The 142,832-nt window shown below is 43.0% G+C and overlaps 3 protein-coding genes and 1 long non-coding RNA gene across 7 annotated transcripts in view; 2 read left to right on the top strand and 2 right to left on the bottom strand.

The window, feature by feature from the left end:
• Positions 1-786, bottom strand: part of HAPSTR1 (HUWE1 associated protein modifying stress responses) — a 16,738-nt gene extending 15,952 nt beyond the window's left edge. The window contains exon 1 of the mRNA XM_069030401.1: positions 386-786. Within this exon, the coding sequence (XP_068886502.1) occupies positions 386-605 (220 nt within the window). The 5' untranslated portion in view covers positions 606-786. The remainder of the gene's footprint in view (positions 1-385) is intronic.
• A 44,464-nt stretch (positions 787-45,250) lies between these two features.
• USP7 (ubiquitin specific peptidase 7) lies at positions 45,251-116,964 on the top strand. 2 transcript variants are annotated; one of them, XM_069029398.1, is made up of 31 exons: positions 45,388-45,912; positions 76,085-76,189; positions 81,907-82,105; positions 83,483-83,621; positions 84,312-84,400; positions 85,121-85,229; positions 90,954-91,084; positions 93,489-93,543; positions 94,063-94,143; positions 94,238-94,328; positions 95,113-95,195; positions 96,599-96,708; positions 97,569-97,725; positions 98,613-98,757; positions 99,372-99,502; positions 100,610-100,744; positions 100,945-101,046; positions 101,734-101,839; positions 102,193-102,285; positions 103,099-103,166; positions 104,090-104,190; positions 105,557-105,710; positions 107,027-107,094; positions 108,142-108,250; positions 108,344-108,421; positions 108,764-108,864; positions 109,459-109,558; positions 110,405-110,524; positions 111,756-111,827; positions 112,735-112,825; positions 115,581-116,964. In XM_069029398.1, exons 1-31 carry the CDS (start codon positions 45,828-45,830, stop codon positions 115,685-115,687), a joined length of 3,315 nt encoding a protein of 1,104 aa, XP_068885499.1. In that variant the 5' UTR covers positions 45,388-45,827; the 3' UTR covers positions 115,688-116,964. The 2 variants fall into 2 exon arrangements, with proteins under 2 accessions (XP_068885500.1, XP_068885499.1); XM_069029399.1 differs by lacking the exons at positions 105,557-105,710; positions 107,027-107,094; positions 108,142-108,250; ... (5 more) ...; positions 112,735-112,825; positions 115,581-116,964 and adding an exon at positions 104,887-105,024 and having other exon boundaries at positions 45,251-45,912.
• A 5,288-nt stretch (positions 116,965-122,252) lies between these two features.
• Positions 122,253-126,361, bottom strand: LITAFD (LITAF domain containing). Its single transcript, XM_069029594.1, has 4 exons — positions 126,268-126,361; positions 124,140-124,205; positions 122,842-123,001; positions 122,253-122,389 (listed from the first exon to the last, which is right to left on the bottom strand). The coding sequence occupies exons 1-4, from the start codon at positions 126,359-126,361 to the stop codon at positions 122,281-122,283; spliced, it is 429 nt and encodes a 142-aa protein (XP_068885695.1). The 3' UTR covers positions 122,253-122,280.
• Positions 126,362-137,960: 11,599 nt separating this feature from the next.
• LOC138118658 (uncharacterized) lies at positions 137,961-141,829 on the top strand. 3 transcript variants are annotated; one of them, XR_011155246.1, is made up of 3 exons: positions 137,961-138,450; positions 138,801-139,055; positions 139,154-141,829. It is a non-coding gene; the product is annotated as an uncharacterized lncRNA (long non-coding RNA). The 3 variants fall into 3 exon arrangements; XR_011155245.1 differs by lacking the exon at positions 137,961-138,450 and adding an exon at positions 138,517-138,666; XR_011155244.1 differs by lacking the exon at positions 137,961-138,450 and adding an exon at positions 138,517-138,707.
• The last annotated feature ends 1,003 nt before the right edge of the window (positions 141,830-142,832 follow it).

Raw genomic sequence — 142,832 nt, 5'->3', positions numbered from 1 at the left:
GCGGCCCCGGCGGAGCGCCCCGACACCCTGCGGCCGCGCTACGGCCCGAGAGCGCCGGCAGCCGGAGGAGGGGGTGCGGCCGGGCCGGGCCGGCGCAGGAGCCGCCCCGGGCGCTGTCCGGACCGCGACCGCGGCTCCCCCTCCCTCTCGCCATTTTGTTTTCCCGTCCGTCTCTCAGGGCGGCCGCGGGCCGGCAGCTGCTCCTCCCGCCGCCTCGGCCCCTTTGTACCGCTGCGGGCACGTCCCCACCCCGGCGGCTCCGCGGCTGCTCGGCGCCCCCACCCCCCCACTGCCCGGGCCCCGAGTCCACCGCGCTCAGGCTCTACCGGCCTCTCGGCCGTAGCCGCCCCAGCTGTGCCCTCCCCAGGCCCCTGGCCGTGCTCACCCTTGTAGAGCTGCGCCACGGCGGTGGCCGAATTCTGGAAGAGATGCCAGAGCTTCTGCTGCTTGTGCTCAGGCTGCGCCGCCGCCTCGTCCTGCAGCTCCGGCGCCAGCGCCTCCTCCTGCTCGGCCTCGGCCAGGCACTGCCGCTCCCACTTGCTGAACCAGTGCTCGGGCCCGTGCTCCTGGATCTCCGCCTCGCCCTCTTCCTTCTTGTCCTCCATCCTCCGCCCGGCTCCGCGTCCCACCGCCGCGTACACCCGGTCCCAACAGCCGGCCGCGCTCGTTCCGTGCGCCGGGCCGGCCCTACCTCACCCCCATGCCGGGCCCGCCCGTCGCTCCGCCGGCCCCAAACACTCCGACCGCCGGCACCGCCCCGAGCGCACTGAGAGCCCGGCCGAGGCGCCTGGGAACGCGCAGCCGGCCCGCCCCGCCCGCAGCGTCCGATTGGTCGCCACCGCCCCGGCGCAGCCGGTCCGTGCGGAGCTCCCAGCGCTCATTGGTTTGTTCTCGTGTCCGTCAAGCGGGACCCCCGGGGGGCGGGGCTAACGCGGGTTTGGTTACGCCGTCACAGCCCCGTGCCGGGGGCGTCGGCCCGGTGCGCGTGCGCAGTGCGCTGCCTCGCGCGGCCCCGGCCCCGCCCCTGGCGTGAGGCGGCCCCGCCCGCGCCCCCCCCGGCAGCGGCCCCGGGGCCGCCCCGAGCGGGTGAGGCTCTCCTGGCCCCGGGCGGCCCCGGCAGCCGCTGCCCGCGGCGGTACCGGGTGGTGGCAGTGGCCGCCGCGGCTCCGCTGAGGGGCAGAGTCCGCCCGGGAGGTGGTTCCCTTCCCGGCCCCGGGGGAAGATGGCGGCCGCGCAGGGCCCGAGGGCCGAGCCCTGTGACACGGCCGGGCCCGGGTCCAGCGCCCAGCAGAGATGGCTGAGGGGCTTGCACCGGGAGTTCGGACCCGCGGCATCACTTTTCTCTCCGTTCTACACATTATTTACCATTTCTTGATTCTGCGCTGTAGCGGGCACAGTCCCAACAAACAGACGGAAGTCACCGCTGCTTTGCGCACGCTTAAAAACACTCGTTCACCTCGCGATCTCGTCATGTGCTGCTGTGGAAATGCACTTCCCAGCTGCTCCAGCCACAGTTCCAGTCAAGGCAAACGTCCCCCAAGCTGCTGTGTAGCGACGGCCGGGCGCACCTGCACCCACACCCGGGTTTGCATCCGCTGTCCCCAGGCTGCGATGCCACCGCTGTCCGCGGTCAGCCGGGTCCAGATCGGCTGCCACATCATTGAACTGATTACAGACACGCTCTGGCAGCCTGGTGTGCCCATCCCATCCCATCCCATCCCGTGGCAGAAACACTCACAGGCTTTATGGACTGTTTCCTCCTCTGACAGGCTTCCTTATCCAGTCCATACTTGTTCCCTTTTTGAACTTGGATCTTCATACAACTTCTTAAAACATTCAGGAATTCAAGCCTAAATCATATATACTGGGGAAAGAGGTGGCATGAAGGTATAATTAGGACTGTCGGGTTGGGGATTTTTTATCTCTGAGAACAACTGAAAACTAAAGCTGCCGCTACCGTACTTCCTAAACCACTGAGACTAATTACTAAGGACCTCGTGGTTGTGGGTTATGCCTTGGTACTCCATGTGAGTAGAAGGGATAAGAGCACCCATAACTTTGTGCATGTCTCCTTAAACTGAAATTGTGGCATTGGCTTTTAATATATCTCATATATATAGCTCTAATGCACAAACACAGAGGCATGGATATTCCCTTCCTCTCTAGGCAAGGCTCTGTCCAGTTCTTGTTTAGGATTATGAACTTCAGCTGAATTGGTTTTGTAAATCATCCATTGATCAGACGGCCAGTAAGTACCTATTGTGGTGCAACATGGATTTTTCTCCTGTGCAACTGTTTTAAGAAAAGTAAAGAACAGAAGAGGAAATCTTCTCTATTGAATAGGATTTCTTATAAAGTACCTACAACTTGAAAATATTCATTCCTTATACTCTTAAATTGCTTAGATATTGTAAAGCATCACATGGGAATGAGTGATGGGATTGTGTTCTAGTATTTTCCAATGAATCAAGTATTTAAATTCATCTCCTTCATCAGAAACGTAGCTGAAATTCCTGTCAGCTTTCATGGACTTTGCAGATGCTGTCTCAGATCAGAAGTTAGTGCAGGGAGCTTGATGGAGGAGGAGACATGGCTATCCTGGACTTTGTGTACCACACATCTGTTTTTCTGACTGTTTCTAAAGAGTCGAATAATGTTGGCAGCTGTGAAATAAACAGTTCATTCCTGCAATACAATGTAGTGTCAGTCATGATTTATCAGGCAGACTGTCCCGAAATTTGGCTATGGCTGATGCCCATTCAGTGCAAATCAGACAGAGAGCTGTAATGCATCTCTGGGAAATCCTGGGCAAAAGCTTAGCAGCTGAATTTCCTGGTTTAATTTAGGCAAATCTGGCTACCCACTGTTCTCTGGAGTAGCTATGGCTGATAGAAACCACTGGGATTCTGAGAGTTGTTTTCCTTTCTGCACACTTTACACCAGGTGGGGTGGGTAACGTTGGAGTTATTGTATGAATTGTTTGTATAGTTTTGTGAAGTGGCCATTGGGAATTTCTGGGATAATAATGGAGAGAGGCTTAGCTGAGAACATAGGGATACTGAATTTTGAAATTAGAAAAGTGTCATTTTTTGGTAGAATAAAGAACTTTAACTTGGTCTACAGACTTCTTTATGCCACCTGAAGATAAAAAGGATGTTAGGGCCTCGGGAAAGGAGCCAAGCACTTTCTGGGACTGGAAGAATAATGTACCAAATGAGTCCTGCAGGTAGAGAAGGAGAATTAAATGGAGAATGAAGACAATATTGATTGACTTTTTGAGGTAAATTGTGGAGGAGGCAGCAAAGGAGAGAAGAAAAACGAACAAAAGCGCTGTGCACAAAACCCCTTAACACACCCAAACACTCTTCTCCCCAACGCCTCCTAAGCAGCTCTGAGCAACGCTGATTCACTAAAGAATCTTTCCTCCCTAGAAATAAAGAACAACTTCAGTGCTTCTGACCCACCGTCGGTGGCCTGGCACAAACATGAGTGTGCTGGTTTTGGTTGCTGGTAAGGGACTTGTTGGCCAGAGACAAATGCACAAAGACACTGGTGTGCGCATGGTGAATGTGGAATCCGAGTAATCTTGGTGTTTTGCCTCTTAATTTCCCCCATGGGAATGCTGTAGTGATGAGAGCAGTGTGGCATCCCAACTGAAGTATCAAGGGAGATAATTACTGGAGCATGATGAGAATATGCTAATTGTAGAAGGCTCTGAAGACTTGTTTTATTCCCTTATGCAGACTCTTACTGGGAGTTAAATTTAATGATAAATAAGGGAAAACATTTTTTTTTAATATGAAAGTATGGAATGGGGAAGAGAAAGGTTTATTGATAATACAATCTATTCAAAGTGAACACTGACATTTTAAATTATCTGAATGTGTAGATGGCTGAATACAGACATGGGAATGTTTTCACAGTGATGCAGCCAGACTTGGATACTTGTATAAGAGAACTTTCACGATATTTTAAGAGGAGGAACTGAAGGGAGCAGGTATTCATTTCACCAAAGGGAAAAAAAACAGGTCTGAATGACAATATTTTCATTTCTCTTCACCGTTTTGTCCTTTGGGATCAGAGTCTCAGTATGCTGTCCTCCAAAAAAACCAGGTCAGCAGGGAAGGCAATTACTCAGCTGCAAATTGTAATGTTTCTCAGACAAAATTTTTCATCCCAAGTAAGTCTGACCTAGTGTGGCTGAGCAAGCAAGCAGCAGGTATTTATGAGAAGTCTGGCTCGCAGAGAGCAGCCGTGCACTGACTGTTGTATATCACATTATCAGGACAGTTTAACCTGCTCCTAATATGCTCAGATTGAGTTTTTATGTCTGCTGGCTTTTACTGCTGTTCCCCACTGAAAAATGTGACAATAGAGCACCCTTAGTGCAAACACTTGATCAGTCTGAAACAGAAAGCGAGTGACAAAGGTTGAGACCACCAAAGTATGACGGTCCTTATGGTTATAAGACTCTCATATTCTCCTGGTTTTGAGTCATGGGAAGTAGAAAAGTAAGGGAATAGGATTAAAGGATTTCTTTTCCAATATGTGCTCCTAGGTAATGGTTTGCTCTGAAAAACCAAAACTAGGTAAGCACTGCGAAAAAGTTAGTTAAATGCTGTTTTGAATTTTAAAATGTTGATAGCCTTAAATAAAAGATGTGTATTGCAACAGCACCTGTATCCTTCCTGTAATATCCTGGGAGCATTTTAGTAACAGCACTTCTAAGACCACAATCAAAATTCTGTCACATAAAACCAACTTGAAACTATGTGATTAAAGCTTGGTCAATTTGGTTTTGCTTAAAATAGTGATCCAGAGACTTTGCCCCAAAAGCTGTGCTCAGTTTGAGAAGGAAAGCAGTTTGACTCTGTGAGAACAAGAGTCTCCAAACCTCATGTCAGGGCTCTGATACCAAAATCATAATCCAGACAAGGAGCAAGACTCTCCTTTTGCAGGAAAGACCACACGACTCCTATGGGATACAGATAATTTGTGAGTTCAAACTCTATCAAAAAGAGTGGGAGACACAGTTTTCAATTTTACTGGGTAGTACCTCACTACATACATGGTTCCACTGAAATTAATGGTATTTCTTGCATAACAGGATAAAACACGTGGTGAATGTGCAGTTGTCCTCCTGCTCGGTACTTCAGAGCAGCCTAATCTTTCTTCATGCCTTAAGAACTGCTCTGAAAGGAGAACTTTACTTGTCTATAAAACTTTTCTAAACAGTTTGTTTGTTTTTTTCTTGAAATTCAATTCTCTAGTGTGTCATCAAAAATAAAAACAGCTTTTACATAGCACAGTGATTGAGGTTGGCCAACAAGGTCCTATTGCTGAGGGCTGCATACAAATGAAAGACATGGTCTTTGCTGTGAAGGACCAGCAATTTAAACACATTTTCATGCTATACAATGAATGAGCAGATGACTTCTAATAACATCACCCCATTAGTCTGTGCACAAGCTGGTAGTCCTTAATGTTGTCAGCACTAAGACAGGTCTCCAAGCTGAATTCAGTTTGGGAGCTTGTGCTCTGCTTATGGTTAGTAGAATTGCTGGCCCAAATATGGAAATTTTTACCCAAAATTGAAACCCAAAGCCATGTCCAAGGCTGCAGGAGAAACAATATCCCATAATCTCCAACTGCTACAGGTCACATTCTAACTGTAAAACCATCTTAATTGCTTATTGCCAATACATGACTGTACTAAAAATAAAGAAAGTGTTGGGAAAAAAACAATGTGGGGGTCATCTAAGTGGTGTTTCCTTTGCTTGCAGAGTAGATTATTTGCTCCAGTACCTTCGTGAGACAGGAGACCAAGGGGTTTTAAAAAACTTTAATGAAAGTAGAATTTCTCCATGTGAACTTGTGGTGGGATGCTGGGATATTTGGCACTATGCAAATTACTGCAGCTGGCAGGTGCTTCACCACTTGCTGTCATGTGTTAGTTGAAGGAGGAGCAAGATGCCAAAGGTCTCCAATAGGTTGTCTGTGTGCTCCCAAAAGCAGTTCTGAGTCACTGCAACACTTAGTTGCTCTCTTTTTAGAGAGCATCAGAGACTATGAAAGAAAACGTAGTTTGCTGCATCAGTCTTTGCAGAGTGTTTTGGAATTGCAGATTGCAAGGGTGTTTCTTAAGATAACCCTGTGCTGAGGTGGGTTTGTTTGTTTGTTTGTTTGTTTGTTTGTTTGTTTGTTTGTTTTTAGGCAGGAAGTCTCAGTCCAATGGCTTTCTCTCTGAGCTGTCAGCAAACCTCCACACAGCCAGTAATGTCACATAGCCCACCAGTTCTGAAACCCAGAAATGGGGTCATAGGCAGAGCACGAGTTTATTACTTGCTGTGGTGGGTGCAGTCATGCAAACACTCGTTTTGTACTGCTGGAGTTGACTTTGGAGAGCAGCATCTTTTCATACCTGATATTGTTCCCAATGAGAACAAATGCCCTCCCTTTATCTGGTACCCACATCAGTGCTAGAGCTGAGCCTTCCTCAGCCTCACTAACTGGCCTGGACACACACCAACAGGAGTGCTGGGGGCTCTGATTTACTTGTGCCCCCAGAGCTCTGCAGGGAATGATTTTAGCAGGATTAGATGGCTGAGTAAGCCATGACAGTCAGCTCCCTGATCCAGCCTTTGAGGCTCAGCAGAACCCCCACTGAAGCTACTGAACATTTTGCTTGCTCAAGGACAAATGAATTTGAACTTTTTCTTTAAAAGAGCAAGTGGATGTATTGTGCATAGGTGGGGGCAGTAGTATGAGCAGAGGGTAGACATCGGATCTTGGATACCAACTTCAATGTCCTCTCAGTTCTCCACCAAACCATTTATTTCAAAAAGTGCATTTCTCCCCACACTCTTCTTATCAGTTGAGTAGGAAAAAAACAAACCACCACTCCCATGTTATAATGTATGTAATGGCTGACTGCTCAAGTTTAAAGAATTTCAAGTGCTAAATATAATATTTGCAGTCCAGCAGCTCAGGTATTGGAGGGTTCAAGAGCAGCTGGAATACCAGTAGTCTCTTAGGACCCTGGCCAGGGAAGACTTCACTTAGTTTGTGTGGGAGTAGGATGCACAACACTTCCCAAAATGCATCCTCTAGCTTCTCTGCTCAGTTCTCCACCTATTTAAAGGAGATAATACACTTCTATTCCATCAAAAGTATGGAATAATACTTGCACTTCAGGGATCCCCATAGTGTCAGTTCTTTAAAATCTTAACAGTTTGTCCTCAGCAAACAGAACATGAGCTGCCGATGGTAGTGGAGTCATTCAGTCTCAGTGGATAATGCATGTGGTTCCTCTTCTTCAATGACTGGTTTTCTAGCTCAAGGAAAATGAGGGTGATGTCCTACTGACTCCAGAAGTGCTTCATGAAATACCTTGTCTCACCAGGCAGACTGCATAAAAGCAAATTTTTGCCGCGAAGTGTTAATGAAGTGTTTCAAATGAAACAGGATGAAAATACTAGAGAACACAAGGTTTAACAGACAGGTTCTGGTTTGTAGATGTAATGTGACATTATCACCTCTGGCTGCCTGGCTGGTGTTTGCCAGAAGCCTCAGCTGGGACAGCAAGGGTGGCAGGGCTGTGTGAGCCCCAGCACCATCTCCCCCAGTGCAGCCCAGTGACTTGGCCTAAAATCAATTACCCCAGGGCTCAGGCCATGATCTGAGCCCCCTTCTTCAAGGTGGGGTAGTGGTACAGTGGTAGAGGGCAATGTTGTGAAGAACACAACCAAAACTTCAGCTCAGGTCATTAAACCTCCTCAGTACTCTCCATAAAGAGCAAGTGCTGGGCCCCAAAAGATTGCTGTGTATTGAAGAAATTGAAGATACTCTATCCCAGGTTTGACCCCATTTTTCAATAGCTCTCTGCAGCATAAGAGAGCTGCTGCTAATGTTCCCAGTCGCTGCTGTTGGATGGAGTGCAGGAGACTTCAAGTGGCACTGGAGCTGGGGCTCTAGCTTCGAGTGCTACTTCAAGTCCTGTATGTATCAGTCTCCTTTGAGAAGCAAGGACAGGGAGAGATGGGTGTTGCAGAGTGCAAGCCTTCTGTGATGGGGCAGTTTTCTGGGTTGCCATGGTGAGAGCAACCACCATGCTGTGCTCTGTTGTAACAGCCTCAGAAATACAATGGCCAGAGTCTATTCCAGTGCAGATTTATGAGGATGCTGAAGCACTTACTCCAAAGCATATTTTTCTCCCCCCATTGCTATAGTCAATTGTTGTCAACAAATGTTCTGTAACTCTTCCTGTATTTTGCTCCTGGGAACAGACAGAAACAAACCCTACAATCCAATAAACATGGAAATGGGATATACTTTCTTTAAAAACTTTTTTTCTTTGCCTTTCACTCCAGATCTGAAGTTCTGGTTCTGGCCTTGCAGATCAAAGCATTTTGGGTTGTCTCTGCCTACTTTTGCTCCAGCTCACCCCGTTTCATTGTGGGCAGTGTCAGCCAAACGGGGACAAAGTACAGGCACTCACCAAAAGGTCCTCAGCCAGAATTTTCCCTCCATTTCTTTTATGTCAGCATTCCCAACTGTCCATCACATGCCAAAACAAATCAGACTGAAGGCATTTTTTTCATCTTACTGTGTTTGTAAAAGTACTGGTTTTCAGTCAAATTGGTTTCCCAAGCTGGTCATTGGCCTCATGCAACATGGAGGTGCTGAGACACATTATGGTGACAGAGCAGACATAAATCAATATAAAGTCATCAAGCAACAGCAGCTAAATCCTGTTTTCTAAGTCATTCTTCTCTTCTGCAGGTGAAATATTAGCTGCCAAGCTCCTTCACCTTTAGGTTATCTTTTGGGAAGAAAGAAGAAGGAATAAGAAAGGGAATGAGAGTTTTTAAACATTGGCCTTCCCTGAGGTAAAAATGTCTGCTGAAATGGTGAGGAAAAATCATAAATAACCCCAGTACAACTTGTGGAACAAATAAGGCATTCTAAAACTCAGCTGAAATTTGTTTTAAATTCCCTATGCCCCCATTGGCACACACGGGCTTTGGCAGGCTGTGTCAGATGGAGCTCTGCCAGCCCAGGGTGATCCATCCAGGTGGTTTATCTGGAATAAAGTGCCCTCCTGGCAACCAGAAAGTCCTGTCTGCAGGTGGGTGCTGGATGCCGGGTGTACAAAAGCCCATGGGATCTGCTCAGGCTGGGAATTCCTGGGCTGTATCATCATTTGGGTTGGTTTCCTTTGCTGCCTCAGTGCTGCCATAGGTTTGAAGACACTGAACTTGCCCACTCGGAGCAGTGTGGGTACCTTTGGTACCTTTGTGTTTACAGTGAGTACAGTGAGTTCTTCTACCTGGCTGCCAGGTACCTGTGATGTGTTTCCAGGGGCAGCAGTTGGGTCTTGCTGGATATTTTATGAACTGTTTTTAGGTCTGCAGTTTTCCTGTACCCAAAACCCAACAGTTGTCGCAGAGCACACCAATGAGATCAGCTACTTGAGACATTTCCCTTCTTCCCAGGGATTCTCACTATTCTTCCTCTGAAGTCATGCTTTCCTGCTGCCACCTCTTTTGTTGTTTTGTTAGTTTTTTTCAAAACTGAATTGTTCTAGTCCACATGGGACATCATGTTTTCTACATAAGGTTTGCTCCATTTTGGGGAGAGTGATATCATATATCATCATATATCCCTTTCAAAAGCTGCAGTTGTATTTATTTCTGTCATCTAAAGATCACTGTGCCAGGTCCTTCCCTCTGAATCAGTGGAAACAGATTTTAAAAATACGTATGGGATAAGAAATGTCTTAATTTTCTTGTCTGGAGCAGGCTCAGTGTCTTGGCCCATGTTGTGCCACACCTGGAAGTTCAAGGGATGCTGGGGATGAGGATAGAGAAGGTGTGTGTCAGTGCACAGATATTCAAATATTTTTGGGGGAAAAGATAATTATTCTGTTCTAAAAAGAAATATGTTTCTCTAAATATCCTAGAAGCACCAAAATGAGTTAGATTTGGGAAGGGATGTACTGGTTTTCATTTGGGGGGCTTAATACTGCACATGTATTTTTTACAACTGTTTTATCTGAATTCATGACAGTTAGATTATCCCTTGGCTTTATATTAGTGTCTAATATATTTAATATTCATAGATCCATAGTTCAGCATGTGTAATCAAATAATTACAGATGCCATTAGCTGAGTTATCACACTAATCTGGGTGTATTTCATGGATAATAATTTAATGAAATTATCACTTAATTTCTGGAGCCCTCTTCTCTGCACAGAAATGAAAACGAAATGAAAGTGCTGCTCTTTTTTCTTCATTAGGAAACTCCAGCCTTGATTAACAGGATCTGAACATCCAAACATTTAAAACTTGGTTTCCTGAATTTCTGCTCCCAGTGGCATTCACAGGAGGACACCAGATTAAAAAATAGAACAGAAACTCCCCATTTACACAAAGGCTATGTGGGAGGGAGAAGGGAGCAGTGGTGCCTCCTCCTCCTGTGCTGCACGCCTGGAGCAGGGAACACACCAAGCCCTTGCATAGCAGGAACAGCCATGGCAGGAGAAGCCACGAGAGGGAAGATCTCTGTCCACAGGCAGCTGCTCTCCGCCCCTAGAGCCTGTCCGTGGAAGGTGCTGCTCATCAGAAAGGCCAGGAAGACAGGATACCAAAAACGCTGGGAAAGGACAGCAGAGAGGGAGAAGGGAATGGATGGCAGAGAGGCTGTGAGTGTTCCCTGCAGCCTCGGGCACGGACAAAGGCTCAGCTCTGCCTGTGGTGGGGCCACTCCTCACCTCTGCTCTGTGCAGGGCTGCGTCCTTGCTTTAAGGGGTAGGTTACTGTCAATGGCTCCTTACTGTCGCTGACAGCAGGAGTTGTTTCTGCACTGCTTTTGAACCAGCCCTGAACTCATATTCTGTTTCTCACAAAGATTTGGGAGCACTGATACGAGCTCAGTGCAAGGCTGGCAGCTGCAGTGCAGTTGGATCTCCAGGTGTTCCCTCCAGATGTTCTCGCTCACCTTACCTGATCCCCCCATTACCTCAGTGTCCATATCCTTCACCCCTACCCCCTATACAAAGGCAGTGTTGGAATTCCATGGCATCCACAGGGGACAGAAGTGGGACAGTGAAGCTGGCACAAGCAAATCAGGAGCACTTGCTCCCAGATACCCCAGTCCTTGGGGCTGTCAGCCACTGTGGAGCCACTGCAGCCCTTCAGACAGGAATGCTGCACCTGGGAAAGCCTGCACCTGAGCATTCAAGGGAGATGGAAACAGCCAGGGATCTCATCAGGAGTACCAGAGAAACAAAATAAAGGTATTGAAGAAATTAATGGATTCATCACCAGCATCACAAGTGGTCTGGATGCTTCTGACTTAGGAATTCCCCAAGTTCCCACTATAAAGCCTGCAGGAATAGGGCCAAGGAGGCTGGCAACTATCTTCAGCAGTGGGACAATACAGAGCAGCTCTTCCCTGGTGCACACTCTCACAGCAGTGGTTTATTGACTTCCTGAGTCCCAAGGCTCCATCCACGTCCAATAATAATAATGCTGATCTGCCCCTTTATAAAAAAACAGAGCTGTTGGAAAGTTTTATACTATGGGATCATTTTCAGCAAACCAGACTGTAAGTAGCTTTTTTCCTTCTGTTTGACCCAGGAATTAGTGCAACTTGATGATGCAGATGGATGCTGTGGTACCAGGGTGAGTGTGGGGACCCTGCCCTTCAGCACACTTGACACTCCCCTGGTCTAAAACGTTGTGGCTGAAATCCTCTGCTCTGTCATATGCAGAAAATCAGGCAGATTTTCATAATAGTGTTTCAGCTAAGCAGGGCAAATAAATTGGAATTCTAGATCAAGCTTTTTGTTGAAGCACTACCTTATTTCTGGGTTTAAATCCCTCCTCATTTTCAGACCTATCCTTGGATGTGGTTCTTCACTTTCTATGCTGGGTATTGCTGTGTGCTATTAAGGGAATGTTATGTTCCACTTGAGAGGTGGTAAAGTGAAAATCACATAAATACTCAGGAAGAGCTCTTTGAGATGCTTCAGGACTTAAAGAGCTATGAATTTGCAAGCTTTACTAACATGATCTCCTTTTATGGCATATGTTTGTATCAAAATATGGTATTTTTACACTCAGATTTGACATGTGGATTCCTTCCCACAGGAATAGAAAGATGGCATCAGTCATCTGTATTTAAAATCCAAATGGAGGACATTGCATATAAGAACTGGCATTGGGTAATGAGAGGGAAGCCACCAGTGACTCCTATTGATCCTCAAAGTGTGACCCTGAGCAAGTCCTTGAATCTTCTGTGCCTCAGACATGATTAGCATGTGTACTTTATCAGCAAGGTTGTTGTGCAAGTTATTTAATGAGTGCTTGCAAAATGATTTGCGGCATTTGAATGGCAGAGGCTGTGTAATTGCACAGCCCTGCTCTGGTGTATAATTGCAGAGGCTGCAGGGAGCCTATGGCGAGCTGCTGGCTGCCTCCCTGCTGAATAGCCCACGGACAAATGAGCATTTTAGTGCTGGGAGGAAAATCCAGTTACCCTGAAGCACAAGTGTGGATCCTCCGCATTTCTGGGCAGTTCATGCTTCCTCGTGTAAAACTCGGGGGTAGAAGTTTGCTGCTGAGTGCTAAGCAGATTTTCCTAGTGCTGTCTTCAGACTTGAAAATATTATTTAAGCAGAGAAAAATCTGTCAAAGTCAGCAACATTCTTAACAGAAGGGAGAAAATACCATACTTCAAGTGTGTCTCCACCAGGATGAAGAGCTTGCCACTGGAGGTATCTTTGTCCCAGAGAAGGAGTGCAATCCTTGCATGTATTTTGTCAGGCCTCTCTCTATACCCCTGTACTCCTCACATGTCCAGCTGGAAGGTCAGCCCGTGGATGACTCTGAGCTGTCACATAACACTAAACCCTGCCAAACAAATATGTCCAGCAGTGAGGAAACTGGGCACTGGATCTCGCTCCAGAGCCAGAATCCTGCTACGCTTGCCTCTCCCTCTGCCACCTCTGCCTTCAGGGCTGATGTCCACCCTGATGTCCTACCCCTGAGGACACCAGACAGAGCTCCAGCCAGGGCTTTGACCTTCTGTCTGTGTAAATAGAACAGCTTTTTTCCGATGTTTGCACTAGAATTCCCAACTGCAGCAGTGCAGAGAGGGACTGGTTCAGCTCTCACTTTTGCTGCCATTTTTTCTCCTGAGCAGGTGCCTTTATAGAGAATTCTGGTTTAAACTTCCCAGCTGTGTCAGGAGGCTTTGACATGCACCTAAAGGCACAAAACATTTACTGTTAAAGAACATCTGTAGGACCTGCTCCGAGCACCAGCCTATGCTGAGGAGATGAATTCCTGCTGATTTGGCCTTTTGCCCCATACCATACCAGTTTTATTAAAACTTCCTCCTCACTTTTTGAATCATGCTCTTCCCTTGCAGAGCCAGGGCTCTGTGTGTCTGTCTCACCCCATGTATGCACAGGAGAACCCCTCAACTCAGGGTTTAAAAACACTTCTTAAAAATTAGCCTGTGGTTCATTTTGTTCCATGTAGAGATATATGCCCGTTCATTTTGAATGTGAATATAAAGTCCATGGATTCAATGTAATTGCTTCATTCCTCAGTAGAGATTTCACTGGGAGGGAAGGAATAAAGCTGCTGCCCACCCCTGGACAGAAGCTGACTTTGGAGGGGATTTGCTAGTGTTTAAGCTTTAAGGTAGCACAAAGACAAGAAGTTTGGATTGCTACAGCTATCTTACCTGGATTTAATTTCAGTCCATTTCCTTAAGGAACTACTAGTGAGCATAATTTGAATAAGCAGCCTTTAATAATCAGCCCAGATGTGCTCTTGATTGTGGGTGATCTGCTTCTATATAGAGGGTGTTGAATTACTCTTTGTCATTTGGGAAAAAAGCTCCTGAAAGAGATTTTTAAACAAATAAACCCATTTCTTAGGCAGATACCAATTTAGGTGATAATCTAGAAATAATTATTCTTTCTACCACTGCAATTTAAAACAGCCATGGCATTATATTGTGAGCTGTACTTTGGACAATGTTGTCAAAATCCATGCCCAAAGTCACTAAAGGCCAGGAGGCTCATTAAATGGAAAAATCATGGGCCAAGCTCTTACTGTCTTCCAGAAGGAAAGAAAGCTGTGAGAGCACTTCAGATTTCTTCATTCTGAATGCAGATCTAATTTTTTAGGCCAACTGAACAAAATGTCTGTCTAGAGAGCTCCAGAAAGAGGAACAAAAGTAAACTATAAATATTCAGCTCTTGATTTCAGATTTTAATAAATTATGAGCTCTGGGAGATGCATTTTTTCTTTCAAATAACAACTGACTTCATTCATTTTATAATTTGGTTGTATAGTGCCTGTCACCTTCTATCTGGATGTAATCCATCAGTCTCTGGCAACGCTTTAAGATGACACATCCCAAAGGAAATTAGGTCCAAGGGTCTGATGAGGAACAACCACTCCCCATGGAAGCGCAGTCTGTATCTCTGTATCCCTGTCTGTAGCTATAAATAAAGTCTCCTGCACGGCAAGGTCTGGTGTGAGACACGATGCTCAAAGATTGCTTAACCTATAAAACAACCAGGGAGTGCTCCGGTGCCAGCCCGGGCTGGGTGGCAGAGGAGGCTCCCTGGGCTGTGTCCCTGCAGCCCAGCCATGGGCACGACGCTGCTGCCAGCCCGGACTCCTGCTCTGTGTGCCCACCTGGCACACCTGGGGCTGGGTGCACCGGGTTTCCTGACCGCGTGTCTTGTAGCCCGCCCGATGCTCTGGCCTGGATTAACAATCTGCATGCGGAGACACTTTCCGCTCCAAGGGAGGTTAAGCCAAAGCAGACACGGGCCGGTGTGAATCGCTAAGTCGCACCTTCTTGGGGCTCCCCAGGACCCAGCCGTGACCGCGGCGAGTGTGGCACCCCCAGGGCTCGCCTGTCGCCGGGCGGCCGAGCAGCCGCGATGCTGCTGGCTCCCAGCGGGCCCCGCAGCGCTCCGGGGGAACCGGCAATTTATTATTATTATTATTATTATTATTATTATTATTATTATTATTATTATTATTGTTGTTGTTGTTGTTGTTGTTGTTGTTGTTGTTGTTGTTGTTGTTGTTGTTGTTGTTGTTGTTATTCCGCCACTTTGGAAATTGCCAATTGTTTTTCAGTGCTCAGAGGCGGATCTCTGGATGGGTAACACCACGCGCGAGCTGAGCCCTCCCCGCGGCCCGGAGCACTCAGCGGGAGCCGAGGGAAGGAAAGGCTGGGAATGCCAACTGTTGCACACGCAACCCACGGGAAGAAATCTGGGAAGGTGAATGACAGGGGACTGGCTGCCCTCTGCTGTCGCCTGCCCGCCGCTACTGTCCCCTGCCCATCCCTGCTGTCCCCTACTGTCCCTATTGTCCCCTGCAGCCCGCTGCTGTCCCCTGCTGTCCCCCGCCCATCACTGCTCTCCCCTACTGTCCCTGCTGTCCCCCGCCCATCACTGCTCTCCCCTACTGTCCCTGCTGTCCCCTGCCCATCACTGCTGTCCCCTACTGTCCCTGTTGTCCCCTGCCCGCTGCTGCCAGTTCCTGTCTGTCTCTGCTGTCCCCTGCTGTCCCCTGCCCGTCGCTCCTGTCCCTCGCTATTGTCCCCGTCCGTCGCTGCTGTCCCTTGTCGGTCGCTATTGTCCCCTGCTGTCCTCTGCCCGCCGCCACCCCGTGTCCCAGCCCGACTCACAGCCTCTTCCCAGCGCTTCCCCCGGTCCCAAGGAATATTTGCAGGCAGCGCGTGTCCCTGAAGCCGAACACTGCCTGTGAAAAGAGTTTGCTGATTTTTAAATGATTTCTTGTAACTTCAGGCTAAACAACATTTCCTCCTTTCTTTCGCTTAACGCCCACCTCCAGGGCAGGAGAAGGGGGACGCGCTTCCCCGCAGGCTTCCCCTTACTGACCTTCCAGGGTGGATTAATTATTTTAAGATCGACCCAAAATACATTTAGAAATTCCAACAAATAACTTTTCCTCCAAAATAAACGCTTCCCAGCGCTGCGGGGTTTACCATACCATCACCCTACACTTCAAAGTGAAAACATAGATAGCTCACCATAAATGTGACTCGCGCACTCCGCTGAACGCATCGGCAAAATTTCACAGGGAACGTTTTCCTTTAATAGAAACCATCCGTTTAAATTCTCCCTGCTGCTTTAAGAGGGGGAATTCAGCTTACTCTCAAAGATTATTAAACACTAACGCAGCTCTAACTTCGGGAATCTGTTTAAGAGTGTTTTTTTCCTAGGGAAGAAAAGCCTTTTGGAGTGAAAATAAGGAGTTGTGTAAGGAGTGACTTAGACAAATACTAGTGAGAGAAATCCTGGAGTATCAATCACTGCTCCAGGTTACTTGTAGGGCCATCCAACCCCTCTTACTGAGCTGTTAACGAGGGAAGGTCAGCGGCTTTGGTGTGGGGCACAGAACGGATGGGCTGCGCCTTAGCCCTTGATTGGCATCGTCAGTGCCTGTGTGGGGTGAGGCAGAGAACCAGGTTCCTCATGGTCCCGCGGGCACCAGCAGCAGTCCCTTGTTACCTGGGATTTGCTGTTGTGAGCAGATCTTTAGCACAGGTTCTGCCCCACACTTATTTTGCATCTTATCTCAAACTGCTGCGTCCGCTTCTCTCGTTCCAATCGGCGGTGTGACACCTTCGGCTCCTCACGCTGAAAGATGCGCTGGCAGCGCCGTTTCTATGGGGTTTTTCCGAATACCTTTCTCTGGGTGTTGCGGTGCCGCTGTAAGGAACATTACACTCCTACCGCCACACTCACTCTGGACATGACAAAATAACCGGGCTGCTGCCCTTTCGGGAGCGACACGTTTTGCCCAGAAGCCCCTGGGCCGCCTGCACAGCCCGGGCTGGCTCCCCATCCTTCCCCGGCTCGGCCTCTCCATCCTCCATCCCACTCCTCCTGCAAGGGAAGCAACAGGTCTTTTTCCCTCTTCTCGCTGTCAGACACTGTGCTGTGTCTGCCCACCTCACCCCTCAGGTTCCCAGATTTTAGGGAAGTTGCTCTTCGGGTTGATAGGGCTGATCCCGAGTTCAGGCTGTGATGAGCAACACTTCTGACGGGCACTGCCTCTAAAAGCACAAAGCTTCCCATGTCACCTTCCCCTCCTCTGAAAGAGCAAACTGCGGGTTGCGAAATTATCTAAAATCCGGGCTGAAATTCTCACATGTTGACATAATTCCAGTGTGTGAAGCTTAAAAAAAAAAAAAAAAGGCAATCAATTGCACAAAATATTGCGAAATGCCTCATATAATAATTGAGAATTGGCAGCGCCGCAGGAACCTGTGTACCTGAAAGGCTTTTTCTATCCCCCGCCAGCCCACTTTAGGGACAAATAGCTGGTTGTTGTTAAGATCGGGGGATTAGGGGGAGCTGGCAGAGCCCAGGAATGTGGGCTGTTAAGCAGACATCTCCCATCCATCCTGGCTCGGGTGTTTGCGCCAGCAGCTGCCCTCCCCCCGGCGCCCTTCCCGCACGAAAGTCACACTTCCAGCCCCAGAGCTCCCCTCGGACTTGCAGCCTTTACTTACAGCTTTAGCTCTACCTTGTGTTTAGCTTCCCCCAAGGCGGACCATGGTTTACTCGCTCCTGAGGTTGGCGTCCCTGTGCCTGCGTTGTGCCACATCCTTCTGCTCGGACTGATGGCATCCACTCACTCGACATAAAGGGACTTTTTTTTTTGCTAAAATCCTCCTGCAGTAAAGAGGACTCGCATACAATACCTGGCAGGAGCTCCTTGCGGCCTGACTCTGATTGTCAGAAATTCTTGTTAAGGCAATGCTGCGAAGTTTTAAGCACAATCTTCTGTCCTTCCCATTCCTGCTGAGCACTTGGATGAGCTGAAATCCCTTTTGATGACTCTTGAAGTATGAATGTGCTCAGATACAGAGTATTTGTCATTGTGCACACTAAATGTTTGTGTCAGTGCCATCGCCTGTGGGCAAAACAATGGAACTACCTTTTCTCCAGAAGTGGGAACAGAGGTGGCCTCTCTGTGAGCTCGTCTCTGTCTAACAACAAAGCGGAATTTGCAGATTTAAGTTGCATTCAGCAGGTCTGAGGAGGTCCCCCTTCCTGCATCACTGTCCCACCTCGGAAAAATCTGTGCAGAATTAAAGTTTTTCGGGTGGGGGTCTGGGGAGGGCAGCCGTGGCAGCCACGGGGCCAGGGATAGGCTCTGCCTGGGGTTTGGCAGCTCAGCACTGGCACAGCTCTGGGGGGAAGGAGGGAGCTGCTCCTGCCCCAGACGAAGGGGAAGAGAGGAGCACTGGCAGCGGGGAGCAACATTCGTTGGGAGCAGGTTTAAGGTAACACGATTATCGTGATGTTTTGATGAAAGCCGATTCCTCATGGACACAGCAGCCCAGAAAATCCCTTCAGATCACGTCAGTGAGGTCCGTGCCGGGCAGGCCGTGGCAGCCGGAGGGGAGCTGGGTCTGTCCCGGGAATGCTGCGGCAGCGGCTGCTGGGCTCCCGAGCCGGCGACACCGGGAGAGACGGAGCACAGGGCGATTCGGTCACCTCGGACGAGGTCCCTTTGCCTTTAGAGAAGTGTGAAAGGCCTCAACAGGCACTTTCTCACCAGAAACACTCTCCAGTGTGTTTGTCTTTAGGTGCTGCATAATCTCTGTATCTTTGGTGCCTCTGTCCCTGCGTTGTGTATCTAAAGCAATATTCCAAATTCAAATGGAGCACCTTATGGTCCTAATGGGGTTTGGTTTGGTTTTTTTTTCATTGTGCGGCTTTACAGCTATGTCTTTCTAATGAAATGAGAAAACCGAAGCCGATCCTGAATGACTAATGTCACTGTAATCACTTCTACAGCAGACATTCCTGGGATAACCAGTGGATGCTTTGCTTCCTGAAAAGAAATAATTTTCAGGGACCTTCATGCTGATGTTTCACATAAGACCTTTGTCTAACACCTGTTAAAGGGAACAGACTCTCACCTGAGGCAGGGAGGAGGTCAGGGTGCAGGGCAGAGTGGAGGGAGGGGATGGATGAGCTGTCCCGGCCCGGCTCCGGCTCCTGGTCCTTGTGCAGCCTCCTGAGCCCAGCCTGCCCCTCCAGGGACGGCGGGATTAGCTGGGAGCCAATGGAAGCCGCAGCTTGTGTATTGAACCAAGGGAGAATATTGAAAAGGTGTGCACAATAACGCTGAGTGCTTTGGAAATCACGGCCATCAGCTCAAATTAGCATTAAATCGCTGCCCTGAGCAGCGCCCGGGGCTCAGAGCGGGGCGGGGAGGTGCCAGCGCCCAGCTCCCTGCTCCCAGAGCCCAGCATCCAGCTCCCTGTGCCGGGCTCCTCCTGGAGCATTCAGCAGCCGCAGAGATGCTGGCTCTGCGCTTAGAACACTCACACCTGGCCTCAGCTTCCCATCCAGGTACTGAACTTTCACGAAATAAGTAAATAAACATCTATTGGCCACCGGGAGCTGAGACATGAAACATGAAGTTACGCAATTCATAACGTCCATTTATCTTTCGGCATTTTTAAGTAGTTACAGCCCCTAAGGGAGAGCAGTGATCTCAGAAATTTCATTGGGGCCAGTGCCGTGCTGAACTGCTGGGCAAGGCGAGAAGAGTCTTACAGAGGAGAGTTACACCACCGCCCCTCTGTCACCTCGTCAGCACTCTTAAAATGCGGCTAAACCAAAGCCAACCCAAGCAATGTACTCGCCTCTGCTCTGCCTCACGGACCTACACGGGGTTCTGTACTCATGGTTTTCAGGTGTTCCAGAAGCTCTATCAGGTGTTTGTAATTTATTGCAGGATTCTAGTGCTTGGATGGGCTCGGGGGTGGTGAGGGCAGTGTGCTCTCCCCTCGGGTGGTGCAGGGCACCCCTGGCTCTCTAGGGAGCCACCCGGAAAAGGGATGCTGCTGGGGGGCCAGCAGGCTCTGCCTGAGCCCTCAGGGAGGGGCTGTGAGCAGACAGATGTAGCAGACAGATGTAGCAGACAGATGTAGGACCCTGCACTCAGGGGCTCACTGGGACCATCCTTCAGCAGCAGCCTGTGCATCAGCTGACTCACGGCCCTTTCAGAGACGCTGGAGGAGGCGACCCGGAGGGGACTCTGTTGTAATCTCAGGAATTGTCTGATGCCCGAGCACTGGCTTGGAGCAGCAGCACACAGACAAATCACTTCAAGCTTTTCAGAAGTCAGATCTGCAGAGTCGAGGAATGACTGCTCTCTACAGGGGGGGAAACAGCAAAAGAGATTAATCTTCTCCAAGGCAAGTAAGCATTCAAGTAATAGTAATCACTTAGTGAAATGGCTGTCATAAAAGCAATGCCCCCTGAACCTCTTGAGAATGGTTTTGCTTTAAGTACAGCCTGAACTGACAATTAGGAGACCTGTGGCTGATGTAACTGAGACCCCAAGGGGTAGCAGAGACCACAGGGAACTCAGTCAAACACAAGAACAGGAATTCCAGGACTGGAATCCCCCAGGAACCAAGACAATTCTATCAGACATCACTACTTGTTTCCCAGTAAATCCATGGCAGTCCTACCACATCATTTTTGGATGTGGAAATCACTCAGGAGCCTCAGCAAAAGTGCATGAGATTTTTTTTCCATTGGGCAAGGAGATAGCAGAAATCACCAGTGCTGCCTTGCTAACTTTTAGTGCCAAGATGGGTTGTGCTGATCTGCAGCACTGACCACCCTGGGACCAGTGGGGCTCTGCACTTCCCACTTCTCATGTGAGCTACACGGGAAAGGCGATGAGGGCAAGGATGGAGTGCATCCCTCTGCTTCATAGCAGAGCTCCATATGCTGGGACAGGTTGCAGAAAAACATTGAACTTTATATTATAGCTCTAGTTGGAACAAGGTTTAGGAAACACAAGTAGCTCCACTTTAGAAAATTGGAAAAGTGCCTCCTTGGGAATAGGGCTGCGTTAGCAGGGCGTTTTGGTTGATTAAGTGAATTTGCATGCAGATTTTGCTGTTTCAACAAAGAAAAAAGAAAAGATTTTTCATCCTTTTTGGCTGTTAATTTTTCCAGAATTTGCCTGCCAGGGTAATTGTTTAGGATGGCGAGCGATTAAGATCTGTTTTGCAAACAGAAGTATAATGAGGTTTTAATATCTGGCATTTCCACAGCAATACCCTCAAATCCCCATAAGATAAAATACAGTCAGGAAGAACAACAGACATCTCCTGGGCTGTCACCAAGAAGTTTCTGGCTTCAGTGCTTTTGTGTGGTTTTCAAAAAAAATGAAATGGGATGTAAGATTATAATTATCCATGATGGCAACACAATGCTCATAATGAGAAAACAATGCTCTTTGGACTTCAACCCAGGGCAGCAGCACCCGCCTCTTCCTCTCTCCATCCCTCTGAGTAGCTGAATTAAAAATAAAATATGAGCTGGAGGAGGAGGCACAGTGCCCACGGGCAGGAGGAGCAGCCCCAGCCCCGCCGTGCCGCGCCAGCCCCGCAGCCCCGCTCGAGATCAGAGCGTTCTGGGCCCAGGCCAGCGCCCGTGCGGGAGGATATGGGATCATTTTTCTCTTTGACAACAGGAAGCCCGAGACAAGGCATTTCCCATTCTTGTTCCAGAATTATATGAATGGCCTTTAAAAAAAGGAATGTCCCACAAAGGAGTGGTTTTAACAATGTCCCTGCTCTCTCTGCGCTCGGCTGCGCGGCTGGGCGTGCTCCTCAGAGTCAGAGCAAGGCTGCTCATCAAGGCTTCCTCTTGATGGCCCCTCCTCTTGATGGCACTGACCATGAGACCACCTGCACTGTAAAAACAGCCCTTTATCTGGGGCTCTAACACTAATGGCCCTTACCTGGCACTTTTCCAACAGGATATCAGAGTTTAGATCCAGGTGTGCCCAAAACAAGGGTTTAACGCTCATTTCAGTCACAGAGGAGGGAGCATCCCAGTTATGCTGGGGTCTCACTTCTGAGGCCCCACCACCTCCTAGGCATGGCTGAAGAGATTTCTGCTGTCCTTGATGCCCAGGGAGAGCCTCTACCAACTCTGACCCTGCTGTCTTACTGGCTCCTTTCCCCTTTTGCAATCCTCCTTTCTCCCACCTTATCCTCTTCTGCAAACCCCTTTTTTCCCAAATCTCTCTCCCTACCTTAATCCCTTCTTCCCTTATGTCTCTAGAATAAGGTGTCATGTTCACTACCACAACTTACAGAACATCTTAGACTTCTCCCAGTCATTGTGTCAACAGCTGGACCTATGAGAGTACAACTGATGCTTTCACTACTGCCCATTCCCTCCTTCCATGGATCCTGGCTGCCTCCACACACACTGTCCATTAATCAGTGCTTAGCTAAGTCACAAATAATCCCCTTAAAATCTTTTTTGCAAGTCTTCCAGCCTTTGAACTGCTCTGTATACTTTGCTCCAGTGCATCTTGGAAAGAACCTTTAAATGATTCAAATATTGCCTGAATTTTTCATGGGTCCTCTGCAGAGAGGTGACATTCATCTGGACAATCAGCTTTCATTTGCACCACGTGGGAAATGAGACAAGGAAAAGTTGAACGTTCTCCTCAGGGTCGTGCAACAGCCTAGATAGAGATGTAGTTCCTTGACCCTAGTGCCAGACCTGGCCCCAGACCACGTGGCAAGTAGATATCTATCTCTTTAGGAGGATTGCCATGCTGATCTCATCACTGGCATCTCACCCGCCTGCTTTTTTATCTCTAATTATGCACTGACACAATTACCCTTCATTACAGAGAGTGCACGCTGTGCACACACAGACAGGGAAACAAGCTCTGCACTGCAGCTGGGCCATGCTTTACTCTGTCTAGAGCAAGATTTACCCACCAGCATCATTTTTTAACTGTTGAGTGTAATAGAAACCAGTGAGGGGGGTGGGTTTTCTTTCTCTGGATAGAACTGCCCTGGTGTCATAGTTTACAGTTCAGCCCCAGAGATACAAATTGTTTTCATTTCTTCTCGCTTTTAGCATTTTCTGCAGTATTAAGTTTATCATTACAAATGATAAAACTGCTATCACTAAAGCTTTCTGCTCGGTTCAGGGCACTTTCCCATGTCATCTACCTGTATTTATTTCTCCTTTGCAAGGATATAAATAGACAAAATATATAACCTGAGGCAATCTGGGTATGGCAACCACTTCTGAAGTCACCAGATGGAAATCAATCAGATTTTAACTGCGTAAGAGTGAATAAGGATCCCTGGCCTGATGACTGCCATCCGCTGGGTCATCCATGAGTGACATTTCTGAGAGGAGGGGGGACTGCAAGTGGGGCTGAGGTGGAACCTCCCACTCTTGGCGCTGTTCAGACACTCCAGCCCCGTTTCCCCCAGTGAGGTGTGGGTGGTGGGGATGGCCCCAGTGCCTGGCTGACCTTACTGCCCCCGGGCTCCTGCAGAGACTTCACTGCACGGTGACTGCCTCTGTCAGCCTGTGCTGCCAGACTGCGCACAGCCAGGGTTATTCCCTGTCAGTGAGAACGGACGTGCCCCGCTGGCACCTGCCGGAGGGGGCCAAGGGCCCTGGTTTATGGGTGCCCAGGGTCTCTTGGGTTGCTTCTTGTGCCTCTGGTTACAAAAAGCTCCAGTCCAAAGCCAGTGGCCTTTCCCTGGCACATGGCACCTTCAAACAACCAGGACATTTGGTGACAGGAGTTCATTTGTCCAAATCAGTCATAGGTCAGTACTTAAATAACTCCATTTGTATCTTGGTTCCTATTTTGTTTCATCTTCACTTTTGGAGTCAACCTGAGAAAGAAAGAGACAATTCCTGATGTAGTATAAATCTCTGTTTTAACAGCTGAGGATGTGAACTTCTATGTCTCATACCAGAAGGGAACTTCTCTGCTGTCAAGAGCAGGCTTTCCCATTTAATGCAGTCCTCTGTCCTGCTGCCAAGGAAAGGGGTTTCACATTCCTCTGAATTTTCTTGGATAAATGGATAGACCATGCTGGTTTGCAAACTTACTAAAAAAGGGAGGCAGGGCTGTGTTTTCCTTTGCTTGTATTGTTTTAAGCAAGTTGATATGTTCCACAAAAAAAAATGTTCTTTGTTTTATGCATAACAGTAAAAGAAGTTGGGAAGATGAGGCTCCAGAAAATCCATCAGGAATCCCCAGCCTGTTTTTTAATCTGTGTCGCCTCACCAAGAGTGAGGTGCTTTGTGACTGATCATATTTTGATGGTGCTGTACTTTATGTGCCATTTGTCAGGTTTTAGCACCATCAGAAAAGTTCTAGTGAAACATTTTTGTGGAGGACTGGATGGGCGGTGGACAGGAAGATGATTCTCCCCTGACTCGGTGAAAGAAATGAAAAATATCTCCCATAAAAAGAAGAGAATCTGAGAGTTCACAGGAATGTAATGCAGTCTGCCTGTGGCTCTGCTGTGCACTGTGCTCAGAAACTCTAAAAACTCTCTTTTATTTTTTCTTTTAGAATCAAGAGAAGCTGTACAACATTTACACCCTTCTTGAACAGAGCAGAGGAGTGAGTCCCCACACTTTTCTCACCACAGTCCCTGACAGCAGCATCTGAGGCACTGGGCAGCATCCCTGATCCAGAGCAGGGTGGGAGAGGCAGCACAAGGGCAGCCTCTGAAGGAGCAGACCCACATCTGGCTGCTGGGCAGCAATGATACACACACCAGAAATCCTGAGAGCTTGTATCTCTCTGTACCCTTTCTTCATTTGGGGCATCCTATTAAAGATTTGAGGACTCTTCAAGCAGTTCTTGTTTTTAAAGGAAGTTTTGGGCAAAGCCCAAACAGCTTCAGCTTGATGAGTCAGTGTTTCTTTCAAGCTTTTCACCCCATTAGCAACTTGATTGGTAGCAAACTGTACTGGAGGACTATTTTCATACGATCCTGGACGTTATTCCACCAGATCAGTGTAACATTAGTCACCACGCAGAACAGAACCAGCTGGAAAACAGCACAGAAGCCAAGTGTTGCTCTTGTTCAGAGAAACACTTAGACACAGCTCAGCATCCAGCTCTGTCAATGCACCTTACATTGATCTTTTGTTCCTAATCCTGCCTTCTCTGGAGATAACGTCCAGTGAAATTGCTCTAACTTTGTTTGTGTAGGTCTAATGCTGATCAAAGATCAGGACACTTTCACATACAGAACATTATGAGATAAAGACCAATCTTAGAACCAGAGAGGGTGCAGAGCATGCCATGTCCTTTCATAATGAGCTGTGACAGGGAAATAAAATTACATGTCTAATACTTCTGAATCTGGGAGGGCTGAAGAGAGGTTCCAAATAGGTCCCTGTGTTAATTTCTCAATGAAAATTACATTATTTTATCACGTTTTCATACTAAGAGATTGGTTTATATTCTTTTGCATGCCAATAGCAGCATTTCTAGTTTAGCATTCTCGACCTTTTATCTCCCCTACCACTGCACTCCACAGATCCATTTCTGCACTGAGAGGCTTCCACCACTGAGCTGTGTTACCACTGCTGAGCAACCACCTCGATATTTGAGTGTTGTATCACAGCTGCCTGGAACACAAACTGAGCTGCTCAGGACAGCCCTGCAATACACAGAGAGTCATTTGACTCAAACAAGGGAGAAGAGATGGGATCTGGTCTCTGTGCCTTCCCACAATGTTCTGCCAGCCCTTTCACCTTCCTGCACTGCTGAGCTTTGCCTCTCTTTCCCTGGAGCACTGTAGATCCCTACAGTCTCTTAATAAAGCAGGACAGCACAGTTTGTTCTTCCCCCTGAGAGATGTCTCACAGTTTGGGATTTAGGGGCTGAGGCAAGAGGTAAGCAGGTTGGTTTTGAATGGTCTCACAGCTTGCCACTATGCCAGAGCTAATGGAAGGTTAAGCCAAAATGAAAAGCAAACAGCACTAAGCAAACTGGAGGTGATGATGGGAGGGGGAGATGGACACCTTGGGGGCTGCCAGATATTTTTTGAGCCACTGTCAGCCTACAAGCTTTCATTTCCTTTGATTTATCACCTTATTGCTCTCAGTATCAGGATGACAAGGATTTTCTCAGACATCTGATAAGGAGGGAGACTCTCCCGTGGTCTCACACGCACTGCATGGCTCACGTCGATGGCCCTGCAGGCTGTGACAGTGTCCTCCTGCATATCTCCAGAGAGCAATGACAACAGAATGTCACACAGAAACTTTGTTGACATCTCTGTGCATTGCTGAGAAGTTTGTGACATTTGGCACGTTAGGGGCTTGCCACTGCAATACTCTGGGCTTTTCACCGGGCTTTAATTCTGGATCCATGACAAGTTCCTTGTGCCTGGGCAGCACAACTCAAAGTTTGCCTTTCTTTCCCCACCTGGCTCGTGACTTGGACTGCAGTGCAGAGTAGAAGCCTTTCTCTTAAAGAACAGAATAACCACGCATTGGAGACTCTGGTTCTCAGGTTCAGGGTGTACCTGGCATCTACGTTTGCCCTGGCGTACCAGTTTCTGAGCGTGTCCCTCTCATGGGAAGGGTCATATGTTAAGAAATAGGCCTCCTCTAATTAGCCAAATTCAAACTGTAGAATTGAGTGGCTTTTCCACAAAGCATCATTTACATTTACCCAGGAGCAGAACCCTGGGTACCTGGAAGCTGTCAAGAAGGTTCTCACCTTCACCCTGGGAAGAGATCAAGTAGACAGTTAATATAAAATTTCCTTTTATCCTTTTATATTTGCTTATTGCCTCTCTCTTTTCAGCCCATTAAGAAATAAGGTCAGCATCACCTCACAGAGTACCTGTCATGCTGTTTTTCTGTCCCCTACTTCTTTTTGTTCACCATAAGCAATCCTGATTTTGTCTGAGCTTTGCCTCAGCCCTCACATCTGGAGGGTTCAAGTAGTGAGGAGCCAGGAAGACTACATAAAGAAAAGGCACATTCACAAAACAGGAAAGGTTATTCCCCTTGAAATTTTTCCTGTTATTTTATTTTCAGTGAAGATTTGAACATTCTCCTACAGAAAGACCCTGGCTACAAGGCAGTGAAGTATTTTCCCACATCTCTTCCCAAGCTCTTGTAGAACATCAAATCCTTCTGCTGTAAGGGCTCCATCTTCCCTGATGCAACCAGTGACCTTTCCAGATAGGTTATCAGTTTGATGCTCCCAAATTCTCACTGCTCCCTAGGCCCTGCAAGCTTGCTAATAATGTCCAGTGAAAAGTCTTCCAACCTGCCGAGGTGCTCTCTGATGCAAACTTGTCAGTCCTGCTGCCTCTCTGATATCGAGTCCAGGCTTGTCAGTAAGTGACTCTTCTTTCAGGAGTCCTACATGCTGGAAACAGATTTAGTTTCATGATTGTTTCCCGTGAAAGCCGGATGACTCTCAGTCCTGGGAAGAAGTAGGTCGTATTAGCGAGGCTAACAGGATTAAGCACAGTTCAGTAGGACACTCAGATGGCCACGGATTTCTGCCCTGCTGACAAGCACGGTGCAGCACATCAGAAAGTGCCAAATGTCCCTGACAAAGGAAAAACTTAAATTCTCATTCCTTTGGTACACCTGCTTCTACCTTGAATAAGGAAAAAAAAACGGGCAATCTCCTGATGGGGTCCTGGGGGCCCTCAGACAGAGGACGTAAAACGACTCCCGTTTTATCCCTGACGTATCTTTTTATGCATTACTCCTTGAAACACCCACCAGCAGAGTGGGAGCCGTGAGCGTGTGGGGGATGCGGGGCTGGGCACAGCCCACAGCCCTGACTGCCAGTCTCCATCAGCTCCCAGAACAGCAGCGATTACATCCTGGCCACTGCCTCTAGAGGGTAGAGCAATCATGAGTCTCCACAGGGGCAGGCAGGCTGAACAGTGCCATTTCAGGCTCCTAAAAGCTTTAAAATTTCCTTAGCAACCCTGCACAAAAACTGCCAGTCAGTGCATCCAGCCGGCAGACCTGAGACTGGTGATGCAGCAGTTTCGCAGCGCGCTGCCAGATTCATCCCGCTCCAAACATATTCATAGCAGTCTCATGGACGTCCCAGGACTGCTTTGGCAGCAATTGCTCAGGATAAATAAAGCTCCCATTGTTGCAGATGACTCTGCTTTCAATTGCACGGGAATCCAGGCCAGCGGGGACTTCTGCCTGATAAAGACTCGCCCATTTCGCACATTTGTGCCGCTGCTCTCCTAATGCAGGGCTCAGCTGCAGCACTACACTGCACCTTCCCGAGTTTATTTTGGGACAGCTGCTTACTAGTCATTTGCAGCACTTTTCTAAGCAGCTAAGCCTCCACCATAATGTTTAATTCTTGTGTCCCCAGCCTCACTTCACTGCCGTTTGAACAGGCAGGACTGGATATATTCTCGGCCATAGGTAGGTCTGGCACTGCACATAAATACAGAGGGGGTCTTTGCCTCAGAAATCTTTTTGGGGAAGAGGGGTTTATATCATGGGAGCAAAACATTAGTTTATAATCAAGGGCTTTTGTGATTCCTGAGTTACTGAGTGGAAGGACTATTGTTCTTTCTGTATATGCCTTGACAGAAAGTCTTTTTGTAGTCAAGTATGAGCTGTGCAAGTTCACATGTAGCAGCCCTGATCATGACCTCTGAATATATGCCTGAAAACTCTTGGATTTCACTAGCTGTAAATATTCCTTTCACAGAATAAATTAAAAGGCCCTGGTGCAGATGTTTGCACTCTACCTTAACTTTACAATGCATTCATTTTTCCCTCCGGTGATCTGCTGAACAAGTACTGCTCCTGACTCATGTACAGCCTGCACAGTGCAGAGACACAGCCTCCTCAGAGAGAAATTCCAGTCCATCTTCATTTGCTTAACTACCTTCCTTCTCAAACACTTCAGAAACTGCATGCAACTTCCCCAAAACAGAAATTTCTCACTAGTAGGCACCTGAATAATTAGAAGTCTTATTGAAAATTTTATTCCAGCAATCTGCTCTGCCTATACAGCACATGTGTTTGAAGCTAATCAGAGCTCAGAAGGCAGTTTATATAAATCAGCCTGGGGATGGTAATATGATAGCAGCCGTGCTTGTTTATAACACAGCCTTCTACATGGTGCAAAGTCTCAGTTTGATTGTTTATAGCAGCAATGAAAAGCCATGCCTCTGCCTTGCCCTTTGATTGCTCGCCTCATCTGAACCACTGAAAGCTGCAAAAAATTCCAACAGCACTTTTTTCTAGATGTTTAATCCACTATGCTGCAGCCTGTAGAACAGGGAAAAAACAGAAGTGGTAAAGTTAAGGTAGGCAGTTTTTCAGGAGTCTAACCTCTCTCACAGGGGCCAGAACGAGTGTTAAAGCACGTGTCTCTCACAGGAGCACTGGGACAAAGCTCCCCATGGCCCTGCAGTGCTAGCTGGGTGCAGCAGCTCATGGACTGTGCACAGCCAGCACACACAGCCCAGCTGGGCTCACAGGGCAGGCAAGGGGTGAGAGAGTCGTTTGTTTTCCCACTTCTCTGGATGCCAGACGTCTCAATCTGCTTGCAATTTGCGGAGGGAGAGATCCCCAGGGGAGCAGGAGGGAAAGGGATAGAGGAGGCTGCTTCCTATGCTCTCAGCATGGCAACCCATTGAGAAACAAGGGAAGACAGACAAGAATCTTGCTAAAATACAGTCAATTATGTCGAAGGACCCTACAAAAGGGAGAAATGTTGCTTATAAACAATGCTCTAGGAACAACAGAAATGATGAGACTTGGTTTCTGCACATTGTCCCGAGCAGATCAGATTCTCTGGTGTCTGATAGCACAATTGTGCTCTTCTTGTGGCTTTTATAACTGGGGAGGCATGGTGGGTTTCTTTCCTGCATAGCACACTCTTGGAGCACTCTGGATATATTCATCTGGGAGCTAATCTTGCTGCTTTTGGGAAAAATGACAAATGTGTGGGGCACAGCCTGACCTGTCACAGACACGCTGAGGAGCAGCACAGAGGGCACTTCCTCACTGCTGGAAGGAGGGTGGCACACCTGACCTTGGTCCCAGGCAATAACAAGTAACACCACGTGCCTAACTTGGGGCTCACCTTTGCTTTTATAAGCCAAACAGGAACTTTTTCCTAACAGGTTTCCCATGGCCCTTCTCCAGCCATGCAGAGCACACGTGGCTGGCCAGGGAAGCAGAGAGCCCTTCCCAGCACTCCTCGTTCATCCCACACGGGGAGCCCCAGACCTCAGGTCACCAAATGAGTAGCCCAGCAGCTGGCACTTACCCTTCTAAAGCTCTGAGTGAACAGATCACTCCTGAGTATATAAATGAACACCTGATGGGCAGGACTGGCTCTGTGGGGAAGGTGTCTGTCCCCCATGAGCACAGCAGGGTGGCTGACACAGACCTGGTTTATGGCTGTTGTAAAGGCCATGTGAAAAGCCACCTGAGGCTGGTGCCTGAACATGACCATGGTTTATGGCACATTGTTTCCCCCTTTACCGTGCTTCTCCAGGAATGTGGTGTCACCCGAGATTTGCAAGATGCACCCCGGGGTGTGTAACAGCCCCAACGCCTCGGTGCACTGAATTTGTGGATTGACTGTGCTGAACTGCTCATGTTACAGCTCTTGAGGATGTCTCCTGCAAAGCCCATAGCATGTTAGCTATGTTAGCTTTGCATCTATTTTGTTATCAGACTCTCCTGTAGCGCCTGGGAGGGGGACCGTGCCCACCCATGGCTGTCCTGTACTCTTCCCGATGAGCTGCTGCTGGAGGATGAGCTGCTGTGTGATCCTCTACTCTGCTGCTCCAGGTGTGCTCCCTGTGAAAGACCAGGATATTCACAGGACATGCTCTAGTAATTTTTTTGGTTCCCTTTATCAGTTTTCAGCATCCATCTTTAACCCTGATTATATATTTATATTTCTGGTGACTGTAACAACTGCCTTTCCTTCTCTCAGAATCACTGACAGTAATAGTGTAGATACACAGATGTATTTGCCTCCTTGGTGTACAACAATGAATTTAAATCCATAAAGAAAAATCAGACTTAGAGCTGCTATTTTGGTGTTGGCCTTTTTTATTAGAGTGAGATACACAGAACTCTTAATTTTCCTTACACTGCTGCCCAGTCCCCTCTGTTCATGAATTAGCTGGCACTTCTCCTAGTTCACCATCAGTGTGCTGAAATGATGATAAACCTTACAGCAAATTATTTTGGGAGTGGGAGTAGGTAGTCTGAATTTGTGAATTTTTAATTCCACATATATCTCAGAACCATTTTGCCTTTCTGTGATAATATTCCTCTGGGACAAACTGAGATTGCCTACCGGTTACTGCTATCATTTTGTGCTTCTGTCACTTACTTAACCTATTTTTCTGCTTCCTGGATTCAACCATTAAGCTATCCTGTCCTTCAAGGAATGATTCCAACTTCCTAACAGGGAAGTCAGAGATATTTGAAGACTTGTATTTCTTGGGAGCAGCCATTCTACAGGGCCTCTGCAATACCTATACGTATTTATTTTTTTCCAGTCTAAGGGTTAAGGAAGTGTCCTGAGCAGCAGAGGCCACACTGTCTGCTGGCTGCAAGCCACCACACAAACACCTCCCATTTGTAACATCCCCATACAAGTGTCTTTTGCACAGTAAAAACATTTAGCAACAAACACAGGCCACAAGGATTTTATCTGAGTCACTGTCCAACACAATAAATGCCAAATGTGAGCATCTAGTAAATTGCAGGGCTTTTAAAATGTCACCAAAAGTGTTTCTTGAAAAAGAATCTCCATGAGTGCTAAAGCAAAGCAAGGTGACAGGTCTGTATGGGAAGACATGGTCTACACTCTTCCTGCTCTAACAGCCAGTGTTCCTCCTTTTCACTGACATGAGCCTGTTTCATGTAATTTCCATGGCAAGTTTTCTGTATGCAAACTCACAATTACTACAATGTGTGTAACTGGTTGTTCTGTTAGTTAACCATGTGGCTAAATCATCTCTCCATAAATAAAGCAGGAAGAATCACACCCCATCAATCTAGGAAAACAAATGAAAATAAGATTTTCTACATAAAGTTTTGTAAAAAGACTTAATTCTCTCAGTCTCAAAAGGAGAGAGAGCCTGTCAGCTTTGCTGCTGCTGCTGGGTCTGGCCATCTCCTGCTCTGCTCTGGTGCCAGCTGGTGTTCCCAAAGGGATCCTCCATCCTGGGCATTGTCAGATGGGCTCTGGCAGTATTTGCTTGGTATTAGGAAACCTGAGATTTGTTATTTTGTTCATTGATCTGCTTCACATTCTGTCTTTTGGAAATGGAAAGAAATGGATTGAAAAATAACTGGGAAAGAACGAGGAAGCTCCTCTGGGCAGGAACAGTCAGAGAGCTGATGGAGCCAGAAGAACAGGAAGAACAATAGGCCTTTGTCCTTCTCACAGGTTATTGCTATTTTGTTTTCCTTGAAGTCTGATATCCCAAGAAACGACTCCCAAACCAGCCTTGGTTCCCTCCAGTTGCTTCATATGATGTTTTCTGGTGGGAATTTCCAAAGTGCTCTGAAGAATTAAGTTTTGAAAAGTTTTGGCTTCCCTGACAGTTTGTTTATTTTTAAAAAAAAAACCTTTTTGGTTTAACCAAAAAAGTGATTTGTAACTAAAATACCAGGGAAGGAAAAGTAACGAGCCTGAATTTTATGTAACAGAGAAAGAAGAGAGTATAGACATCACACAAAGCACATGTGTTTGCACAGGTCTCCCTGTGGAACTGCAGCTCCCTGGCAGTGCCCAGACCCACCGGAGCCAGAGAACCAAGGGCAGGCGCACGCTGCCCAATGGCCGGAGGGGGTCACCACAAACGGACAGATCCCTCCTGGACCTGCACCCTGGCACAGCCACTGGGCACCTGCCTGGGCTCCCCTGCTCTCAGGAACCCATCCACACCAGGACTTCAGCCTACCCTTGGAAACTCCTTTGCCCTTAGGCATGAGCTTCCATTCCTGCCTCCTCCCACCTCCACACTAAGATGTAGCTCCCCCTGCTCAGCCACCAATTCCCAAAATCATGGCTGTTCCTGCAAGTCCTCAAGAGTCACCTAGAGTCCTTCCAGCTGTGACTCCTCCATGTTTCCCTGCTGTCCTGCTGCTGTGTGTATCTACTTCACTCTTCTCTCTCCTCCATTGGAGCAGAAGATTGAGGATGTCCCATGGATTTCCAGATAGCCAGTCCTCAAGCTTTCACCTGGCAGGATTCAAAAATGGCGTATCACTATGTACAAGCTCTTCACAAGCAGCAAAATCAGACCAACAATCTACCTGGCCTCTAGTCCCTGTCACGTTGCCCAGAACTTCTCCATGGCTGCCACTATCTGATGCTGAGCCAGGCTCCAGCATGCTTGGGCCAGCAGATTGAATCAACAGTCTGAGGTTACATCACCTTCAGCCTTGCTCCTCTCCAAGGCAGAGACATCTGATCCTCTGGGGAATCAGGTCCTAGATTGCCACTGTCAGCCCAATATACTGAAGGGAAATAACTCCAGCCTGCATTGGCCTTAATACAGAATTGCAGCAGCCCCAGTGCTGATTCACAAAAAGTTGTCCTTGTTTCGAGGGCAGTGACACCTGGCAAGAGGACGAGAAAGGTGAACAACAGTGGTGACATCTTTAAACATACTGACCTTGACAACATAATTTTTCTGGGACTGTGTGACACTGCTATAAATTGTTGTTCAGACACACAGAAATGAGGACATTGGACTGGAGAAAGTATCCTACTCCCCTGAAACCCGTGCCAAGCTGTTGGACCGAGAGATGATCAGTAGCAAGTTGGAAGAATCTTTAAAAAACAACATATTTAGGCATCAAGTTACTCGCACATTTAGACAGCACTCCCTCTACTATAAGTAATTTTCAGCTCTCAAATTATAGGATATAGAGAGGAAGACATCAATTGCACTAGATTTACAGGTCTGCAAATAGCCATGTGTGAAGTTATGCACAGGAATATCCCCTTTGGAAAGCCTTGTGAGCCTGAGGACATCATGGCTCAGCCTCTTCCAGCTGTACCTGTGCTGGCTGAGGCACTTTCTGCCTTCCTCAGGTCCCAAGTGTCTGTGTAACCTGTTCTTCTGTCCATCCTATCTGCTAGTGCAGGATTGCTTCCTACTATTTAAACCCCTTAAGGCACATGGAAAGGTATGTCCATTATTTAGTACCTAGCACTAATAAGGCATTTTTTCATATACTCAGTCTAAAATTTTTGAAAATATTCTTTCTCCTCTCTTACCTTTACTCAAATTCCCAAAACAAATAATAGCTCTTTTTAATTTTGTACCTTTGTAAATCTGAAATATTTCACAGAATAACCCATTTCTGCATTAATGTATGCATGCTTTTTCCTTGTTGTTGGTTTGTTCTCTAGCTCTGGTTAAGCGTTAGTGCTGTGAATGCATTGTGACATCTTATACTATACTAGCAACACCCAAACAGTATTGACTGTGGAATATCAACTCCTTAAAAAAAAGGTTACTGTTGGAGGAGAACATTCAGATCCTCATTTCAGTGAAGATTCTCAGTTCTATATCTTGCCTTCTCAGAATGAGATAAACACAAGCCTTTATAACCCACAGAGGTTTGGGTCCATACCGTGGTGGCTGGGTACAAGTGCCAAGCACAAACTGGTGGTTTCCATGGCTGGATCAGCTGCTCCATGCAGCTCCCAGTTTGAGCAGGAGTCAATGTTTTACCAGAGAAACAAATCAGAGGGTGAAAATAAAAGAGGATGAGAGTGGGAAGGAAGTCTGACAGAACAATACAGAAGCTACAAAATCAATATCTTATCAGACTCTGCCGTTGTTAAATGACAGGGGTGAAGAGTCTCTTCAGGGGAATCAGCTCTAGTGAGTGGCTGCCCTCTCCAGAGGGCTATCTGGACTCTTACCCCTACAGTACCAGGAGGTGACAAAAAAGAAGCTACAACTATGAGAAAAACCATGTCAGGATGGAATTATTGGGAGAAAGGGATGGATACAGAAGCCAAGTCATATTTGAAACAAAAGGTAGGGTAACTCAGAGAATTTCCATCATGGCATTGCATTCTCTGAAAGATGTATGCAAAGTTACAGCAAAAGCAACTCAGAGCTAAGGAATGTTATCCTGAAACAGATGAAGTTTCTACTGGCTTGAACAGCTTTATTTCTATAATATCAGAAACAATTTCCAGAGCACAGGATGACTAAAATAGGATTTCTTGCTGTAGACCAAATCTAAAGGATAATGGTTTTGTAGAGGCACAGGGAAAGTCCACACAGCTCACCTGCAGTGGCCTTTACAACTTTACATCTGGTTGCTAACAAAAATTTAGAACAGGGCTTCATGATAAGATTCAGGGTAAAAATGGCAAAGTATCTCAAGTCTCCTCTTTGCAGGGACTCTCTGCAGCACTCTACCATTTAAAATCTAAAAGATGATAAAGAAGTGACTGATGCATTAAACTCACTTGAGGTCAGCAAAAAAGTCTTTAAGAAACCAGACAATGATTGGATTGAAGGAAGTCAGCAATATCCAACCCTCATAAAGACCCTAGAAAAGAGCTTTTTGTAGGTGGTTTCAAAAATACCCATTGCCATATGAACTTATAACAAACTCTTAAGAGCCTACCTTGGAGTAATTCAGTTCAGTAAAAGTTGTTGGCATTTTTACATCAAGGAGCCAGACTACTTGGATGTACTGCTTCCCACATGTATTGGGGAAGGTCAGTGGCTTAACTTTGTGCTATGATGGGCTAAATCACCCAGGAATCATCAAATGAAAGCACCAGTTCTTCTTCACTTGTAGCTGTAGGTCTTCCCAAGTTTGAAACCCAGCTGATCTTCACTGAAAAATCTTCTCCTCCTTCTGCTCGAAGGGCAGAGGCAAAAGATTTGCCTTTGATAGAAAGCTCCTGACAAGAACTTTAAATATTCCAGCCTCCTGGGGCTTGGGCTGTGCTGAAAGATGGCTTTTGCTCCTTCAGCTGCTGCTGTGGAAGACCCCGAGACCGATTTCCTTGAAGCTACACAGGAGCATAAAATCCCATTTATAAGAATCCCTGTCCCTTGCTGTGACCAGAGCATTCAGATGACTCTGTGAGTTAACCCTTGGCAGAAACATCCAGTTTGATGGTGAGAGTTTATTTGGCCTATGGACAAAAACATGAAAAAGCTGTGCCATTAAGCCTGTAGAAGCACTGAATTAAGGCATCTGTAGAAGATTCTGATTGTTAAGCTATTAAAGAAAAGCATTTTGAAGTATCAATGCACCCTGAGCATTGAGGCAAGAAGTATAATGAGCACTACCAGTCTGCCAAAACACAGGAGTACCTCCAGAGCAGCCAGGGAAATCAAGTGTCCAAGCAGGTTCCTACATGCATCACAACTCTCCAGGCAACAGCCTTCACCATTGGCAAAGCAGCGGTGATTTGGTGGGGACTTCCTTTGCCACGCACAGCCAGGAAGAAATTATGAGGGACATGAAATAGACATATACACACATATATCCATATACATATGCTTGCTGGAAAGAGTATAGTAATCATAGGAATACTGCATTTTGTTGAATGCAGCAACTGCAGGATCAAGCCCAAAAGTTATTGAAAAGTATTGTCCTAAAGATCCTAGACTAAGAAGTGACTTAGACTGAAAAGTTTTCAATTCCAGAGTTTTCTGTTCATGGCAAATTTGAAAAATAAAAGTGACAATTCTCTTTCCTTTCCATGCCTTCCTACTACTGACCATACCATGCATCAGAAGTGTTTCAAATACAATATTTCTAAAACTGCTCCAAATATCTTTCCCCTACCCCCCTACCCAGCCCCCACCCCTCCCAGTTTTCTCAATAGAATCAAATGGTTTTTTGTTGTTAAAACCCAAGCTCAACCAAAATGTGGCCTGAGTGAAAGTCCACTCCTGTTACAATGGCCAGAAAAGCAGGGTGTGCTGAAACACTGTAGCCTGCTCTAAGCTGTACTGTCAGCACCAGCTGAATGTCTCCTATTCAGATAACAAACCAGCTTGCATTAAATACAATGAATATTCATTGCTAAATATTGAGGATAAAGAATTACCTAAATAAAGGTAGTCAGATGCCACACTCGACATTGACTTCAGCACTGGGGAAATGTTAATTCATGCTCTCATCTCGATTACCACACTATTGTCAGTTCTCCTTCTTTGTTCTTAAAAGTCAGACTTCCCAAACTCCTCTGAATGTAAACTGCCACTGATAATAGGAAGAAGTGCAATTATGTGATTCCACCGGCAAACAACTCCAGTTTCAGTTCCAGTTCAGAATCCCAGTTAAATTAATCCTTCCTATTTTTAAGTCTTCAAATGCAATTGCCCCAAGGAGCCTTCCAGATGTTTATCTATGTGCTCCAAGCCCTGCTCTCTCTATTACTCTAATTGGTATCTTCCTTCTCTCTGCAACATGCTGCAAAATCCAGACATTGCTTTGGTGAGAAACTCCTCCTCCTCCTCAAAAAACACATCAGGAGCAGTTTTATAGCAATTAATACTCAGTTTCTGCTCAAATGTCTGTAGCATATACCTCTGAAAATACCTTAACGAGGAGACAAAAAGATCTCATTTGTTTCTCAAGGCCTTTATGACAAAAGACTAAATATACGTTTTTTATTCTGTCCTGGGTTTTTGGCTGGCTTGCACTTTGACTTCTCCAGCTTTGCTGGCTGGCAGATAGCACAGGAAAAACAGGAGGATGACAATGGCAAAAAGACTGATATCTGAGCAATCAGAGGGCAGGGGGTTCTAATCAAACTACTTCTTCCTCCTACTGAACTCTAATTCCTAATAATAGCTAGGAGAGAGCTTTCTCCTAGCTAAATTCAGCAGTCACATCTTTATCAAAAGCCAAAGGGCTTTTACTTCATGAGTTTCTTCTAGGAATTATGAAGATTCATAATTCTGATTTTTTAAAAAAGGGGGAAAATACTTCTGTTCATTTTACTGGGAATTTCTGACCTGAAATAAAAACTTGAGACACTGAAGGACACTACATTGATTCTTGGATCTGCCTGCCCAGAGCTCCCTGCCAGGATCAGGGCTCTCATTTGAAAGTGATACCAAGAGAGTTCTGTCTTCTAGGACCTAGTTTTATTCCCTTCAAAGAAAAAGGTGTGTCTTCCCAAGCTTATCTTTTAAAAGTGTCTCTCTGTTACTAGTTTCACTTCTATTTTTTTCTCTCTCTAGGATATTTTCTCTGCCACTTAACAAAAATGGATTAATTCAGCCAATGCTGTGACATTCATATGAAGTAAAAATGCCAACTACAGATGTCAATTGCCCTGTTTATTTAGTTATTCTGTGACTACAGATTTTGTGAGGTTTGCATGTGAAACAGTTTACAAGAATAATCTTCAATACTGGAATCCGATCCATCTGTGCAGACTCCACTGACTTCATTGGGTCTGCTGGGGCTGATCAAATTGCAGGATCAGTTCCTACATTTCTCCTGAACTCTGCCAGATTGTAAATAACACATTGGAATGGAAATCAAATCTACCCCTTAGTATACAACATATTATTCTAATATGACAGATACAGATTGGATGTAGCCATGGCATCACTTGGTTACGCTGCCCCTGCCCTGCTTTTGCAGTTTGTTAAACTGTTGGGATGAAGTGAAGATCAGGATGAAGAAGAACCAGTGTCAGAGAGGAGGTCATCATTAATGTGGAGACTTGAAAGGAGGAAAGGATTTGTGGAGGCAGGTTTTTCTTTTGAGGAAGAAGGCATAGGCAGGAGATATGGAAATTGCTGGAGTTAGATGGCAGGGTGGGTCTCAGGCTGATGTCTGGGCTGTCATAAGCTTCATAGTACACCAAAGCTAAACTCTGCATCCAGGTGGGAATGTGATGTCCAGGCAGGCAAAGGGAGGTAATTTCAGGGAGGAGAAATGGCTCAAATTTTAAAAACTCAGATTTTGCATGGTTTATTTTATATTCATTTTCATTTTAAGATAGTAGTTTCCTTAACAGTTTGTTTGCCTAGCAGCACTAACAAGTGGCAGAAAAATTGCATTTTGTTTAGCAGAGAGAGTACCTGCCTCTGTGTCCCTTTCCTGCAATCAGACAAAGCAGAGAAATACATTTGTGGACACACAACTAATGCCTCTAGTTAGCAAGGCCAACTTAAATGTGTGCTGTGGTCTTCTGGGTCAGCCATTTGGTGCTCTGCAGAGCAGGTGTCACAGCTGTGACACAGATGTGACAAAGACCAGAACTGAACTACCATCTCCTAAGTCTCAGCCTGGTACATTAACTGGAAAGTTTCTATTCTCGTTGTGTTCAAGAACTCTCTGAGCAAAATGCACAGAAATTCTTTGGTATCCACAGCTGGATAGAAAAGTGGCCAATTGCCATTACAGGTGATCCTTGGTTTTGTTGTCAAAAATCAGGAAGATTAAAAAATTTGCAATGATCAATTGCTATGCCAAATGAGGAATTAATCTCATTTTCATCCCACTGCTCTATGCCACCTCTGTCGGGGTGTGTGATACAGGGATGGAGAGAACACACAAGCCATTATTTTTTCTCAAAAGGACACCTAACTCACTTTAATACACACAGAGCTCACATTCTGGCACTGACAGTGAGAGAGCTGCTGTGTGACCTGTGCTGTGCCACAAGGCACATCAGCTCTTGCTGCCTGTTTGTAAATACAGAGATCTCACACTCCTCACCTCCCTCGCAGACCAGGAGATGCACAGCTTATTCCAACACCATGTTCCCAGCACGGTGAGGACCTCTCCAGAATGGCATGTGAAGGATCAATGTTCCTGCTGGCAACCCCAATCTCCTGCTAGCAACACAGTCATTTTAAAAGGACTGGTTTACCTCACCGCAAATTTCCCTCACTGCACTTTTCAGCTTTACCTTCTGCCTCCTCAGAGTGAGACACCACTTGTACTGCTACCCTTACTTAATTACTTTGCACAGAAAAAGATGGACTGGTAAAGTACCTTCCCTTCCCTTTTTACTTTGGATGTCTATTGCTGTAATGCTTGACTTTATACTTTACAGTGTCCAATAAAAGAAGATGATAAAAAGGAATCATTGGACTTTTCAAAGATGGCAAACAGTGACTGAATCACTACCTACCAGCTTAGGTGTAAATATTCAAGTTTTCAGCAAAACAGTCCTGGTTTTATTGTGAAAATTAAAGTTCATCAGTTCTTTTTTTTAATAGTTATGACATTAGACACCTTGACTGCCTGTGAAAGTCATATGAAAATTGTGGCTTTGAGAAACCGCTACAAAATATACTTTAAATCATGTAAATCTTTGAATTATCGCACATATTCAGTTGTAATGAATTTACCACCTTTTATTACTAAGGCATAAAGATTTATATCTCTCCTTAAAATATAATGTTTGTGAGATTAAAGAGAAATCATCAAACCAAAGGTCTCTGTATTGAGAAGATCCTTGAAAATGTAATTATACATATTTTCCCTAGCTTCCTAAGGAAACAAAGCTTAGGTTATTGCATTGCCTGCCTGTCCATCAGTCTCAAAAAAACTCTCAGCCAGTAAAGGGGAAAAAACTGAACTGGGAAATACCTGCATACTTTGTGGAAATTGCTGGCATATTAAAGAACCATGGAATTATTGCAGCTGGAAGGGACTTTCAGAGGTCATTGAGTCCAGCCCTTGCTCAGAGAAAGTCTGGGGTTATTTGGAGCCATTTGCCACTGGAAAGAAAAGTCATGAAAGTCTGGGGTTATTGCAGGATATTGAGTGTTACAAAACATAGAGAATACATTTACAGGGCATGAGACTTCACCCATCCCACTACCTGTGGAACAAGTTGCTATAGCTAAATACATACACTGCAGTCAAACAAATTACCTAGTTTTTCCAGCTAATTTTGAACCTTTAACAACATTTTATGGCTTTTGCCTGTTGGCTTCCTGTCTCATGTACTGCAGGAAGCTTATGATTGTTTCTTTCCCCACACTCAGCTTGAAGGTGTTTGCAAGAGCCACTGACCACCTGCTGAAGCTGGAAGGTCTCTGGTTTGCAATGTTGATCTAGAGTACCTGGGACAATGGATATGATTCTTTGGGTCCCTAAATAAAGGTTCTTGAAATCTTCCTTTTGCTCTTTCCAGGTACAAACCAAGCCAGGCAGCACAGGCAATGGGGAAAGCATCAGAAGGATCATGAACAATGGAACAGGGGGCTTCTGGCCACCATGAGATCATTTAAACTACTTCTATCACTGTAGCAGCAAGTGTCTGTGCATATGTGAGATGAAGGAGAAAAGTTATGAGAGGCCAGAAGAGGCTGCCTGAGTGGGGCACACTCAGTGTCTTGAGTGTGTCAGTGCCTGCTGGCACAGAGGTACGTCTGCATTAATGTATATTCATCTACAAACACAGCAGAATAAGCTGCACAAGCAGCAACCCCAGTTCTGCTGGTTTAGTGCATCTGTATTAAGGGTGTGTGCCGGTGTAATTTCCCTCCTCTCATTAAATGGCTATACATCTTCTTAATTATAGACAAAGCCACCTGCACACATTATGGAGAACCATACGTGGTGCTGGAAACGAGTTCTGCACTGGCCAGGGGAGGCCATCTCTAGGCTGAAGCCAGGGTGGCAAACGGAGCCAAGTGGGAAGCAAGATTTCCTGCAGCAGGGAGGGAACGAGCAGGCTGGCAGACACATGCCTGGTCTGGCTGATTCTGCCACGGGGCACAGGATGGGCTGAGCACCCTCCTCCTTTCCTTCAGTTTTCTGCAGTTCCCTCCCAAATTTTTCCAAGCAGCGGGCATCAGGCCCTGCTGAAGATGGGGGTAGCCTGGAGCAGGATGGGATGAACCTCCCTGGCTCTGCCACGGTCAGGATCTCTCTCCTGGAGGGCAGAGGCACAGGGAGACACGGGGCTCTCTCTGGTTCCTGAAGGCTCAGCCTGGTGCACAAACACGGGCTTGTGAGTGTTTTAAAAATAAACAGCCTGACTTGGATTTATTTTTACGTTTCAGGGAGGCTGGGGAGCAGGTCAGCCTTGCAAAACAAAGCCCATTTCTTCAATGCCATTTTAAAGACGATAGCACCTCTTTAACTTCATCTCATTAGGATGACTAATGTGGAGGGAATGTGGCAAGGCTGCAGCCAGTCACAACCCTATTGACCCCAGCACACACACGGGGGGGATCGCCTTTGCCTGCTGATCGGTGGCCTGGACCTGGGAGATGAAATCCTGTGCTAGGTGCAGCTTCACCAGATTGCCCAGTGCTTTGTGGGGGAACAAGGGCCAAGAGGGACTGGGTTGGTAGACAGGACAGAGACCTAACTTTGGAGAAGATTCTGTTAGTGGGTGTAAGAAATGAAAGGGAGTGGAAAAGGAAGGACAAGAATGAAAGGAATGGATACCTAGACTCTATTAATTATGTTCCTGCTAATGATATTTACTTTAGTTTTTTGTAAATATCAGTAACCCATGCCAGAGATTTGCCCAACTTTCCTGCACAAGGAATTTGCCATCAGAACTACAGTGCACAGAAGTCACAGGAAGATGCGGTGTGCAGTGCAGAAACAGATTTGTAAGAAAATAGGAGGCATTTATGGATCAGCTGGATAAGTAAGAGATTTGGAATCAGTGCTGGAATGGAGGCAGTGTGAAATGCTGGCGGCAGTGACACAGCCGAGTGGTTATACAAAGGTGACCGTCCTTTCCTTCAAAGGGCAGAGCCTTTGTGCCTTGTACTGGAGAGCAGAAAGCTTCAGGAGGGAGTGGCAAAAGGTCAGGAATATTCAGCAGACGTATTATTCATGTAGTTAGGATAAAGTGTTAGCATATGTTGAGATCTGGACTTCACCTTAGGCTCAACAGTTAATAAGATTTCTATTTCCTGCTTAGAAACAATCAAATCACACTGCTACAATTACTGGCTGATGGTATAAAATGCCTGCTATTTAATTATTTTATAAATGCACTTGACATTACTATACACCCATACTAAAAATTTATTCCCTCTTAAATAGAAATACTTGAATCAATTCTCAATAGATTTTTGCTGGTTTTGCACAGTACAAATGGCACATTTTCATATGTCTTTTCAAAACATTTTAGGATACTTTAGACCTTATTGTAACTGGACTTGCAAAAGATAAAGTTGACTTAAATTAGGAATATACAATCAAGTGCTGGATTTTGATATGTTGCCTTCACAAACTGATGATACTTTGTTCCCACATGCAGCTAATGACAGGAAAATTCCTACCGCTCTCTTCAATACTACCTCTTCCACAGCAAAGTATTTGTACAGATGAATTTTGTACAATTTTTACTCCCCTAAAACAGTAGAAATTTTGGAACGTTATTTTGACAATTTTGGAAAATTATCTACCTTAAAATGAACTGAAGCTCAGAGGACTTTTTGCATACAAAAGAATGTTTTTAAGGCTTATGATAATATCAGCCTACAGTTAGTTTTAGGGACTCGCTCTTTGCAGTAGTGAAATTGTTTTCCTCAGTTGTTCCATGCCCACAAGATCAGTGTCCGTGGCTGAAGAATCAGGTAATTAACCCGTAGCCGCCTTCTTGTTGTGACATACTGGTTCATCCTGTATTGGGGATCACTTGGAAGGGAGGATGGAAGGATGAGTTTAAACCTGTGTATGATTTAGGAGCTTGGAATGGAAGTCGTTAGGAAAGAACAATTTTTCTGGGAGGTAACTATAGGGAAATATTGACAGTGGGGAACTCAAAGTTTAGGATGTTAGGAGACTAAAGATATGTGCATCAATCTCTCTCTGAACCTCTGTCCTAATCTTCCTCTTTTGCTGAGACACTGTAACCCCAGATTTGTCAAGTTTTTGCCTGGGTCAATAGCAACAAAAAATTTCCAGATTTGTAATTCATTTTTCTTTAAAAAGCTTTTGAAAATTCAGAGGAGCAACAAGGAAAGTAGGAATATACTTTTTGAGAGGCAAACTATCAGTGTTTTTAAAACCTGATCTTCCCACTACTATCCTCATCTTCCCTTATTTTTCCACATTCTAGACCTGGAATTTACTTCTTAAGGCAGGGTTTCACACTCCACACTTGGAAATTATTTTCCTCTCCTGCCCCTGTAGACTCCTGTGCTGCTGAGAAACTGGAGACCAGACAGGTTGAATTTCCCCCTCAGATTGGTTTTGATTTGCTCATTTTATAAACTAGAAAAACAAATAATTTTTAAAATTAATTTATCCTCTTGCAGGCAGATCAGCACTGTCTGCTTAGGTACATTTTCAGTCCCTTCAGGAGGCCCAGTTTTGCACGTTCTGAGTCCTTCCCTTTGGAGACTATCCTGCTGCCTGTTTCCCAGGATTCTGAAGGAAACACTGGACTGTTTAATGGAACTCTCCACAGCCTTCCAACTACACTTTCATCCTTAGATGAAGTTGCTTCCTTCACCGCTCTAACAGCAGCCTGGACCAGCCTGGTATTATTTATTCATATGCACCCCTGCCTTCTCCATCCATCCTCTGAAAACAGGTCTCTTCCCTGGGAGCGACTACATCCTTCAGGCAAGGCTCATAAAAAAATAGTGGCATGCAGGCGAGGAACAGTCTTGTTTACAGCAGATTTTTCCCTTTCCACACGTCTCACAAATATGTCCTTTACCCGCCCATCCACGCCTCACAAGTGGGACATGTGGCAGCGAGTGCCCTGCCGGGGACGGGCCGAGCTCTGCGCAGGGCCCACCTCGGGCACGGCCCCGCCAGAGCCCCCGGCCCGGCCGTGCCCCGGCTCCGGCTGCAGCCCCGTGACGGGGAGGGTCCGCCATGAGCCCCGGCACAGCCACACACCCGCGGGCCAGGGCGCAAGAGGCAACCGAGCCCACGGGGCCCCGCCGGAGCCGGGCCGGAGCCCCGCGGGTGCCGCGTGAGGCGGCCGGTGTCGGTGTCGGTGCGCGGCCGCGCGGGGCTCCCTCCGCTCCCCGCCCCGGGCCCGCACGGCGAGCACAGGGCGCGGCCCCCGCCAGCCAGAGCCGGGGCGAGCAGCGGGGTCTCCGCCGCAGCGGCCGCGAAGGGCCCAGCGGACAGTGCAGACCCGCGGCCGCGAAGGGCCCAGCGGACAGTGCAGACCCGCAGCCGCAGCGCTCCCCGCGCAGGTGGCGGCAGCCCTGCGGGGAGGCCGCGGCGGCAACGCCGGCCCGGCCCCTGTCCCCGCCCCTCCGGCCCTCCTGTGGCGACGGCGGCGGCCGCGGCGCTGTTCCCCTCCCTCTTTCGCTCGCTCCCTCCCTCCCCGGCTGCGGGGCTGTTCCCCCTCATGCGGATGTGACATTTCACGGCGTTACCGCAGCCGCCATTTTGAGGCATAGAGCGCTGGCGGCGGCGGAGCGGCAGCAGCGCGCCGGGGCTCGGGCGACGGGGGCGGCCCGCGGGCCGGGAGCGGCGAGCCGGGCGTCGGCCAGCGGCGGTGCCGGGGCGCCGGGGGGGGCGGGAGGGCACGGCAGGGGCCCTGCGGCGCCTCCCCGACTTCGCAGCGCCGCGGACACCTCGCCGGGGGAAGGGGAAGCGCCGGGCGCCGCCGGGCCCTGACTCCGGGTCTCCCGTCCCCCCCTCCCGGTCCCCTCCCCTCCGGCCCCCGGGGAAGCCGCCGCCCCCGGCCGGTCCCTCCTCCCAGCCCCTTTCCCCCGACCGGGTGCCGCCGCCGAGATTGGGCGAATAGCGAGCAAATACGTGCGCGTCTCGCTGCCTCCGCCGGCGCCCCGCTCCCTACTCGCCGGAGCCCCGCCGCAGCCCCCCGAACCGGGCGCCCAGTCCCGGCCGCTGCCGAGGCCCCGCCGCTCCTCCGCCCCTTCCCCTCTCGACACAGGCCCGCAGCCCCCCGCGGGAAAGGCCCAGCCCGCCGCCGCCGAGCCCCAGCCCCAGCCCGACATGAACCACCATCAGCAGCAGCAGCAGCAGCACCAGAAGCCCGGGGAGCAGCAGCTGAGCGAGCCAGAGGACATGGAGATGGAAGGTAAAGCCGGGCAGGGCCCGCGCCCTCAACTCCACGGAGAGTTTTCCCCTCGCCCCTCTGCCCCGCTCCCGGGGCTCCCCTGCCGCCGAGTCCCTTCGGGGATCCCGGGCCGCCCTCCGCGGTAAACACGCTCTGCCCGGGCCGCTCCTGCCGGCCCCGGCACCTCCGGGGCGAGGGGAGCGCTGCCCGGCGGGGCTGCGGGGGGACGCCGGGGAAAGTTGCGGTGCGGGGCCGGGGGAGGCGGCCGGGGGGCTCCGCAGGAATTTGCACCGCGGGAGGGGGAGGGCGCGGGGGAAGCGCCGCTACAAAAGGAGCCCCGCGCCCCCAGACCCTCGGAGCCTCCCGCCGGGCTTGGGGGCGAGCCGCGGTGGGGGGACGGGGTCCGGTCAAAGTAGTTGCGGTGATTCTGGGGCAGGGTTTTGCCTGGGGCGGGCGGAGGGGACGCGGCTGTCGCGGGGCTGCCCGGCGGGGCGGGCGGGGGGCTGCAGCCCTGCCCTGCCTGGCCGCTCATTGTATGCAGGCAGCTACGCTGCTCGCCATTTTTAATTAACCCTCCTCCGAGGGTTATTTACAGAACCCGCTGCCGGCCGGGCCTGCGCGGGTCGGCGGGCAGCGCTGGCCATGTGTAGCGCCTGCACAGCCCACGGCCCGCATCCTGCACCGTCATGCAGTTGCGCTGGCTCCATAAAGGAGGTACTACGTTTGCATGTTCCCTACCCCCGTCCGGTGTAGTCTCCAGTGGTGCCTTTAGCGGGGCCTTTTTTTTTCTTTTTTTTTTCTTTTTTTCTTTTTTTTTTTTTTTTTTTTTTTTTTTCATTGTGGTGTTGTTTTTACACGCCCTCCCCTGCTCTGAACAACACCTTCCATCTGAATTCAACGCTGTAAAATTTTTCTGGGCAAGTGTACAGCGGGGTTTCATTCCTAAAGGAAGGACGGCCACAGTAAGCTACTCGTACCAATTGACTTGGAGGTCAAAATCACCAACTACCTAAATATCGTTTAGAACGCCTGGCTGTGAAGATGACAATTCTCATTCACCCGTTTTAGTGAAGAGTGACATAAATACTCTCCAGCACAAGATATTTTGCTTGAAAACGGGACAATCGACTTAGCAAATGTGCCTTTCTGCTAAATAATAGCCATTGAAATTGGGAGGAGCTAAGATGTTTCAGTGGAAGTTTGTCACAGTGACTGTGAGATTACATTTCAAGATTAGAAGGTCATTACATAAAGCCTGGTTTTCTTAAACATAAGTGTCCATTTCATACAATAATGGCTAAAACTTATTTACTATCTGAATTACTCTTCAGTTCTGTTTTAGTAAAATCTCCAAATTGATGTTTCTATACAATGGGACAAATACGTAAAAGGAGGTGATTTAAAATAGACCTCCTATTTGTATACATACAGATATTAACATCTTGTGGGTTATAGTTTCCAGCAGATTGTTTGATAGCCATTAGTAATCTGCATTTTCTCAGTGTCCTTTTCAAGTCCTTTAGAATATTGACTGTATATACTCTTTTTATTTTGAATTTTGTGGGCTGGATGCTCCACTGTGCTGGGCTCACTGTGACATGCTGGACATTTTTATGCAGTTTAAAGGTGTCCTGAACTTCTCTGGATTGCAGCCCCTTTGCCAGTGGGAATACAGGAGACCAAAATACATGCAGAAATCACTGTGATGGTTGTGAAAATCATGCTGGTGGTCACCTTCATTGGAGGGGTGAGGGAAGAGTCTGCACATAACAACATAGTGACACTGAGAATACATCATTGTCTCAGAAATCTATTTGAAATCTTTTAGACTACGCACAGCTGATTCCACCTGATATGACAAACTTGCTAATTTTTGAGACTTTACAGAACTGCCCATTTATGTGAAAACAAAACCAGGAAAGTCTGGCCTTTGGAGGTTTATTCCCATACTTGATTTTTCTTAGAGAAACATGTTAATTTTACAGGACTACAGAGATCAGATTATTGCAAACTTTTATTAAAAGTTGACATCATGGCTATATATTAATTTAATGTGTAAAAACAGTGTTCATCATCCTAATATATGGGTGTTTGTGCTTTCTTTAGAGATGTTTTCAAGCAGTGAGGAAAAGACTTAATAACATGTAGTTAGCTTAATTTTAACATGCACAGAGCAGTATTGGATGCCATTCTTCAGTGAGTGATCACGTTAGATTTAGGAGGCATGTGAAGAATGCACAGTGGAAAATTGCACATCTTGATTTTAAATTACTTGAAAGTTTGCTTAGTCTGTGTACAGCTACACCAGATGAACAATTTTTAAAGAGTGAAATAACAATTTCAGATGTAGTAATCGAAGTGTGGGATTAAACTCTTCAGGGTTGAATCAGATACGGTATTTTGAGTGTTCGCTCTCATGTCCCTGTTTTCCCCCCTCCCCTTTACCTTATGATTAATTTACTCTTGATGAGCTTATGGACACTCTGTGTAAATGAAAGTACTACTGGACAGGGCTTTTGGACTTCACGAGGGGTGAAGACATTCCCTTTAAAAAGAAAAATTAATCTCTGCATCTCGAAGGAATGAAGCAGTGACAGCCGTGGTGAAGGCCAGGTACACACTCAGCAGGACCAGGGTGATGCAGCCTCACCTACTTGCAGTACTCGCTGGAATGCTGTGGTGTTACCAGTCACCCCTTTGTGTATTTAGTCCTGTTACCTGTGGGTGTTGTTAGTAATCAGCTTTAGCCTTACTGAGGCTTGGCAGCAGTGATATGTAGACAGAGAAACTTTAAATTTCAGAGTGCCATAGGGGCTGTGTCCCTGTAGCTGAAGGCAGCTACTTCCCAGGCTGAGGGGACACTTGGACAACACAGTGTTTGCTGCTGCTGGTGGTCCCCTCATGTGCCACACCAGCGGCTGGGCTACTGCACCTCCCTGTGACTATTATAAACAGAAAGTGGAGGGTTAAAATGCAGTTCAGGTTGTTAATTGAGTTCATCCTGCAACCCCATTTAGTGTTGTGTGAATGCGGTGAGGGTTTGGCATTGGGGCGGAAAGGAAGAGGAAGGGCAGCTTGAGGTAGCACAGGTGCTGACAGTTACCTGGCCAAATTCTGTCACTAGTCATGGATTTTGTGTGCACCCCTCATTTATTCTTGCTGCATAAAAGCATGTGATTCTGGATGCCTTGGCTGCCTTTGGGCCGAAACAGAGTGGGAGTGTGCAGATGAGCCGTTGGTGCCTGGGTGTTAGATAAATTAACAGTTTGGGGTGGTGATTAGTAAATTATCCTGTGGAAATTCTGAAGAGTTTATTTGTGTGCTAAATAAATTTAGTGGAAGAAATAAATAATAACTTTTTCTGTACTGTAAGTAGTGCGTGTAGTTTGCTTTATCATGCAAAGAATTAGGGCTCTCACGTTGCTAGTGAGTTGCTCTTAAAGTGTAATTGAATCAAAGTCTGATACTTTATATATGCTTCCTCTGTAACATCTTTTCACAAATGCATGAGCTTCAAAGAACTCGGTTAATACAAATCTACAGTTACATATTGCATAGAGTTCTTTCATGGAAAGACTCATTTGCAGTTTAATAACTATAAGTTTCCCTTGTTTATAATTTGAAACTGGTTTTTTGTAGGTTCGGCCTCTGCCCATAGTTCCATAGGTACGTGTGTTTCTCATTAGGGAAGTTTCTTTCCTGAAGAAGCCAGCACAGGCTTAGCAAGAGTGTCACAGGCAGGGAACATGCAGTGACTGGTAGTTCAGGTTGCACACTTGCGTTCTGTCCCTGTGTCAGCTCTGCAGCCTCTCAGGTAATGCCATCTTCTACGTTTTTCCTTAGTTTGGGCAATTTAAAATTGAGACTTGAATTTCAGGTGGAAATGATGCAAGATATATACAAAAAAAACCAGTAAAAAACCTGACATGTCTGTGTGTATGTGAAAAGTTTAAAATGTGCATATGTGAAAAGTTTAAAATCACACTATTTTGCACTTTCCATGCAGCTGAAAGTTTGTGCTCCTTGCACATTACTGACAGAATTTGCTAGATATCAGACCCTCTGTGGAATACTGGTCTCAAATACTTAACTTATTTTTGCCTGTCTTCTGAATGCTTGCTTCCCTCTCATATTTTGTCCTCATTAGTATTCTCAATTCCTGGCAATTTAATATCATTTGCATACATAACCCAGTGTTCATTTCTTTTTCTGCTTGCTGCTATGCCTTCCTCCTGAATGCCTGTATCCCTCTTTTTCCCTGCGCTCCTTTGCTGTCTTCTATGTTGCTTCTAGCCAGGTGGTGATAAAAATGGGGCTGTGTGTTTGAGAGGAGAATATGCAGACTAATTTCATTATACAGCTGTGGGTATCTGCTTGTTTATATGTTCTTCCTGCCCCTTCCCCTCTCCAGTGTTTTCCATGAAATAGATGATGGTCGAGCGAAGGAATATAAAAATGCTGATGCAGTGGACAACAAGCAAAATTAGGTTAATTCTGAGGTTATACCTAGAGCAAAGAACCAGGCCTGGCCTCTTACTCCCAGAAATGATCATGTGTAGTAGCTCTGGAAACAGCTTGCTTGGCCTTGGGAGAAGATGTGCATTGGATCATTCTCAAGTTGCCACTTCATGCCAGCCAGGAAAACTGCCTTGGTGGCTTCTGAAGAGTACAGCCTATGTCTGGAGTTCCTTCTGTGCATTCTTCATAAACTGGGTGCTCAGTAAGTTGTCAGATTTAGTAAACTCTCTGTGAAAAAGTGGAAATAGTGGAGTAGTGGAAAATATGTGCAAGCTTCAGAGGGAAGTGCAGATTGCACACTCCTCAGGATGAGCTCTGTATCTCAGGCTCCCTTACTGCACTCCAGTTGTTCCATGTTTTTGACTGAATTCGGAAGTGGTAAAAACTGCTCCCTGTTGTTCCTGGGGAGTTATACAAAGCAAAGTAGAAAGCTGTCAAGCTGTGTGAGGAAAAGTAGTAGAAGCCCAAACTACTTTAAAAAAGCAGGTGAAGATAGTTGTTTAAAACTAACAGAATCCATTTCATTGCTGCAAAGTAATTTATCACAAGAAAATCTAAACAGTGCATCCAGCCTGTAGCAGTTAAACCAGTTTAGCCAGTACATCTTGCATGACATCATTCAATATTTGGGGTAAGGGTGAAAATGAACTGGTTTAAAGCTTGTGAAGCATCTAATTTTTCTTGAATGATAATGAATTTAAAATATGGCATTGTTTGCTTTAGTTTGTGCTTTGAGGTGTCTCAGATCAGTCACTTTGGTTTGACTTTGTATCTTGGGGCTGTAGGGCTTAGGGCTGTTGATTGCAAGGGAGTAAAGTAGTGTGGCTCGCAATACAAGTTATTAGTAATCCATAGCAAGTGTGCTTTTTCCCTGCAAATACATATGTATAGTAATATATTCAAAATCTGCTACGTGCTGATTTGACATTGCCACCAACAAGGGTAACAGTTATTAAAAATGTTCTGACAAGTAGAAGGGGGGCTGGAGACTGGCTATCTTATTTGTCAAGTTATTAAATATATAATGTTGTTTTCTGAAACATTTCCATCAGTCACTTAATGTATTTTGCTGCAGTGGTTATAGCATTTTAATTTCATATATTAGAAAAAATAGTGAAAGTGCGCCTAATCAGTGGCAGCGGCTGTAGCATAATCTATGCAGGCTTAATATTGTTGCAGGCTTAGACTGCAACATTTTAACATTTCTGCTAATCCATATTTTTTTCATCTTGCCTTCTTGGTTGTATTAAAACTATTTCTGTAAGTTTAGAACCCTTGAGTAGGGTTTGGATGACTTGACAGCAAAATGAAGAATGGTCAACTTGGAAATAGTGTCTTATTCTGACTTTAATTTGCTTAGATTCCCTAGAAGGCTGAGATTTTGTCAACTAGAAATAATTAGGCTTCTGGACATTAGTAAATGGATTTTGAAAATACTGTGCTGACTATTTCCAGTTTGGAGAAGACAGTGTTAGTCTTACTGTAGTGCCTAAGAATCTTGGGGATTCTCTTCAGAATTTAAAAATACATTTGAAAACTGTTTTATATTGGACTTGATAAGATCTAGAATATCACAGTTTGATTGTCCAGCAGAACAGCATGGACATATTTGTTAGGCAAAATCAAAAATGTGGAGATTAAGTGATAAATTTTCAGAAAACTCAAATTCCATGCTATAATCAATACAGCATAGCTCAGTGTTTTTAATTGCTGCTTGGCAGCTGTTTTAAACATTACCAAAATAAGTCATTTCTGACCCAAATTATAGTGAAGATTTAAACAAAGCCATCATGCTCTGTAGCATCAAATGTCTTAGGAGAACAGGATGTTCACTGTCTGCAAACCTGAGTTCTTCCTGACTGCAGCTGTAAAGAGAGCTCCAGAGTGATGCCACTCAGAGAAGGTGTGCCAGGAGCATCCTGTTTAAATTGGGGAAGAAAAAACACTGTTCCCTGAGCCTATTCTTGCATATGTGCTGGTGTGTGGATCTAGACAGTCTTTCAGGTGTCCTGAACACCGTCAGCTTTTCTGCATCAGAACCAACACCTCAGCTTGCACTCCAAAGCATGTTGCAAGCCAGAGGAAGACGATGTGGATAGTGAGCTGGAGTGTCATATGAGGAGAAAGTTCAAAATAGATATTTTTTTTTAGCAGTACTGCAATGTTTTTCAGCCTAGGAGAGGTGATGAGTTTTTTTAATATAGTCACATCTGTTTGATATGAAAAATAAAATTGCTGGGAAGCAGAACTTGGAGCTTTATATGTTGTGTGTTAAGGGGCTTAATGCACTCCAGTAGAACTTGATTTAAATGCAGAAATCTGTGAAAATTATTGAGGTCATTTTTCATAATTTCCCTTTTCCTAGTGTAAATAGCAAAGGATGTGTAGGAGTATCATTGGTGTTCACTGAGCTCTAATCTTGATAATCTGATGATTTCACAAGGTGCAGTGTACGGATATTCTTTAAAAATATGGCATCTCCAGCTGTGCATGTGTGTTTTTGTAAAGGTCTAGGGACAGCTTTGGTTTAGGATTCTAAATGTGGTGTTATACAACAGTTGGATGACTTTCTGCCATGTTTGAAAAAAGGAATGGTTGTGTGGTCCCACAACAGATATTTTCCTCCCCATGTGATTCAGTGGGTTTTCTAATATTCCTGATACTGTTCAGCAGAACTTGGTTGGAGATTTTGATAAAAGGGTGAGAGTACCTATTAAAACTTGGTGATGGTTTTAAATTCCAAATACAACTTAGGGGGTTAATATTCTTTCTGATAAATAGATCAGGCATTAGTGGTGTAAATTTATTTCATAAAATGCCTAATTGGTGAATAAAAAATGTACAGATGTTTCATCTGTCTTTAGTAGATAAGGAAATAAATGATGTTATTTATTTTAATATATGACATTTAAGAAGAGAGAAATTACGTTTTTAAGAAAAGAAACAGACTTCTCAACATAAGACCAACACGTTGTGGGAGGAAGCCACCCTGCCCTGGCACTGGGGCAGCTGTGCCCACCTGCTCCTGTTGCTGCCCTCTGCAGCTGAGCCCATATCCCTCAGCAGAGGACGAGGACTTTCGGGTAGGTGTTTGGAGCTTGGCCATGTTCTGCAGTTCTCCTGCTGTGCTGGACGTGGTTGTGGCAATGGTAGGGGCTTGTATAGCAACATTCCAGTGTGCAGGTATTAGGATCTAAATGCTGGTCACCCTGGGATCTGTGTTTCCATGCATCGCTGTTTTGCCCATCAGCTGTGATAGGGACCATTAAGGATCTGGTCCTTCCAGGCTGCTCAGCCCCTGTATGACTGTGCTATTTAGCACTGTGCAGTTTTTGGACAGTAACCTGTTGCATTTTTTTGTCTTGATAATCTCTGCTGGAAAATAACGAAGAGATTAAGAAATGTTTGGGGAGTGAACATGTTCTTTTTTTTGCCTCCTCCCCCTGCCCCCCATCTAAAAATGCATATTGTCTTAGGCAATCAAGGTGGAGTTCTGAATCCTAGTACAGGGGCATGGTGGTTTCTGTATCATCTTTGGTTTTTGTCAAGAACTGAGATCACTTCATTTGGAGGTAGGGCAAAACTTGCGTTCTCCCTTCCTGCTCACAAATGTAGACAGTTCTCTTGATGCATCTGCCTCTTTGCTGCTCAGTAGTTGTGAAATGGGGCTCAGTTGCTTACCACCAGGTATTTCTGGTAACCGAGCTCATGTAACAATTTTTAGACACAAGTTGTTCTTCAGAGCGTATCTGAATTCTTCCATTTAGATAAATGGTTAATTTGCTTCTGTTACAGATATTGGAGCTGACTGGACACTCGCATGCTGCTGTGTGGGTATACAGGCTTCAGGTCCTAAGACAATGTGAGGTGTACTTGTAAGAAGAAATTTGCTTAAGCAGAGGTTGTGTGAACCTTTTATTGTTCATTAAATCAAGCTAAGGGTAGTTAGATTTCTTTCTTCCTTGGGAATAGCAAGGAACTGACCTCTTCTAAAGAATTTTTCACCTGGTTAACTGTTAGTTGCTTAGTAATATCAAGGGGTGAACCTAATTCTGGAGAACAGGAGAGACTATTAGCAGTTTGAACACAGAGATAACTCAGATGTGTCTATGTATTACATGAATTAAACAGTGGGTCACAAGCCACATGCAAAACCTTCCCTGCTAGTAGCAATTAGCGTAGTGGTGTTTCACAATTTTCATCTGCTTTCCTCTCCCTCTTCTCATTCTTCCTGTGTGGTTTTCACCTCCTCTATTTCAGTCTGTTTCAGATACTTCTTGCACTTGCACTCTGCATCAAAAAAACAGTCCCCTTAAAAACTATAACACTTTGCAATATTTCTGTCATGCCACGAAGGCAACCATAAGCTTAAGTGTTGGGTTTTTCCTTTTTTTTTTCTTCTTTCTAAAAGTGTCCTTATGGTCGAGGAATTAAAAATAAGCAACAGTAAAATCAATCCCAAACCTGCCAGAACTAAAAATTTACTAATAGTTTCTTTAAAAGTAGTTAATTCTGAAAGTTAACCACAGGATTTAATGATAATCGGGTTTTTCCTTCAAATGTACTGCTTCAGTTCCATAATGATTTTAAAATATTTTCTGGTCCTCAGCAGATTTGTCTTGTATTTTCAACTTTTGTTCATCAGGCTCATGCTTTGACCTAACACCTGTGCCCTGGAGTGTATCACCCAAAGCAGGACAGAGGGCTGGTGTGGGAAGGGATATGGTCCTTACTGAAAAGGATTCTTGTGGTTTCCTTCTGAAGGAGGGAAAGCTGTGCAGCTCCTTTGCTTATCAGGAGAGCTCGGCTGGGGAAACTCTCTTGATTTTGATAATAGCACAGATTAATGGGAAAATAATTAGAAAGTTGCACAACAATGGATCTCGTTGTGCCTGTGTCAGTTGCCTGTTGATAAGCCATGACTGTTGTATCCCTGTGCTTGGCTGGAGATCAGGAGTCAGACCCAGGGCTCTTCAGTCCCTGTAGCTGAGCAGGAGCTGAGCTGGCTGTGGGGCAGGTTGAGGTGTAGAGAGAGGTGGGACTGAACCTGTTGGCATTGCCACTGAAGAAGGGTGTGTGGAACCTCAGCATCTGTCTTCAGACTTTTAAACCTGGGATAAAAACACTTCAGCTTTATTGGTCAGTGATCTCTCTTGCTGGATTAAGAATATATTCCAATTAATTCTATAAGACCTTTCAGCATCCTGCAGTTACAATGAACTGAGTGCAGTGAGAGCCCATGCCTCAAGTGGTTCTCCTCAGTATGTTTATCTGTTTGTTGTCTTTCAGATCATACATGCCCCAGAAGTGTTTGTGTAAATCTGTATTGCAACTACTAATTAAGATGAATAAAAATTTAGGTATTTTATGCCACCTTTGAAGAACAGAACTGAGGTCAAATCCAAGAATAGTGTGTGATTGCTTGAAGTAGAGCTTAGTCAAGGTCTGAATATGAACCATGGGAGCCTTCTCAATGCCTTACTTGTCCAAATGTATAAACGCTTGCTTTTGCTAGTGAAGTTGTACCAGTAGCACTGAATTCAACACAGTGCATCTTGAAGGCCCTTTTGTTCAAGATTTGTTATTGTTGTTACCTGGCTTTTGCTTAAATTAGTCCAGCAGAAGCCCACTTAGCAGGTGTGTGTGTTTGACCTCTCTGGAGCCAGAGGCATCAAAAGTCTCCCACCTCCAAGGAGTCTCTTGACTGGTACAGTGTCAGGTGGCTGTGCAGCAGTCCAGCTGAGAATAGTGCCTGCAAGAAAGAGGAGCTTAACCCAAAATTGAGCACAAGCTGCAGGGAAGGTCCTTGATTTTGGTCTGGGCACCAGACTTCATTATATCAGATGACTTTTACATGCTGCTGAGAGCTGGGGGAAGAGTTGTGTCTAATTCACTTCAACATTGCTACAGAGAAGAGGTTGTCTTCTAGAGCAGGGTTTTTTGACCTCTGTGCTTCCCTTTTGCCTCCTTGCTCATGAGGAGATGAATGAAGAGATCTGAATTTAAAATAACTTCCTTATTTTGTGTTTATTTTTAACCTAGCTCAGTTCACTGGTCTGCTCTATTGTTTGGCCCCACAGACAAGTGGGTCAATTTGACTGGAGAGGCAGGAGGAAGAGAAAATTCTTAAGCCATTAATGGCTTCTATAACTTGTTTTTAAAACATACCCAAGACCCTCTATTGGACACCTGGGCCTGTCTCCCCCAAGAAATGCATTGCAGGGCCATAGCAAAGTTCCAAAGGTATAAAATCTAAGTTTACAGAGCTCTTAGTGCAGACACATGGTTTTACCATTATAAAAATTGAATGTCATTCAGATGCAAACCACTTCTGCGGATGAAATTGTTCCCATTACAGGTCTGCTTCTGAATGTCTTCACTTCTGTTACTTCTTTTTTTTTTCCCCTTCCCACAAGGGTATTTCTTGTAGCTTTATGTAGTTTCTTGCATTTTCCAGCTTGGATATACATCTGAAGGGTCTTTGGTTTTTTTGCCTTTACAAAGTGGTTACTATTTTCTGATTTAAGTACATATTAAAAAGTCAAACAGTTACCTAATTTAAATTACAAATTTAAATAATAATAGAAATTATAAATCTAAATAATAATTTAAATTATGATCTAAATGTATTCGTGGGGGTTTTAGTCTCCTGTCCAAATTGTCTTTTCCTGTGGGATAGAAATTTCCAGGTTGCATTCAGACCGGGAGTTGGTGTTTACTGCAGCTGTTTGATCAGCCAAGGTTTCTGGCCAGTGTAATGGTACTCACTTAAACAGGAGACACTGATTTCTGGAATATGGTTGGATCATACAGGTTTTTAGCAGGTATGTTAAAAGCAGAGAGTTTCAGAGTTAACCTGCTTCCTGATCTGGAAAGTTTGCAGAAGAAGATGCATGAAATTTCTGTCATTTTGAATTCAGCTTAAAGTATGCCTATTGCGATTAGCATCACATTCACTGGTTAGACCTACGAAGGTAAAACTGGCTTAGTACTGATGAACTTAATGCTAGACAGGGTCTAGTTAGTGTAGCTGGAGCAAAATATTGGCAGAGTTTAACTGGGCTAGTGCTAATTTTTGATCTCTCACTTTTAATATACCTTGAAAGGCACATTAACCACCTCAGATGCATGCATTATTAAATCAAAGGATGAGTGTACAATAGAAGTATTTAAAATTTTGGTAGCATACAGCTTTGTAAATAGATATTTGGGTTTTCTGGAGTAAGAAATTTTTTAAAGTAAATGGAGTTGTTGAGCAATTATGGTTAATTTCTACCCTAAATATGGACTGTTGCCTTCTGTGAGAAGCTAGTTAAACTCTCGGTGTTGTAAACCCACTGCTGGTAGTGTGCAATTTTGATTTCTACATCGTGCTCAGAAATTTGGGGAGGGGTTATTCATTTGGTAGCTTGCTTCTCCAGTGCGGATGTTCTGCACCCTGTAGCCAGTTAATGTGGCCCCTGTCCTGTTCCTGACAGCACTCAGCTGTCTCCCAGCTGGGTGACCTTTTGGGATGGCAGGACCCTGCTCTATGCCCCTTTCCCAGATGTGGGTGCGCCAAAGGTAGAGGAAGAGGTGCCCTGGGGGGAGAAGCTTTGAAAATATCTAACTGCTTCCAAAAGAAAAATTGTGCCCTACCTACTGGTCCAGTTCAGAAGGGCACCTGGAGAAGTGGGCAGCTGGGAAGATGCCTTGTTCTTGGTTGCAGCCTTGTCTAGGTGGTCCTTGGACCTGAGCAGAGGCTGGAGGGGTACCTGCTCCTTTTTCCTGCTGCCGCAGAGAAAGAAGATGGTGTGTTAACTGCCTGCTAGGCAGGGAGTGGTGCCAGCACTTGGATAACATGGAATTTTTAGTGGTATATGTTCATTTCAGAAGTTCAGCTTATATTCAGAAGATAGCTGTATACTTGGCTGTGTTGAGTGGGCTTGAATTTTCTGGGAGCTGGAATGCTTTCCTCACCCTACTGTTTTTCTGTTACATGTTAATTTACTCACTAAGATCTGTAAGTCCTGTAATGGTTGAATGTATGCAGCTGCCTCCTTGATCTGCAGAGAAATTTGGACTGCTCTGTGATCTTCAGCAGCAGCAAAAGCTATTTTAAGATGCTGTTTTAATGGTAGCTCAGCACCTGAATATACCTGAATAATTTGATTTATGGCCTACCCAGATTGTTTAATCACTTTGTGTGTTGTAAGATTTGGGAGAAAATATAAATTACTGTAGATATGCCACATGTAGTAGTGAGAAATACCTGCTCCTTTCCACAGAGCTCTCCCAGCTCTTTAAGATGTGTTTTTTTCAAGCAATGATAACCAAATACAAGGATTGGTGTTAAGTTGTTCGGGCTATAATGAAGTGCATGTTACCATTTCAGAAGTTTATAGAGCACTAGTGAGGTAACAGGACCCAGCAGTGGCAGGAACAGCTCTTGTGTGAACATCCTGTACCTGCCATCTGTGTACATCATGTACCTGCCGAGCTTTTCACTCATCCTCTCTGTATTTCTGAACAAAACTCAAAAACTGAAAACCCTTAAGGCCCTAGAACTCATGCTTTTTGTCTGGTTTTCTTTCTGTTTCTCCCTGAAGATAAAGCATCATGAAGGTTATGGGCCTGCATAAGCATGGATTCTGATTGTTGTACATTGAGAAACTGTATTGCTGGTACTTGGATTGCTGATCCTGTTCGAGATCTGGCCAGACCAAGTATAACAAATAAAACATCGCTTTCATCTCAGATAAAGTATATATATAAATTGAGTATTACAATAATAGTGTCAGTAATACTAAAGTAATACTAAATTCTATAAATAATACCAATATGACTGTTTCTGATTTAGTCCGAACAGAAAGTGTGAGAGCTGTACCTTGTTGATCCAATCTGATGGCATAGTTTTTAAAACTGATAACAAAAATCACATGGAAACTCTGCATGTCCAGCAGACTTTTTTATCTACAAAAATATCATATTTGTCCCTAGAGCAGTAGTTGTAACATGCAATTAATGCAGTGCAGGCAGTGCTGTTGTGTAGCAGGAGTTTGTCACTCCATGCTGGTTCTTAACCTCAGCTGCAGAGGGATGCCAGGATTCTGCTGGACTGCTTGGGACCAGTGTCTTGAGTTCATGTGCATGTGTGCAAATGCATGGGGAGTGCATTTATTGGTAGATGTGGAATAGTCTTCCTTTTTCTGCAGTAACTGGAGCTCAGCATTCAGGTCAGGTGGATGTTCCCTGTACAGCTCACCAGGGTGAGTTCAGAATTGTGCCTGAGAAGGAAGCTTGCAGGGATTTGGAGTATGCTCAGACTTCAAGGGTGCTGGATTGTATTCAGGCAGGGAATAAGCACTATTGGTGTTGAAATCCTTACATTTGTAGCCTTTCTGCTTGCTTGAGAAATTCCTGGAGTTGGTTGCTAATAGGATTTGCAGAAAATAATGAAAATACCCTTCCCCCCCAACCACATTGGCCAAATTTGGCTGTGAACACTGCATGTGTTAGGCAGGTAAGATGGCACAAGCAATAGCAAAAGCTAAAACCAGGTGCCTGGAAGTTAATTGAAAGGTGTTTCTCTTTGTTCTGGGGTCATTTCTTTTGTGTCAGCACTTTGAAGTCAGTATTTTAATTTTCAAAGAAGAGAGGGTGGCATTTGCAGTGTTTTGTACACTGAAGGAACACCTTTTTATCTTGCATTGTGTAACCCAGCAGCAGTGGATGTGGCATTTTTCCTGTATGTGCAGCCTGGTCCTTGGGGTGCATTGCCTCTCTCCTGCCATACAGCTACAGGTGGCTTAAATCCCAGGGCCTTGCCTTGAGAAGGGCAGGATGGGGAGATCCTGCAGCTTGATAGAAGTTTTCTGATAAAATCCCAGACATCTCTGCATCCCACAGATTATCGTCTGGGTGTTTAGTGAAATATCTTGTTTACCCAGATTGTCCAAGTCAAAGTGAGACAGAGATGTACTCGCCCTGTCCCCTTGTCTGTGTTTCTCTCTTTCTGGTCTTGTGGGGTTTCTTTGATCTTAAAGCGTGCTGAAAATACATCAGTAATAAAACATCCACAGGGATGGTAAAATACCTGAGTTTGTCCATATGAATTAGAGCAAATCAAACGGTGTATGTTTATTTTAACATTTTTATGGTCAAAGGATGTAATGGGGGAAAAAAGTACATCTGCTAGGTAAAAATCTAGACAGTCTGTTGTGTCTGATGGGGTTTGTGAACAAGCTTAAACAGGTAAAGACTCTCCTGTTACATGTGCACAGATAAATTTCCTGTTGTGTAGCTTGGCTGCTCGAAGTATGCCAGTGTGGTGTTACTGCCCGGGTAAGCACAGCACTGCCGCTTGCAGCCACCTGGTTTCTGTAGGTAAAATAACTGAATATTCGTTCAAAGGGTCAGTTTGGTTCTTTTGCTGGTCTGAGTGCTATGTCCAAGAGAGCAGCTTCTCCTCCCTGATATCCTCCAGCAAAGTAACCACTAAAGTAACCATTCTCTTTTCAGTCCCTGTCTATTTTATCTTCTCCTTTTTTAAAATTGTCTTTTATGTCTATTCTTATTCTTTACTGCAAGGGCACAGTGTGTCTCTTCCTTTTTTCAGAAAAAAAGTTTCCCCTTTCTGAAGGGATAACAGTTGCAGTTAAATTATTACTGTCTCTAGTAATTCTTAAATCCTGGTCTAATTCTGACTGACCAGTAACATCTGGAGCTTGTTTCAGGTTTGGGTCTGACCTGTCTGTAATGGTATTTAAATCGTAGCTCTCTGCTTGAGTTTGGTTAGTTTAATGCATAAAAAAAGTAGTGACTTTTGAATAAAAAACCTGTAAATAATGCACATTAATTACAGATACTTTTTTTGTGTGTATGCTTCTATTTCTTCAGTAAGATCTCTTAAATCATGTCCTCTCTGCTTCTGAAAGAAGAACCATCTTTATGGCTTCTTAATTGAATTTTTTTGGTGAAAAAGGTCTGGAGCTAAGGAAGTGCCAGGAATTATATATTAGACAGTTTCTGGTGTACCTCTGTGGATTTATTTTTCTCTTCTCCCCTGTGATCCACTGCTGTGCACTATCCCATGCTCACACCCCTTCAAGGAAAACTGTTAGCAGTTTAAAAGTCATGGAAAAGTAGTCCAGGAAAAAGAGAGGAAATGAGATGAGGATCCAGTAGTGACAGGAGATCTGCTCTTGTATGCTCCAGGGGTATACTCCAAATAGCGAGAGCATTTGTGGGGTAAAAGTTGTAGCAGGAAATGTGAATGGACTAACTGGAGCAAAAGAAGCACGAGTAGTGAGGGTTTCCGTCCCAGCTGTGTGTGAGGTTGTAGTGGCTGATGATAACACAGACCACAAACGCTGCATTTTAGAGAGAAAAATAGAGGGTGTGGAGTAAACTTAAGGGACTTTGGGTATTCCTAAGACAAAGGAAGAATCGTTCATCATCAATAGAATAAGGAATCTGAGATACAGCTTAGTTTGGTGGTGCTGTTTATACCAGCTTCTAGCCAGAGGCAAAGCAGGAAGGCAGTAATTAATTTTGGAAGTCCTCAAAATTTGCTTCAGATGAGTGGTACTAGCAGTGGAGCGAAAATAGAAGTAGTTGGGAAGATTTGCCAGAAAGAATAGAGTATTGAGATTGGGAGTGTATTTCTGGAATTAGGGTGTTCTGCAAAGCATAGGAAAGATGTAATTCACTGAGTGACACGCAGTAGTCAGCTGTCCTAAAATGCATTTTCAAGTCTGTTTTGTTGCCTTTATGTTCTAAGAATAGTTGACCAGAAAGCTATTGAAATATTGTCTGAGGATTTGGGTCATGAAACAAAAAATAAATGTAATATGTACTAAGAAAGTAAATATGCAACAAACATGTGAGCAGTGAAGTACAATTTCCTCTTCAGAATATATTTCTGATGAAAAATGTGCTAATTATAACTGCTGCCACATGTGAACTAACTTGGTTTTCCAAAGAAAGAGAAGAATTTTGACCAACTTGTTTTGTCTCCCTTTACAGGGGAAAACTAATTTGGGTGACTTTTTGGGATGGTAACACAACAGGACATTACCAAGAGCACTGAAATATCCAAGAGCCGCACCATATACAATGAACTCCATCAGAAGCATCATTATCCCTCCACCCCTGACATTCGGTTGCTCTGTAAAATGAAATGAAAATTTAATTACAGAGGTGTGAGGTCATCTTTCTTAAATGCATCCTTCGTATTTCTGTTTCTGAAATAGTTGTTTGCATAAACGATGTAGTTTTGAAGTTTGCAGCTGCAGATGTTACTGTATGAGGCACAGGGTTCAAGCTCTGTCTGTGATAAAGAATAGTTCTAAAAGATTGCTTGTTTAGAGGTGTTTCAGTGTTTTATCAGTAGGTTCTTTTTTACTCTTGTTTGCATTACAAGTTTCTCGGGTTTGGAGGTCTGAATTTGGCTTTTCACAACTAATGTGCCTGTAGAGGAGTACGCAGCAGTTTCTTTGCCACATGGATTTCAGTGTGTTTGTGTTAGGATTTGAAAAAGCAAGTTAGCCTCAAAATCTGTATGTGGCTGGGTCTGTATACTGTTTTCTCTAGAATGCAAGGTATAACTTCGTTTCTGATAGTGATTGCTTAACTAATAGGCCTGGGGAAGCAGGGACTTGGTTCCATGGTCCCATGGCAGCCTGTTTGGCACCAGAACAGCTGCTTGGCTATTTAACACTGAATAGTTAAACAGGAAGAGCTTTTTTAGTCACTTAAAAGTTTTCTTTTGTTTTCAGTAAGAAAAGAATGTGACTTAAAATTACTGACAAAGAAAAGTGATAAAATTGTCAGTGGAGTGCTTAACTGAGGATTATAAAGTTCCCATTCTCCATTCTTTTAAGAATTCAGTGGTAAATAGTGGAGACTGACACTGGAGATTCCATACAAAACAGTTTTTCAGCTGTGTTATTTGTTTGAAGAAAGTTGTTCTCCGTGTAGACAGTATTAAATAATTAACACTGTTTAATGCTAATTTTGGTGTCTGCTAACATTTGGATGTTTTTGGTACAGTAACTTTCATCTTCAAAGCAGTAAAGTGAAGCTGATCTTCAGAATATTTTACAACAATAATCAACTCTTTCTTTGAGCCTAAATAATTATTTTCTTGCTTTAACACTTTAGAATGGAAAGGGAAAATAAAGGTAAAATCTTAGTTAAAATGAATGCTGAAGAAAGCATAAACTGCTTTGGGATTTAATGGTTCTGTTGTAGAGACTGAGGAAAACTCTTGGTTCAGTGCTCTGTTAAGGCTTTTAAAATTATTTTAAAGATTGCTAGTGTTTGTGCTACAAAGTAGGAGAAAGCAGCCACCTGGCAGATGATTCCATAGATTAAGGGCTGGCCAGAAATTTAATGGCTGGGTTTTCTTGGGAGTGTCTAGACCCCAAAATCTTCACGGAGACTCCAGCCAAAATGGGGACACTGATGCAGGGAAGGGGATTTCCAAACGGGAGCAGGATGGGTTAAAGCGCCCTAGAGCCTCTGCTCCCTGGGGCACCAGCCCTGAGCCTGTTGCCTGTTCAAGGCAGGGGCATCACCAAATCTCCCGTCCCAGCTGGGCACCCCTTCCATGCACAGTCATTCCCTGCTTGTCCTCTTTGGTCAGTGAAGCTTTTGTAGAACATGGCACAGTGCTAACAGACAGGGCTGGAAAATTGAGCTTATTAAGGAACAACCTCAAAAGCTCCTGGGAACCATGTCTTTCAGGAATTTGGGAAACTAGTGGAGGATAGAACTCTGAAATCTGGGTCTTAGAGAACAAGAAAGCAGCTTCTTTTCCATATCATCTCATTTGAAAAAAGGAACGCTTTTTGTTTTGCTCATTTTGCAGTTGTTAATTTTAGATGAGAGCGTAATTACTTCTAGTTAATTACATCGAAAACAAATGTTAAAATTAACCCGAAGTGTAGATTGTTTTGGGTTTTTTTCTTTTGTAGTAGGAATCTCTTAAAATCATAGCTTACTATTATGCTTGAAATGTATCTGTTACTAAATACAGTGAAAACTGAATTTCAGTAGAAAATAATGATTTTGTCAGCAGTGCTCTCTGTATGGCTGGCAGGAAGCAGTAAATGTTCCTGTGTTACCAGGCCGTGCACGTGTGCATGTGGATCAGTTCACATAAAGGACTTAACAAAACAACCCCAAACCTCAGGCCTTGAATGGTTTAATTGTTGTTGTCGTTTTCCCCACAGTTAATCTACACTTGTAAAAGCGACCCTGACATGAGGTTAGGATTTATCAGCACCGGGCACCCCACGCTAATTGGTTCAGCTCTGCACTTTGCTGCCGCGGTGCTTCCTCGGAGCAGAGGCTGCTCAGAGACGTTGGCTGCTCAAACCAGGAGGAAACTCACCTGGGGCTGTAGGGCTGATCCTGCTCCCAGCCCCACACCTCCTGGATGCTTCTCCATGACTGGGAATGTTTTTCCTGAAGTGGAAGAGAAGCATGACTTCGGCCTGCTCTTAGTTTGAATTAAAAGTGCCAAACACTATGGCAATAGGCTTTTTTTTTTTTTTTTTTTTTCTACAGTAAAGTTTTATAGATTCTGCAAAACTCTGTTCTCAGTCAGGAGCTTTGGTTTTGGGGCTTTTTTTAAGCTTTAGGCTGGTAACAGGTTTCCCGGTATGAATGTTCAAAAGTTCCTTATGGAAACCCTGAATATTTGCATAAGATTAGCCACCCTGGGCTGAGCAAAATTGTTTAACCTGGTGCATTGAGGTCTGTCAGTGGCAGATGCTGATGTTAAACGTGAGTGCAGGGGAGGGATGGCGAGTTCCCTTCCCTGCTGTGCACACCCCGAGGGTGTCTGAGCCTGGCCATGCTGCCTCTGTACCTTTTCACCACTCCTCATAGAATCTTCTTCCATTCACTGCATTGCCTTTGGAAGTGAACTGGGAATAATAAATGCTTTGTGTAAGTTCACTGTGCTGCTGCATTTCGAACACTGAGTGCAGCCTGGTTAACAGCCTTGCTTTCCTCCTCCATCTTGAAAAGGTATAGGAGAAGTAAAGAAGTTACAGCAAGGAAAATAAAGATGGTACGAGGTTTCAAATGGCTGTTTAGTGGTATTGACTGAGTAGACTAGGAAGGGTCCTGGATAACTGAGGAAAAATGTGCTAAAAGTCTGGAGAGGACATTTTGTTTCTTTAAACTTGTATTCTGGTAATTTAATATAAAGTCCCTTGTGTATTATAAGTAGTAGAAAATCCTGTATCCCTCTCTAGTCATGGAGAAGCCAAACCAGCACACACAACAGGCTTGATTTACAGTTCTTCTGTATAAACAATATCTTTCTGCTTCCACATTTCAGATTGCTCTAGTACTCAGTGCACTGTGCTAATTAGAGTCTGTAGTGGTTCTTGGTTGCTGAAGCCACCACCTCAAGAAAAACGTAGTCAGATACTGTGCTTTTGAGATCTTCCAGTTGTGCATCCCCACTGGGCAGTGTATGCATCCAGCGGCATGGCAGAAATCACCACTCTTTGTGTCCTCAGGGACACAGTTTTTGCACTTTCCTAGGTTTGCCATAGGATTACCAGATCAGGTTTGGAGATGCTTTGGCCTGTGATTTCAGGCTGCTTTGCGACAACAGCCACCTTTGAAACATGTTCGATAGTTCTCCTCAAAGGAGTACTTTCTTGTGAGCATATTTGATTTTGACTCTTTTACTATGCAGCAAAGAAGCCTGCATTTAAGCTTGTTTGTGTTGTCAGGTGAGAAGGAAACACGATTAACTGTGCTTGTCTGCTTTTTCACAGTTGTATGTAGTATTTAATGTTATTTTCATGAATCTGATTTATTTGCCTTTCCCTCTTCTCACCAAAGCCTAGTCTCAGAATTAGTATCTACCTGTGACTCCTGTGAACCTGCTTTACATATCTATCCATTTTTCTGCACAGGAGGGAGCATAAGAGGAAGAGGGAAAACAGGATCAGTGTTAGCAAATCTCCAGTAATAAAGGATAGACCTTTAAAAGCATTACTGAAAATAACAGGAACAAATGCTGGAGGTGTTAGATCCCTAAATGTGAGGTTTCTGGGTGCATTGCACAGTTTCTGTGGTTTGGAGTGATCTTTTCTGTTTAAAGGTAAATTAAAGGATGGGGCTAAAGTGGGTGGTTTGTGTTTTTTCCTTCTAGTGCCTATAAAATTAATTCCAGTGCAAATCCATATTATTATCTGGTGTTGTTCTCTACTAGGAAATTACTTTTGCTTTTAAACTCCAACATGGACAGCTCAACAGTGTTTCAACAGTTTAAAAATTACATCGCTATTAGGAAAATACATTCAGGCTATCTTTCTGTGCTGCCGCTAGTGTGATCAAAACTCAGCATGCTTCAAGGCTGAGTTCAGGAGTGAGCAGTGCAATTAGCATTTGCTGTAAGGATGATTCTGGTCTCAAAACAGAATTGCAGAATCTGAAATAGTGATGAATAATATTTTGACTCTGTAGCAAAGTAACTGCGCAGAAGCACTGTACCTTCAGAGCTAGTTTGGGCAAGTGGTATGTGTGATCATACCCATGTAAGGCAATGTTTTATGCTACTGGTAAATGTGCAAAACCTTTTTGCTGCTTAAGCATATTGTGAGTGTTCAGTTATTGTAGTTAATTAAATAGATGTACCCCAAGACTTTCTGAGACTGTGTATTGTACTCATCCAAAATGATACAGAACTGAGTTCTGTGAAATTTATGTATCCAAGTAATAAAAACCGTGCTGGTTCTGGTGGTGGAGGTGTGTGCTTTTCTAGACTTCCACAAGGAAAGAGGGAAGTGCTAATGGGAGCAGAATCACTAATTCTATGATGTGCTCATATTATTATCCAAATATACTCATTTTAATTGCTTTTTAATTGTCTGTCTTAAACACACCACGAACATGTCCACAGCACTGTAGCATGCTGGGTAAAGTGTCACACAAACATAAATGCCTGGACTGCCCTGGCTCCAGCTGAGGGTGCATCCTTTTCTTCCCTCTGTCAGAATTTCCTTTTTTCTGTGAGTAGTTTTGCCACCTCTCTAGTGATGCCATGGATGGTAGACTTTGTTGTTGCAATAGAGAAGGCCAATACTCAGTAGAGCAGTAAAACATAAAGAGGGGTGTGATACTGGAAAAACACATTGTTTAGGGTGTGTTCGTTAGGTTGGGACCGAGTGCCTGATCCCAGCAGAGATGTAATCACACTGCCATCTCTGGAATGTGCAGAGACAAGACGTGACGAGTTGGGGTAGTTGCTTCTGTAGCCTTGCTGCTCTAGATACAGCAAGGAGAAGGTAGTGCAAGTCCAGGAGCTGCTGCCATAATAGGTCATGACACTTGTGATGTTTCAGCCTTTTCTGATCATGGAAGAAAATAATTTATCCTGTCAACTGTTCTAGTTACTGTTTTTTGAGTATTACAGGGTAGCCAGAAGCAGTCTTCCTGTGTTTCTTCCTGATCTGATAGTTTTCTAGAAGCATAACCTAAGCTAAAAAATTTTGTCAGACTAAGAAAAGGAACTGTGATTTTTCAACACACCTTCTCTTATCCTGGTGACTGCCAAGAGGTTGTGACACTGTATAATGCATAAAGCCAGAATAATGAGACAGGCAGGTTGGTGTCTTCTGATAAATAATTTCACTCTACTGAAGAAAATCTCATGCCAGTGCTGCTGTCTACCCCAGTTACTAAACACCTGTGGCTTAAAAAGCCTTTGAAACATCCCTTGAAATGTGAAGGCTGCCTATACACACTCCTTCACCAAGAGCGTAAGTTGTAAATTTGTTGGATAATTACAGGTGTGTTTTTAGTGTCCAAACTGCACTCTGGTTCACACAGTCTTTCATCTGACATTGAATTATTCATAAAACAAAGGGTTAAACTGCTGAAAGCAGGTAATTTAGTCACTGTTGGTTTTAGCAAATATTGGGGTGACTTCTTCAGTGGGGTGACTTCTTCAATGGCAGCCTAAAGTTCACTGAGTAGTTGTATTGATAATACCCTAAATGCTTTTTACGTGTCAGTAGGAAGTTAATCACATTTTAAAAACATTTTAAGAGTTTTGTTTTGTAAAGTGCCATCAGCCTGCTCCTGTCTTTGAAGATCAGCAGATAAGTGAGTTGCTGCAGCAAGCTGCTTAGTTATAGAGCAGGTTCTGCATAGGCTATTTGTTCTCATCTATTTTTCTATCCCCAAAGTTACACTGTACCTCCCATTCATTTTTGCATGAAGATAACTGTATCAGTGGGATGAAGCTTCTGATACTGTTTACCTTACAGACTGGTATTGTTCATGTGTGTTGTTCAGTGTTCAGGGGCTTCTTAGAGTGTAATTGCTTTCTTTTATCTAAGAATAGAATAATCATGCAATCTATTAATACAGTTTTGTTCCCATTCATTAGTTACATTGACACAGTTAGAAACCAGTCTGGCCATCCTGTGCTTTGTCAAAATGTCCTCTCTGGCTGGGCAGACCCAGTGATGGGAATGCGAGGCACCAGGAATATAATGATTGATCAGTGTAGTAAGTGGTGGCTGCAGTGTTGTTACTGTCTGTCTAGTCATTGCTACATATTCTGGAGGCATGGCAGAGATGAGTCTGCTTCCAGGAAGTTGTTCCATCCCAGTTCTTCATTTGCTGTCTTGTGTAACATCATCTCCTTCTGTGGGAGATTTGCAATTCCCAGTCAATAATGCAATAATTACTTGTTTCAGATGACAGTCCAAGAGCAAGAGACTTCCGTATAATACTGGTTTGGGTTTTGTTTTGGTTTTTTTTAAGATTTAACATTGGCTACTTGCTCTTTAGTAAATAAATGTCTTTTCTTCTTTCTTTCTAAATGGACTAAGGCATATTTTGAAAGCACTGAAGATCTTGTTTCCCTAGCTGGAAGTCTGCTCGCTTCCTATGCCCCTAATACCTTTCTCCCTTAGTCTGTAAGCTTGGCTCTTGCCTTCTGATAACTTCTCTAGAAGCTTTTTCCCCTTAAGACTTAGTCATTGTCCTTCATAACTTTCTTGTTAAGGTACATACATTTCTAGATACCTTTTGGCGCTGGATCAAGTAATGAACCATAAAGAAAGAAAAAGCATAAATGAAACCAAAGCAAAAGATCGCAAATTTTGCTAATGGGAGAATTAACTTTTAACTGCTAAGAGAAATGACGTAATATTTACAAATCATGGAAACATCTGTGACAGCAGATATCTACATCTTGATCCATAGGATCATGGGGCTTTATGTACTTCCCTTTCCCCTCCTCCCATTCTACTGACCAAATTAATCTCAGTCTCTGTTACTGTTTCATACCTTTGAAATGTTTTAGGTGAATTGCTTTATTTTTGGATGCCTTTTGAAAGACAGCCGCAGTACAGAAATTGCTTGATTCCTCTTTAGATTTTTCATTATAGCAACCTAGGACTGTCTTGGAAAAATGAAGCTGTGTAGAATGCTTTTCATTTAATTCCTTTTCTCTTGAGTCCCTTTGTGCAATAAGTGGTGTTTGTATTCTAACTGCAGGTAGGGATTAGAGGCCAAATAGCTTCTCTTACTTTGGAAAAGCTGAGTTCTTCCAGAGCAAGTGAGGGGAAATTTTGACTGAACACTTCTAGTAGTTCAAAGATTGACTACTGTAAATGAATTCCATTCGGGTCATGGAGTTGGGAGCTTGTCTGGCTAATTTTGGTGTGCGTGGTTGGTTTGGTTTTATTTTTTGGTCTTGGTGTTTGGTTGGTTGGTTGGTTGGTTTTTGGTTGTTCTTTTTAAACCCTGCCTCCTGGGAGTATTGCCTGTTCATCTGGCTTTCAGAGAACTGGTTTCCAGACTTCTGGAGAAGCAAGCTGCTGGAGCCCATAAGTTTTCTTGTGAGCTGTTACAGCCACATAAAAACCAGTTCCACTGGAGTGCCTGCAGCCCTTACAGGCATGGTCTGGGCAGTCTTTGCTACAGAGTTGTGAGGTAGCCTGTTGGCATTGTTTCTTCCAGCTCAAGGCAGGTATTTGTTCATCATCTCCTTCACATTTTTCTAACTTTCTTGTTTGCTTTCAATAAATAATATTCATGCTTTCTGTTTGAGTCTCTTTAGTGTCCTCTTTGCATCACCACAGTTCTGTAACTGCTTCAGAAAGCATGACATTTCCTGCTTGCTTTAGGAATTTCTGAATTATGTGTTCTGATATGCTGCCCAATAGCTACAATAGTGAGGGTCACTTTGGTGGTTAAAGAGGTGATATTTATTATAACACTCAAAATCACAGAATATTTATTCATTATGATTTCTAGCAGTGGTGATTTCTTTATTTTTTTTTTTACTTGTGTGCTATTATCCATGTCAGGCTGGTATTCTAAATGGTGCGCTGAAGTAAACTTCTAGATGTTGATTTATTTAAAATACTGATGCATTTAAAAAAAAATAATTTTTAAAACCTTTTGAAGAGATTCTGGTTTGTTCACAATTGAAGAGATGTTCTGTAGTGAGTGCAGAGGGCCATGGCTCTGCTGGGCTGCCCTGGGGGGTGTGACAGCTTTGAGTCCTGACGCTGAGGTGCAAAGCTAGACCTCGACTATGTGTTGAGCATGCAGTGGATATCCTTGATGCTGATGTAGGTTGACTGCTACAGCATGGGCTTTGCTCATTTGCGTTCTCTGACTTTATTCTTATCTCCTGCCACCTTATATTTTTGCTCAGTAAGTCCTTTTCTTAGTGTTTACTGCAGGCTCACTCATCCACTGGAATTCCCCCCCCCCCCACCCCCCCAGTCATATCTGTATATAGTGTTGTATTTGTTTTTAAAAAGAAAAATGCCCTTAAAAACTTTCATCAATGCTTTGATTCTGGAATGTCCATTTAGTCGAGCAGAAGAGGAGAAAGTCATGTTGTTTTCTGCGTTCCTCCACTAAAAGCCAAACTCTGGATATGAAAGTTCATGGTATTCTTAAAGCTGCTGTGAATGACTGACTCTGTTGAGGTTGCTAATGCTGCCCTTGGTGCAATTCCCTGCTCATTTTGGGATTGCTGTGGCACTGCTGCATGGAGGGCTGTGCAAACTGTCTCAGGAACTAAAAGCCCTCAGTCCCAGTGATTTCCAGTGTGAGGCGGATGTGTGTGATAACTGTAACCAAGTTTTTAGTATCACTATTACTCCTCCGCTGTGGTCTCCTTAACCTCAAGAGGAAACAAATGTTTCATAACCTGCTGTGGAGACTGCTTCAGTGTCTCCTCAGTGGCTGCCAGCTCCAAAAGCTAATGACAAACATTATAAATAATCTTTGAGACTTTGACTATTGCTGTGATGTGAGTCATGACTGAAAGCCAGCTAGTAAAGTTACAGCTCACCGTCATAGCTTTTAAAATAGAGGCAGTTTCTGCTGTAGTGGAATTGCTGTGATTGTGGAGTCATTCTGTAGCTTTTGGCCACATGTTACTGCAAACACGTGTTTATGCTGAGCAATGTCCTGCAGGTCAGGGACAGAGCACTCTGCAGTGCTCCTGTCTTAGAACAGGATTTAAGTTATGCCAGAGACCATATGAACTTGACAAAATCTTTTCCACTTTCTCATCAGTAGGAAAAAAAATACGGCAAACTGAGATTCCTTCCTTGTGGATTTGAATTGTTGTGAACAGTAGAACAGAGCAGTGTATCTTTCAGTGACACTTGAGTTCATATTATTAAACAGGCGAAATCCATCTGAACAGCTTTTTTTGAATACAGGGTTGTTTTTTTTAAAATCACTGATGCTGTTTTAATTCTGATTGCTTAATGGTGTGAGTATTTGAATATGATAATGTTGAGCTCATAGTCCATAACAAGCAGATTTTTTTAATATATATACTTTCTGTAGGGTCTGTCATTGCATGGCAAGTTTATAGTTTCAGAGGATTTGGTTGGGTTTTTTTCGTTCTCTCCCTTGCTTTCCCCTGCAGCAATTGCCACAACCATTTTGCTTTCAGGCTTTCATCTCAACACTTCAGTAACAGACTTAGTTAATGAGCGATAAGAAGTGTGCACCTGCAGAGTCATTTATATATAATCCAGTAATTTGTCTATGTAAGGTTGACTGACACTTCTTACCAGCTTCCCAAGCTGTGGTGTCACGCTTCAGTTTTGTTCCAGCCACATATCTCAGACTTATTTCAGCATTCATGATCTTTCAGTAACTAAGTGAAAGCTCTTTTTTTGCACAAACTAACATCTGAAATGTGTCATCTTGGAAGTTGTCTTAACCTCCAAACTCAGAGACCCCCTTTAAACTCTTCAAGATGTATTTTTCATTTGTAACACAGTGCCATGGGCAGAGAGAAAATGGTATGTGATGTTAAATGTTTCAGAAGAAATTGTCATCACTATTTTTTTATGTTGCCTTGCATTCCTTTTTGTAACAAAAGAATATCTAAGGGTTTATGTGTTGCATTTTGGGGAGGTGGAAAGCAAATGCTTACAAAACAGTCTTACAATGTCTACAGTTTTGCTGTTGAAGGCTGTATTTATTTAATATTTTTCAGTAATATATTTAAAGAGTTAAAACCATTTCCTATTCATAAGGTTGCTTTCCTATGCATAAGGTCCTTAATTGATGTGGTTTATGTTAACTTTCAGTTGATTCATAGACTGCATCTCAAATTTATTCCAGGGATATGATTAAAACTGGGCATTCTGATCTGGGAATGGACAGGTGACATGACTGGTGTGATGTTGACACACTGTGGTTTAAGCTGCATTAAAGACAGCAGTGTATTAAGTAGTATGTTTGGTAGGAAGGTTTTCCTGGCCAGTGTGGACAGGTATTTTTTCTCTTTCTTAATCCTGTAATGTGTAATTTGACTAAGTCTTTGTCATTGCCTCTACTTGAGGCAAAGGAAAACATATTTCTTAATTAAATCTTGGTAGGATTTTACAATTCTTTCCTATGAGCTCTTAAGGACAAGAGAGGAAAACACAAATTACTGGTTTTCAGTGCTCTAGTAGAAAATATATTTTGTCATACTGCTTGCTAGTATATCTGTTGAAGAGGGATTGTGTTTTGTTTGTTTAAAGGATTAGTTGAATTTTATTATCAGTTAAAAAGCTTCCTTTGTTCACAGAAGCCAAAAACATTGACTAGTGTTATCTGGTTTCCATATCTGAAAGCTATATCACAAACTTTTTGTCCATATATGTCAGAAGAAGAAGCGGGGGCATTCATCATGGTTCATTTTTCTTATCACTAAACAGTATCTCTCAGAAGTTATCTCTGTTTAAGTTGATTGCTATTGCTATGCTCTCTAACTCCTCATACTTTCAAAGAAGGTAGAGCAGTATCTCATAGAAAGCTCTTTATTTTCTTAGTTAAGAATTCTTTCCCCATGAAACACAGTGTCAACATTTAAACTCCCTGTTAAAAGAAAACATTGGATGTGCTTTTAATGAAGAAATGAACTATTCCTCAGGTGTTTGCTTCAGTTTGTTTCCAGATACTAAGTTGCACTGATGATAACTTTAGGAAGAATACTAATTAGAAAAAAAAAAGTATTAATTCAGTGTAAACAATTGTTGCATTTTGAGAACATGGTGTATGCTTCTAGATAGCAGTGACCCAGAGGACAGCTTTCTGTTTAGACCAGCCTGTGCTGTTAAAAAAGCAGGGGGGGGAAGGCAGGATGTAGAAATGGAGATCTTTCCTTCTCACTCTTGATTTTTATCATTTTTCCTGCTCTTGAGTTGCAGGAGTTCAAACCTGTCCCCCCGTAATTTTGTTGTAGTAAATCTTTACTTTAACTTGCTGTTCCAGTGCAGCATTGCCAGTGCCGATTGCTGCTGAGGGGGCCCCTGAGGCTCTACCACACCCGAGCTAATCTTCTGCAAACCTTTTTCTTACAAAGTCAAAACTTCAAATCATACTTGATTTTTGCTTTTGTTCTAAAACTGGGAGTTTAGAAAAGTGCACGTGTTGTCGTGGGTGCTGCACACTGTGTGTTTCACAACAGCCCTTTCACTGGTACCTCGGTGAGATCTGCAGCACCCTAATAAGCTTCCAAAAGCCATGTGTGAGCATTAAGTTCGTGATCTAGCATGGCTCTAATCCAGAAGTAAGTCCTTAACCGGAGCTGTTTCTGTCGTGCTGAGGGCAGAGGTTACTACTTGTGCGGATTTACTAGGAGAGTAAACAATCAGAATAGGAGTGCCGGGTGTGAAAGTATCTTCCTGTGTGCTGTGAATTGGAATGAGGCTGCAAAAGCATTTTGTGCTCTGAGGAGAGGGAGAACTCTGAAGCACTTGCTGACTGATCCTACTGCACTTCCCCCGTGGCTTATCCTACCCTTGTGCGAGCTCCTCCCTGGCTTTTGAAAGACCAGGGAGATAATCACACAGCGATTCTGTTGTCGCTTGTGTTTGTCCCTTTTGCCCAGGAGAGATTCAGCTGCAATCTGGTAGAAGGCAAATGTCCAGGCTAGTTGGCAGTTCTTGCAAACAGCCGGGCACCCCGGTCCGTGGGCACCCCGGTCCGTGGGCATCCCTGCGTGCCCGTGTGGAGCACGGAGCCGGGTGGGAGCTCGGCAGGGCCCGTGGCGAGGGCGGCTCTGTCCAGGGTGCTGACGGCTGAGGGCACGGCCAGGCTGCTGTGTTGGAGCTGGGATCGCGCTGTGTCCCTTGGGAATGGTTTCCCTCCTGTGCGGAGGTTACCTGCATCCCCGGCAGTGCACACAGGCAATAACTTGTGTGTAGCTTTTGGGTATAAGACTATTCCTGGTTACACAAATCAGTGACCTTGGGACTTTTGAGGCATAGTAGAATATGTAAGTTAATAGCACGACTTGTATAGCAAGGAGAAACCTTGCTTTTAAATTAGTGTCTTTTAAGTAGTGCTTGTCCTTGAGATGGTTGCAAGGGCTTATAGGTTTTACAGTTTGATTATAAAACTCAGTTTGGTTTATCCAAGAATATATCCACTTTGTATAATCATGCTGAAACTATCCACTGACTTTTGATGTGGAAGCAATGGAAGGAGGTGTTGTTCAGTTGTTGGAGGAATCAGGAAGGTGCTTGTTCAATCAAAGCAATGCATTTGAGAAATAGCAGGGTTTCAGTTCATTGAGTTGTCTCATATCTCTTGGTGTAGTGGCATTTACATATGTAATGGTCACTGTAGCAAAACTTAATGGCGGTGATGGCTAGAAACTGGAAAATGTTATATCTAAAATGTTCCTTGATCCTAAAGGATTTCCTTTCCAATTTTCCCTAAGTAAGATTTAAATCTTACCATTACATTAGATTAGAGGTTCAGGGGTTCTTTTAAAAAAACAGTAACACTGAAGAAGTCTTAAAGTAACTTACTGGTTTAGCAAGTCTGCTACTAGAAACTTGAATCTGTGTAAAAATGCAGAATGCAAGAAAAAGTTTTTATTTAATGAGATTTGGTTATGAGATGCTGATTGTAAGGCCATTTGGAAACTTAAAAGTCACTTTGTGTTCTTTGTATCTGTATTCCACATTAATGTGGACTTTTTATTTTGTCCAGAAATATTCACCTATATGAAGAATTTTCATTAGACACGTACCAGTACAATTGTGGGGAAATAATTTAATTAAATACTGTTCTGTGCAAGTGTGCACCATGCATGTGTCTCATAAGCATTACCTGAGACAAAAAAGTTAATTTCTGATTATTAATTTTTACGTACTTTTTGTTGTCTTAGCTGGAGATACAGATGATCCTCCAAGAATTACTCAAAATCCTGTCATTAATGGGAATGTAGCAATGGCTGACGGACATAACAACACTGAGGAAGACATGGAAGATGGTAAGTAAATATTTGATAAAAGCATGGTTTGTTTGGCTTCTTTGGTTTTATGATTTTGAGGAGAAAGTGGCCCATCTTACCTGTGTCCTGTGATCTTCAGCTCATTAAAAAAATGAATCCCTTTGTAGTTATGGCTGCAGGTTTTCTGTGTAGGCATCCTTTTGACATAGCTGTACAATAGGATTAGACTTCTGAAGGTTTGGGATTTTTTTCTTGTACTCTTTCTAGGTACTCATTTAAACTGCTGAAAGTGCTACTGTCCATTGTTATGTTTTGTGATGCAGCCCTATAAGGTGCTGCAGCTGGGCTTTGCTGAATAGTAATTTTATCAGTTACGCAATTCCTTCAGGGTGTTTAGAATCCTTATCTGTCCTGCTCTCTTGTCCGGTGGCAGCTGTGCTCTGGTTTTGTCTTTGTGTGGTAAGTCAGTGGTAACTATTCTGTTGATGAACATCTTTTGCCCTCACTTCTGATGCCCAATTTTACTTGCAAAAGCAAAGGAAAAATTATATATTAATGTCCTGTTAATAAAAGGGGGCATGTGTTTTTGAAGTCTTTTTCTTGGTCCATTAAATGAAAATAAGGTTGTACAGTTTTTCTGTTACAGAAGATCAAATAGTTACAACTCTGGGTATATTTAAAGAAAGGTAACAAGTCTCTAATTCATTTAAATCTGTTAGGTTTAGCGAGGAAGATGTGCAATGATATTTCTTTTCTTACGAGAGGATATGGGTAGGGACTGCTTATTTCAAGAATGAAATAAAATTGAGTTGAGAGAAGGGAGACATCATATGAGTGGGATTTGCTCCATATTCCATGCTGTCTTGTGAGAGTACATTCAGGACTAGGCTTAAACATTTAGTTAGAGTTATGCAAAAATGTTGAGTGATTTTTTTCAGAAAAATTAGAGTTTGAGGTTAAAGGTGAAAACAGTGCTTACTTTCATGCATTCAAGGAACATAGAATACTGATAGCAAATAGTAATGTTCCATGAAGAGAATAGAGTTTAAATTCAGAACAAAAGCATCTCATGGTTGAATCACTTCTGTATTATTGGCAAAGATAAAGTTTTCTATGACCAGAGTCTCATAATGAAATAAAAATGAAGTCTCCTTAGCCTATGAATTTTGTGTGATTACCTAATCTCATTCAGAGGGTTTTGATTTGTTGCTCAGAGTAAATAGTTGAGCCTGAAACAGGGAATTCTGTTCTTATCAAAAGTTGTTACAAAAGATGTTAAATGTCTGTCAGGCCATGGTATTTAGAGGGTGGCAAGAGAAGATCCCATAGGTTGCCACCAACTGGTGAGAACAGCTCTGTTCAAGTTCTGTTGTTAGTGGTGATGTTTATAGGTAGAAAGCCTGATGGTGTTTGCTGTTGATATAACCAGTACATAACACATTGGTCAATTAGCAAAGAAATTTGTCCACTAGTTGTCTGTATAGACTTGTACAAATTAGCCAAAAGGTACTTAAGCTGCAGAAATAGCTGATGAAAGCCAGGCTATATCAGGGCTGACAGATAATCAGATAGTCACCTCTTCATTTAGAATAACATTGACCCTTTAACCAAAAAACTACTGTGAACCTGTTTGTGTCAATTTCCAGCTGTTTGTCTCCTCTCAGAACTGGGTATGAAGGTGTTGCACTAGAGAGAAGTATCTGAAGGTGTTTGACAGAAGGCTTGTGAAAGCATTTTGCTGCCTTTGTGGCCTTCTAGCATGGCCAGGAGCTTTGGCCCACTCTGCAGTGGGACATCCTTCAGGGTTCAAGTGTGATTATTAAGCAATACTCTTAATAGTTCCTCATTATCATATTTGAATAAAGGAGTGTCTGGCTACATCTCAATGCTGCTACAGCTGTGCATTGACACAGATAGAAAACAGTTATTGCAAAATGTTAGAGTTGCAAAAACATTCCTCAAGACTTGCATCACGTAAGTGGATGATGTCTCTTTTCCAAGTCTTGTAAATCAGATTAGTTGCTTGCTGTTGCATTATTTACACATCAGTGCAATTGCTCTCTTGCTATTTGTGCTCTTGCTAACCTGGTTTGCAGCATGATGTGCATGGGTAATGGACAGCTTGGAGATTCCAAAGACAGGGAAAAATGGGAGATACTGGCTTCTCTGATAAACATGCAGTTTTCCTTTGCTGTTACTCATAGCAAGGGTCATCAGTCTGAGCTGATACTGAATGCATGAAGATACCTCTTCAGCAAAATTAATGAGTTTAATGGTTCCTGTGAGATAGGTGAACAGTAAGGTGAAAGGTTGATGCTTCCAGCTGGATCATAGAAATCAGCTTTCTGGTGATTTTCTGAGCTCAAGAAACTTTTGAGGTGATTTTGTTCTTCTAGCTTAGCACTTAAAGAAATAACTAATAAGATTGGGAAAAAAAAGTGCAGCTGTCATCCCCTTTGCTAGGCAACAGGCTGCAGGCATTGTGAGGCACAGGGAATGGGAGCAGCAGTGGACCACCAGCAGGACTTTAAGATACGGCTGTGTTCTCTCAAGCGCTGTGACCAGTACCTGTTGTTGCTCTGTATGAAGTCTTAGCAATTAAAAAGAACCAGCTGAAGGACTGTGCTGTGCTTTGTATGGAGAATGACTTAAATGAACCAGACTTTAAAAGCTGGAATAGCAGCTTCTGCAAATAAAGTAAAATAAAATAAAAACAAGGCTCTGATCAAATTTTGTTTGCAAGTGCATCAGTATTCAAAGCAACACATAGAATAAATTCTCTTAGAAGTTAAAGTTCAAACAGGAGGTCCCTAGCTAAACATAAACTCCCAGCTTTGCCATTACCTCCTGAAGTCTCATTTCTGTGAAGAATTGCAGAGGCAAGAAGGCTTTCAGAAGCATCAGTCTTAGCTGTATGCTGGTATTGCATGCTGTATTTGGATCATTATTAAAATATTCATAGAATATTCAGCCAGTTTCTCCATTAATAATTCAGGTTCAGAATATTTTAATAACCCCAGTGCACTTTAAAGGTAGCATCATTTACTAAGAGGATAAAGAAATCTGCTTTTCCCAAAAGTATGAACATTTAAATATGTGTTTCAGTCTTAAAATGGATCATACTCAGTATTTGGATCTGTGGTTTGAAGGATCTTTGTTTCATGAAGATGCTGAATATAACATTCATCACATCAATGAAAAAATCTTTTCCACATAGCAAAGACAGTCCATTGCATGTAACTTCTCCAAGTATTGTCAGTGGGATCAGTCCTTTCTAACTTGTGTTCAGTTTGTAGTTCAGGGATTCATAAAAGTCTCACTTGACAGTCACTACTAAATTATCCTCCTGGCAGCTGCAGTCTTTAACTGGAATCTGGAGGACACGTTCATGATGGCAAAAAAAGGCTTTATTTATTGACATACTCAAAATAATTGTCACATTTGCTATGTAAACTTCTTTTTCTAGTAAAATTCCTCTTTTAAATCATTATACTTGCTAAGAAAGAAATGGGCTTACTGGAAAGAAAGGAAGGTTGTTATTTTTAAAGAAGCTTCTATTTTGGGGTTGACCTGTGTTACGAGGCTGCATTTTTATAGAACAGTTACTAGTGATTGCTCAAATATTTTACAGGGAAGAGTTCCCATTCCCTGGTGAGCTCTCATGCACAGGCTTTCCTGAAAAGAAATCAAGAAATACAGGCAAACTTTCTCTGAAGCCTCTGCAGATGCAGCGTGGGCTGCGTTTTTTAGCTGACACTGTAGCAGCACTGCTGCATCCTTGTGCTGAAGTGCTCTGAAAGCTGCATCAAAGAAGGCAGAAAGCAAACTTGGCTCGTTTTTTGGAAGCTCAGACTGAGCCCAGAAGCACTGATCATGATTGTGAGTAGGGAGGTGGCCTCAAGTTGGTTTGAGATACACGTGATGCAAGACTGATTTTAAATTTTTAAGTATGTTACAGATCTGTTTTATCCTGGCTGCAAATCAAGTTAGAGCTCCTCTGTCTGCAGCCTGCCAGGTTCTTGGGTGTAGAAGATCAGCTCTTCACTCTGTCAACAGGCAGTGAGTAGTGAAACTGGGAAGAGAGCAGTTTTTAAGTAGGTGACAGACTGCTATTTAGCTGCACTTGCAGGTAGGGAAAAAAGAGAAAGTAATCCTTTGAACTCCTAAGTTCCTGAGGAAGCTGACAGTACAGGGCAACACGAAGGTCTTTGCATGAGTAGAGGGGACAGGAAGCTGGTTTGGGCTGTAGTACCTTCAAGAGACAATTGGACTGCTTCGGGCTGCCAGGCCATACACAAAAAAATCCTCTGTGTTGCAGTTCAGGAGTAGGACAACTGCTTGAAAACTGCTTCACAAGGGAGAAGAATGAAATCTGTCATAGCTCCCTGGCAGTTGTGGATAAAACTTGGTAATTTTCAGTATGAAGTGTATAATCTTTACACTGTTACATTGTTGTAAGCAACAGTGTTTCATTTTTTAAGTAAAGGTAGCAATCAGGACTCACCTGTGTTTTGAAAAAATGATTCAGCACTGTCTCTGGTGCTGTGCCAAGCTGAGTAAACAGCTGCTGTCCGTGTACAGAAAGAACACTTTTATTGTGCTGTGTGCCTTGTCACAATTTCACAATCCGATTTCTGGCTTGGTTGTGTTGTCCCTCAGTGCTCTTTGATTTCAGGTGTCACTGCATGTGTCACACACCTTCAGTTGTGCATCCCCCATAGGTGCAGTGAGAACAGCGGGGTGACCATGGGTGCTGCGTGCTGCCCTGTGTGCCTGTCCAATCTCCTTACAGCCTAGGAGCATTCAGTGTTACATGAATGTCAGACTGGAACCATGGAAAAGGAGGGGAGTGTCTTGTGCATCCCTGGCCTGTAGAGTTGTTGGGATAAGTTTCAGGCTTTTTCTCCCTGAGTGCAATATGAGGTGTGTCACAATAGAGAGAGCCTGGTCTTGCGCCTTGCTGAAACTGTCGCAGTCTCCAGCACCCTGTTATAGCTGTGTACTACAGAAGCAGAACAGATTGTGGTAGGTGAAGAATTGGGTATGTGGGAAGAAGGCAAAATTACTTTAATCGTGCGTGTCAAAATAAGCTCTTTAAAAAAAAATAGTCTCGTTTAATTACGTGCTAGACCACTAAAAATCTCTAAAGTCTTTGCATGCCACAAAGAATACAGGACCCCATTCTTGAGCTAATTTTCGGCAAACTGATAAGATTTTACAAAAATCCAATGACCGACCCGTGGCATTCATCTGTTCTAAAATACACTGTTGCAAGCCAAAACCAACTAAATGGTGACATGATATCAACAGGGCATTTGAACAGATTGTCAAATTCCTTTGTGCATATGGGTTCATGCAGGGAACTGACTTAAACTGGGCTGTAGAGATGCTACACAACAAGAAGAGTTAGAGTGGGCTGTGATTTAGTTGTAAAGCATTTGATGTCTCTGTCTTGCTGCATCTGCTGCTTTAGAAGAAACTGGAGTGGTAACAAATCCTACTGCTAAAGAAGCATTTAAGGAAATTGTGTACAAAAGGGACACGTCTTGCAGTGCCCTGTTTGCCTGAATGGAGTTGCAGTGTTTTTCAAAATTAAAAAATTGGAATGTCAGTAATTAAGTAGTTCACTGGGATGGGGATATTCTTGTTCCTTCCAATATCCCACCACATGAAACATGCTCATGTTACGTGATGTTGGTCGTCTTGGAGTGAAGACGATGAGGTGTTTCAAACAACTGTGTGTGTGTGTATTACAGATACAAGTTGGCGATCAGAAGCAACATTTCAGTTTACAGTCGAACGCTTCAACAGGTTGAGTGAGTCAGTCCTCAGCCCTCCCTGCTTCGTGCGGAATTTGCCATGGAAGATCATGGTTATGCCGCGCCTCTACCCGGACAGACCACACCAAAAAAGCGTAGGATTCTTCCTTCAGTGCAATGCTGAATCTGATTCCACGTAAGACCCTTTTAATTATTGTACAAGTCCTTGCTTGATACTGGTTAATCTATTGCAAGAAATACAAACATCTACAAAAAATACTTCGCTTTGCTTTCTGCAAGAGGAGAGAATTCTTGCAAGGGCTTGAGTCCCCTTTATCCCCCACCTTTCTAAATCTCAAAGTATAAGAATAATCCCCTCTTTAGGATGAGCTAAAATCAGCTTGTGTAACTAGAAGTTTTTGGTAGAATTTAGATATATGCTTGCTGAAGGAGAAGTCCTTGACTGACAGTTTTCTTGGCATGGAAAAAGTTCTGGGTTTATTTCAAATGAAAGTGGAGCTTCTCTAACCATGCCAAGCTATAAATGCTGCCCTGTGAAGTGTGTGAACAGGTAACTGCTACCAGTGCAGGCAGAACAGGGCATGAGTCCTCTCCTTAAGTGGAGTCCATCACTCATCCAGCAAGATCTGAACACATGTATGTTCTTGGAGTCCTGCGTGCAAATCAGCATTGGCTTCCTTTGACTTCTTTAGTAAATAATAGAAAAAATTTAAAAGATAACTACAAATTTCTGGGGCATTCCTGTAGCTTATCCAGGAAGAGTGCAGACCTCTCAGGTGTCCTTTCCAATAGGTTAACTCCCATTCTGACACTGAATCTCACAAAGCTTATTTACTCTGAATAATAAGTTGCATTTCTTCATTGTTTTTATAATTTAGAGGTGAGTGCTCAGGGCAGAATGTAAAGAAAAAGTTGTAAGTACATTAACAAGTCACAGGACATGATTCAAATCCTAGTATTTACAGAAAAAGGACAATGTGATCTTCAGAAGTACCAACCAAGGCACAGCTGGTGGAGCTGAGCAAGCATCAGTGCCACTGCATGAGACAGTGACAGGACTTTGAGCTGGTATCCAGACTGATTGCCTTGCACAAGTAGGGTGGTTTTGAACACCCAGTGGTCATGAAGAAGTGCTGCAGAGACAATTAGTGTTGGGGAGTTTACCTTGTGGGAAAAGGTAAGCCTTACCAAAGGCTGAGACCTCCCACTCTGTAGACACCAAGGGTACTTGGAGTTGGCCTATCCATGTGCAGTGAGGTAGATCAGAACTAACTCATGTGGGAGAGCTGTCAGTTTCTTAAACCAACCTGCAAGTCACTGACACACTTTCTTGTCAACACTGTTGCCATAAGAAAATCTCCATTCCTGGTTCATAACGTGGCTTCAGAAAGCCCCAGAGGTTCATGCCCTCAATAACAATTAATATCTAATAAGGAAAAAAAATCCGGTGTGTGAAAGTAATGTGCCAAAAATCCCTAACAAAAAAAATGATGCAACAACTATAAAAAGCTTGATTTTGAAAGAGTTTCAAGTGTTTCTTCTGTATTTATAGGTCATGGTCCTGTCATGCACAAGCAGTTCTCAAGATAATAAACTACAAGGATGATGAAAAATCATTCAGTCGTCGTATTAGTCACTTGTTCTTTCATAAGGAGAATGACTGGGGCTTTTCTAACTTCATGGCCTGGAGTGTAAGTAATTGGACATGTATTAGTTTATGTTAGATAGGAGCAGTTTTGTACTTGTACTCCTGCATACTGAGATGCTGATAGCATAGGGGTTTTTCCCCAAGCTGTTACTTTTTTCTATCATTGCTGTAGATTTCTTTTCAATTTCTTACTGTATTAATTTCATTTTTATAGAATGCTTTTACTTATGTTGTAATTTAAATATTCCTTCATTATTATTTTCTGTCTATCTGAGTGCTTGTGTTTTGTTTTCACTTTGTGAAAGTCAATGACATTCTGGAGCAACATACATTTGCTTGCATTTCCATATGTTCTTTGTGTATGTGTACAGATATTTAATGCCCTAATAATGTTACTGAGGTTTCTCTTGAATTGTGACAGTTTTTTAAGCATTTGCAAAGATTTTGGAATATGGTCTAGAAGAACTAGAATATTTGATTACCAACTCTTATTACCAACTTATATCATTGAAAACTGAAAAACTACTGCAAAATCTTAAAAGGCAACAACAAGTTTCCTGCATTGAGACACTGAAAAAGAATTTAAATGTAGCAAGCTGACAAACAGCTGCTTTGGTGTTCTTCAGTTTATTATTACTGATAGCTCAGGCTTGGAAATTAAAAAGCGATGTCTAACTGAATGCTTTGCTGCATGTTCCACTTCTCATGTTCCTGTGTCACCCCTGTTTTGCAGGAAGTTACTGATCCTGAAAAAGGCTTTATAGAAGAGGACAAGGTTACTTTTGAAGTCTATGTTCAAGCAGATGCTCCACACGGAGTAGCGTAAGTATCTTTCATTAAAAACAAATCAATATTCAAAATTCTTAATTCTAGTATTTTTATGTTGCTTGAGATCATTCAAATATTTTGTATTATTGCCATTTGTAGCTCCCATCAGACATTCTCACTTTGTCACTACTAATTGATGAATTCTCACATGGCAATATTTTCAGTTGCATAGAGATTTTGTATAGCTTAAATTTCTGTCTGCACGAGTCACCAAAATGTTGTGGAAACTCAGCTTCTGTGTGAGTTGGTTTATGATTCAACACCTCTGCAGTTCTGACCCAAGCATTTGTGGTGTGGGAGCTGATGGGGTTTCAGGTGCAGCCAGGTGGCTCTGCTGTCTAACTTGCCTTGGTTTGCAGTTGTTGTAAAACTGCTTCATCTCAGTTGTTCCCCTTCATGGCACTTGTAAACAACGGGGCTGTACAGAGGTGCAGACTCGCCCCTTAAAAGTACAGCTCTGAGTTCCACAACTCTCTCATAGGACATAATTTTTCTGCCATATAGAACATATTTCTTTAAAAAGTAATAAAATCACTAAGCATTTCATTGCAAAGACTGTTGTTACTGGCAGGCAGTAATGAAGTGTAGTTTATTTGAACCTTCAGTAGCAATGAAGAGTAGCTGATATCTACCAGCAGCACTACCTTAGAACAAATACTCTTTATTATTGGCAATACAGAACTCGCTTGGTTTCAACCACAAACTATTTTCCAGGTGGGATTCAAAGAAGCACACAGGATATGTTGGCTTAAAGAACCAGGGAGCAACTTGTTACATGAACAGCTTGTTACAGACTTTATTTTTCACAAATCAGCTACGAAAGGTAAGTAATACATGAAAGAACATGAGATTGTAACATTGGCTGTTCTAATTAGCATTTATAAATGCTTCAAAACAGAGCTGTGTGATCCTTCTGCCTCCTGTATCCTTTCAGAGGAGTTGTGACTTACATGGTCATGTGTGCCGTACTGCAGGCAGAGTACAGGAAGCTCCCTTCTGTAGTGTGTGGAACACAAGCTTTTGTCTTTGTGGAAGCAGGCAGAGCACCTGCAGAAGACCTGAGCTTAGGGGGTGTTTCTTTGACTGTATTATGTGCTAATATTGCTAGGAATTGCTGGGGGCAGGAGAAGGAGTTTAATCTTGCAGATAAAGGATGGAAGTAATTTCCCTTTTTTGGAATAGTTAAAATAGGGAATTATGGCTTCTCAGCCCATAAACAATGCACAAAAATACGCATTTGCTCCATCTTGAAATTCATGTTATGCAGCAGAATTTTTAGTTATTATGATTGCCATCCTTGTAGTGATGGAAAGCATTGTATTTTCAGTAGTTTAAACACTGTAATTTTATATTTACTTTAGTAATATTTTTTGTTTACTGTAGATGTTATTTCTTTGCTGGAAAGAACTTCTTTAAATACCTTTTAATAAATGTCTCATCCAAAGCCAGAATAAAATACACTAGATAATGTATAATTTTAAAACAGTGCAGTGCCCTCACTGGGATTAAAAACAGAAGTGACGACTTGATATTGGAGGTATACTGGGAGAAAAAAATAACTTGGAACTATTCAGTGTATTGGAGTGTCTTATTGATCCTAATCCATCCTTGTGTGCATTTCTGCACTTACTGTCTGTCTCTTGGTGAAAATGAACTGTTCTAACTTGGCCTTTCTCTTGTGTAGACTAGTTGTTGCTGTTCAGTTAAGCTTTCTTTTCCCTTTCCAATGTACCTGCTTTCCACTGCCTTTAATTTCCCATCATGTTATTATTTATATCCCTGTGGCCTGTAAGTGTCCCAGTTGGCATTTCTTTTCTCTCTTTGCAATGTGCTGTTTACTCTGAAGTGCTGCAAAAAAAATAGCACTTCAAACTCCAGTAGAATGTAACTGAGATCTTACCAATGCCATGGACAAGAGATAAACACTTGTCTTGTTTTACATGATGCACCTGTTTCTTTTTTGCAGGAGGTATAATTTACTTATTCAGTTTATCACTCATTATAAAGTCTGTTCTTTCTGCTCAGCACTCAGTGTTTGTGCATTTTACTTTTTTGGACAACTTCACTTTGCTTGAGAGAAAAAAGTGTTTTTGTAATAGCTCTATCTAATGCAATTGAGTAGCTTGCTCAAGATTGTCTTGTAGTCACTAAATCAATGTGTACCATGAGGTAGTGAAGAAAAAATTCTTTTTGTAATACAGATTGGTTTCAGCTGAACTAATCTTACCAGGCATTCCCCTGCACTTCTTCCCCAGCCCCAAAATAAATAGCAGCTTTTAGGATCTCTTAATATCTGGCTAGTGACCATATGAGGAAACTTAATTTACTAAAGTTGGTAGCTGCAGCCTCCTTTATGGAGGTGTTCCTGGACATCAGCTGGTATGCCCAATTCCTTGCTCATTTCTCAGGCTTTCAGAGCCCCTCCAAACAGAACAGATGACAGTGGCAGTTTTAGACAGCTTTAGTGCTCACTTGGCATTGGTACAGATCAGGAAGAATCAGTAGTTGCCTTGTCTGAAAAAAGTATTATTAACATTTTTGTTTTCACTTTGACCAAACTCATTCCTCTTAAACCAAAGTAAAATGAAATGTGCAGTATCCTTGGTTTGCTTCTCACTGTTTCCATAATTTCTGTGAATCCTCCTTCCTTGGAAGAAATAATGATTTCTGTTGCTGTTACTTAGAGCTTTGTTCCCAGAGAAGCTGCTGTCAGGAGCAGAGCTGGGGAAGCAATGAACAATAGCAAAGGCAGGCACGTACCTATGGAAAGTCAGGCCCTGGGGAAGCGTGGGTGAGGATTGATGGAGAGGTCCTTTCTTCTCTGCTCTGCTTCCAGATAACAGATAGGAGGATCTTGGGGGTTTGAAATGAGACCTCCCCTTGAAGCAACAAGGTGGCTTTAGTGGTAGGGTATAAAGAAAGGAACTTTCACATTAGAGCATATTGTTATTTGTTGTTTGTGACAGATAATCTCTGCTTAACTGCAGTCCTTGTAGGCAAGAGGCAGTGGTGACTTCCAGAGGGATCCAGGTTTGATCCTGGGGTCTGTTACCTGAGTTGTCCCAGAACTGTCTTTCGTGCCTCCAGCTTGTCTGTGCTTGTGGCTGCATTCAGTCCATTTGGGAACTTTTTGCTGGTTCCCTTGAAAAAGTCCCTACAACTCATGAGAACATTGTAGAATGCTGATAGAACTACATTAAAATACTAAGTACTGGTCCATTTCTTCCTGGCTCTCTTAAAGTTATGCAATATATTTTACCTAACCTTGGAATTTCATGCACAGTATTTTCTTCCCTTCTTCATGTAATTCCTGGCTTTAAGCAATGTGTTCAAAGTTACCTGTACCATTCTTTTATTATATAAATATCTAAAATTTTTCTCATATCTGTCAGTGTGCCTATACATGTCCTTATCCCTCTTTTGTATTCATTTCCTGAGGGAACTTCTCAGGTGTTAAATTAAGAGACCTTGCTGTTTTAAGTGGATCAGAATGCCTCACTCCTTTATCTTGAGGTCAGGCTTTCAGAATTTGGGAGGGTAAGGCATAAAAATAAAGGTTTGAAGAGGATAATACTTAAAAAGTGGTAGTGTGGAGAAAAACTTAGATAAATGAGCTCCAATATTACCTATATACACAAACAGAATGAAGAGCCAAGAAAGGCTGTGTTAAATGTCTGCTTTGTCATAACACACGTAGAACTTCCAGAGAAATAAAACTGGTGTTTTTATTCAATGACAGCTGGAATGTAGTGATTATAAGTAAATTGTAAATTATTATTTGAATATTACTTGAGAGATATAGGAAGGGAATTAATTGTCCAGATGGTATATGAGAAAAACATGAAAAAAAAAAACGAACTAAAGGCAAAGGATTTAATTTTGTTTAATTGTCAAGGTATTCTGAGTTCCAGTTTATGCATTTTTGATGGAAGAGTCAATCACTATGTTGATTTTTAGCCTGCTGTAAGTTTAGCATTTTAGTATTTATTTTTTGAATGTATCAGCAGTGACTATATTTGCATTTTTTCATTACTTGATTTTCACACCTTGTTTCTATTTGTTTAAACATAGCAAGTGTCGATATATATTTTTTTTTTAAAAAAGAATTTATAAGATATTCAAAGAAGTTAATAGGGGCTGGTGATAGAGATTTGGAAGATTTGAGACTTAATTGTTGAACTGTTTCTCTTTCTACCTTTAGCCAGTGACACCCACTCTTAAAAAGGTTCATTAACCAGGTACACGAAGAGGTTTAAAGTTGGCTCTTCAGCATGGTGACTTGTTTTGATGTTCATATTTTAAAGCAAGAAATAATTTTTGCTTGTGAAATCAAAGGTATAAGCCTAGCTAGTGAAATTTGAATTGGAGTTTGCCCAGATTGATCTGGTTAACTGGGATTCTGCATTTGGATGATAAACATAAAGCAGTTGGAAATTATTTACTTCATTAGCTTACTTGAATTGTTTTGAAGTTGAATGTTCTGATCTTAGGATGGAAATTTCCATAATCAGGGTCCAGCTTTACATTAGGATGTATGGAGAGGTGGTGGGATCTCCATTCCTGGTGATGCTCAGAACTTAACTGGATCTGATCCTGAGCACCTGGACCCCACTCTGAACTTGGCACCTGTATGGGCAGGAACAGAGATCAGAACCTACAGAGTTCTCTTCCAGACTGCATCGCTATAAACTCTTGAAGCAGTGCTTAATACATTAAAAAAGTTGAAGGGTTCTTGAGTTTCAACAGTTAAAACCTGTTTCCAGTGATAAAATTGAAGATGCTGTTTTCTTCAATTTATAAAATTTGTAAAAGCAGTTTAAGAAAATCCCAAAGTAGAGCAAAAGAAGATTTTTTTTTTGTTGCCATTAGGGTGAGGTCAGGCTATTGTTCTTAAAATTACCCTAACAAAGACTTCTGTTGACTGTCCTTCAGAATAAAGTTGATGATAAATTTCAGCTAATTTTTATTAATGTTTCCTTTCTATATGTGTAAGAACTACTAACAGTGTAGCTTGCAACTGAGTAGAAATAAAAATTGGAAGTTACTGGTGTTCATGATTCTGTTTTAGGTCATCTCTATTAACTGGTAACTTCTGAAAATTAAATTAAAAATTTTAAAGATACAGTCACGTGAATTATCATATTACTTTACAGTTGCTTAATTAACCATTGTTTTTCTGTCAGCATATCAGGAATTTGCTTTCTTTATGAAATTATTTCTCTTATTTCATCTTACTGTTGTAGATAGTCTGATGATAGTTTCTTTATTCTTTGAAGTATTTCTGTTGCTGTACTTTTGGAAAATGTAGTGGATCCTCAGAATTGGAATAGAAAACGGGCCTGTCAACTTTTTAGGAACTTCTTTTGCTGTTTTTGTTTTCTTTTTTGCCACAACCTTGTGTTCTTTTTCTGTTAGCATTGTCTTCATCTAGTGCCTGTCCCATCTGATTCCCATCACTCTGAGCTGTCCTGTAGCAGTGACTGTGTTTGCCCAGCAATTCCCAGCTGCCTGCTGGAAGTGCTACCCTTGCTCTATATGTAGGGAACTGAAGTCCAGGGTAAGTTAGATGTGCTGCACACCTCTGGAATTCAGGCTAAGGCACAAACTGAGGGAGAGTCACTGAGGTCCAGTTCAGCACTTCACTCACAGAAATGGATCATTCCCTGTTGTTTCGCAGGAAAAAAATTCAGGTGGCAATTTTTCTGTTTTTAACAGGTTATTTTCTCATATGCTACTTAATATTGGGGTCCTTTTTAGTTTCATTTGTTGCCTAATCTCCTTACAGGGTTGTCTGTTTCTTTTTATTATTTATGCTTCTTAAATGAACATCTCCCTGTAAATACCTTTTGTTTGCTCTTCCTTGTCCCTAGATGTATTGATGTACACTTTTTAAAAAGTAAATCTCATTTCAATGACTGTTGAACTCTCTTAATCCCTCTTTGGTCTATTTGTGTAATTTCTCTGTTCTCAATCCTTCACAGATCAGTATAATCAGTGAATTGAATTGTTAAGCTGTTTATTTGCTGGACAGTGATGACGTTAAGTAGGAATGAATGTGTCAGGAGCTCTCAGAGCTTCCTCTCACATCTTTCTCCATGTGGACCATTTCTGTTTTCGTTCACTTGTTGCCCTTTATGGTTTCATGTGGTTGCTTTTTCACAACACCAATTATTTTCAAAAGTCTATAGTATTGACTGGTGTATCTGGTCCTACTGTGATGATTGCACAGACATACCGGGCATGAGCGTTATTTGAAGGTGTTAAATGCTTTAGTGCATTTACTGTTCTAGGCTGGAATAAGGGAACTATTTAGATAAAATAACCATGAATGGAATCTGTTGTTCACATCTTTCTAACCACTGTGCTCTAAGAAGAGTTGTTTCAGACAATTAACATTTTTACACTACAGTACAAGATTTTTTTCAGACTTTTTTGAAGTGTTGATTAAATTGAGTTCTATGAAGGAAGTCACTGAAGAGGAAAGAATGCATTAAATACGATGAGCAATAAACTTTTCTGATACTAATTGAACTAAATGCTTTTTCAGGCTGTGTACATGATGCCCACAGAAGGAGATGATTCATCCAAAAGTGTTCCTTTAGCATTGCAAAGAGTGTTTTATGAGCTGCAACATAGTGACAAACCAGTTGGAACTAAAAAGTTAACAAAATCATTTGGGTAAGTTTCAGAAACTTGCACTATTTATTGGGCTTTTGCAGGCTTCATAAAGCTTTTCTTTAAAAATGTTCTATTTTAATAAGGTTATTTTTAGAGAGGTGCAGAGAAGTGTTAATATAACATGGTGTTAATTGTTAACTTTCTGTAGTTGACTTGGATAGGTTTTTATTTGTAGCCAGTACTAAGGACAGCTGATCCAAAAGTCAGATTTTTTTGGGAAGGGGAATGGTACAGAAACAGAGCTGTTAATAGCAGGGTTATAATTTATCTGTTACTTGAACATTGTGTGATGAATTTGACTTAAGTAAAATTCAGAACAAAACAGTTGTTGAAACATTGCAGTTCATGCATTGGTAATATCTTTTTAAAATGGAATCTGGTTTAGATTTAGTGCAATAGCAGTAATTTGCATGTCCATGTTGTACATTGTTGGCTGCTGTAACATTTTCTTACAACATATCAAAGACACAAGTTAGGACAGAAAAACTAACATTAGCATAACCTTTACAGGTCTTCTCTTTGCGTGTGCTGTAAGAGTGGCATAGGATTTTATTAAAATCTGCTCTAAAATACTGTATTTTGTATTACTTTGTCTCACTGTATTTGTAGGTTAGTCTTGTATTAATATTGACAAGCACTGTTTTAGTTCAAAACACATTAGGGAGTTTGTATCATCTTTTCCACACAGCTGTCCTCTGTGTTCATCCTGCATCTGCTGCTACAGCCTGTAGTGGTGCTCTGTCCTAGAAACACTCTTTGTAGCCTTGTGTCTTTACAACCTTGACTTTTCCCCTTTTGGGGAATCTTAAAGGGAAATCAGTAGCCTCAGTGTTGTCTGTTTATCTGACCATACCCTCTTTCTACTTGCACACTGTATATTTAGTTTATCAGTGCTCCTGCTGTCCCGTTACATTGGAAGGACTTGGTGATAGAGTAAAACTTCATCTTCAGTTAAGATCCCAACTGTCTCATATTCAGTAGCATGAAGAGACCTTTGCCAAGGGTGGTGCAGATGCTTAAATGTATATCCAAACCAGCAGGGTTTTAAAAATGTGTTCATGCCTGCTTTTGTTCTTGGGAAGGAATTTTAGAATGTGTTTGAAGATTTAGGTTTTCCCCTTCCCTCATCATTGAATCAGAGAGGGGTTTTTGGCCTTGTGGGCCCTACCTAGATAGATGCTGGTTAGGGTATTACTTTTTACTGAGTGTTGTGAATTTCTAAGTTTGACCTCTTTAAGTAGAAAATGATGCCATGTCTGAAGGGGCCCTTCTTTATCCTAATTTTAGTGTGTGACCTTTTTCTTTGGTTTGTCCTATGAGCTGGCTAGTGTGTAAAACCTAGAGAGTTCAGGGCATTATTTTCTATTCTTAATTATCTGACAAGTCACTTGATTCAGCTTGTTTAAGTGTGGACCCCACACAGTTGTTGGCACACTTTGGAGATTAATTTGCTGCCGTGTGACAGTGGGGGTGAGTCACTGAGAAGAGAGTGTGAGGGAGGATAAAGTCAGCACTGCTCCTGGTCGCCCTGGTGCTGGTTCCAGGGCCAGGGTAGAACATCCCACTGAAGCTGGAGCCTACAGTCAACAGAGTTTATTTTCTACAGTTGGGAGTGGTGACTGCTGCTAAAAAAATCGTCAGAGACTTAGAACTTAAAAGCTTTCTTGAGTTGAAGTTACAGTTCTCACAGGAGTATTTAATGCTGGAGCTAGAAGCACGTTATTCTTGTTTTATTGAAGGCAGAAGTGCTGAACACCCTTGCTGCTGTGTGGCATGCTGGCTAGAAGGCATTTAGAGCCTGCTGCCCTTACCCCTGCTTTCACACAGTGTGTTTGCACATGGACAGTTCAGAAAGCTGAATGCCTCCTTGGAGTTACTGCATGCCCAGGATTAACTGTTTAGATGAGCACAAAGGAGCCAGTCTTTCCTATAAATCCATTTGCTTCCTTTCCTGTGCTGAAATAATCCCTAAATGCTACTTGACTGCACCTGAAGTGCCCTCTGAAGAGAGGCAGCTGGAAACCTGCTGTGGAAACTGATGGCATTGAATTGCTCCCAAGTCTTCTCTTAAGAGCTTTTTGGCATGAACTGAGACTGGGTTGTAGACTGGAAGAGCAGCAGCCTGGCTGTGGCCTCCTCAGCTGGCTCTGGGTGCATTCCCAGTCCCTGTCCCCAGTCCCACACAGGAGAAGGAGGGTGGCCACAGAACGGCTGCCAAAATGTCTCACGAGTTCACTGCCCCTCCTTCCTACACAACGAAAGAACCTGTGCAGCAGCCAGTCCTAAATCTCAGTGTTTACATCTTGCTGTGTTTTACATTCTTGATCTGCAAAGAAATCAGAAAAACGTCTTTTGAGGTGTTTTTTTCATAATTAGTAATTTTTTATTTATTTGCCTTACAAAGGTGGGAAACTTTAGACAGCTTCATGCAACATGATGTCCAGGAATTATGTCGAGTGGTATGTTTATACTATTTCTTGCTGATCTGGGATGTATATATTTCTCTCTTGATATTGTGTGTATATATATGATATCGTTTAGGAACAATCAGAGTAATAGTGGCCCTGAATAATTTAAATTAGGTCTCAAAGACAGAGTTTTTGCCTTGGTTCCTCTTTAAGAATTACATTGTTTGTAGCCTTTTGTGGGTGAGGAATTTGTAAACAGTAGGGAAGCTTGAAAGTAGCTGGAGCATGTGCTAGTGGTACTTTTATAACCTTGGAGAGAAATGCAGTTTTGAAGATGAAATGCATTGTTACATCTGTGGGGTTTCCCAGACTCAAAGGAATGGAGTAGCCCTCAGTTTAGGGGGAGGAGAAGGATTTAGAAGGACTAGAAAGGAGATGCCAGTACAAATAGACTAATATTTTGTTTTTATCCAAGAGACTTAGTATCTAATCAGTCAAGTAATCGTGTGTGTGATGAATAAATTAAAAAACTGCAAGTTTGTCTTGTGTAAAAACTGATTTTTCTTTCAGCTGCTTGATAATGTGGAAAATAAAATGAAAGGCACATGTGTAGAAGGCACAATCCCTAAATTGTTCAGAGGGAAGATGGTGGTATGTATTTAATACCTTTCTCAAAAATAATTTAAATTAACTCTTGCTACTTGTATAAAATTGAACTTCCCTGTTGTTTGGTTTTTGTTTCCAGTCTTATATCCAGTGCAAGCACGTAGACTATCGATCTGAACGAATAGAAGATTATTATGACATCCAGCTAAGTATAAAGGGAAAGAAAAATAGTAAGTGACACATTGTGATATGCACCAATCCAGTACTTCAACATGTTGCACAACTTTAGTGCCTGCTGATTTCAAATGGGTTTGTTGGTGCACAATAATTGGAAATACCTGCTTTAGGACACCTCATTGAAAACATTTTCAATGCAGAGAATGTTTTTGCCTGCATTACATTTCTTTTTTTTCCCCCTTATTCCATTTCCTTTCCCTGCTCTTTCCTCCCTAATTCTCTCACTGGTATCTTTTCATAAAACTTGAAGAACTTAAGAAATTTTCTGGTGTCACAGAACTGTGCCATGGTGATCACAGTGGTATTGTCACAGTAATTTAATTTATACATAAAGATGAACTCAGACAAAATGATTCTTATTTAGACCTGACCATAGTAATAAGCAAGAAAAAAGATTGAACTACTCAGAACAGCAGTAACAGTGGTCCCTTATCATCTCTTTACTGAGCCCTTGGTGTACAAGGCATGGAAAAGGGTGTGTAAGAGTCCAGCAAACAGAGGCATCTGGCTTGATGCTTAACAGTTGCAAAGTGAGGAGTTGTGGCAGAGAGCTGTAACTGTGATTTTAAAACCTACAGGTACTCATAGATATGCTCCTGCAGTATGGTGCATTTCTTGACATTCTTAAGTAATGTAAAACTTTACTTAAAGTAAGGACAGAAATATTCAAACACAAACTGCCATGTCCTAATATGTCATTTGATTAATACATTGCAGGCTAGAGGAAACTTACTTTTTTTCCTCCTTATGTACAATTCCCCATTCTTTTTCATTTAGTTTTTGAGTCCTTCATTGACTACGTTGCAGTGGAGCAGTTGGATGGTGATAACAAGTATGATGCAGGAGAACATGGCTTGCAGGTATTATTTTTTTTTTTTTTACCTGGTTTTAAATCTTATTTCTTTATCCTTGATAACACAGCTGTGTTGCAAAACCCATTCTAGATTTTATCAACTGATTTTGGTGATGCTTCTTCTTAGATAAGCATTTTATGTAGCTCCTCTTATTTGCTGTTAGTTTTCTTAAAATGGAGCTCTGATTCTATAGCAATTTAATTAGTAGTGAGTTTTATAGGTCCAAGTCTTCCAGTTTCTAGAATGGTTCACTTTTCCACCAGTCTCAAGACTGAGAAGTTCTTCCTCTATGAAGAGGAAGTAGTCTGTTCTTCCATGTGTCAAGTGAAAAAGCAGCATAGCTCTAAAAGTAACTTTGGAGAGCTCATGTTTGTATCCTCAGCAAGAACACCAAATGAACCCATGAAAATTAAACATTTATGTATGTGTGTGCACGTGTTTCTGAGCTCTTCAGCTGCACTTTGCTGCACCCACTGGAGTAAGCGGAAGTCCTTTATAAATAATGTTTTACTAAAGCTTATTTCTGCAGCTTTGACATACCAGGTGTTGCTGTGTCTGTCCAGCTCTGTGGGGTCACATGCATGCACGCACACACAAATGCATGGCTAGCTTCAGTGTAAAGTCGGTTACAAAGAGATGGGAAGGGTCTTTGCATGAGTTCCAGCAGGAGCATTTATTGCTTCTACGCTGCCGAAGATTCAGGGGCAAAGACGAGAGAACCGGGGTTTTATCTGGGGGCGGGGAAAAGGCGGGACTAGGGAACGGGACCAATGGGGATCTTTGGGGGAGTGGTGCGGGATAGAGGCTAACAGCCAACCGGGGAATCCAAACTGGATTACAGATTATATAAAATTATATTAGATTATTATGTTATAGATTAACAGAACAGAACAAGCATCCTTGGAGAAGCCTTTCTGGTCACCTAAAGTGGTTCTTGTGGTACTCGGGACTGATCTTACTGAGAACTCTCTGTCCCTTGTAATGTAGGTTCACTGGCCACCACAGCCAGGTTTTGTCAGTAATGTTCTATATATTCTTTAGCTGTTCTTCTTGTTGGCAGGATGCAATGAACACGAAATTCTTAATAGATCAAAAATGAGTTTTTGCCTCCATATTCTCTCAATTTTATTTATGCAGGTAACTTGCTCTTAATGCAGGGAGGTATCCAAATATGCTTGTATGAATGACCTAAATTTAATTTAACTGAGTTCTTGTGTTACTGGAGTAGCTCATGGGAGATTGGTGCAGCATTAGGATACTTAATTTACACCCAAGTTTTGAACTATTCTGGTGCACATTGTGTCATCAAGTCTATAAAAGTCCATATGAAGAGTATCTGTGGCAAACAACTATTTTGAGTTGCTAAAAATCCTGCAATTTCAACCCTCTATTTCCTTTAAAATGTCTAGGAGGCAGAGAAAGGTGTGAAGTTCCTAACATTGCCACCAGTATTACACCTACAGCTCATGAGGTTTATGTATGATCCTCAGACTGACCAAAACATCAAGATAAATGATAGGTAAGTGGGTTGGTTGGTTTAGTGTGTGGGTTGGGGTTTTTTTAACAGAATTTAGACCTATGGATGTATTTTACCAAAAAATAGCTTCCTAAGATCCTGTTTTTGGGTAAACTCTGAGAGGCAGATGTGTGCAGTCACACACAGTGGAGGTTCCCTAAAGGTGTACTGGCTGAATGTTGAGGTTCAGAATGACAAATTGAATGCTTGGTAATTTATAGTGATTGTTTTGACTGTGAACAGGTGACTGCATCTTTTAATGGCTTGTGTAGCATTCTTTGGGTAGTTTGTGGCCAGGCTGCCACCAGAGTAAGCAGGATGAATAAGGATTTACCTGCTTGCCCTCCATCTGTTTCCATGGATGGAGGGAGAGCCATTTGCCCACTCACTGTAAGTAGAGGCTGATAATTTCTCGAGGAGATACATGGTTGGTTGTAAACTAAATGTGTATTGCAATTACCTCATTCTCACCAAGGTGAGACATTTCAGAGTAATGTTCCAGTCCAGTGGTACCTGTGCAAGGAAAGCTGCATTTGTCTGCTAGAAAACAACAGATTGTAAAGCTTTTGCCTTGACACAGTGAATCCAAACCAGCCCTAATTCATTTGAAGTGCTCTTGCCCTTGTTACTGAGGGTATACTTTCCTGAGCTGCTTAAAAAGTTTATTTTTACTCCATATTTAAATAGTATAAATTTTGCCACTGTATGCAGTATGTCTTGGATAGAAATGGCATTGTAACAGTAACGTTAAATTTTTATACTTTGCTTTAGGAGTACACATAATGTACCATAATAATATGTGCATAATGAAGTATGTCTATCTTAAGTACAAATACAATTGTCTTCATTCTTTTCAAAACTAGGTTTGAATTTCCTGAACAGTTGCCACTAGATGAATTTTTGCAAAAAACAGATCCTAAAGATCCTGCAAATTACATTCTCCATGCAGTTCTAGTACACAGTGGAGATAACCATGGTGGACATTACGTTGTTTACTTAAATCCAAAGGGCGATGGCAAAGTGAGTATTGAAAAGCACCTAAAAGTATTTGTGTGTTGTAAATGCATATATGCAGTTTTCATAATGGACAAGTCTTTAGAAGTTTTGTCTCCTAAAAGAAAAGTCTGCAGACACACTTGACTTTTAGCAAAAGTCTTTTTAACTGAGGAAATCCTTTCACTCGTGTGTGTATGTGTTGAAGTTCTACTTTGATCAGATTTTATCCAGCATTTGTTTGAGGCTGACTTTGCTGAAGGAAATACGAGCATTTCCAATGTTTCTGTGACTCAGAAGTTCAGCATGTTTGTATATGTCCCACTGTCCCAGGTTCAGGTGACTTGATTGGATTGGACACTTATAGGTCAGGTGCCTCTTCCCTTGAGTTGGCTGGTTTTGTGTGTACCTGACTGTTCACAGTAAGAGTAGAAGTCAGATTTTACTGTGAATTTGTTGCTATTTGTAATTTATTCTTAATTGGCCATATTGTTTTAATTTAAAATTTGATGTATATTGCTCTAAATGTACAAATAATTACTAGATGACTTGTGCATCACTGCTTTTTATTTCATTTTACAACAGAAAAGGTCAATTTTCTGTTTCCTGCAGAAATAACTAGCTATTTGAATAACAGTCTTAAGAAAAGCTTCCTGGAATAATTATTGTGGTTTTGGTACTCAGTGTAAAATGTTCAGTAAAGGTTTGGTATTTATGGACTTCCTTATGCTGAGCACAAGTAGCAGGTAGCACAAATTATACTGAACTAGATTTCCTTTTGAAAGTCATGCCTCTTGAAGAGTAATTTTAGTTACTTCAAAGAGTTGAAAGACATGCCAGAAATAGGATTAATTTATCATTCAGGAATATGTTTTTACATGTAAAATCATCTTCCTATAAAATATTCTCCCTAGTGGTGTAAATTCGATGATGATGTTGTGTCGAGATGCACGAAGGAGGAGGCGATCGAGCACAACTACGGGGGGCACGACGATGACCTGTCCGTGCGGCACTGCACCAACGCCTACATGCTGGTGTACATCAGGGAGTCCAAGCTCAGTACGTGTCCTCTCTGTGCTCCAGGGGCACTTCCAGGCAGGGAGTCAGGGTTTTTTTACCTCTGAGTTGTCAGCAGTCTTCCTATGCAACAGGACTGCGTTATTTACAGTCAGAACGGAGAGATCCCATGGGATCAAACAGCCGTTCTCTCACTTTTGGAAAGCATGTGCTGCTCTGTGCCATCTTTTAGCTCAGTAAGGCACCTACAAAGTGCTTCAGCCTTGGTTGGTTTCTAGGATAGAAAACTTAGTGAACTGACTTCAGTAATGGAATTGAATCATATCGATTGTAAACATGTAGATAGATATATATATATATATAGATATATATCTATATATATGCTAAAAAAATGGAGTGGTGGTAAATATTTTTTAACTCTGAACTGAATATTTCTTTCAAAAGTCTATGATACGTATTTCATGGAGGGTAGTGCATTTTGGCTTGTTGTAGAAAGTGCTTCAATGTTGCCAAAGCATGATGATACCAAACCGTGTTTTTAAGCAAAAGATAAAGAAAGCTGGTTTTGACTTCAAATCAGAAGTAAGTCAAGTGTCTATGAAAAAGAGCCTGTTTGATGGAAATCTTGAAATGACATCATAAAATCTGTTTTGTAGGCGAAGTTTTGCAGCCTGTCACCGACCATGATATTCCTCAACAACTTGTAGAAAGGCTACAAGAAGAGAAAAGGATAGAAGCTCAGAAGAGGAAGGAGAGGCAGGAAGCTCACCTCTATATGCAAGTGCAGGTCAGCTTTTGAAGCAGATTAAGTTACAACTACTTTACCATGAAAATTTAGAATATTGAGCCACCCTGGAGGCAAACCTTGATTTTCTTTCCTTTTTTTTTTTTTTTTTTTTAAGTTTTTCTTCCAAAGTAGTGTTTGAAGAGAAATAATGATTTTAGTGCTTTTAAGTATATTTACATATGCAATGAATCATAATAAAACACACAGTACTGTATGTTATAAACATTTCTGTTTTCTTTAGGATTTATTGTGCTTGTGAGTGAAAATAGTAAGTTCAGGTGAAAGGGAAAAGGACCAGGTTATTTCAAATGGCTGCCCTGCCACTGCACTTCTATCTCCTTCAGGAATTATTTTCTAAAATTAGAATGCATCTAGCCATAGGCTGCAGGTCTGGACTACTGCCAAACTGAGCTCATCAAGTAGAAGCAGAAGGAGAGAGTGCTTATATTTGCAATTATCTTTTTGGAAAAGCCAGATGGACTAGATTGTTATGAATTGCCTTAAGGAACCCTGTTTATGGCTCATTCCAGAACGCATCTGGCACAGGAAAATAGAACCCATTTTCCATGGGCTTCCATGTTTCCTTGCCTGTTCTTTCTGGTGTTGATAAGCAGAGATACTGGTCAAGTTCAGCTTGTTCTGCACTGCATTTGCACTGAGCAGTTTGCAGTGGGACACTGGCAGCATTGCACTGTTTGTGCTTCTGTTAACAAAGAGTGCAGGGGAGCTGTGGGAAATGCAGGGGAAGGGTTAGGTGGCCTCCTTGCATTACACCAGGCACAGAATTATGTAGCCTTTTTATTTTCTCCACGTGCCAAGATTGTTGGAGCACATTCCAAGACTTGGGATCTAAGCACGACTGGTTTTTAATTGCTTGGGATTTGTAAGAATTAATGTATTTTAATTACTTGCACTGATGAGATTATCAATCACAATTTTTTAATTTCATTATAATCTGTATTCTTGCAAATTTGCTCCCTGAGAACATGAATAGTGTTAGCACTGTGCCAGAGGGCCAGTGAGGCTGCATAGTAAAGCATCCTGAGAAGGTATTATGTGGTGCAGCTGGGCTAATCTGAATAGTAACCTTTAAATGTCATTTTTCAGATAGTGGCAGAGGATCAGTTCTGTGGTCACCAAGGCAATGATATGTATGATGAAGAAAAAGTGAAATACACTGTTTTCAAAGTATTAAAAAACTCCACACTTACAGAATTTGTTCAAAACCTCTCTCAAACAATGGTGAGTTTTCTGTAGCTGAGTACCAGCACGTATGTATTTTGTTACATTATGGTTGTTTCATAGCCCTTCTCCACATACTGACAGCAATCATAATTTAGACCTTTTAACACAGAAGATCTGTTTGAGTTTAATAAAAGCATCTTAGCCTATTTTTCCCTTGTTTTGATTTAGTTTCCTGTCACAATTTTTATTTATTTTAGGGCTTTCCCCAGGATCAAATCAGATTATGGCCAATGCAAGCTAGAAGTAATGGAACAAAAAGACCTGCAATGTTAGATAATGAAGCAGATGGCAATAAAACGGTAAGTAGTCACTGAGAGATGATATTACTTCTGTACATCTCCCATGATTTTTAGTTCTCTTTAAGAGTATCTAACTTTGAGACATAAGTTTTTTCAGGCTTTTAATTTAAAATTAATTTCACTGTATCTGGTGAAGTTTGATACTTGGGAAGACTTGAGGTTTAGTGGATTAATTTGGATAGGAGGCAGAGGAGTGTGGTTGGTGCATGATTTTTCTTCTGTGGATAAAAGGTGTGATCGTGATTTTTTTATGACAGATTAAAACAGAAATGTCCCTTTGCCAAAAGGGGCAAACCCACTGAATTTAATAAATTCTCTTGCTTAAAGTGTAAAATGTGTCTAAATACCACAGAGAACAGAGATTGGTTTCAGTGTCTTTTTATTCTAAAACAAAGTAATGTCCTTGCCACTGTAAAGGTAGCTGTAGGTCAACTTTTAAATGATAAAGAAGTGGGTTCATTTTAAGTAAAACCTACTGTTAGTGCTTCATCAAAGTTTTTGGTAGTTTTATACCTATATTTGTGTGTCTTAATAAACTTCATAAACTTCCTCTAACACAACTTAGAAAAAAACCTCTCCCACTTGTAGAATGTCATAAAGTTCTTGTATCTGATTAAAATGCAGATACCTGGTTTGTATTATGTTCTTCAGAGACTTTTTTTTCTTGTCTCACATCTTTTTACATAGATGATTGAGCTCAGTGACAATGAGAATCCATGGACAATATTTTTGGAAACAGTAGATCCAGAGATGGCTGCTACTGGAGCAACGTTGCCCAAGTTTGATAAAGATCGTAAGCATATGGTCTAAACATTTCTGAAATACAAAACACTTTCATTTTGGATATATATATCTCCAAAAACACAGTGCACTCCTTTTTTCAATAATGTGGTTGATGTATCCATCAAACGACTATAGTGCTGAAATTAGTTTTTCCCATGCAGTTTTTCCTTAATTTCTCCTGAAGTGGAAGACATGTTTTGCATGTTTTAGACTCACTGAATAAATTTCTCTCTATATTTTAAGGGCACTGAATTAATAAATCAAAGACATGTATTTGTTACTGTGGAAATAAAAATATCTAGGTGATCTCCTTCCCCCTCCCCAAGCCTTACTTAAAATTAATTCTTGTTTTTTAATTTGTAGATGATGTAATGTTGTTTTTGAAGATGTATGATCCGAAGACTCGGAGTTTGAATTATTGTGGACATATCTACACCCCTATATCCTGTAAAATACGTGAGTTCTGAATTTAAATTTCAGTGTTATCGCTGAAGTTTTTAATGAAAGTAGATTGCACATACTTTAATAATAATTCCATCACTGAAACCAAAGGTACACCACAGAAGCAAATTCTTATTTCACCCAGCACCTGAGTGTTTTTGTCCCCACGCTGTGTCAGTGATATTTTCTGCAGGTCTGAGCCTCAGAACCCCACTGGTGGTCAGTTCATTGCTGCTGTACTCACCAGGTGTTACTGCCCACAAACAGCTGTTTCAGATCTGTTGTAAAGCTTTGGGATTTCATACTTACCTCTGTCTGTTCTGATATTTTTGGAATGTACTTTTGCAATAGATTTTCAAATGACTCTTGTACAACCTTTCACTATGGCAGCCTGAGCAGCTGCTCAGCCTGAATTGTGTGTGAGCCTTGGTTTTCATATGGGTCCATTTAAGGAATTCAGCAAATACCCACTGACTAAAAATATTTTAGTTTGTCATTTTGAATGTCTCATTTTTAATTTTAGCTGTCATTAATTTTTTTTTTTTAAGACACTAAACTTCTTCTCTGGGGAAGGAGCAGTGTTACTTCATCTCTTGGATTTTCAATGACCTTGCATGTATTTTTGTTGTTCAGATTAAGTGGAAAGAAACCATAAATGTGTGTCTGGTTGAATGTCAATAAGGGAAGCTTTAACCTGGAGGGCTCTCTTTCGTAGACATTGTAGAACCATCTGCCCAGGGTAAAAAAATGGGATTCTCTCCTTTTTGTGGTTGGTCTCACTAGCAATTCGCGCAACATATTTCACATTCCTTTTTTTTTCCCCAACAGGTGACTTGCTTCCAGTTATGTGTGAGAGAGCAGGATTTCCACAAGAAACTAACCTTATCCTCTATGAGGTTTGGATTGATAGACTTTCTGTAACTTTTTTGTCTTTTGCATGCTGTAAAGAAAGAAAAAGATTTATTAATTTTAAAAAGTTGCTTATAACAATGGTAATTTATAAATCATCAGCACTGTAATCTGCAACTTCGAAGTCTACAGTGCTGCAACAGTAGCAGCAGAGAGTTGACTTCAAAACAGATTTTATATTAAGCAGATAAGATAGAAGTGTAAGGCTTCAAAAACCAAAAAAAATCTCCATGAAGTCCTATATGAGCAGCTTTGTTGTGCTAAACCTGTGTTGCTGTGTTAGAGGAGCTAATGCTGCTGACATTATTGGCCATGGTGTTTTCAGTGCCCACTTTAGACAGTGGAGTTGAGAAAATGTTGCATCTTCTCCTTCCTTCCCTAAAAAGTCAGCAAACAAAATCCTTAGTCTGCTGTGCTGTTTCTGCCCAAATACAGAAGCAATAAGTCTTCATAACTGCTACATTTATTGAGTGCTGAAGATGCAGATCTTGCCAAGGCAAAGTCCTTGCTACAGTAAGAACAAGGAATTGGGTTTTTGTTGCAATTTCTGGTAGCAGTCCTGCTGCTCTCTCTGGTGGTTCCAGGGCAGCACACACACTGCCATCCTAAAAAGCAAAGCTGTACTCCTTGCTCTGGGCAGGGCAGGGTTACAGTGTCATTCTAGTTTGTTTACACAGGTGCTTCTATCCCAAGAAGTCAGCCTGCAAGTGTAAATATATAATATGTGTATAGATATTTTATAATACATGCATTTGATTTGTATGGATAGATATCTATCCATTTGTTTCAGTTGGAAGAACATACAGGTTACCTTATCTGATGATTTCTTCACTATCCTCACCTTTATTTGTGACCTTTATTTTTGTCTCTTGTTTATTCTGTGATCAATAATTTTTGTTCTTTATTACAGGAAGTTAAACCCAATTTAACAGAAAGGATTCAAGACTATGATGTATCTCTTGATAAAGCTCTTGATGAACTCATGGATGGTGACATCATAGTGTTTCAGAAGTATGTATTTTAAGGTGGCAGCTTATTGCAATTAAATCACCTGGTTCACTTTGAAAGCTGAACTTCCTTTAAGCTTTTTTATCAAGAGCAAAGTATTACATTCCAGCAGTAGATGTGTTCTCAGCAGTTCTCATTTGTTTATTCAAAGGGGAAATGAGCAAATATCAGTGGTATTTGAGTTATCATGTGCCACATTACTTAAGGAAAAGGTGTCCTCCTAGTTTAGAAAACCAATAACCTAAAATAGGTCGTAATATTCCCAGAGTGTGTTCAGCAGTGCATCTGATTTGTGCAGCTTTATACTGGAGCCACTGTAACACAGACACTGAGGAGCCTTCCAGCATTTCAGATCCTGGGCTCAGTACCATGGCCACTGGACAAGGCTCTTGGAGCTCCTTTCAGCCCAGAACTATGCTAAATTGCTTTCCCTTTTTGCCTCTCCCTTATGTTCACAGTCAGTTCCTTACTGCTCTGTGGTGATGAGATGCTCCCCGTTTGCCTGAGCACGTGCAGCTCGTAGATGTACTGGTGCTTCAGCTGGAGATTTCTCCAAGGCAAAAGGGGAACTCCTGCATCTTGTATCCAATAAAGGGATCTTTCATAAGCTTGGCGGGGCTATAAATCAGCATTTCTATGCTCTCACTCCTGATGGTCACACCCAACTGTGTTGCTCTGTTTCTCTCCATGGGCTGACAGTGGGTGGAAGCCAGCTAGTCTATCTTCAGCACTCTTACCCCAGATTATGTGAGATGAATGTATTTCTCATGTCATGCCTTGGAACTCGCATTCCCAGTTGACCCAGTTGGTGTTATGCACCCTTGGCTGGCTGCTGACTCCTGGGTAAGTGCACAGCTTGTACCCTGGTGCTATTTCTCTGCAGAGAAGTTGGGGTACCAGTCAGGAGTGACCCAAACCAGCCCCTGTGCCCACTGTTCTGCCTCTCTGTGCCAAGGAATGTTGTCCATCCGGCCTCTGTGCAAAGCAATTGATACAGGGGTTCATGGAAAGCTGTGCAGCATCAGTACAGACACACAGGGATGTGCCAGGGTGGGAGGGAGGGATGGTGCCTGCTGTAATGGTGCTGTGAACCCACAGGAATCAAGAGTAGGGCCAGGCTGCAGAGCGAGCAGCACAGCAGGCGAGGGCAGCGGGCCCTGACGGCACAGACACGCCGGGCTCTGGGGTCACTGCTGACTGCATCAGTCCTACTGTGTATCCGTGGTGGCTCTTGCAAAAGGTTTCTAAACTTCATCTCTATCTCTCCGCTGTTGCTGACTTACTGTAGAGCGTGTTTTTAAAAGCCCAAACTGCCTGTGTGTGTAACAGTGTGATGTGTAATGGTATGATCATTTGTTTGCTCTTGTAGGGATGACCCAGAAAATGATAACAGCGAGCTCCCAACAGCTAAGGAATACTTCCGAGACCTCTATCACCGTGTGGATGTCATTTTCTGTGATAAAACCATCCCCAATGACCCAGGCTTTGTTGTTACTTTATCCAATAGGATGAATTACTTTCAGGCATGTGTCCTATTTCTCTTTTGTTTCCTTGTTCTGAAAGTAACTTGCAGTAGTTCACAAATGCATTATACATACTTTTCTAAAAATTCTAAAACTGTCCGTGTACATTTTTTCCACTGAGTTAATGAAAAATTGAAGGAAGTCACTAAGGCTTGTGAGAAGAAAATACTATAAACCCCCCAGTTTTATTAATAATGAGTTATTTGATAATAAGTTCTTTCTTGGTAGGCCATTCTGCTCTGTCAGGGAAATTATATTCTCATGAAATTACACGTTTGCTTTCAAAGTGACATGTAAAACTTGCTCAACTTATTTGGCCGTTAAAAGGAAAATACCTGTGGATTCTAGTGATACCTGTTCTGTGCTTGTAATATCAACAACAATATTTATTTTGTAGACCAAGCTGTATTGCTTTCTTCACACAGTGCAGTTTAGTGCTCAGTGACTAACAGATCAAAGCTGTTGTGTTGATAATAGATGGGTTGGGGTGTTCAGATGAGGAAAACTGGACATGGAAACGTAAGAAAAAAATTGAAATAAAGTTGGTCTGATCCATTAAGAGCTTGAGTAGATTTGACTGCCTGCAGTTCTCCAGCAGTTGCTTTTGTCAATGTCAAAAAAAAAAAAAAACCTGCTTAAAACCGGACAATTTTATTTTCTGTCCCCAAAGGCAGAAACTTTGAGCACCTGCATACACAGGGAAAGTCAGGGATGAGTTTTGCTGTCCTGTTCTCATCATCTGTTTTTAGGCTAGTTGCTCTCTCCTACTTTCTTTTCACTTGAGATGTAAGGTCTGTATAGATTGAGGTTTCTTGGTAAGGCAAAACCAGAATGCCCCTGCCTTTGTGAGGTAGTGATGGGAAATGTACTCATGGGAATAATGTGGTGTTATTACTCAGCAAGCTAACTTGCTTGGAGGGGATTAAAGGAGTGGGAATCTTCAAAGAATAAGTCTTACTTATTTCCCTAATACTATAATTTAAAAAAACCCAAAAACCAGCAAAAAGCAACCAAACAACAAAAACAAGCAAAAGAAGAATGGAGCTATTGTTGTGGATTTAGTGGCCTTTTGGCAACAGTAACTTACTGTAATAAAACAATTTCCTCATTTTCTTTTCTTAGTATATCTTACTCTGTGTCAACTGTTCAGAAGCTAACAATACTAGTTTATTTAGCCTTGGGGAGGTAGGCATAGTGGGTTCTCTCAGACTTCCAGCAGCATAATGTTCTTGTCATGGAATGAATGACTGTATGATTGTAGAGCAATGTCATAACTGTGTGAAACAATTCAGAACTTACCAAAAATTTATTTTCAGGTTGCAAAGACAGTCGCTCAGAGACTTAACACGGATCCAATGTTATTACAGTTTTTCAAGTCCCAAGGGTAAGATGAATTCCTTAGTATTCTGTGTCTAAGCTGTTCTTCAAAAATAAGCCTTTGCCAGGTTGTTAACTAATTCTCTACCAGTAAGATGTTACCTTTCTGGCAAGCACAGCAGGTTGCTTTGACAGTTGAAGTATTGCAATGACTGTCTCTAGAGCCTCAAAGAATTGCATGTTTTAGAAGAGTTCTAGTAAATGTCATTTTAAAAATCATTAATTACTTCAAAGCCTGATGCTGTGGGAAAAATTGCTAAGCTAATGCAAGTGCTGTTTCAGTGAATGCAGATTTCTAGAATGGAGGAGAGCAAAAACAAGGGCACATAAAAGCTGATTTTTGCTGATTTTACAAGTTTAAATTCAGGAGTTACTTCACTGAATTTCCCCCTCCTCCCTCAAAGTCTACAAATGAGGTTTTATGACGATGATGGCAATCTAACAAGTTCACAGGTGCTCAAAGGGATATTTCTGGTTCAAGTGGTGGTTTAACGCATGTTTGTGTAAAACTGGATTTGAATCTACATAAAACTATAGCAGAAAGTAGTGTATGACAGCTCTGTGTATGTGCTGCAGGAATAATGCACACACAAAACTTACATCTTTCTGTATACATGGAAATGTCGATGCTCTTTAGTTACCTGAGGCTATTGCCCTTCATCATCAGTGAGAATTTGAGTAGCTCCTTGTAGTTTCCAGTGCAGTGGCCACTGTGGAATTTGTTGTGTCATATGGCTCTGCAAATTAACCTTTCACAATCTGAAGCATGTGCTGCTATGCCAGTAATTTCAGAGGAATGTAGGTCTGCCAGCCTGCAGCACTGACAGTGAGCTTGTAAAGGAGAGTTAACACACCCCCTGAATGGTTTTCTGTTCCCACAGCCCAGCTGGGTTTAAAAATCACTAAAGTTCTGTGTGTTGTGCTGCTTAGGCTGTGTTAGCAATTACGTGAAACTGAAAGACAGTAATAAAAATGTTCTTGGTGCTTCAACTTACTGAGCAGTGATGAGTTTGGAGAGATGGATTTCAAAAACATGTTCTCATTCCTTCTGTAGTTATAGAGATGGTCCTGGTAATCCTCTTAGACACAATTATGAAGGTACTTTAAGAGATCTTCTGCAGTTCTTCAAGCCTAGGCAACCAAAAAAACTCTACTATCAACAGGTAAGAGTCTGTTCCTTTTATTGGGATGAGCTGTAAAAAATAATTCTGCCCTATTCAAAGTATGCCTAAAGTGGTTTTCTTTTCTTTCTTAAGCTCAAAATGAAGATAACTGATTTTGAAAACAGAAGAAGTTTTAAATGCATATGGCTAAATAGCCAGTTTAGGGAAGAGGTGAGTGAAGCCATTACACACTTGCTGTCATTCCTGTGTCAGAGCTGGTATGGCTGTGGTTGTGGGTCACTCTACCCCTGAGTAACATAAAATTAGAACAAGGTTATGCATAATGTAAAAAAAAAAATCTAACAACAGCAAAAAACACGTAAAGACCACAAAAAAATGTAAGAGAAAATTAGATGTGTTAACAAAAGTTTTGAAGATAACATAGGTGTTGTTGACTTCAGTTATCTTTTCAAGATGAGTGTTTAAGGAGAACAATCTGATGTGTTCTGTGCTGTCATGTGGTTGTTTACATTTTCAGATTCTCTAATGATTTTTGTGTTTCAAATCCCACAGGAAATAACAGTATATCCAGATAAGCATGGGTGTGTGCGGGACCTGTTAGAAGAATGTAAAAAAGTTGTAGAACTCTCTGAAAAAGGTTCAGGGAAATTAAGGTAAAGCTGGATGACTATGATGTCTTCTATGTGATCATGTAAATTTTATGCAGCAAAGTAGCTGTAGAATTTAAAATACTGTAAAAACCATTATTAACAGATTAAATGTAATATTGTATTAAAAGCATCTAGATTCCCACTGTTAAGAGTTCCTCTTAACTATAAATATAGATTTTTACACAGTTATTTATTTTGTATTTAATAAAGTTACATCCTTGAGTTTCATCAATTGCATTTGTTAGTCACAACTTAATAATTGTTTAAAATCAAAGAATTTCAAGCTATTCACTTCTCAGGAGTTACAGGAGTTACAAGTGAGGTCATTTAAAGAGGATATATAAAATAATCTCCACTAGAAACCTCTATTTTGTAATGGCACATCCTGGCTTTTTGTCATGAGTCAGAAATAATGTAACCTCTTGTGGCTTTACTGCATAATTTTTACTAAAGATTGAATTTAAAATTTTGCAAATACAATAGCGGCATCAGTTTACATTCCACGCTAATCTGTCTCAAGGTTTGAGAAAGAAATGTTGCATTGATTTTTTTTTTTCAATTCACTTCTTTAAAATGCTTTTCCTGCTTATCTTTAAGGCTGCTAGAAATTGTAAGTTACAAAATAATCGGTGTCCATCAGGAGGATGAGCTGTTAGAGTGTTTGTCACCTGCAACAAGTCGAACGTTTCGAATAGAGGTAAATTGTGCTTGTCTTTAAAAAGCTTTAAAACTTAACTTTGAGAGAAGAAACCCTCTCAAGTGGTAATTTATTGGATGTTGATTTTCAAGTACTGTGATGTTTGTACTAAGATTGCATGATAATATTACTTGTATTTTTAAAGATGATGCTTTTAAGAAAATCGTCACTTGTTCCATCTGCTTCCCTATAATGGTTTCATTCTTTCATTTTTATGTATGTTTTTTATAACAATACATGAAGACTTTGCAAGTGCCTGTCCATAGGACATTTAATGCCTTAGCAATAATTCCAAGGTTTGTTTGAGAATTCATGGTAGAAATGTTTATCCTTAGAACCCCCTTTTGTACCCTTATATTCTAGAAGGCTTTGTTTCCTTTTCTGTTACATTTGAGGTTCTTAAGGCAAATTTGATACTTACTGTGTGATTTTTTTTTCCCCTAAACATCTTGTTCAGATCTGCTAACTTGCCTCAAAGATCAGAAATCAAAAAAAAAGTTTCCAGTGTAAACTGTAATGAGGAGCTGACAAGAGGGCTGTGCTACAGTCAGCTAGTTCTGCACTGATAGAAGATTTCTTGTCAAAAAATCCATTCAGGGAAGCCAGGAGAGTGTTTCCTGAGTAGGGAAAACTGAAGTGCTGTCATGCCAGGGATGAGGGACTCTGGTAAAAGACTCTGTCAAACATGGCTCTTCTAAATGTTTTTGAATGGAATTGTTTTAGATCAGTAACAGTACATGAATAATGCTTTCAGTTTCTTAATAACTGGAAAAATAACTTAAAAGCTTTAGTTTCTTTTTGTGGAAGTTTAGCTGATTGGAGTCACAATTCTCTGTCTGGATCTAGGAAATTCCTCTGGACCAGGTAGATATAGATAAAGAAAATGAGATGCTAATCACAGTGGCACATTTCCACAAAGAGGTTTTCGGGACATTTGGAATTCCATTCTTGCTGAGGATACACCAGGTGCAGTATACCTCCCTTTTTCTCTCTGTGGGATTATACTGATGATGTTTTCTTTAATACTGTCAAAGAAATGCATTAGTGTAAGAAGTGCCTAGGAAAATACAGCTCTTGTATCAAAGGTTGTGCCCCATCTGTGCCTTTTTATGGTTAAATCACTTCCCAGCTCAGTTCCTTTTGCATATCTAGATTGTTCAGTGTTTCAGTGAGCCTGTGCAATACCTAGAAAGCAGGCATTTGGCATCAGCTGTCAAATCAGTACCACCCCCTTCCCCTGACCCTGCAGAATCCCCCAACAAACCCAGAACCCCATTTCCAATAGCACTTGAGTAACTGCAGTGCAGAGTTGTTGGCAAAAGTAGCCCAGCCATGACTGCTCTCGCTGAGACTGGTTATGGAAAATGGGTTTGCTTTTTCCAGCACTTTCTGAGATGACTTTGCATTTCATCCCTTCTGTAATTTGATGTGCTTTATCTTCTAGGGCTGAAAGTTAGTACAAGAACAAAAGCTAATTTTGAAAGCTTAATTTAAATTCTCAAGTTTTTCTGTGGTGCTGCTCCAACTGAATGTCACCCTGATTCTCTTAATGCCAAAGTGTATTTCTGGGAGCAGTTAGCCATTTGCTTCTAAACTTTTTCTGGTTCATGTATGCTACCTTGTGTGAAAATTACCTACTTTTAAAAATTTGGGAATGAGAAATATGTCCATCTCTCTCTGCCTCTAAAACTCTAAAATTAGAATTTTACTAATTTTCATACTTTTGATCAAAGAGTAAAGCCTGTGATTTTTGGTGGAAAATATTTGTTCTGCATTTCCTTGTTGTGACAGTTAATGTATATTATTCATCTCTAAGTTGATGGTATCTGTCACTTTTTTGGGCAGTTTACATAGACAGGGAGCAGAATATGGGTTTTTTTTCCAAATTTCTATTTTGCTGCTAATTTTCTAACTTTGCTGCTTAACTTTAACGTGACTTGCACATATCAGTGGCAGTGCCTGGCCAATTTATGGGGCAGTTTGCATAATGGTGAATCGATAAGACTTCTAAAGTTCCTGAATTTAGAGCAAGTTGCCTGCTGTTACTCCATATTGTAGAGAATGATGTTGACACTTGTGTAATTTTTGAGAGATTGAGGCAGTGTTTTTCAATGAAGCTTAAAGCAGGAAATACTAACAGCTTCCCTTTTATTTCCTAGATTTTTTTTGACATTAAAAATCTTGTTGTAATTACTAGGGTGAACACTTCAGAGAGGTTATGAAGCGGATTCAGACAATGCTGGACATACAAGAAAAAGAATTTGAAAAGGTAATTTCAGTTTGGGAGCATTTTTATTGCTGAATGTCAGCCCTAACTGAGTTTATTTTAATAAGTTGGAATAGCACAGAGTTGGGATAGATTTTGTGTGATAGAACAGCTTCCTGACTGAAATAATGCTTTTTCTAGGACTAATTAGGTAGGATGGGTAGGATCAGTATTTCTGTATGGCACCAAGAGAGATACTTGGTGAAACATTAAAGTAACCCAGAAAAGTGTAGCTGGTGTGAGACCTTTAGGAGCCATCCCTCCTTCACATTCCTGCTCAGAGCAGAACGTGACTCAGGCTGTGCTGGGTCTTTTAGTTGCAATTTTTAAACTCCCACGGGTGGGAATTCTGCCCTGTTCTGGACACTGTGTTTTGGAGTATTTCCACTATGATTGTGAAGGCTTTTCTTTTCTTGCATGTAATCAGAATGTTTCATTTTGCAACTGGTGGAGGTCACCTCTGTGCAGTTTTTTGAGAAGAGTCTGCTCCTGTGCACCATCCTTCAGGTGGTGGAAAGCTGTGGATGCCCTGTCAGCCTTTTGTTCTCTGGGCTAACCAAAACCCATTTCCCAGAGGTTCCTGTCCACCAGGTTCCCCCCCCAGTCCTCTCACGGTCTCACTGGACTGTTGCTGCACTTGCTGCAGTTTGTTGCCTGGTCTTTTTTCCCTGGAGGGCCTGAACCTGCACACAGTATTCCAGGATGTGGGTCCATGATTTCCCAAGCATTTATTTTGTCCCATTATCCAGGTTGTTGGTGAGGGTTTTAAACAGGTTTGGCCTTTTTCAGCCCCTGAAGAATACTACTTACAACCAGCTGCAAGTTAGACTGTGAACTTAGGCTTGAAGACTTTATTTTAATGTTGTATCCTACCACTTGGTTTTTGTGGTTTTTTTTTTTCTTTTCATAGTTTAAATTTGCCATTGTAATGATGGGCCGACATCAGTATCTCAACGAAGATGAGTATGAAGTGAACTTGAAAGATTTTGAGTCCCAACCTGGTAAGTTGTTAGACAACCTCACTATTCTTTTGGCCTGCTGAAGTTGCTCTGCCAGTTGTTACTTGTTTATCCTGAACTCAGGATGCAGAAAGAGTTTGTTCTTTTTACATGACATATGTTAGATGTAGTGACTGAGCACACTGAGCAGTGTTACATGTATGTGTTAGTTCCAGAGTATGTATTTTATAGGCATATAGATACATAATCTGTTTCCTTTTGAGTTAAAAGATTGCATTTGAGTGACCAAATGGGTCCAGTATCAGTATAACACACTTTACAGCATCACTTTCACCTTACCTTTATTGTCCATCTACTCCCTTGCATGTTTGGTTCTCATGGAAAGATAATTCTTGTTCATTCTTGATCTCCTCAATGAATCTGAAGATTCTAGTGAGAGCATTAAATATCTCAATAAGATGCTGTTAGATTTTTTTTTCATAAGAGATGATTCACCAAGGTACAAATATGGCTCCATTCTAAATTTGTCTCTGGATAGGCTGCCAACTTGTTAACTTGACTGATATTTAAGCCTCTATTTTCTTAGACATTTACACATGGGAGAAACCAGGTTAGTCCTTCAGGAGTTCCACCACCAGAGTGTTTTCATAGTCATAGAATGGTTTAGGCTGGGAAGTGCCTTAAAGACCATCCCATTCCACCCTGCTGCTGTGGGTAGGGACATGCCACACACTAGACCCATAGCTCAGGGCCCCATCAAACCTGGCCTTGGACACTTCCAGGCATGGGGCAGCCACAGCTTCTCTGGGCAACCTGCACCAGTGCTTCTAAATCCAATTCTCTTCTTTTCCTCTTCTGAGAGTTCTGTTTGGGAATGGCACCTTTGGATCTGCAGTCAGGGATCCACTGAAACCCTTGAATTAATTCATTGGGGTTTCTTATCCCAGCTTAGCTGATTGTTCCTCTCTGTGAGTGGCACTGGCTCTCTGCAGTTCTCTTTTTCTGACAATTAGGAATTCTCTTTTTTATTGGTAGGTTCTGCTAGGGTCGAGTTTTCTCCAGTTTTTCCCAGCTGTGCTCTGGATTTATGTAACAGTTGTAAAGAAATCCTGTAGCTGTCCATTTATTTCAAAACCTACAGAGAACAGTTAGACCTGTGCTCTTGCTGGGTACCTTGCAGGAGCCTAGCAAACAGAGCTTTTGTGTATGTAGCACAGGCAGGTCCATGGCTCGTGGCTTGCCAGAGCTGTGAGTGCCTGCAGCTGCACAAGTCACCTGAGAGCCCAGGAGTGTGTCACTGCAGGACCTCTTCATGCACTACTTGGGAAGGGTCTCCAGATGGTCAGCTTGGAGGTGGACATTTCTCCACAGGCAGATAAACTCTCTCTTTTGTGGTCAGAGCAGAGTCCTGATTTTGATCTCTTGGGTCAGGGAGGGAAAGGCAATAGTCTGGAATGAACTGTTGGACTTGATGAGCAAGGCAGAGCCAGTGGTACCAAAACCACTTTTTTAGCTTGAAAAACTAACCAGGTAACCAGGTCAAAAGCACAGAACATGTCAGAATGTGGAAAAGGGAGAACTTGAACTGTTTGTAGGAACTGTAGGGAATGTGAGAACAAAATGTTCTAATGTGGGAGTTCATAGAATTAACCCCTTTGATAGAATGTGCTTTGATATAATTAATTGATTTATTGACATAATTAATTTCTACAAATACCAAATTTTAACACACACTGGAGTGATGGAAACAAAGCTGTGGCATTCTCCAGTTTGATTGGCATAGCTGATGTCAACAGTGTCCCTTCGCTTTTGCCAAGGTACACTAACTATAGCCATGACTGTGCTGGCACCAACCATGTAGGACCTAATTTCTTCCTTCAAAAACATTCACATTCTCCCACTAAGACTGGCAGTTCTCTTTTAATTCGACATTTACCATTATGTCAAACAAACAAAAAAAAAAACTTGAAGAAAATATATCACAAAATGCAGATGCAGGCAACCAACAAGGTCACGTGTTTTATGCTTTAGTGGTTGCAGTTGATGGCTTTGAATGTAGAATGTGCTTTCCTTGCTGGGGGCCTCTTTAGTTTCTGCCTTCATCATTTCACTTCAAAGAACATTTGATGCACTGCATTGAGGACATCTTAAAAGAGAATTTCTCCCTTTTGCAAGAAGCATGTGGTTTATCATGAAAACTAGCAGTAAAATAAATAATACTGGGTTGAACCAGTGAAAAAATCTGCATGTTTTCTTTGCAATCTGAATGACTAGGGTTGTTTTTTTTTTTTTCTTGGAAAATAAAGAGGAGAGTCAGTTTCATGATTTCTTAATTAGCATTATTTACATTTTACATTAATTTAACAGATATTCCCAGTTAAACCAGATAGTAGGAATAGCAGAGATTATGGCAAGTACTGTAGGTTGTCATGTTTCGATGGCAGATTCCTCCCTGTTTGAAACCGGCTCAGCACTCTGGTGAGAGCTGGTACTCTGATGTGCCTCTGGCCATAAAACAGCAGTTTTCCTGCTTTAGCACACCCTTCACTGCTGCAAACTCCTGTGGGTGACTGAAGAAGAGAAAAACCAGGTACCTGATGCAGAAAGAGCTGCGGAATGTGCTGTTGGAAGGAAAGCCCTGCCCTGCTGGCTGTGGGGCTGCTCTGCACTCCTCTGCCCTCCCCTGTGATTCTCAGCAAGCTGTGGACAGGGCACACAGGAGTAGGTTGTGTAATGGAAACATTTTTCCAATTTAGTCTTAAAACTTCATTATTTTTTTTTCTCTTTTCTTTTCTAGGCAACATGTCTCATCCAAGGCCATGGCTAGGGCTTGACCATTTCAATAAAGCCCCAAAGAGAAGTCGCTACACTTACCTTGAAAAAGCTATTAAAATCCATAACTGACTTACTTAACCAGATTGTCAAGGCAAGGGACAAAAATAAGTGTGTGTGTGCACCTTTTTAACAACTGTAGAACTTTGGTACACGTGCACTATATCTGAAGTCTTCAGCAAGAGGATTTGCTGCTGATGTTAATTTTATTTTGTTGAGGCTGTTCAGTTTGGCTTCTCTGTATCTATTGACTGCCCTTTTTGAGCAAAATGAAGGTGTTTTTATAAAAGCTTGGATGCCAATGAGAGTTATTTTATGGTAAACGTAATGCAAGGCAATTGTCAGCATAATGAGGGAAGAGTTTAGTAGAACAGTTGACATTGGCAAAATTATTTGTCTGTAGTACGTTTATAGATGGCATAAGCTGACTGGCTGCCCTTCCTGTGTGGTGTTCACCATCACTGCAGCTAGTAAATCTTATGTTTAGACTCACATCAGATTTATTTCCTTCAGTTATACTTTAAATGACATTTTTGTGCATTTGTAAATGCAAAAGAAAAACTCACATCATCAATAAATAGCAATCTCTACTTCATTGTGTACATTGTTGGCACTTATTCGGGATTTTTGTCTCCTCCAGCTTCATAGAATCTTTTTTAATAAACTAGTTTTCATTTAATTTAGTCAATACTTTGCATCCCGTTTTACCAAGTGGATGCCCCGAGTCCTAAAAAGAGATATTTGGGTCTTTTTATTAAATTTCCAACCACTGAGAAATACCATTGCGATTGATTATGCCATCTTCTGGCAAATAGAATGACACTCAAAAGTTGGCAAAAGCAAGTGAAAAGATTATAAATATCATTAATTTAGTTACCATGGGAAGAGATGGGGAAAACACAAGAACTAGCCTTTTAGCACAGAGGGCATGCTCACTAGTGTTTAGTAAGCTGTTGACTTTGTATAAAAAAGGAGGAAAAAAAAACGAAAAAAGAAGAAAAAAAAACGAAAAAAGAAATTGTATATTTAATGAATGAACATGTACAATTTAACACTTGGAGGTTAATTTTATTGGGTGAGTCTGCAAGTGAATTTCACTGATGTTGATATTCATTGTGTGTAGTTTTATTTCAGTCCCCAGACTGCTTCCTTTTCTTTGGAGCTAATGCCAGCCGCGTGTCTAGTTTTGAGTGCAGTAAAGATAGAATCAGCAATTCACACTTAATTTTACATTCTTTTCCAGTATTTTATTTTGTTTCTGTAGCCGCAGTGTACAACTCCTCTTCCTGTATATTGCCTTTTTTTGCTGGAAAATGTTGTATGTTGAATAAAATTTTCTATAAAATTTTTTTCGATGAGTGATGACATAGACATTGAAGAAGATTTCTCCTCTCCTTGGAAATAGTTTTGAGAAACATTTTCATTCATGAGATTTTGCTAAAGGTGTGGGGTTTTTTTCCTTAAGTGTTGACAATTGTATAATCCTCATTGGTTGTTTTGGGGAAACTTTGTGGGGTTTTTCTGTTTAATAGTTTTGGGGTTTGGAGGTTTTTTTGGGTTTTGGTTTTTTTATGTCCTAACTAGTAACATTTGAGCTTAACAAATAAAAGGTTTTCCAGGAAGGAGCCATGTACAAAAAAGACAAATGGAAAAATTATTTTACTAGTTTGTTTGTAAAGCTTGTAGTAGAGTCTTTGTGGTAGACTGGACTCTTCCTGCCTGTACAAAATTTTGTGGTCCAGATTCTCAAGTCTATTGCTATAAATGGTGTAAAGTGAAATCTGGAGTCTCTAAAGGTAAGGTCTCTTCATAGAGTAAATAGATTCCCTCCCTAGTGTGTTCCTTGTATTCATAACCAAAACAGAAGGTGCAAGTTCTAGGTATGTTTGATTCTCTTTTTAGTTTGTATCTTGCAGTGCTTTAAACTGTCTCTTATTTCCAGTCAAGGCAGACTAGTTTACTTTTTTTTTTGTTGTCTGAGTGTGTAGGTTAGCGATAGAGGGAAGTGCTTAACTGGCACGCCCTAAGTGGAGAAAGCTTTCCTTTGCTTCGCATTTCCCTCAAGCTGGTGAGAATTGCACCATCCCAGTGGTGTTTTTACTGGTACTTGGATTGTCTTTACAGGCTTTCAGTAAATACCAGGATTTGTTTCCAAACTGTTCTGTGAAATAAGAGGCTCTGGTCAGCAGTAGTAAGCCCTAATTATATATAGTGTTGTTTAGACTGATATAAAATTGAGCTTGTATCTGAATGTCACTTAAGTTTTCACATTAATTTATGGAATGTTGGCAGCTTTTAGGGACTATCTTAAGAAACACAATCCTTCCTATTTCAGAAGAAAAAGCCGCTAACAGATTTTGGGTGCCTTTTGGTTTTTAGATGACTGGATTTTATGTGCTTCAGTATTTGTGCTATTCCCACACTAGTTTGGTGAAGTCCATACTTTGAGGCATTCCATATGCAGTTTTCAATGACTGAAGGATTTTCTGAAAAAAATTTTTTTGGAGCACAAGTAACTTGTTATTCAAATACGGAAATACACCTATGAAGAGAAGAGGAGGACAGGAGGGTTTCTCAGGTGCAGTATGTTTGTTTAGTTCATTTTAAAAAATTTACAAAAATACAGTCTTCAAAACTGCCATGAATTTCATTTCTTTATTCAGATTTTGGAGTTATCTGGATAATAGACAGTGAGTGCATTAAATTAAGGTAATGGTAATATAAGTGTTAAGCAATAAGGATGTAATTTCACGGTACACAGCATCAGAGCAACATGTTAACAGCCCATCCGAATTCTCCCTACGAAAATAGCGAGCGTTGTTCCTGTAGATTTATATAGTGCCTTTTATCCTAAAGGAGTCCAAAGCATTCTGTGAAATCTGAGCAGATCACACCAGTGACATAGTTGCTGCCTAGAGAGTGCCAGCCAGCCCCAGCCCCCTTCAGCCGCCCAGGCTGGCATAGCGACCCCGACACGGCAGTGCAGCCGCAGGACGCGCCAGGGCCCGGCCGTGGCCTTCCCGCAGGACGAGCAGAGCGAGTGCCTCCCGCATCCCGGATCTACCTCAGCTGCTGCCCTCCGGAGCTCCGTGCCAGCATCCCCGAGCCAGCCTCCCCGAGCCAGCCTCCCTGCCCGGCCTCTGGAGCTCGGACCCGCCCGGCCGTGGGCGCTGCGCTGGCTGCGGGCGGCAGCGCCCACATCGGAGCCACGCTGGGGGGTTGCTGTTTGATATCCTCTGTGAGAAATCATTTTCTGTAGGAACTGTACATATTGTAAATAAAATAGCCTAGGGTAAACACTGCATTGGTGTCTTGGCCCTTCATTTTGGAGAGGATTGGGAGTTACAGCTTGTGGGTCGCTCAGAGCTCAGGGAGATTTTGGTTAGATCAGGTAGATGAAGTTTGCAAAATTCAGCCAAATTGTGTGTTAGGAATGGCATTACTAATATAAGGTGTGCTGGCCAGAAGGCAAATTCTGACTTGTATGTCAGCTTCCACATTTTGAGCCCTTTTTTTTCCCGTAACATTTTGGTATTGAGGTGCAGAGTGTTGCTGTTTGATGTGAGAGCACTGAGTGTTCATTTATTGTTGGCTGTTAAACCTGTGTGGTCTTTGAGGTCAGAAAAAGGGGGCAGTGTTCACATGTGATATGTCCTAATCCAGCTCCAAATCTGTATTCAACTTAATTTCTGTCCCAGGTGATGTTAAAGTTAGCTGTATACCAAGTACAGCAGGGAATTAAATTTGCTAGGGCTGGAAGCCTTTATTTTTTATTAAACACTTGTGTAAACTATTGTACCTGTAAATAGTGGTGTAAAAATGTCCTAACGACTTGTGTTAAATACCTCCTGCCCATCTCAAGTCATATATTTATATAATTCCTTTGCTGTGTGCATATTCATGTGGATTTGGGTTTTGCACCTTTCCTGATGAATGTCCCTGACTTGGTGGGTTATTTACCACTAATTAACAGCAAAGCTTGTGGTTTCACAGCCAGATTTTAAAATGGAGAAAAATCTTAACATCCTAAAACAATGTGTGAATTGGTAAAACCTGTTGTGCTGCCATCTGTGTGGCTGCTTTCAGTCCTTGTGGGTTTCTATTCCATTGGGTCACAGTGGGTTGGGTGACCAGAGGAGGGCGAGTCACTGACCTTGGTACGGAGGAGTGAAAGCTGCGGCGGCTGCTCTGGGAGTGGTCTGGGTGTTGAGGGGGCTGGGGAGTGCTGGCTCTGGCTTTCATGTAGGGCCAGGAAAATGGTGGTTTAACAGTTTTTACTTACACTGATTATGTTTTTTCTCGTTTCACAGTGAAGACTGGAGTTTCTGTAGTCTAAAGGCTGCAGTTCCATAGGTGTTGAAGCAAAAATCAGTGTATATGGCCAGCCTAGCTTAACTAAACTATGGGATAAGCTCAGTAGGGGCAGTTTGTCCAATCGAAACCGTGGGATCAGCTCAGTAGGGGCAGTTTGTGATGCTGGCTTAGGATGTCAGGGCCGGTGGGCAGTGCCGTTTCTGGAGCTCATTTCTACGGCCGCCTTCAACCCCACAGTGTCCAACAGCCAGGACCTGCCCTCGCTGTGTCGCAGTGCCAGCCGCCGGAGGAGCTGCTGGGAGCTCTGGCCTGGGCTCTGCCCGGTGTCCCTGACCCTGCCCGGTGTCCCTGACCCTCCCGGTGTCCCTGACCCTTCCCGGTGTCCCTGTCCCTGCCCGGTGTCCCTGTCCCTTCCCGGTGTCCCTGACCCTCCCGGTGTCCCTGACCCTTCCCGGTGTCCCTGTCCCTGTCCCTGCCCCGGTCCCCCGCGGGCGGAGCGCGCCGTGCGCCCCGTGCCCGGCAGGGGGCGGTGGCGGGCGATGGCCGGGACGGCGGCTGCGGCCACGGTCAGTGAGTGACCGAACAGCCGGACAGGGGGCTGGTCACACACTGCTGGGACAGGGGCTGGTCACACACTGCTGGGACAGGGGACTGGTCACACACTGCTGGGACAGGGGACTGGTCACACAGCAGGGACAGGGGGACTGGTCACACACTGCTAGGACAGGGGACTGGTCACACACTGCTGGGACAGGGGGACTGGTCACACACTGCTGGGACAGGGGCTGGTCACACACTGCTGGGACAGGGGGACTGGTCACACACTGCTGGGACAGGGGCTGGTCACACACTGCTGGGACAGGGGGACTGGTCACACACTGCTGGGACAGGGGCTGGTCACACACTGCTGGGACAGGGGGACTGGTCACACACTGCTGGGACAGGGGACTGGTCACACAGCAGGGACAGGGACTGGTCACACAGCACGGACAGGGGGCTGGTCACACAGCAGGGATGGGGCTGGTCACACAGCAGGGACAGGGACTGGTCACACAGCAGGGACAGGGGGACTGGTCACACAGCAGGGACAGGGACTGGTCACACAGCAGGGACAGGGGGACTGGTCACACAGCAGGGACAGGGACTGGTCACACAGCAGGGATGGGGCTGGTCACACAGCAGGGACAGGGGACTGGTCACACCTCCGGGACAGGGTTTGGATAAGGAGCTTTTAGAGTTCTTTAAGTGCCCGGTAGTGCAGACCCTGTACTCAGAGTGGAGTAGGGGAGCAGCCCAGTGCTGCTGCTTCTCATCCCACCTGCCCTCAGCAAGCAGGGTGCTGATTCAATGTGAAAGCATTTATGATGTTATAACATGGAAATACATGGGTTTCTTCTCTTCCTCTGTTTATTTTTCTAGCCAGCAATAAGCTGCAGCAGGTGCTGCTGCTGTCAGTGTTGAGAAGGTTCTGGGCACCTCCTGGGCATTGCAATTGCAGATATTCGATTTCACAAGATAAGTGACTGTAAAGTTCTGTGTAGAGGTAAAGTCTAGTAAGTCCTGCTTTGGGAGATGATACAGTGCAGTGAGAAGGCCGAGAGGTAAAATCAAATCCTTGTGATGTGGTGACTTTTTTCAAGCTGTGTTTGCTGATATTTCTTCTTTGTGTGTTTGCCTTTTGGATTGTAGCTTGTTAGTGTAAAAGGGTGTCCCAGTGACCTGCATCTCTGCTCTGGGTGCAATGGGGCATGGAAGCAATGCAGACAGCAGATGTTTTGCCAGTATTGTGAACAATAATAGGTTTATTTTCTTACCTCATACATAACAGAGCAAAGACAGTCTCATAAATTAGTGTTTTGTTAATAAATAATCAGCTACACTGTACCACCCACAGCCCTGCAGGGGTAGGTCCCATAGGAAGAAGAGCAGAGAAAAATGAAATCTCAACCAGTCAGTTCCAGTGCAGAGAAGGTAGGAACTTCTCTGAAACATCCATGTCCCAAACCTTGGTTAGTGTTGGGCTGAGAGGTCCGGAGGAGTCTGTGTCCCAGCTGGGTGGGAGTTTTGAGAGGAGCTGAAGTACTCACCAGCTGGAAACTTCTCAGCACAGGGCAGCAAATCAAATAGAGCATGAATTAAGTGACACTGCAAATTAGTCTTTAAGTGCTTTTGTTTTGAAGCCAGTCCAACCATGTGGTGGTAAACTGGAGTTTACCAGGTGGGTTCACCAGCAAGGGAGCTGCAGAACCTAAGCATACTTCTGTGAGTTTCCTAGCAGTAGTTTTATGTGCAGAATCTTATGCCATTAGGAAATTGAGGCTTTACATCATCTGGTTTCATAAAGTTTGTTTCTATAGTCTTTTGTATCTATAAATGTGAAACTGGCAGCAGGGGCAGTAATGGTCTGCATCCTTGAAGACCTTCACAAAGAGAGGTACGAAGCAGCATCCAAAGCAGCACCTGCAGCCAAAGAGGAGATGCACATGCACAGAATGATTACTGGCTGCATCTGTGATTTTTCCCTGTCTTGTTCTGTCTGCCTTTTCACTGCGTGAATCCACTTCTTTCCTAAGTCTGTTAATGTTTAAAGTGTCTTCCAAAAGATTAATCTTCGCTTCTTACATCTTATGCATGAGTCGGTTTCTGAGCCTGATTCTAAGTTACAGTTGGGAAGTAGACAACGTTGTACTAATTTCTGCTTGTCTTATGAAAAGTGAAACATCCTGGGTTAAATTTAGCAAGTTTGCATCCCCTGTAGCATGATGACTGTATCTAGAAAGGACAGGATGGCTTCTTATTAAGTGGAAAAGGGCAAACTGTCTGTATAAGCACTAACTAGAACTTTGATTTTTTAATTACTCATTTTTAACCTTCTGCTATGCTGAATCTCTAAAGTGCCCATAAAAACTTACCCAACCATGCACAGGCTTGTGCACAGGAGGTAGGACAGCTTGCCCAGTCTGTAGGTGACCTGGGTGGTGATGTGCTGGCGGCAGGAAGGACAGATTGTGGATGTTGGTTTGCTGGAGAAGATCCCTGCCACAATGATTGGAGGCTGGGAGACCAAATAAACTGAATTGAGGAGGAGAGGAGAAGCAGCCAAATTAGAACCACAGGAAATATTTTACAAGTTATAAAGCCTTAACTGGGAGAATGTGGGTTCTTAAGGTGGCACCCATGTTATTGTTGATTTCAGGTATATTCCTTAGAACCACTGCACTGGTTGTTCTGTGTGTCCCAATTCATTGCACCTAAAACCAGCCAGTTTTACTCGGATAAGGACATACACAGGGAGTTGTCTGTGGGATAATCCCCGGAGTCAGGCAGTCCCCACCACCCTCTGGTGGATGTACTCTGAGAATTTATCTTCTGATATTTAAAATAATATGAAAATGCTTGTTCTCCCTGAAGAGGTTTTAAGGATACAGAGGAACATTCTGAATCAACTTTTCAGTAGTTATGAGAAATTCATCGATGCAGTTACTCTAAAACCTAAATGCCATCAAACAGCTGCTGGTGCTGTCCCCAGTTAGACTCCAGCTCATGTTTTTGCAGTCTAGACTTGACTCTCATACTCCCTGAGGGGGATGCCCCTTGTGGGTACATGAAGGATATTTTTTCAGAAATGTTTTCGGCAAAAAAATACTATTTTAAGGATCCTAAAACAAGTTTAGGGTACAACTTCACACTGTAGCCTGAGGCAAAACTTGAGGAGTGGGAAGGTATCTGTTTCATAAATAGGATAGAGCATGTCTGAGTTCAAGTGCCTGCTGGTTTTAGGGATATTTAAAAGTGTGTGTTTCCTTTCCTCCTGTATGAGGTGTTATCGACTCTTCTTCAAAGCCTTTCCTCAGCATCTCCTTTGAGCTTCTCCACTTCCATAAAGGTGACTAGATCAGGAACACTGCCCTTAAAATGATTTATTCTGAAAGCTCTGGCTTCTGGCTGGGCTTTTTTGGTTTGTTGGTTTTTTTTGTTTTTTTGGTTTTTTTTTAATGGGTACTTGTGTAGATTGGCTAATGCTGGAAAAGCAAGTCTGAGTCCCTTGTCTTAGTTTATCTTCTGACATTTTTGTACAAATTTTCCAGTTTATGAGATTGAGATTGGGTCAGAAAACTCCCACCCTCTCTGTTGATTTTAAAACGAAACCGATTTCGCTTTTGTTGGCCCGTGGCACGAGAAGTGTCAGGAGCACAACCCCTGGACTTACCGGGCTCCTCGATGGTGGTGGTTTCTCGGTAGGAGTAAGGCGGGGGAGAAGGAAACTCGTAGCCCCCTGTGCAAAGAAAACCAGGGCAGACTGTACAAGTGCAAACAGCTTCTGGCTCCCAAAAGCTGTGTGGAGTGAGACAAGAGGTGCCTCGCAGAGAGGGCGAAATCCAGCACAGAAACAGCCCCTGTACTGACTCCTGGGTTTTTAAAGCCTGCAGGGACTGGCTGGTCTCACTTTCTGTACAACAAAAGCTGAGAAACCAAATCATTTTTTAGGAAAGGCAGCAACTTCGTCCATTCCAGCATAACACCGGCATGGTACTCAATCTTAATTTAAGGACTCCACTGATAACAGATCCACAGTACCTCTAATTTCAGTGATAACTACCCTTACTGTGAGTATTTAGAGCCTTTTTACTAGCTTGAACTTCCTCAGCTTTCAACCAAGTTATTTCACAATACTCTTTGTTCTAGAAAACAAAGTTCAGAGATCTTTTTCCTTTTGTTTTGGGAGAAGGGAAGCTGGTGACTAAGACACCTCAAGGATTTTCAGTTCTCTTACTGATCTTTCAAATTAAGAATGCAATCAGCCTACCTGAAGTGAAATAAATTACTGTATTAAAAAATACATTCATGGATACATTCAAAATAAACCCATGTACAAAACTTAACAGCCAGCTAGCGTGGTACCAAACTACAGGACTGAGTGTGGGAGAGGAGGACAGTCCCTAGGAGAGATCTTGGTTGGTCAAGCCTGGACAGCATTGGAGAAACCCTCACCCCCAGGCAGAGCAGCCCTGAGCTGGGAGTCCAGCCTGTGCTCGAGCTTTTCAGAAACGATGTGAGTGCAACCAGGGAATGAGCCGACAGGGATATAAACTGGAATACAAAACTGGAATTTTCCAAAGTGAGACAAAATACAGTGACGAAGATGAAAAAAGTGTTAGCAACGTTTTCTTGAATGGCTTGCCAGAAGCAGTAAAGATTTGCGACGGCATTTGGGTTTCGTGGTGATGGGGTGGTGTTCAGTTTTTGGCTTTGAGTGGTTTTCTGTTTGATGTTTTTGTTTGTTTGTAGGGGGTGTTATTTGTAGGGAAAAAATAGTAAAAAAATTAAAACCAAAATAATTTCCTTCTGATCTAGAAAAGGAATGTTCTTAGTACAAGTCAGTTGCCACTCGATGTGTTTTTGGGAAGGATCTGCTTCCTGCACAAGGACGAGACCGTGCAGCTCAGTGTTGGATGTGTGCAGCACCTGTCCCTTGGCTGAGTAGCTCTCAAGTGAGACTTCTCCCCAGTCTCTTGCAAGCTCTGCTGAGCTTAGAAAGAGGCCAGGGAGATCTTTGAAGACAAAAATATTTACGGGGAGAGCTGATCAGAGTGAAATACTCTGAAAATGAGTCAGGTTTAGAGGCCCACGACTGACACATGGAGCCTCATTAGTCACTACCTGATCTCCCACTCGGATTTTTTCTTCAGTCCTGTCCCGTAAATGGCAATTTCCTCAGTAGCAGGAAGGTAACGAAGGTGGAATCACTGCAGACAAGGAGTGCTGTGAGATACTTGTGTAGGTGTGAGAGCAGTGCCTGGTTTCAGAAGGAAAAGCCAACCCAGAAGCAGCAGCTCTTGGCACCCACTCGCAGCCCTGGAGCTGAATTGTCAGCGCTTCACCCATGGGCAGGGGTTGTTCATCCCTGTAGGAGTCTGGCTGCAGAACCCGCCTAGGCAGGGCAGCTCTGGCCAGCAGGGATGTCAGGGAAAAGGCCAGTCCTCTGTAAAACCAGATGGCAATTCAAGCAGGGCATAACCCATCCACGTACAGAGTTCGCTGGCTGAACACATTTGCACGTTAGGAATATGAAATTATTGTAGCGGCACTGCTGCAAAAAAAGCATGTGTTGTTCGAAAAACTATTGACTAAACCAACAAAAATACTTACTGCCGCTTAGTGATGTCTCTGATAGGAGATCCTACCCCAACCCTGGGTTTTCTATCCTGGCGCAGACGCTCTCTAACCCCATCACGTCCTGGAAAGGCTGGGCCCGAATGTGCTCAGTGACATGCAGGAAACCAACCCTCGGAGTGCCCAAGGAGCCCTGTGGCTGCTGTTTCCAAGCCCCCACTTACCGTCCTGGCCGCAGAACTGCGGGGCCGAGGGCTCCTGCCGGTGTGGCTCGTACATCACCATGGGGACTTCCCCGCGCGCCTTCTCCCCGAACATCTCCGCAGCTCACCTGCCGAAGGGAGCGCATCATAAAACCTGCTGCACGCCACTCTCCGTGCCCTGCACTTGCCAGTGCCTCTGTAGCTCCTGGTTCTCGCACTCGGGTGATACTTAAGAGGGAAAATCGCAGTTCTCACATTCTGGCTCTTTGTCAGTTCCTGCCGCACTGCGCTTCATTATGAGGAAGGTGGAGAGCAGAAAATACTATCTTGAGGTGTTTCTTTGTGCTGGAAAAATGTTCCCCCAGAAAACACTATTCAAAGTGTGTAAACCCGTGACTGAAAGTGTTACCTCTGCAGAAAAGATAACCTTTTATTTTCCATGGATTGTCAAAGTAATCAAGGAAGGGAAGAGCACACTTGGAGCACCTGTGAAAAAAAACCTTCACATGTGATTAAGTCAGTGCAATCAGTGGCAATTCGGATCTGTCTTTCCTCGGGTTATTGTGCAACCTTATCACCATTGTTACCGCGACCAGCTTTGTCCTGTGAAACCATTGTCTCATCGGTAGGTGACAGGCTTTTGTTGGGAAACATCCTTATTATGTATGACTGCGTTGCCTGAGGCTCTGAGCAAGATCAGGCCACAAAATGTGTGTTTTGCAGGTGTTAGCAGGAGCTGATCCTCGCAATAAAGGCGGTTGGAACGAAGAGGACACGGATGGAGATGTGTTTGTATTTCTGTCAGTGCAAAGGCGTTAATTATTCCTAGCTGCCCCTTGAACCAGTATTAACTGGTTGATTTCCTACTAACATTTACCGTAGGAGTCCTTTGCAGAAGAAAGGCACAGGGGTTTTGCACAGGTCAGCGAGGAAGGGAAGTTTTGAGGGGAAAAGGAGCACAGATGCACAAACTGCCCGAGTGTGTGAGGTCAAAGAAAAGCAACAGAGGAGTTGCTGGGCAAGGCAGGATGGTCTCAATAGGTCTGTTCCCAAGGAGTGTTGGAGGGCAATATGGGTGGGAAGGACAAAAGAGGGGGGATCAGTAGTGCTGAGATAAAGCGTCAGTCCCTCAGGGAGGAAAAGAAGAAGGAATTTGAAAATATCATCGGGGAAGAAGTGCTGTAATTTTCACAAATCTGGATGAACAGCAGGTGATATGGAAAATGGTAGGAGAATGAATAATAAAGGGAATAGGTAGGATGGTGTGGAGAAAAAAACAGAAATCCAGCACTGGCCATGTTAAGGCCAAAGATGCCGCAGGAAATTGCAAATACATGGATTGGAGAGGATGGCTGGAGAAAGGTGCATCTCGGTATAATTGTTATAAAGGAGCTAAAACAGGTGATTGGGGATGTCAGAGGTATTAATAGGCCATTGCTGAAGCTTCGTGAGGATCCCACTGAGAAGGAAAAAAGGTGAGAGTAGAGAGAATTTGGGTAGGATGAAGCTGTGAGAGCCAAGGGAGAAGAGGGAGAGTGTGTCAGCCGTGACCGTGGGCTCAGGAGTGTGGTGATAGATAATGTTACATTAGCCAGGGTTGGCCAAGAGCTGCTCCCCTGGGACAGGGATTAGTGGGCAAAATTACAGGGAGTCTCCAAGTTTTTGTCTTATTCTTATCTTGGTAGTGAAACACCATACACTAAATACTGGGTGGTGTCCTTTTGGGTGACACTTCTGCAGAATTCATCTCGCTGTGAAACAGGAAAAAGAGGAAAGGGCTTTTGAATTCCATCCAGTGCCTGTAAGCCCAGGCAGGCACTTGCAAGAGGCACAGGGTAGGAGGGAATAATCATGGTTAACACGGTGAGAACTTGTCAAGTTAACTGCTGAGAGCAAGCACACACTGACTAATCCTGGTTCCACCCAGAGAGGTATCAGGATAATACCACCAGGTAGATGTGTAGGACACGAGGTGCAAAAGTGATTCAGCAGCAGAGCAGGGAATAGTGTGGGATGCCAGGTTTGTGTTTGATCTATTGGAGCTGCCAAGCACAGAAGCTGTGGGCTGAGGCTGTTGATAAAGCCCTGAATTTGCTCATTTTCAGTGCTGCTGCTGGTGCTGCAGCAGCTCTGTGTGCTGGGAGGGAGGACCTGCTCCAGGGCTGGGTGGGCAGCTGGGCTCAGCTTCTGCAGGAGCCTCTTCAGCCTGTGTGGGAGAAAGCACCAGGGGCTTGGATACCCTCTGGGCCTGAATGCTGCAAGTTCAGAGGTCCAGGAAAGGCATTTTCTAGGGTGGTTTATGCAACTCAGCAGCCCCTTTAATAATATAACATAGAAGTGTTTACTCCCAGTTCTTGGTTCCAACCATGTATAAGGTGCCTGAGAGCCCTAATTTAGGGCTGTGACTCCCAAACCTGTAGGAGTTGTTGCCATAGATTAGAGCTAGAGAATTCCCTCTTTTTCAGTTCTTGGAGGAGAAGATATGGGAGAGAACAGTGTGAGTAGCCCTGGAGGAAAAAGTCATAAGGAGAAATATCAGGCAGCAGTTCCTGAAGAGCAGGAAAATGCCCTATAAACCTCCCTACAGTAACGCCCAGGAGGGTCACAATTAATAGCTTAGGAGGTGACGTGAGTTTCCTTCTCTGCAGTCACCCTGAGCAAACAGAGCTCTGTGCAAGGGCAGAGCAGCCCCCGGAGCTCTTCTGGAGTGAGCCTGGGTTTATCTGAAGCAGATTGACTGAAACTACTGCAAACTGCCTGATTTGCAGGCAGACCCGCATCGTCCCAGGGGCACCAAAACAATTCCCTGTCTTCTCCCAAGTTTTAGTCTCTTCTACATATGGACATGCACTGGAAAATAAAGCTGACTTTAAGTCCTGTGGAAATCAGTATTTAATAAAAATAAGTAAATCACACCCTGAGGCATGTGCACAAAGAGCCAGTTCAGTGAAAGTGAGGTGCGAATGACAAAGCCTTTCTGTTCCAGGAAGGACAGATTCCAGGGAAGAATGGGCAGGCAGTTTCCGTCATCTTCCTCTGATCTGCTCCAGGGTCTTGTGTTTGGGTGTGAAGAGCAGCCTCATGTGATGCCATGAAGATTTTGTTGCCTTTTCTTTTATACCCCTGTTATACCTTTTTACAACTTCTGTATTCCTAGTGCTTTTTGCCTACATTCTTGGACTTGTTTGTTCAGCTGGGAGACTCAACATTTTAGAAGCTTCGTAGCCAGGGATCAGTGTGCCCCAGAGCCCAAGGTCCTCTCCAGAACACATTCTGTAAACCAAGATAGAACCATCCAGGGAAGGCTCCTTGGGGAGGGGGGCTCACTTGAGCCTCTCATTGGGGAATCTTTGATAGATCTGCTAATTAGTAAAACCTATAATGCTATACCCAGTGTTGGGGAGGGCAAAGGATAGATTAGACTCGGCGGGGTGCATCTCGATGCGTATGACCTGGACGTGTTCACCTAAGGATCCTTAAAATAAACACCACAGTAAAATCCCTTTTCCCCTTCTAACCGTGTATGACTCTTGATTTTAAGACCAGGAAAAGGCATCAATGCAGGCAAGCAAAGCTGATGAGGTGTGAAATTCCACTCACAGCCCCCCTGCCCAGCTCTCACCGGCACCTCTGCACATCCCTCCCGAATGTCCCTGTCGGCTGAATAACCCCATAGGTGCCATTAATTCGAAGTGTGCCTGCAGAGGCACAGGCTCTGTCATCTGTGCTTGGAAAGGGGTTTCATTTGAAAGTCGAAGCTCACTGCAGTACTAACTCTGCTTTCAGATTCATATCTGGCTCTCCAGGATGGCATCTCAGCAAGCAGTGACTTTATGAGAAGTGTTTAATCTCCATTCCAGCTTCATCTGATGTCAGTGTGGGATTTGCCATTCAGTGAGGGTGTGTTCAGGACAGAAAAAAGGGAACATGGAATTTTGGAGGAAACTTTAAGATTCGGGTGTTTAAAGAATATAGGGTACTACATTCAAAAGTTTGGTATTTTGGAAGATGAGCATTAAAACATTATAGTGAGGGATCTCCACGCTCCCTAGACATATGGAGGTAGAGCAGTTTCCTCCAGTGGCCTGTTGGCTTGTAGGGTACTGGCCCAAACGCTTTCAGTTTGCTGCAATATGTTCTTGTTCTCCTGTCATCACTAGTTTAACGTTTTCCTGGGCATTTAGCCCTTCCAGCTGTGTTTATGAGACAATTTAAATTTCTGATATTTTAAGGATTGGCCATAAAATGCCATTGCTGGCATGCAATTACATCTGGGGCTTGAACAATATCAAGAGCCTGTTTCACTTGATCGAAGCAGTTAATTCCAGTTTTTGGCTAGCAATTAAACACTGAATTCCTCAGTGGAAAGGTCTTTTGCCTTTAGTCCTGCATTGCTCATTTCAGGTAACATTCACAATGTGCTGAGGGTTTCCAGATGTTCAAGAAGGAATAGTTCCAGCTCTAATACAGACAAACATAATTGGCGAGCAGCATTCAGGTATTTGCCTATTCTCATTCTTAAACAGAAGCTAAAAGAGAGGACAGCTGGCAGCAAATGAGAAGCTGGACTTCAAAAAAGTATTCATTATATCTGTAGCAGAAAACCTTTTCAAGGAGATGAAGAATGCTCTGCCAATTCCCCATTCTTTACACATGAAATTAATTTTTTAATATCACAGTTATTCTGGCTTTTAAGCCTGGATCTGGCTACCAGCCTCTTCAAATGGAGAGGATGTAGCTGTGGGGGATTGACTGAATATGCACCATATTTCTTGTTGGAAACTCTTCACCTGGTTCCGTTTTCTTGTCTGTTGTCTGCCTTGACTCACTCCCCAGTATGTGCACTCACAAGGCTGGATGGGCAGGGACTGCCTGGATTTTCCAGTCCTGTCCCACAGCGGATGTTTATGTTGAGTTAATCCTTCATGAACAGAGCCCCAGTCTATAATTCAGTACCTTCACTGCTCCTGTTGCTCTCACCTTAAATCAATCCAAAGCACTGTGAACTTTCACAAACCTCCTAGTCTAGAATTATTAATGGTAGTTCCTTGCTGTGTGCTATTGTGCCAGCATCATGCTTTTGCAGAAAACCTTCTCCCCTTGAGCCAGCCCAGAGAACATTCCTGTCCCTTTGCAGCCTTTCCTTCACAGCTCTAAGGAAGGTTCTGAGCCCTTTTCATTTCTGCACAGTGAATTCATCCTTCTTGTCCCTGAATGGTCAGTGATCTCTGTCCTCAGCCTATGGGATGGTATGAATGTCATCTTGTATTTAATGGAAAAGCTGTCTGCAGAATAATCCAGCAGCACTTATTTCCTTTTCCACAGCCACCTCACGCTGATGGTTTGTATTTAAGTTGTCATTAACCAGCAGCAGGTCTTTCTCCTCCAATGTCATTCTGTACTAATGAACTCCCAGCTTGCAGCTGAAATTTCTGGTCGTTTTCTAAGTGTGCTGCTTTGTAGCATTGTAGTGCACATAAATACTGCCACAGCAGGTCTCTAACTTTTCTTACTCTGTGTAATAGAATTTATGCTTTCATAATTTGTTTCTTAGGTCATACATTTTATTAGCCACTCCTATATTTCTGCCAAGGTTATTAATTAAAATACTGAATAAGATCCATCACTGCTTTCTGTGCTAACCTTTGATGCAAACCAGGTTTATCTATTAAACCTTGTTCCTTAATTTACTGTTTGATGTATAATGCCTTGTTCCCTTGAGATGACCAACTTTATTTGTATTTAAAGGGCACTTGATCTGAAGGGTGAGTACAGCTGAGCCCTGGGATTGCATTAGAACTGGTCCCTCCCTAATTACCATTCCAAAAATAGAGTAACGACCATTAAAGGGCTGTATTGTCCAGTGGTTTGTGCTTAACCTGCACTGGGGAAAAAAAATGGGCTCAGTTCCTGTTCTGCCGCAGTGACGTCCTACAGCTGATTAATCTTGGTTTTCCTTAACTCTGCTGTGGACAGAAATACTGCTTTGAGGAGACACTGCATCAGTTCTGCTGTGACATGCTCACATTTGGTTAGGCCTTAGAACTCGAGCACACAGAAGATAGGAAATGCTGAGTTTAGATTCAGCCTTTGTCCTCTGTGAACACAATTTTGTCTTTCACGTTCCCTTTTAGCTTTCAAAATTGAGGGCAGCCTTACACAGTTGTTTCCAGCACCTCATCATTACTTTAAAAATTGATGTTTGCCAACTTTTAATTTAATTCCTTTATAGATTAACATTCTCTCACCAACAGCATTGAATCATGGGTTGCCAGCATTTCATTTATACCCTTTTTAAAAATAATGTCCATAACTTGTTCTTCAATTGAAAACTGATAGAGCAGCTCAAGTAATGTGTCCTACAGCATCTGGAGCTGGTTTAGCAACTCTTACAAAGTTATGATGAATAAATTCACTTGAAGCAAGCAGGTGTGTGCCCTGCGTTTATGTGTGAGCTAAGCCCTTTCCTATGGTGCATTAGCTTGAATTTCCATCCTTATTACTGCTCTCATTTCCACCTTCTCAGAAAGCTCCTTTTCCTCTTTTCCATCTCTCATCTGTTCTAGGAGAAAGAGAAAATATCCTGAGAAAAATCTTTGCCTCCAGATTTTAGGAACATGAGAGAGGCTTGCAGGTTTTCAGAGCTTGACAATTTAATCACAAAAAGTTAACATTCCCAGCAGAGAGCCACAACTGCCATACACCTTGAGCTCACTGTCTGCTTTAGTCCTTGTGTCCTCCCTTTCTCTGTCTCCTGAGGAGGAAACACAGTGTTGATCCCAGGCAATTTGAAAGCTCTTACCTTTATGTAGCTCTGGCAAATCTAGGGAGGAAAGAAAGCTTCAAAAGGTGGTCACTTCATCCATGTCTTTGGCTGTGTGTGGGGAAGGAGCCCACAGCTGAGCAGTGACATGGCCTGGGTCCTGCCCCGGTGACATCCCGTGGAAGGTGCGAGTCAGCTGTGCACAGCGTATAATTACCCCAGCTTGCCACAGTCCCAGCCTACTGCTCACACCTGCTCTGTCACCAAAGGAATGCTGTGTGACAGGCTTGCACCAGAGCTTGTTTTTGTTGGTTTGTTTTTTTCAGTTTGTATTTTTCCCAATATCCCAGAGATTTTTTCCTTTGTGCTAAGCTGAAAGCTAATGGAGACGATGAGAAGCAGCACAGGAATAACTTGAGGACAATGGAGAGGAAAGTGTATATCCTCACCCACTGTGCTTCTCTAGGAGAAAAGAATGATGGAAAGCACAGGCACATCTGGGCCTCTGATATTGTATTATTGAGATCACTTTAACTTTCTGACCAGTTAAGTGTGCTTAGATCAGCAAAGATCTCTGTGCAGGCTGGTAACCACTGATATTTTAGCTGGGATCTTCTTGGTAACCAGGCCTGTGGCTGAACTGGATTTGTGTCAAATAGATGCTTTTTCTCTGTGGTGGGTTGCCAGATGCCCATCCAGGTGCTCTTATTCTCCTCCTCAACAGTGAAAAGGAGATGGAAGTGTTTGTCAGATGAGATGAAGTAGGGAGATCACTCACCGATTACCATCCCAGGCAAACCAGACTTGACTTGGGGAAAACTAACTGAATTTATTACCGATTTAAATACATTTGAAAGGTGAGAAACAGAGACAAAACCGCCTCCCTCAGATGCCATACATCTGGCACCTCCAAGTATAATGGTGACCCTCTCAGTAAGAATCATTTTTGCTTTGTCTGAACCTCCTGCAAAACTGTTTTGCACAAAGATCTTCCTCCACAGCAGAAGCCCATCCCCAGTGCTCCCCACAAGGGCAGAGTGTGATGCCCTGGGTTTGCCTGGCAGACTCTCATCACCAACACAGAACATGCTGTTGGCTTGGCTCCTGGGCAAAATCTTACTTAAGAAAGGGCTGTAGCAGTGCAGGAAGCCCCTGAGCTTGGAAAGTCAGGATTGCACAGTAATTAGCAAAACAGTGGTTCTTATTTCCCAGTACAGCTGGGAAACTGCCCATGGGAAAATGAAGAGAGGGAACTGTTCTGCTCTCCAAGTTTTCATGCTCCTTTTGTCACCACAGCTCGGAAACTCTGGAAACAGAGGTTTTTTGTTGTTAATGGATGTTGTGGTGGGTTTGGATGCTGTTAGTCACCACCGTCTCCTCCAGACTCAAAGGACCAGGTACAGAGCACTTACTCAGATTTGCCCAAGTGGAGGCTCAGCACTTTGTGCACCACACACATCACCAGAGTAGCTGCAGAGTCACCTCACAAGAGTCACATCTCCAGGATAAACTAGAAATGTGAAAGGATGGCTGACAGTAACTGTGGCTGATCCCATTTCTGCCTTTCAAATCTTTGCTCTTTCACAGGTTTCTTATGTGATATTGGGCAAGTTATTCACTCCTCTGTGTTCTCTTCATGTAAATGAAAATAACAGACTGATCATAATAACTCAACTTTAATAAAAATGTTAAAATTATGCTTTTTTGAAACTCAAATGCTTTGTGAAGAGACCTTATTTTGACAATATTTTCTTAGGAAAGTCACTGCATGTTCATATTGCAAAGTGCTATTCCTTGAAGAGGTGCTTTAAGGTCTAGGGAAAACACTCTATTGAAGAAAAAAAAAAGGATTTAAGGATAGTCGTTCAATATATTTATATATCAGGAAATCAGTGTGGGAGAGAGGGCCCATTTCTTAGGGGATGGATGCCTTTTCTTTTCCTTGAACAGCAGAGGAAAAGAAGTGATGAAACCATGAGTTCATCCAAAAGCACTCACGCACAGCACATTCAGGCTGTGATGTAGGGTGGCTCAGGTGCTTTAAATATTTTCAACAGCCTTAATGCACTTAAGGTGCTGCCAAGCTGACACTTGGGAAAGGTCCTGCCGTGTCTGGAGCTCCGAGGGCTCTTTGCAGGTGCACAGGGGGCAGTGCCAGCTCTGCCCCCTGCTCCCAGTGGCACTAGGTGTTCTGTCACCTGCAGCCTTTGTTGCAGGTGAGCTGAGGGGGTGCAAAGCCCCTCCTGTCTCCTGCCAGATGTGCTTTTGTGCCTGCTGTGCTCCCCTGCCAACCTCTCTGATTCTCCAGCCCGTGGGGGAAGTGAGTGGTTTTAAACTTTGGGTTACGTGCGTATCACTGGCTTTGTTTCCCAATCTTAATTACAGTGCTTGCTCCAGGAGAAACAGTGTGATGCTTGGCAAGGAGAGAGATTGTATCAGCCCCCTGAATATCATGTATGCTATCAGAGACCAACAAGGCTGCAATAATCATTATAAATTAGTCCATCAAGTGGTGATTGCTTTTCCTATCGTCATACAAAATAGCCACTTGCTGCACGTAGGAGCTGCTCACAGTTATTGGTGGCTTCTTTCCTATTTTTGCTTACAGTTTCTCATAGGATGGGAAAATTGGATTCAAGATTTTTATGGTCTGTTTTGCATGTAGTTGTTAGCCCTGTTTCTGACTGTGGATGTTTTAACTGTGGAGTTAAGATCAGAAGGATCTTTGTGTGAGATAAAGACTGTAAATTCTCACCTGGGGATTTCTGCAGAGCCAGAGCACTGCTGGATATCAAGCCCTACATGAACCATGTAGGGGAGGCTGCCCCTGGGGAAGCTCTAGGAGGTTTGCAGTCTGGCCCAGGACAGGCCAGAGCACCCAGCAGAGCAGTGAGGACAGGTCTCCTCCTGGCCAGGCCTTGTTCACCCACCTGTGCAGGTGAAATGGGGCACAAAGGAGTTTTTGTGTCTTTCCATTGACCTTAGGGGGGCCTCAGACAAGTGGCTCACGCTGTGCTCCTGACTTGTAGGTGGGTGAAACTGAGATTTACTTCTCTCTTTGCTCCCTTTTAAATAGTTCATATGTTCTTTGAAGCGAGACTGTCTCTTCCTTGCTGTTTTGTGTTCAGTTCTAGCCCTGCTGACTGCAACTTCTGTAAAAGCACAACAAAAATAAAGTTGAATTGAGATCATATTACAGATAACTCTTATTTTGATATAGCTTCTCTGCTACTGGAAAACTATCAATGAGTAAAGGTCCTTTGCTAATAAAGCTTGGTGAAAAATCTGAACCCTTTCTCCAGTTATAGGAAGCAGAGACCTTGTGCACACAGTTCTCCTCCTGTTTACACCAGCAGGTGTTTGTGTGCAGTCAGTGACATCTGGAGCTGGAAGCGTTTTGTAATTCAAGAAATGTCAGTGCCTGTGAATACCCCTGCTATTGTCTGCCATAAATATAGTGCAGGTAGCAAAATTCCTTTCCCAATTAAAATGCCAGTTTGCTATATCTGAACAAACCTTCTCTTGGCTGGGAACTCGCCTGCCCTGTTTGGTATCTGAATGCAGCATTTTCTTGGAACACTGATGACACAAGAAGGGTAAGACTGACTCAAATATGAAACACCATTCTTCTCAGATAAGATCCAGAGATGAGTTGCTGTAATGTGCAAAATAAATATTTGGTGACACGTGGCACACAGCTCAAAGCAGAAACCACTTCTGCACAATGCCTTCCACGTGAAAAACCATCTCTCATAGGACAAATTGGACATTGGCTTTTTCTGGTAATTTGCTTATTGAAATAAGATGTAGAAAGAGAACCAGCAGCACATCATGCAGGAATCTGGAAAATCACTGTACCCTCTGCAATTCACCTGATCTGAGACCCCAGCCATTGGTTAATTTTGTTACTAGCACAAAAGTCATGGGTTTTCCTTTTTGTTTGTTTGTTTTTTGGTTTTTTTTTCCCCTTTTAAAATAATAGTTCTAAAAGCTCTGAGCTTGGTGTCAGAAAGATGGTTATAACAACCATGTAGTCTTACTCATCGGTGATGTGAGGCAGAAAACACTTAACAGTTTAATTTAATCATTGAATCAAAGGAAAATGAGTGACCTTCCCCCTTGGTTTGCAAGGAATACCTTTATGAAAAGTATTTTATTGTTTTCCTCTTTTTATTTTGGATGTTGGAAAAAATCCACAATCCTAACTTGGTATTTGAAAATTTTTGAAACAATACATGGGAAAAGTCAGTGAGAACATCTCAAAATTAATTTACTTTTTAAAGCTTTTGCTGGTTTTGACCACCGTGGCTGTTAATGGTTTTCAAGAGGAGAATCTATCCTGGTAGGTGAGAAGTCCTTGCATTCACAACAAATTCTGCTTTCCTGCAAATACATCCCTGCTACCAACAGGAATTCTTGTGCTTTCAGCCTGAACCACACAGTTTGGCTTGGACAAGGCAGGCAGAGCTGCAGGGAATCAGTGGGAGCTGTGGGGTCACTGCTGAGCCCTTGATGCCTCGGAGGGATGGAGCACAGTGTGAAACCTACAGCAGAGACACCCTGCTACAGGAATGGAATTGCATCTGCTGGTTATTATCACACCTTAACAACTGCTACAGCCAGAACCATGAAGGATTAGACCCCCAGACTGGAAAAAAATAGGGAATTGTGAAATTTCATGCAAGGAGAACAAAACCTGTTCTGCTGACGTGACTGTGGCGCTGACAGTGGTGATTATACAGTTGGGCTGTGCTTGGCATGTCCAAGAGGTTTAACATTTTCTGCTTGAATTAAAGGGCTTTCTGATTTTTCCAACAAGGGGAATCAACAGGATTGCCACCTACATGATACACATGACAAAACCACCTGACAGATCATCATGCTGATCTGGGAAGGAAGAGGAGTGGAGCCTTAACCCTCAGGGTCACTTGGGAAGTTCATTACCCAGATGCAGGTAATTAATTCAGTGGTGAGGACTGAGATGCTGTAAAGAGCTGATCAGTAGCACTGGCTTGCAAGTCTGGGATGTTTCTGATGTAACAAACAGCATGTGGTCAGATGCCTGAATTATTGCCTAATGGCACACCTTGGTGCAGTCAGAAGAATAAGTATCTCAGGATTCCAGTTGTCCCTAGAACTCTATTTTAATTATAAAAGTGGACAAGGAGATTGAACACAGTTTAAGTAGGCCAGGACTATCTGTTCCTGGGCAAAGATGGTGCTGACTTCGCACAGGCTTTGCAAAGACTTGTTGCAAGAGCAATCAGAATGTTTTAAGAGTTGCTTCCCCCAGGGAATGCGGCTACACACAGAGGGGTGGGTGCGCTCCTGTCTGGTACCACGAGGTCGAAGGATGCAAAAGACACAAAACCACAGACTCCCAGTGCCTGATCCCTCTCATGAGAGGGGCTTCAAGTTCCTGCAGCCAGGAGGAGCCTGAGGTAAGGGAGCTGCTGCAGGTTCAGCCTGGGGGAGGCTCCCAGAGGCTCTGGAGCCCTCTAATTAACTGGGGCAGTAATTAACCTCAGTCCTAGCGTGGGGCCCTGCACTGGCAAATGCACCCTTTTGTTAATTTTGGGCACCCATAGCACATGAGTTTAGATGGATTTTTTTTTTCGTTTGGTTTTTAGGTCTGTGTTTCCCAAGTTTAATTTCAGGTAGCCCTGTGAAGAGCAGGGAGTTGGATTTGATGTTCCCTGTAGGTCCCTTCCAACCTGAGATATTCTGTTTCAGCTTCTGGAAGCAAACAAAATAATCTAAAATTATTCTTTTTTCTTTTTCTTTCCGAGAGAATTAAATTTAAATCTTGAACACCTGGACCTTCCTTCAATTTCCTCCCTTGAAAGAAGCAGCAGGTTAGAGCATGGTTTCTATAAAAGAAAGGATGGAAAGAGCTCAGCACAGCTGCTGGTAGTTATGGCAGGTTAATGCCTGAATTACTGACATTATCAAAGATACAAATCCCAATCAGTAAATTCCTGGAAATGCAAAGTGTTCTTGGTATTTCTATGCTGAGATTTTCTTGGAAGATTGCTTCACCTGCCTGGTAGGTAGAGAGTGACATTTTGTAAGAGAACATATATTCCTTTTTTATTCTTCATAATCATGTCTTTTTTTACCTCTTTCCCTTGATTGAACTTCCAGAGCACTTAACAAAAATCTGCCAGAAAAGAGGAAGAGCAGCATTCCCTGTACTCTGACTTGCACAAAGGACAAAGCAGCTTTTCTGTGTGGCTGGTGTGTTGATAAAGACGGTGTTGGCCAAAGAATGATTTATACAAGTTATCTGCAAAGTACTAACCATATACACCTGCAGTTTTTGAGACTGTGAGTGTGACATGGAGAAAGCAATGTCATAAAATCAACAACGCACATTGGTGTCACATTAATAAGTAGAACCAGTATTGTATTAAAATGGAAAACTCTCGCTGGGATTGTACGGATACCCCAGCAGTCGGTGTGTAGGAGTGGATTCCAACCCCACAAACACACATGGCCCTTGCTCTGGGCGCAGCTCACCCTGCTGGGGTTGGGTTAGAGGCTGCTGCCCTCTGCAGCCTGCAGAGCTCCAGAGCTCAGGGATTCCGGCACTGACGGGTCCGAGACACCTCTGTCCCCTCTGCTTCTTGCTTCTAGAAACCTCAAGGTAAAATGTATTCATATCTGATATCCCGAAATATCTGGTTCCAAGTAATTGTACAGAATAGTTAACAAAAATTAGGGAATTACAAAACCAAACGAGTAATGAAAAACCCGGAGCCATCTACTTCATTTTTTATCATCTATTCCATGAAAAATGCAACAAGAAAGAGTATTGCCTATTAATGGTCACTCACAAGGTCTGTAATCCAGTATCTCATCTCTTCCATGAAGATTACAGCTTACAAGCAATGAATCCTTTCCATCACTGAGTTCAAAGTAGGCCATTCAAAGATCTGTGTGGGGACAGGATAATGGGATTGTCTTCTGCAGCTGAAGTTGGGGCCAGAACCTGCAGTGCTCCATAATCCTGTTCCTTACAATTTAGGTACCTTTACAGTTATTTTTGGACTTGCTCCTGGAGTCCTCTCATACCTGAATGACCCTGTTGTTGAGCCTTGAGCAGCAGTTGAGGTATCAAGCTCTTACTCACTAAAATGATCCCTTCTACTTTATATGCAATGCTCTTCTTGATGGAAACAAAAGACACGACAGGAAGTTAGTCTTGTGCCTGGAACTATTCTCTGGAACTTGTCTAGCAACGTTCAAATGTTTGTCAGCCTGTGTCTGAAACTATGTCAAGAGAGACTTGTAGAGAGTTAAAGGTGTGCAAAAGTAGTACAGGAGATCAGGGAGGGAATTATCCTGAAATCAGATGTAAGCAGGATGATTGTTAAGGTACTTACTGCACTGTAGAACTTGCTTAATGCTCTCCTGTCAGGCTGTGAAACCACATCTTTATGTTGGGGTATGTCCCTTCTAATTTACAAATCGCTTTTGCTCAGTTTAAAGCCATTTTCTGCTATTTCAGGTTTCAGTCCCAAATAACTGCTGAAATTCCACCCTTTTTAATGCAGTCCTTATTCTGCAGGCCCTGTGAAAAAGCAACCATGTACCCTGGGGAGGCTGGTAGTTGTGAACACCGTGGTCAAGTGAAAACCAGACTGATCCAGCTTTATTTTTTCTGGCATGAGGAGAGAAGTTCTCTGCCCCTGTACAGTGTACCCTTGTGGGCACCAGCTGGCTGGGCTGCTGTGCCCTTCACTTGGATGGCAACTGTGCCAGCTTGTTGAGCGAGCCACGAAACATCCCTGTATCTGGTGATAGTAAAATAATTGAAAACCACCCCCAAAGACCAGAAATTAGACACAATGAAAAACTGACCAGGCTGGGTAGTCTAATAAGTGCAGGAAGTGGGAATTGTCCTGGCTGTCTGTGTGAGCCTGTACAGAAAGAAAAAGATAAGACAATAGAACATGCCGGAGTTATTGTGCTCTAAACTCCTTGGGTTGTTTTTGTGGAAGGTCCTTAAAATGTTGACGTGGGAAGAGAAGATAACATCAGCAGAACCCATCCAAAGCTGATTTGTTTGTGTGAGTGTTGTTAGGAGGCACTGTGGGAGAGCAGATGATGACTGTGTGCCAGCACAGGGTATCTTGAGCACAAGCCGAGTGTTTCAGTTGAGTTTAGCTTAGTTTTGCAGTGTCTGAAGCTCTGTAATGCCATTTTTAATTTTTAAGTGGCTTTGAGTATGTTAGTCTGAAAAAGAAGATACAGAGGACTCCTTCAGCACAAAACTCTGACATGAGTCAGCTGCATTTTACTGGACACTGTTTTTAGGAGGATTTCAGTGCTGTACATGAGGTGCTCTATTTGCTTCTCAGATATTTTGACAGGCAAGATGACCAGTGATTATGTACTGAAAGATCAAGAGACACACTGGTGCTCCTAACCAAATGATTTCACTTTCAGAGCATAAGGAACTCATGCAACTGACAGGTCAGAGAGCAGACTAATTTGAACACAGCCTGCTTCTCTCGAGCAGCCCTGCTTGGAGGGGAAGTGCTTCTTCTCAAAAAATAATAATTAAAGAAGAATAAGTTAGATTATGTACCTCTGGATATGCTTTGCACTGCTCTGTCTCTCATTAACTCTTGCAAAATTACTGGTCAGAGAAATATACTATAACTCATCTTTTTCTTGGTGCCTCTATCAATTAGGAACATAACAATGACATTATGTAAGAAATTAAAAGATGATAAAACCTTTCATGGCTGAACCTAGTCTTTTTCCTTGACCTCTTTGCTCCTGGCATCCATTTCATTTTATTTCTCAGAAAATGGTCAAAACAGTGATTAATAGATCAGCCAGTGGCATTGCTGTGAAATGGAGTTTTTTCTGCAGAGCAAATGAAAGCATTTCTCTTGCTGTGCTGTTGGTTAAGTGCTGCTCTCAGTGGCTCATGGTGAAAGGGCTCAGCTTTTCCTGGAGCAGTCAGACCAGTGCATTAAGAAGCTCAGAAATACTATTTTTTTCCCTTTTTTGTCTGTCAGCTGTGACACTTTCCCATCTGCCTTTGCAACCTGTCTCTGGGTTATTGTAACAGCATTAATCAGCAGAGTTGACAAAACCCAAATGACATGAGTGACAGCAGAGAAAGACCCAGAGTTGCTTCATCAGTGCTTTTGTAGGGGCTGATCAGTCGCGTTCTGCCCTAGCCCGTCAGCCTCCTGCTCTGCTCTGAAACACTTCTGGGTGTTCCCTGAGGGGTGAGACCCCTGGGCAGCACAGAGTCGGGGAGTTCAGGCTCGGGTTCTCACTCTCTTGTGGGGAGGGACTGTAACAGGATCTGCTGGCAGGAGGTGTGTCCATGGCCTGTGCCTGTCTGAGATGTGCTTTTTGCACAGGAATTACTGAAACTAAAGCAGCTCGCACTGACACACACAGGAAGTGTGAAAAATTCCATCCTTCCCAGGATAGACAGGTTATCAGTACCCTGTCCAGCTGGCATCCTCTGGGAATAAAGTCACTTTCAGGACAAAGCCAGGAAATGTTGATTTAACCCTCTTACACTTACTCCTGACAAAGCCACTCATCAGTCACTCACCATAAAACCAAAGCTGGTGCAGAAGGAGAATGCAAAGATGGGTTTCCACATTCCTGGGAACCACGTACCACCATCCTGTCTGCCTTCTTAGCCAGCCTGGTGTGCCAGCCAGCAGCAGTACAGCCTTTCCAGCTTAAATTTGGAACCTGATTTAAAATCTTTTGCAGCATTTTTAAAGTAAAGTCACTGTACTGTGATTTAGAGCCTGCAGCACCTAATGCTGTCCACCCCTTAAAG

This window comes from Aphelocoma coerulescens, chromosome 14 (genome assembly GCF_041296385.1).
Source record: "Aphelocoma coerulescens isolate FSJ_1873_10779 chromosome 14, UR_Acoe_1.0, whole genome shotgun sequence".
NCBI lineage: Eukaryota > Metazoa > Chordata > Aves > Passeriformes > Corvidae > Aphelocoma > Aphelocoma coerulescens.
This window is presented reverse-complemented; position numbering and strand designations above follow the sequence as displayed.

Excerpts from the sequence above, each read along its gene's own strand:
- USP7 (XM_069029398.1), top strand. The coding sequence starts at position 45,828 with ATGAACCACCATCAGCAGCAGCAGCAGCAGCACCAGAAGCCCGGGGAG. Across the intron at positions 45,913-76,084 it reads AGAGGACATGGAGATGGAAG|CTGGAGATACAGATGATCCT; the intron begins GTAAAGCCGGGC and ends TTGTTGTCTTAG. Across the intron at positions 96,709-97,568 it reads AACATCAAGATAAATGATAG|GTTTGAATTTCCTGAACAGT; the intron begins GTAAGTGGGTTG and ends TTTCAAAACTAG.
- LITAFD (XM_069029594.1), bottom strand. The coding sequence starts at position 126,361 with ATGTTCGGGGAGAAGGCGCGCGGGGAAGTCCCCATGGTGATGTACGAG. Across the intron at positions 123,002-124,139 it reads CACCACCATCGAGGAGCCCG|TTTATTTGGTCTCCCAGCCT; the intron begins GTAAGTCCAGGG and ends TCCTCAATTCAG. Across the intron at positions 122,390-122,841 it reads ACAAGCCTGTGCATGGTTGG|GTGCTGCTTTGGATGCTGCT; the intron begins GTAAGTTTTTAT and ends CTTTGGCTGCAG.